Below are 144,179 nucleotides of genomic sequence, written 5' to 3'. Positions count from 1 at the left end.
CTCAACTTACCATATATTTTTATCAGTTAGTTTTTGTTTTTTTAATCAATTAATAGAAATTTCAGGCGACCTCATTTGAATTACAGGCAACCCCACATGGGGTCCCGACCCCAAGGTTGAAAAACACTGCATTAACCTTAATAAACATTAATCCCCCCCGAACCCCTGCACATAAAACAGAACATAATGAGTAAAATGTCAAGTACCCACAATGCAATGTGGCAGATATGGCCCAGTATCATTGTGTGACTCCTGTGCACGTTTTTTTGTTTTTGTTTCAGTCACTTCAGGGATAGTGGGGGTCGCACTAGGGCTGTGCAATTAATCGAAATTCAATTATGATTTCGATTATTACACGCAACGATTACAAAAATTATGTAATTGAGAAAAAACGATTATTAATTTTGAGTTGTTTTAATTCACGCGCACGCAAGCTACCATGAGCTGCTCTGCCCCGCCCCCCTCTAAGCTACTGCTGCCAGCTAGCCGGCAGGTCCACCCCAAGAGGAAAGTTGTACCTAGCGACCTGGAAAAACGGCAGGAGAATCACAGCAGAAGTGCTTGGTAAACAAAAAAGGCAAGTCACATTCAATTGTATGGAATCACTTTGGGTTTGATGAAGAAGACGAAGAGCAAAAACACATCACGTGCAAAAAGTGTTTCGTAGTTGTGTCCGCACCGACCGGTAACACAACAAACCTTTGTAACCATCTAAAGTTTAACCACCGCCACCTTTATCATAATCTTATGAAAAACTAAAACACATAAAAACAACTCCGTCTGCAACTTCGTCCGCAATGCAATCTTCAGTCTCCGAATCTCTTTACGCTGCAACTCCCGTATTAACCTAACCTGACCTAACCCGTATAACCCTAATGTGCGTATTCTAGATGGCTGATGTATACAGAAGGCCTTAACTGAAACCTTACAGCACGCTACTGAGTTTACTATGTTTCATACTACATTGAACATACTTAAATTTATAATTTGCACTTTACATGAGTTTTTTTTTTTTTTTTTAATTGCTACAGTTCTATGGCAAGTCTATAGCAGTTTAATTACAGTGCACTATTTGTTTACAAAAGGAAACATACTTGAATTTACAGTACACTTATTTGCATTCAAAGATTTTTTTTGTTTCGTACAAAAGTGAACATAGTTTGTTTTAGTGGTTAAAAGCTTTATTTATGTTTAAGGAGTATATTTTACATTGTTTTGCAAGAAAAAAATAAACAACTTTAAGGTTAACAAATAATCGTTTTTAATAATCGTGATTTCAATTATTGCTAAAATAATCGTGATTTTTTTTTTTTTTATATAATCGAGCAGCCCTAGGTCGCACAGTTATTTTAGGGGTCACAAATTTAAAAGTTTGGGAACCCCTGCATTACCAGACAATGGGAACATCTGCATATCCACATGACCCTGCTATAGTGATCAAATAAAAGAGCCAAGTAACATGCAGACAGAGACATCACATGTAGACACTGCTGAGGTGGAGCAGGTGCACTGCCACAAGCTAAAAGGTAGCAGCTAGTTTTACACTTTCACAGTCATTTAGATCCAGCGGAGTAATATTTGACAGGAGGAGGTGTCAATAAGGGAGCAGATCTTGAACGAAAATGAATGAAAGAATGAATTCAATAAGAAGCTATTTGGGCTTTTTACCTTTTAATCAAGAATATAAAAATGGTTCCACAACCAAACTGATATGTAGACCACACCCCTGTACGTCTGACTACATGAATATGCAGTGACAGCAGAGGTGTGAATGTGTGAGCAGGTCATGCTGGTTTCTTTGTGGAAAATGTCCTGGTCTGGCTGGTGTTCAGAGGGAGTTGCTGAGTGTGTTTTGTGTGGCTGCTTGTGTCCTTGTAGGTGTGTGTGCCCCAGAGCTCTTTGTGCCTTTTGATGGACTCAGCCTTTGTTGCCACTCCATGTGTCACATGTGCACACACACAAACACACGTCCACAAACACTTTAGCTGCTTCTGCCATACGTACAAGGACGCTACCTTGAGGCTCTGCTAACCTAATCTTGGTATTTACAGAAAAATATGTCCCATTATTTGTCCATAAAACACACCTGAAATCCCTGTTGTATTTGGTTATGTTTAATTGAAAATCTCAGTTGGTTTTCAGTCCATCAGTAATGAAGTAGAAAGTCATTTTGAAATTCTGGAAAATGTTTCTTTGCCAACTAACCAGAGCTTAACCACCATTCAGTTGGATAACACAGACTGTGCAGCCTTTGGACGTCCTCATAAGCATAGCAGATTGTCTGGTTGATCCTCACAAGGATGGCTAAACCAGAAAACACACTCACACACGTGCAGACAGTTGCCATTGGCTCTGCAGAGAGGGGTCTCCTCCTGTCCCCATTCCTTCTTGCCTGCAGCTGCTGGCCAGCCTGTCAGTTCCCAGGCATCAAGCCATCAGAGACAACGCCTCCTAATGCCACCAAGTGGTAAATCCAAAGTCCTGCAGCCCTTAGCTCGGCAGTAGGGGCTCTGTCCTCAAGCCGGGGGTTGGACGCCACCAAAAGTCCACATGAGGCGGCATGGACACACACATCCTTCACTCCAGTAGAAATACATGTTTGTGTCAAATGTACTGATTCAACTTCTTTACTGCAGTAAAAGTAGAAAAGTGCATGCTTTGAAACAAATTTCCACATCCAGCCGAAGTGTTTCTGAGCTAACTAAAACTCATGTGATATTGGTCAGAAGTAGAAACATTATTGTGTCTCTTCTCGATAATCAAGGTCCCATTCACTGTCTTGATAAATAATTCAGATTGTACTTATTTTCTTCATTTTCAACACCGTAAGCATTAATTTACACAGAGACGACAGGTATGTTTTAGTCTTGTTGCATGTTTTCTATTGTATTTAACTTATTACACCTATTATATATTGTTATTTTGTTATATCCATTTTACACTATTGAAATCTTGACAGGTCTGTCTTGTGTGATATGAGCTGATGGTTATGCCAAGGGATTCTGCTTTCTTACTTTTTGAGCCAGTTAAGTTGAAACCAGTCCTGATCAAGTGAAGGCGCACAGTGATGTAAAAAAAAAAAAAAAAAAAAAAAAAATGATAGTATCCTTAAAACAGAAGGACCCAGTGTGACATTTGTGGCAGCTCCCAAATAATTTTGTCTCATATTTAATTGCCCTTCAGTGGTTTATCACAATTTATTGTAATATTATCGTCTGTATTTTGTGTTTTTTCCAGTGAAAATCAGGTATTTTCCAACATTTAATTTACTAATCATGTAGATGTTCATAAAAGCTCAGAGTAACGTTGTGGGTTATTATATCAAAAAATAGAGAAAACTGAAGAAAAAGTAAATTTTTCAGTAAAATCTATCAATAACTGAACATAAACCCAGTGTGTCCATCCACTGTCATTGATCCAATTCCATGGGTTTTACTGGTGAATCAATGATGTAGAAGATGACGGTGTTTCCACATTCACAGCAGAGCCTCTGAACATCCAAGTGGGTCATATCTGATGACCATGAAAAGATGACAAACTGCATTTTACACCAATTATTTACATGGATTAGTCAATCATCAGGGATTAAACAGTTTATATCAGTAGATGATTTTGGTAGATAGTGGATGTTTGGGTCTTTATGGGTTAAATATATTAAAACTTACATGATATGATTAGGGGCCACATGGAGAAAAAGAGTCTGTTGCTTGTGTTATAATTTATAATTTAGAATGTAGAGTATCTGGGGATCCACAAGCAGACTCGAGGTGAAACAGAAAAAGGCTCTTTATTGAGCTACAGGTAAGTCCACAAAATAACAGTTTGTGTGGCGTACCACGCTCAGTACAAAAATACAGCAATGATAGTGGTTGCTGACCAAATACAAAACGAAGCGTGTAGAGACACGTAGAGTTCAACAGGTTGATGCAACATTTAGGTGTGGCTGACAATACCTGGTTGAGAAGAGTGAGGCAAGGAGAGGCTCAGCCCCAAACAGGCTGGTGGAGACAAGGAAAACAAACCAATAAAGAGAGCGGGGGAGGGTGAACTGAAATAGTGTGTGATGATCAGGGAGGCAGGTGAGGGGAGTGAGAAGTGATACTTTCAGATGGTAATGTTAACTGTCTGACTATGACCTTTTTTTCACCAAATTTAAGCTTTATTTTGCATTATTAAAATACCTTTTCTTGAAATATTTTTACTTTATTGTCAAAATTTCTTACGTTTTTACCTTTACTGTTAGAAATGGGAATCGAGAACCGGTTCTTTTTGAGAACCAGATCTCAGTAGCTCGATTCCTTGGAATCGTTTGCCTGCCTGCTGAACGACTCTGTTTATCGATTCCGCCTTCATTGCGCATGCGCGATGACGTCACGCGTACGCTGCATTGTTTTGGTCAGAACATAGCCAACATGGCGTTGAGGCAGAAACGGTCTAAAAAGATGACACATGGGCCACTGGAACACTGTCAAAGCTTCCATGTTTTCAAAAGGGGGCAATCCCTGCGATATGCTCAAACATTTGTCCACAGCATATGATTCATTTACAGAAATGTCACATATTGTTGACTGTTTTCTCTTCCCTTTAGTGAAGAGTTATCTTATTAACTTGCAGTGTTAGGGAAGTTACTTTGCAAGCGTAGGGTTTAAAACTACAAGTAGTTCATCATGGCAGTAGTTCGAACAAACTACATTTCTACCCCTGGAGAGATGTAGTTTGTAAAACTACAGCTAGAAAAAGTAGTTTCACAACTACTTTTTATTTTCAGCATTAAATTGAGAATGTACATGTGGTGTATAAGAAACAAAATATGGCCTTGGTTGGGGTGGCGCGTTGCTATTGGGGCTGGCAGTGGCGGGAGGGTTGTCCATGATGGTGACGACCACACGACGTTAGTAATGATTGTACATCTGCGAAGCATTGGAGTGGTACCAGGGCAAGCCAATCAGAGCCAGCACTGGCTGTGATGTCATGACATGATCACACCTTAAAAGAAATTCAGGAGGAAAGAAAAAGGGACAGTCTGTGTTCAATAGTAAAATACAATTTATATTACAAAAAATAATCTAAAAAAACAAACCTTAATTTTATGTTGTTGCCCAAAATTGTACTTTGCAAACTGAGTAGTTAAACTACAAGAAATTACCCCAAAAGTACTTGAACTACTTGACGGGGAACAAAATATGAATGTAGTTTAACTACCAGCAAGTTACAGCAAAATATAGTTGAACTACGTAGTTCAACGACATGCAGTTTAAGTCTCCCCAACACTGTTAATTTGTCACTTATGTAGTCTTTATTTTTATGATCGATTTTTCAATAAAATATACTCAGTTTTAACCATGATAATTGTTATAATGTACATTACATATCATATGTTACTACCTCTTCAAATTCCAAATTATACATTGATGTATATGACACTAACAAAATTTTCCAGATGTATATTGACGTATGAACTCTTTATTTTTATTTGAGATTTTTCAATAAAATATTTTCAGTCACAGTCGACCAGTCGGTGGTGACCAGTGTACTGGTCTATGTTTCTGTCTGCAGAGAGGTAGCATCAAACAAAAGGATGAAAAGAGAGATGCACTGAATAAAGCGGAAGAGGTCTTGGAAAATCCAGACCATCATCTGGATCTCATTTCAATAACCCAGAAGAGCAGCTGCAGTGGGCGACTAACCTCATTAAGATGCAGAACTAAGAGGTTTAGAAGATTCTACAGAGTCTACAACACCTCAGTCTGATGACTCATGGACTGATGATTACATGTTCATTAATTCTGTTTTTGGGTTGGTTTATTTATTTTTTTGGTTGTTTTTTGAGCTGATGAAAAAGTAAAATTCCCCCTGTGGATACCTGTATAGACATCTATATCTATATAATGTACAGATACTCAAAATCTCAATCAATATATATATATATATATATATATATATATATATATATATATATATATATATATATATATATATATATATATATACATACATACATACAGGGTGGGGAAGCAAAATTTACAATGAACATTTACTTGTTTTTTCTCAGCAGGCACTACGTCAATTGTTTTGAAACCAAACATATATTGATGTCATAATCATACCTAACACTATTATCCATACCTTTTCAGAAACTTTTGCCCATATGAGTAATCAGGAAAGCAAACGTCAAAGAGTGTGTGATTTGCTGAATGCACTCGTCACACCAAAGGAGATTTCAAAAATAGTTGGAGTGTCCATAAAGACTGTTTATAATGTAAAGAAGAGAATGACTATGAGCAAAACTATTACCAGAAAGTCTGGAAGATACTATTAAAGAAGAATGGGAGAAGTTGTCACCCGAATATTTGAGGAACACTTGCGCAAGTTTCAGGAAGCGTGTGAAGGCAGTTATTGAGAAAGAAGGAGGACACATAGAATAAAAACTTTTTCTATTATGTAAATTTTCTTGTGGCAAATAAATTCTCATGACTTTCAATAAACTAATTGGTCATACACTGTCTTTCAATCCCTGCCTCAAGATATTGTAAATTTTGCTTCCCCACCCTGTATACATACATACATACATACTAGGCCTGTAACGGTACACAAAATTTTCGGTTCGGTACGTTTTCGGTTTTCAAAGCCACGGTTCGGTTTTTTTCGGTTCGGTACGGGAAGAAAGAAAACCCCTCAAAATGTCTTTAATACATTTATGAATTTTTTAACATTTTTCCCCCAATTTTTGGACACAATAGAATATAGAAAAACAGGAATAATATAATTCTGCTGCTATAAATCAAATAGAAAATAAAATAAATTATTAATATGACTAAATGTATTTTAAACATTAGTATTGCACTTTTCTCTGACAGGTAGTTTTGAACAAACAAGAAAAATCTAATCACAGTTCTGTCAGTTCACAATCTGCAGAAAAATATCAGCAAAAAAATTCTGCATGAAGTTCAACATCAACAGGAGGGTAAACTGGTATTCTGTTTAAACAAACTGAAGAGCAACATTGACAACAAACTGAACCAAATTATTTATTTTAGGACAGAGAATAAATTGTTTAGGACACTGTGTGTACTTGTGTGTATGTGTGTGTGTGTGTGTTTGAGTGTGCGCGCGCATGGAACGTACGATTTGTCTGGGGGATGGTTTGTTTGTTGTTTTTTTGTTTTGTTTTTTTTGGTCGGAGCCGGGGGGTGGGGGGGTGCGGTCCGGTCCATAACTAACGTAACTAACGCTGGCGTGAAACGAAAGTGAAACTTTATTTTTATATACTGTCAGTGGCCAACTCCGAGTTTTATTCCTCTGTTATACAGCGTGCATGAGAGAGAGAGAGAGAGAGAGAGAGAGCTAGTGTGTTTTAGAACTACCGTAGTTCCTAGGGGCCAAACAACGTCCGTCTTATCTCCATCTCTTTCCTCGTTGTTGTCTTTTACCGGGACCTGAAGTGATCCAAACTGGACTGTACTGATGGTGGAGGGTCTTCAGTCTCTTCCTTCCAGGTTCACATCATATTTGTTTTTTTTTGTTTTGTTTTGTTTTGTTTTTTTACCTTATATCAGCTGCTATTTGGTATTTTGGGTCAATGTGCGAGTCCTTTAATATGTCCGTGTGAAACTTGCGCGGATTTAAAGTTCCGCATTAAACGACATCTTTCGTTCCTTTTTCTTTTTGTCAACATACTGTGCCGTTTCGGTACAGCTGTGTGCCGAACCGAACAGGTGTGTACCGAAACGGTTCGGTTCGGTACGTGTACCGTTACAGGCCTAATACATACATATATATATATATATATATATATATATATATATATATATATATATATATATATATATATATGGTCATGAAGTATTTATATTTAGTTCCTTCCCTCCTCTGTACTGTTTTAAATGCAGTTTATATCTGTGTTTAAGCTGAAACCTTGATATTACACATCAAGTGGCTAATGGGGTAAAGATGAAACTAATTACTCTTAACTAATTAACGGTGTTCTATATTTATATATATATATATATATATATATATATATATATATATACACACACACACATATATATATATATATATATATATATATATATATATATACATGTATATATATATATATATATATATATATATATATATATATATATATATATACATGTATATATATATATGGTCATGAAGTATTTATATTTAGTTCCTTCCCTCCTCTGTACTGTTTTAAATGCAGTTTATATCTGTGTTTAAGCTGAAACCTTGATATTACACATCAAGTGGCTAATGGGGTAAAGATGAAACTAATTACTCTTAACTAATTAACGGTGTTCTATATTTTTAATTGTAAATCGACATATGCATAAACTAAAGTTAAGATGTGCAAAAAAAAAAAACAAAAACAAACATAAAGCAAACTGTCCATTGATTATTCATATTCTGATTACTATTTATAGCAAAACCAGGTAAATGAGATACCATGCTTTTATTTTAGCAGCTTGATACATGTCACACAGTCTTCAAATATACATAATCTTTAATTAGACATCACAACAGATTCATGTACGGAACATAGGAAATTCATTGTGAACTTGTACGGTTTGTTTTTGTAGCTGCAGGAGTTGGAATCAAGTGAAAAGAACAAAACAGAATTTGAAAATACACCCTGTCCTCTGTCCAAATGAAAAGACTACATATGAATATAGATGATCTGACACTGTGTCACTACATGATGGAAAACAAAAGCCGCTTTTCTTTATTTCCATGTGGAGCCATGGAAAAAAGGAGAGGCAGCGAATGGTCATTACACCTGTCAATCATGTGTTTAAGCCAAGAGGCAAGGACCTCAGCTTGAAAATGAAACCAATTCAGAAGTATCTTTAAATTGTAATCAGTGGCAGCTCATCAATAGAGGGCGCTAGAGTGCTGCCCCACCTGTCTCACATGAAGAAGAAGATAATAGGATTCGCCTAAAATAATTTTACAAAAACATTAATATTTAAATAAACGAGCTATGGATGATACAGCGCATGAGTATTGAGTATAATCTCCATTCAAGTGGAGTTTAAAAATGTTTTCAGTCATTTAGTGGGCAGTTAAGTCACGTACTTCCTGTTTGGGGCTCAAAAAACTGCGCCCGAGGCTTTCTCTTTACCATAATAGACTCTTGTTATAAATGGCACATGTGCAGTAGACCCCTCCAATACAAGAGATAAAAGAATATTCAAGCCCCACCCACAGGAGTAAATGTCACATCCTGAAAAGAATCAAGACCTTCCTCAGAAACGCAATCAGTGAATAGGTTGATAAGTAATACTACTAAGTAGTAAGTAAGGTTTTTATAAAGCGCTTTTCACAGATAAAACTAACAAAGTGCTGTACATAAAATGGGTGCAATAAAATCGCATAAGAATAATTTCATAAAATAAATAAAAAGGATGAATCCATCAACCAAAAGCTTTCCTAAATAAAAACATGTTGAGTTGCTTTTTAAAAGAGTCCATGGAGTCGACCACACAGAGGGACAGGGGCAGGTCATTCCAGAGTCTGGGGGCTACAGCCTGAAAGGACAGGTCTACCCGGGTTTAAAATGAGTCTTTGGGACCTTCAGGAGGCTCTGGCCTGAAGACCTAAGAGTGCACCCTGAAGACTGAAGAGTAGGGGCACAACAAGTCAGCAATATACTGGGGGGGCCTGACTATGCAACACCCAGGAAGTCAGGGCTAAAATGTTAAAATCAATACGAAATTTGACTGGAAGCCAATGAAAGCTGACAAAACGGGGGTGATATGGGCTGTTCTGGGTGTACCTGTCAAAAGTCTAGGGGCAGAATTTTGTACCATCTGAAGTCTGTTGAGAATCGTCTTATTGAAACACATGAACAAAGAATTGCAGTAGTCAATACGAGACAAGATGAAAACATGAATTATCATTTCAAGATCTAATTTTGACAACATCCTCCTTACTTTAGAGATATTTCTCAAGTGATAAAAACAGTTTTTGGTCAGCTGTCGGGAGTGACCCTCCAAAGACATGGCCTGATCAAACACAACCCCAGGGTTTCTGAGGCTGGTTTTAACAAGCGAGCCCAGAGCACCAAGGTGTTTTCTGATCAAGGGGATCTTTTTATCAGGAGCAATGATTCGAGTTTCTGCTTTGTTTTAGTTTATCTGAAGATAATTTGAAGAGAGACAGTTTTTGGTGCCAGACAGACATTTCAAGAACACAGATAAAAAATGAAACTCTGAGTCACTGAAGGAGCAATATAACTGATTATCATCAGCATACAGGACACATTTTAAAACCATGAATCAGCTGACCAAGAGGCATCAGGTACAACAAGAACAAAACAGTCCCCAGAACAGAGCCCTGGGCAACTCCACAAGTCAGGTTGGACAAATTGGGCATTATACTGTTCACAGCAAGTTAAAGTTCTTCATTTTATAAAAGTTAAAAGTTCTTCATTTTATATATGAGGAAAACCACTAGAGGACAGACCCAGAAAACCCCATCTCTGATTCAAGTCCTTCAATCAATATACTGCAATCTACAGTATCGAAAGCAGAAGTCAAATCCAGCAGAACTAAAACCATGTAGCGACCCGAGTCTGCAGCCATCATCGCGTCACTGGAAATTTTGACTAAAACAGTTTCAGTGGATTTTCTGAAAACCTGACTGAAATCTGTCATAAAGATCCTGCTGCTCCATAAAGGATCTCAACTGGTCTGCCACTATTTTCTCCAAAATTTTGGAAACAAATGGAGGTTTGAATATGGGTCTGTAGTTTGTAGGCTCTGAGGGGTAGAGATTGGGTTTTTTGAAGATGAGGTTTACCACAGCATGTTTGAAATAGCTGGGGACTGAGCCAGATTCAAGCAAGAGATTTATCAGTTTGACCACACTGGGGCTAACGACATCAAATGTTTTTAAAAACAGAGATGTCGGAATGTTGTCCGCAGGGCTAGAAGACAGTTTCATCTTGCCCACTAAGGCCTTCACATCTTGCAGGCTGACAGGGGTGAAGGAAGACCAGGAACATACAAGGGAAAACTCAGAAGAATAAACAGTGATTAGAAGAAGATTTATACTGGCCCTAATGTCTTGTACTTTGTTCACAAAAAAGTTCAGGAAATTGTTACAGTCCTCCTGTGGGTAGACAGGCACTTGAGGAGCTGAAGGTGTAACAAGGTTTTCAATGGTATCAAACAAGACTTTTGGGTTTTTTCGTATTACAAGTAACAAGATTTTAAAAAAAATTGGGCTGAGCAAGCGTGCTTTATCATTTAATGTAGCTACAGCATTGTGTCTTTAAGATGGAGTCTGTGCACCTGTAGTTACTGAATCTCCACAGGTGCTCCACTTTCTGGCACTTTCTCCTAAAACTACAAATGGCTTCATTCATCCACGGAAAGGGCTTTTTATGTGCACCTGAAGTCTGTTTGACAGGTCCTTCCATATCCAAAACAGACAAACAATGGTTGTTGAAACTTGTCACAAATGTTTCAACATCATCACAGTCAGCAAAAGAGCTGGGGTCCAAAGAAGCAGAGAAGTCACTGAATGCTATATCATTAAGAATGCGTTTTTGTGTTACAACATTGCAAACAGCAGGCACCACTTTAAATGACAAATTAAATAAAATACTACAATGGTCACTGATTTGAAAGTCCTCCACACTAAGTTGATCAATGTTTTGTTCACATGAGAAAACCAAATCTAAAATGTGACCTTATGTGTGGGGCCTGAGACGTGCTGTACAAAACTGAAGGAGTCCATGATAGTCAACAGTTCTGCTGCCGTAGACAAGAGGGATCATCAATGTGAAGATTAAAGTCGCTGAGGATCAAAATGCTTTCTAATTTAATGATAGATGTCAAAAACTCTGAGAAATCATCAAGAAATGTGTGTGTAATTAATGCTGCGTTCCAGGCCATTTTTTGAGCCCGTAAGTAATGACTTCAAACCACGACTCATGACTTTGTAATGTTCCAGGTAAGTCACACCAAACTGCCTGAGCACAGGGAATTGCAGTAGCTAGATGTAAACAAACCAGCATGGTGGACCGTACTTTATGCTCATTTCCTATCATTTCTATCGCCAAAGGTGCTTGCTCTTTGCTTATTTGAGGGAAACAGAGGAGTAAAAACAGCGCATAAGGCAAGAGAAGCTGTTCTACTTTTTATGTTATGTCATTTGTATATTTGGATACGTATTTGGTATTAATTTATTCTTGCGCTCAATGGACTGAAAATTAGCTAACGCTTGAGCAGCTGCTGATTATGCAGAACATTTGCAGATAAATAATGTCAGAGCAACACCTTGTTTTAATAAACAATCTGCATAAACACCACATCCATGGGGGCTGCCATTGCTACGTGACATCAGAACTCGGAACTGGGAGTACATCAATTTAGTAGGAGTTCACGGGTGGGAAGTCACGGGTTTGACTGCCATTCTAGTGCCTTTTCACCAATAGAAGGTTGGAAAAACACGAGTTACGGGTTCCCTGGAACGCAGTATTATGCTGCGTTCCAGGCTGGTTTTGTAACCCATGAGTCATGACTTCAAACCACGACTCACAATTTTGTAGCGTTCCAGGTAAGTCACACCAAACTGCCTGAGCACAGGGAATTGTAGTAGCTAGATGTAAACAAACCAGCATGGCAGACCGTACTTTATGCTCATTTACAATCATTTCTATCACCAAAGGTGCTTGCTCTTTGCTTATTTGAGTTAAACAGAGGACGAAAAATGGTGCATAAGGCAAGATTAGTTGCTCTACCTTTTGTGTTATGTCATTTGTATATTTGGATACGTATTTGTTATTAATTTAGTCTTGCACTCAATGGACTGAAAACCCTGCTAATGCTAGAGCAGCTGCTGATTATGCAGAACATTTGCAGATAAATAATGTCAGAGCAATACCTTGTTTTAATAAACAATCTGCATAAACACCACATCCATGGGGGCCGCCATTGCTACGTGACGTCAGAACTCGGAACTGGGAGTCCAACGATTTAGAAGGAGTTCACGGGTGGGAAGTCACGGGTTTGACTGCCATTCCAGTGCCTTTTCACAGGTAGAAGGTTGGAAAAACACGAGTTACGGGTTGCCTGGAACGCAGCATTGGACACAGCAGTAGGAGTGTGTTTTCCAACCTGACACATGTGTAGCTCACAGCAGTTGAAGGAGGCCGTGTTCATCAAACTGCAGCAGGAAGAGTCCCGGAAGTCCGGCACAAGTCGGCCTCCACTGCGCGCGAGCCGAAGTATCGAGAACACGGAGCAGTCCGTGGGGGCACAGGTCTATGAGGTGAAAGTACTCATTCTCCCGCTGCCAAGTCTCCGTGAGGCACATAGAATCTAATATCTCCATAGTAAAAAGGTCCCTCTGGGTTAAAAACCTTGTTAGCAAGAGAGCGTGCGCTTAGAAGGGCAATCCCGGTGGAGCGCATGCGTAGTGCGCACCGCTCTGGTACCTGGATGAAAGGGTCCGCCCGACAGGTAACCGGACACAGGATAGGCTGGTGGGGCGAAGGGTTACGAGCATACCAGATTGGAAAGATCCGGTCCGAGCTGCTCCATACAAGCGGTAACGCAAGGGCCGCATCCCCAGACAGGAACCAGTGTAGTGCCGAGGTACGTACCCCACTGAGAATCGTTTCCCCTGGAGCATTTTTATCTCATAATTATGACTTACCGGTTTTTCAGTGGCGGAAACGGGCCTCCTACACTGTAAAAAAAACAAAACAAAACGGTAATATTCCGGCAGCAGGGGTGCCGAAAAAATACTGTTTCATAACGGAAAATAACCATCTCGTAAAAATAATTAAAAATTTTTAAAAAAGTAATTTTCCATAATTAAAATTCCGTTTTTTGCACTAACTTTCCATGAGATTTTGCTTTTTTTTTTTTAACTTTTTAATGTTTAATAAAGAATATTTTCATGTATTAAAACAATCAAATTACCTATATATATGTATAAATAATTTTCAATGAGACTAAGTTGTACAATCCACTGATAAAAACTGCATTTTGACAGTTTATCAGTTCTTATACATGTTATACATTCATAAAAATATGTATTTGTAATCCTACTAGGACAGATAGGAATTTTAGTTTGTCCTAGGACAAACTACAATTACTATCTGTCCTAGGACAAGTGTAGTTTGTTCTAGGACAAACTAAAATTCCTATTTGTCCTAGTAGGATTAGGAATCCTACTGGATTTCAATCTCTACTGTGACAAATACATTTATTCAACATTTTTGTTGTGAAACCTCCCATAATTACACAAGATATTTGTCAATGGACTCTATGCACAGCCTCACTACTTCCTGAATTTCAGGTGGGTCCTTTATTTCCTGTCTTTCATTATTGGACACACTGATTAATCCAGGTGAGCCTAATTAATCAGTAGTCACAGTAAGAAGTAGCAGACATACCTGGATTAATCAGTGTGTCCAATAATGAAAGACAGGAAATAAAGGACCCACCTGAAATTCAGGAAGTAGTGGGGCTGTGCATTGCATCCATTAACAAACAAGTCTTGTTAAACTTACAGAACAAATACTTCTTTTACAGTTAATTGTCAGAAAATTTTATCTTGTTTTATTTATTTATTTATTTTAAACAATATTAGACTTTAAATTAACAGTTTAATCTCATAAATAGAAAATAAATATTTGTGAATTTATGACACATTTGCAAATGTATTTTAACTGTATTTTTCTGTGAAAAAAGAAAAAATTTCTTTTAAAAAATTAAAATTTTATGGTTATTCACAGTTACAGTTTTTTCGTGTTATTTTACATTTGATGTGTAAAATTACAGTCTGTTTTTGTCATTTCATTGATATTTTCCTGTATCTTAAAAATACAGGAAAAATCTGTAAAATAAACAGTGAAAATTCTGTTAAATTACGGATTTTTTTTTACAGTGTATGTATGGAAGCCCGTTTCCACCACTGACAAATACAGGGGTTGGACAAAATAATGGAAACACCTTAAAAATCAACAAAATATAATTTAATATGGTGTAGGTCCGCCTTTTGCGGCAATTACAGCCTCAATTCTCAGAGGTATTGATTCATACAACTTTTGAATTGTTTCCAAAGGAATTTTAAGCCATTCTTCAGTTAGAATACCCTCCAACTCTTTTAGAGACGATGGCGGTGGAAATCGACGTCTTACTTGAATCTCTAAAACTGACCATAAATGCTCAATAATGTTGAGGTCTGGGGACTGTGCCGGCCATACGAGATGCTCAACTTCATTAGAATGTTGCTCATGCCATTCTTTAACAATTCTAGCTGTATGGATTGGGGCATTATCATCTTAAGGTGAAGGTGTTTCCATTATTTTGTCCAACCCCTGTAAATCCCCTTGGTAAGTCATAAGTGTGACATAAAAAGACACAATTATGAGCTAAAAGTCAAAATTATGAGCTAAAAGTCGAAATTATGGATGTAAAAAGTCATAATTATGAGATAAGAAAGAAAAAATTGTGATCACAATTAATGCTATGTCTTCATGTCACAAATGGCCAAGTTATTTTTTATCTGAATTTACCTGAAAAACAAATATTCTATTCTTTTAGATTCCCCAATTTTTCTTACAAGATTATATACTACATATCATATGTTTTATTTTTACAGGTTCAATATGGAGTATGGTGCTGATCCATCCTGCTTATGTTACGCCAATACATACATTAAGAATGTCACACGTCACTTTTTAAATCAACACTTTTCTAATAATAAACATTTTTATGAAGAAATAACAATTCTATATTGTTATTTACTCTTTAGTATGATGATAAACTATACAATAAATAATTCTGATACTAATTTTTGCACAGAGATCATTTGTGGAAACGGTGACATGGCTGCCGAGCATCAGTATGATGGGATCCGTAACAACCATGTCACATCCGTCCACTGCCACATTTTGTGTTTTTGTGTCAGCTGTTATTGTTTTAGATCCACAATACTAACATTTATGAATAAGAGGAGAATTAGCAATAGTAAATATATAAGTTTATTACTAATAAAGTACTGGTACTGACCAGAGCATCATGGGTAATGTCACGTCTGTCCACCAGCAAAAGTTTTCACATACACGTGCTATTCAAAATCCAATATTTCTGAAAATATAGCTTCCACTGTCAAATAATATCAGTAGTCTGTGCACAAATGTATTAGCATTATTTCAACACAGTTCTATGCATTTCTTACAACTTTTTTTTTTTTTGACAAAAATGGCCACTCATTTGACCCCCTAAGTAAATTTTAGCCGATATACTACCTTCACCCCTGGTCTAAATGCATTGTCCATAATATCAGTGGAAAAGACACCTGTCAGGGACATGCCTTTAACAGTCATAGAAAAATGTGTGTATTTGAAGGATAGATGGTGAAATTTACACATAAAAAATACATGACTGTAAACACATACTGTGTGTTTTTTTGTAATTAATATTTTAAGATAGTGGTGAATATATTTGGGTGTATCCTAGTGGTGATATGTGGTTATAGTGCAGCTGAAAACTGACTTGGATACTGCGCCCTATCAAAAAATCAGCCGCCACTGGTTGTAATACTGCTGACAGCTGCCTGGGCTGACTTCCAAAAGCCCCTCTGGCTCCCTTAGACTTCCACTGAACTTCTCTTAAGTTTGTCATTTTGTTCCAGGAGTCATTCCAGTCTCATTTGTTTTATTTGGACCCTCTAATCAGTGATTTGGTGGTCCACCTTTAAGTTTTTCATACATTAATTGGATCTCAGGCTGAACAGAAGACCTTGATGTCAGACTTTGATTGACAGGTCTGGATGACAGCTCGCTCACCTACCAGAGTTTGGGTTCATTTAATAAAACACTTTTTTTTTTTGACAGACAGCTCCACTGCAGTAAGAAAAATGTGGATCTTTGTTACATAGTGCTTAATGAAATGGACTGTTTTTACAGAGTCACAAGGCTAGTTTTTAGCATTAGCTCTTTCTTCCACATGTGGTCACTTCTAGCTCCGAAAAACCCAACATGGTGATGACTGAATCAAAACAGCCGTCCAGAAAACTATGGTGACGTCACACATCCTCTGTCCACCAGTTGTTTACAGTCTGTGGTTGAACTCTTTTACCTGTCTGACAACACCTGTGATTAGCCAGAATCTGCATCAGTGGGTAGATTTTCTAAAACCTGATAACAGACATCAACAAGACTTGGTAGAATTCTTATTTCCTCCCAGACCACTTGAATTGCATTTTGCTGAAAAGTAATTATCGATATTTTTTTTTTTTTTTTAATGAAAATTACAGCACAGCAGGTACAAATTCTAGCATCTCATATAAATAGGTCCAATGGCCCTGTAGCCCACCAGCATGTTCTATCAAGAATCAATAACAACTTTGCTTTTTTTTTTTTTTTTTAAACTTATATTTTATTGTTACATTTTAGAAATTTTACAACACAGTTAGAACATAGTGTCAGTTGTCGTCCTGTATATTGTCCATTTTTTCCATCGATCTTCATAAGTTGCTTGCTGTAGTCGTATGATATACGTAAGTCTCTCCATGTTGTGAATTTCTTCCACAGTGTCTCTCTAATTATTTAGGGTAGGGGGGTTCTCTTTGGACCATTTTCGTGTGATGGCTTTTTTAGACAATGCCAAGAGGATTTTAATCAAATATTCATCCTTACTTGATATGTCTTTTCCTGTTAAATGACCCAAATATAATACAGAACATGTCCTTGGTAGTTCATATCCCAATATTTTTCCAACATCTTCACTGATATTATTCCAATATTGGGATAGTTTTGTGCACTGCCAAAAAAAGTGCGCATGACCCACATCCTGCTCACCGCACACCCTCCAACAGGGCTGAGGTAATTATAGTGAAGCCTTTTGGATCTTTGGTGTTATAAAAAATAAAATAAAATAAAATTTAAAAAAAATAATGATAATAATCATAAAATTCAAAAATCTAAATTTCTTAAAACTTTGAACAAAATTTATAGACATTGTCCCAAGGAAGCCACAAAAAAAAAAAAAAAAACAGAAATTAATCAATTTTGGAGCAGAATTTTATTGAAATCTAGACATCGGTGACCTTATGTTTGACTCTTCAAGGTCACCCAAGGTCAAAGGTCATGGACCCAGATGAAAGTCCATATATAACTATCAGTGCTCAATAGTAACTATATTGATATCTCTCACCATTTACATGTTATAAACCATCAAAATATGGACCATTATAAGTAAAGGCACAGTTGTAATATTTTTTAAAAATTTGTTAAAAAAAAAAAAATCAAAAACCAAAATTTCTCAAAACTGTGAATAAATTTTGTAGACATTCTCCCAAGGAAGCTACATAAAACATTTGAAATGTATCCGACCAGTAGTTTCAGAGGGGATGTTTGAAAAAATTAACGAAGGCGACAATGAAGATGGCATCTCCACAATAACTCATGGTCTATCAGTCGGTGAGCTATTAAAACAAAATTACAGCATGGCAGGTATTAAAGCCAACATCTCATGTAGAGGTGCCATCGACAGTGGGTACGGTTACATGATGTTTTTTAAATCTGATTTATTCTTCCAGAAGAAATTAATTCGGAATTAAAGTACTTTCTCTTCTGTTTACATGGAAATGTTAAACCCAAATAAAGGTTTACATGAGAAACGTTTATTCGGTTCTCGCAGCCCTTCTGTTAGCTTAGCTTAGCATAGTCACTGCATTTCCATGGTCGCACATAGCCAGTTTTTTAAAGGTGATTTGTTGTCTTTTGTAAGTGATTTTGTGAAATCCTATTCTCCCTAATTATTTCTTTAGATCCACGACTTACTGCACTCATACAATCTTGGGACTGTTGTGTTGACAGAAGTTGGAAAATCTTTTTTTTTGGAAGGGATGCATACGCTAAATTAGCTTTGCTTTACCGTTTTAACTTTGCATTAGTTTTTAATTCCCAAGATTTTATTCCTGCAGTAAGTCACATGGCCATGATCTGAGCCTCAATTTGTGATCATATTGACCCCACCGGACTAAAGTAATGATTAGGGAGAACTGAATTTCACAAAATCACTCATAAAATACTACGAATCCCCTATAAAAGCCTGGCTACGTCTGGCCATAGGAATGAAGTGATTATGCTAAGCTAGGCTAAGCTAAGCTAACGGAAGGGCTGCGAGAACAAGGCAATCAGTTTGCACTGCAGTGCAAACTGATTTGCCCACTTATCGAACTCATTAGTGCATGACAAATGAATGAATAAAAAACAAGTGGTGAACTCTTCCTTCAGGGTTTTCGAGGCTGGTAGATCCCATCAGAATAGTCCACGGGAACGGTTTGGGTTGACTAGACTGCATTGCATATTCTTCCGCCAGTGCGTTATCGTGACAGGACAAGACAACGAGCATGTGCAGAATGGCAGGAATAAAGTCCAAACAAAATAAAGGGTTTACATGTCCGAGGAATAAATTAGACCGGATTCAAAAGTGGATTAAACCAGTGACTTTATTCGGGTTTAAATTTAATCCAAACTTTTCTTTTTCAACTGGAATAAGGTGTTTATATGGGCATCTGAAATAGGAGCTAAACTTTAATCAGGTTAGACCAGGAATAAAAGTTGTCATGTAAATGCACAGAATGAGGGGACACACTGCTGTGGGGGGGGCAAGGCAAAAACACTGGCTGGTCAGGGGTCTGCTCACTTCACTGTGCCATTCTGTCCACAGTCACACCGGTGTGGACCTCATTAACAGAAGACAGTGGGCCCGCGCTGTGTCACCTACCGTCTCATCACAGGAAAAGCAGTGATCCTGTAATCACCTCCACACATCGCACAGCTCACCATGAGAGCGGGGACGACCAACATTCACGCTCAAACACAATGTATTCCCGCCGACAGCAAACACTTTGAGATACAAGCCCGTAATTGACATGCATACATCTCACATCTGTGGACTTGAGGCGTATTAAAGGCAAGTACATCATCTCATGGTTTTGATCGCCTTTGAACATCTTCTCTTTTCTCTCTTTGACACCCCCCGTCTGCTCTTAATTTGTATTCACAGGGGGGTTCTTTGCTGTCTGAGGTTACATAGATGAGAATTGGGGGGGATTTGGTGGATCACTTTCCAGCAGCTTTTTAAAGAGAGTGAGGTATCAATCAGGTGCTGATGTTACACTGATGCAATATTTCAGCCTATGGAGGTTACTTGTGGATGCTGTACTGCTTTGTATCAACTTACCAGCAGCTAGTCCTGATATTGGCTATTTTTTGGCACTGTGTAGATGAGAGCGCTTTTATGTTTGATTCTCTATTAATGAGGCTCTTTATCCATTCCTTTACATTCTAAAGTGGAACAAAGACTGATTTCACAAGGAGCTTGACCTCCCTTAAAATGATGCTGGAAAGAGACTAAGGCTACGTTCAGACAGCGGGTCTTAATGCACAATTTGGATTTTTGTGGTGAAATTCGATTTTTTTGTGTGCTCATTCATATTATGCATTGAATGTGACTTCTATCAGTTTTGAGTATGAACTGAATGTGACCCTGAAGTGACCCGCATGCACAAAAGAGGTCCTGATGTAATACGTGACCATGCAGACACGCACTGTGTTTACGGAAGTAACACTCCTGGGACACAGAATTGTGATGTTTGTCGCATTTCAATGACGTAAAGGTTGGATAAATGTTGCTCAGACTAAAGTCACATTGCAAAATATCGGATACGTATCGAATTTAGGACCACATATGAAAGTGGCCTGGATCGGATTTGAAAACTGTCAAACTGTCTTTATCCCTTTCATGCATGAATTATGAGACCCTTATTCAAGATTTTTTCCTGAGTGTTTTTATTCCTCTTTAGGCATGAAAAAAACATGCCTAAAGAAAATTTTCTTATGAACCTATTTTTCATGGTGCTGCAAAAATGTCTACTCAACTGGACACTATGCATTTAATTTTTGAAGCAAAGAAATATGTATTTACTGATATTTTGTGTGAAAACTATGAAATGAAAACATTTTTAATGCTTATTGTTGGTAGTTCATTCATCAGACAGGAATAGTTGTTTGTTTACATGCTTTACTAGTTTTTCTGATAAATGAATTATCTACCATAATTATATATGGAAGACAGTATGAACCTTCACTAGACATTTTTAATGCTACTAATCTGATGTTTTCTCACATTTTAACACTAATACCAGTCATTACTCACTTCATGGAGATAATGTGCAAAAAAAACCCAACAACTTTTGTTTAAAAAAAAAAAAAACAGTTAATTACAGACTTATAACAATAACACACACTTCATTTACACTTAAACCTGATCTAGAGTAACATGTTTATCTAGAACAGCAAAGTTACAGTAATGGTATGAATGGCAGTGTATGGGATGATGCATAAGCGTCCACTGTGTTGGCTGATATGGAACTAAAACAGCAAAATCCATGAATATATGAGAACAACTGTAGAATAGCTGTCTACTGTAGTGACCACTATGCATGAAAGGGTTAACAGATCAAATGCAGGTCACATGGGCAAAAAAATTTGGGCCACATTTGCCTGCAGTCTGAACGTAGCCTAAGACAGGGTGATACAATGATAATTGCTGGTATATATGTGGGATAAATCAATGATTTTCAACCTTGGGGTCAGGACCCCACGTGGGGTCGCCTGAAATTTCTAGTAATTGATAAAAATAAAATAAAAAAGGTACTAATAAAAAATATATGGTGAGTTGAGAGAGACAATCCCAATACATAAGACATGACACACTGTGAGTCTGAAACTGAAGCACTGTGGTTCTGTTTATCTGTCAAATGTTCATTGTGGTCAGTTTCAGATGCTGCAGCTCGTTCATAATTCATAGTTTGAGTTCTTGTTTGTTCAGTATTAATTGTCAGCCTTGTAAGTCCAAACTGGACTGACTGTACATATCCTGACCAAGGAAAATCAAATTCTCCCTTTGTGCAGTAATCTACACCTGGCTTTTCTGCCTCCATCCATAATAATATACATTATATAGACTAAATGTCATCTAAAATTAATGTTTATTTGCAACATAGTATAGCAAACTATTACATGATTAAAAACAAATTAATTTAGCAAAAAAATAATAAATAAAAATAAAAAAAAATTGTCTCTGTTTTGAATGTTGGTGGTCGCCAGAAATTTGTGATGTTAAAATGGGGTCATGAGCCAAAAAAGGTTGGGAACCACTGGGTTAATGTGTCTGTTTTACAACGTTTATTGGCCTTTTTAAGTTTATTTTTATTAATGTGACACTATTAGTCAAACCTATATTCCAACCAATGCCGTACCGGTTTATCTCTATAAAACTGAGGTGCAAAAACCGGCCCACCATTGAGTCCTGTTCAGCCCCTGGGATGTTACACTGAAGATACTAACAATCAAGGATGTAAAAATCATTTTATTTCAGGTTCCACATACAGACCAGTATGATTTAAAGTGGATCCGTCCAGTGTAATACTATCATAATAACCTATAAATAATGATATCCCCGAGTTTTTGTCTTTGTTTTAGTGTAAAAAAGTAAAATTACATGAAAATGTTTACATTTACAAACAAACCTTTAACAAAAAATGTGAATAATATGAAATGTCTGAAGGGAAGTAAGTGTAATTTTAATAATATTCTACCTGATACTAAATGTTTTGTGTATTTGTAGATCCACTGTGATCTGTAAGTTGTAATATACACGTGTAAAGCAATAATACTGTTAAATAATGCCCCTATTTTTTCTTAAGACACTTCAGGTTGATCATGTTATTCAGATTTTTACGGACGCTTTGTAGATGTAAACATTTTCATAATGTAAGTTTACTTTTTTCACTGTTATTATTTTACTGGTCTGGTCCACTTCAGATCATATTGGGCTGAATGTGGAACTAAAATGAGGCTGACACCCATGGGTTATATGATCTGAACCCAATAGGAAGCTGTCATTTTTGGGCAGTTTCCTCACACTATACCCTGATACTGTTGTGATGGGGCATTAACCAATTTGCCCCAAACATTTCATTTAACTCAGCTTTAACTCAGGATAATTACTGTAGTGATTATTGTCGTAATTATCCCATAGGATAATTACTGCAGTGATGTTTCAGCTGCAACTAGTTCCTTAACCCTAACTGGTGCAAGCTAATGTAAGCTTCTTATTCTTAAACAATGCGTTTCAATGGAAAAAGGTCATGTGGTCTGATGAGTCCAGATCGATCCTGTTCCAGAGTGATGTACGCATCAGGGTGAGAAGAGAAGTGGATGACGTGGTTACCCATCATGCCTAGTGTCTACAGTTCAAAACAGTGGGGTCAGTGTTATGATCTGGGGTTGGTTCAGTTGGTTCAGGTCTAGGTTCAACCGTATTATGTTTCTATATAAAGGTCAGCTGAATCTGAATATAGTGAATGACCAGGATCAGTGGACTTTTTCTTCCCTGATGACACAGATATATGACAACACCAGGATTTATCAGGGTCGAAGTGTGAAGAGTGGTTCAGGGAGCATGGGACATCATTTTCACACATGGATCGGGTCCAGACCTGAACCCCTTTGAGAATCTATGGGATGTGATGGAAAAGACTTCCCACAGTAGTCCGACTCTCCATCATCAATATACGATCAGGGTGGAAAATGAATGTAATTACAATGTAAAAAAAATCTGTAATTTAACAGAATTTTACTGTTTATTTTCCAGATTTTTCCTGTATTTTTAAGATACAGGAAAATATCAATGACATTACAAAAATGTATTGTGATTTTACTTGTCAAATGGAAAATAACATGAAAAAACTGTAACTTTGAATAACCAAAAAATTTTATTTTAAAAGAATTTTTCTTTTTTCACAGAAAGATACAGTTAAAATACATTTCCAGATGTATCATAATTTCACAAATATTTCTTTTCTATTTATGAGATTGAACTGTTAATTTAAAATTTAATACTGTAAAAAAAGTAAATAAATAAAATGAATAAATAAATAAATAAAACAAGTTAAAATTACTGACAATTCACCGTAAAAGAAGTATTTGTTCTGTAAGTTTAACAAGACTTGTTTGTTAATTGACAAATATCTTGTGTAATTACTGGAGGTTTCATAACAAAAATGTTGAATAAATGTATTTTTGTGAATGTATAACATGTATAAGCACTGATAAACTGTCCAAATACAGTTTTTATTCAGTTTTTATTCTTTTTTTTTTTCAGTGGATTGTACACCTTAGTCTCATTGAAAATGTTATATATATATATATGTGTGTGTGTGTGTGTGTGTGTGTGTGTGTATATATATATATATGTGTGTATATATATGTATGTGTGTGTATATATATATATATATATATATATATATATATATGTGTGTGTGTGTGTGTGTGTATATATATATATTATATTTATCTATATCTATCTCTCTCTCTCTCTCTCTCTCTCTCTCTCTCTCTCTCTCTCTCTCTCTCTCTCTCTCTCTCTCTATATATATATATATATATATATATATATATATATATATATATATATATATATAGGTAATTTGATTGTTTTAATATATGTAAATATTCTTTATTGAACATTAAAAAGTAAAAAAAAAATATGCAAAATCTCATGTAAAGTTAGGGCAAAAAACTGCATTTTAATTATGGAAAATTACCGTATTTTTATGAGATGGTTATTTTCCATTATTTAATAGTATTTTTCGGCACCCCTGCTCCCAGAACAATACCGTTTTTTGTTACTTTTTTTTTTTCTTACAGTGTATGGATGGAAATAAATGTTCTATTTACTGTGCTGCATAAATAATGCCACATGGAATGCATCCTATACTCAAACCTAAAGACAGACCGATGAAATACTGTATTTATGACTTTTTTTGTAGTGTTTAATACTGTTGTGTCTCAATGATGCCCTGTAGAACATTTCATAAATTCATCCACCACACAAGGTTTCACCTACACATTGTTAGCCTCATAGCATAACTGCCTAAGTCTTATTTTTGACCAAACTGTGATATCTACACAACTTTACTTTCCTGACACTGCTGGCTCATTTTATATACACTCCCAGTCAAAAGTTTGGACTCACCTTCTCATTTAAATGGCATGAGATGGACCGCAGATGTCCAACAAGTGCTCAGCATCACTGGGAACTCCTTCAAGACTGTTGGAAAACATTTCAGGTGACTACCTCATGAAGCTCATCCAGAGAATGCCAAGAATGTGCAAAACAGTAATAAAAGCAAAATGGGGCTATTTTGAAGAATCTAAAATATAAAACATGCTTTGAGTTATGTCACACTTTTTTAAAACTACATAATTCCATTTGTCTTCAGCTCATAGTTTTGATGCCTTCAGTGAGAATCTACAATGGAAATAGTAAACCAGGTGAGTCCAAACTTTTGACTGGTAGTGTAGATATCACAATTTGGCCAAAAATATGACTTAGACCAGTGGTTCCCAGCCTTTTTTTGCTCGTGACCCCATTTTAACATCACAAATTTCTGGCGACCCCAGACATTAAAAACAGACATTTTTTTTGCTAAAATTAATTTCTTTTTGATCATGTAATAGTTTACTACTATGTTGCAAATGAACGTTAATTTTAGATGACATTTAGTCTATATAATGTATATTATTATGGACGGAGACAGAAAAGCCAGGTGTAGATTACTGCACAAAGTAAGAATTTGATTTTCCTCGGTCAGGATATGTACAGTACAATCAGTCCAGCTTGGATTTACAAGGCTGCAATGAATTACCGAACAATTAAGGAATTTTGAAACTATAAGTACATACTGACCACAATGAACATTTGAAAGATAAACAGAACCACAGTGCTTCAGTTTCAGCTTCAAAGTTTGTCATATCTTTTATATATTGTGATTGTCTCTGTCAACTCAACATATATTTTATTAGTAAGGGTTTTTTTCTGTATTTTGATCAATTACAAAAAATTTCAGGCAACCCCATTTGAATTCCAGGCAACCCCATGTGGGGTCCTGACCCCAAGGTTGAAAAACACTGACTTAGACAATAATGCTATTAGGCTAACCACATAGTAAATTTAGTAGTTACATATAAAATGTCACAACACAACACACAAGACAGACTTTTAGACATGTATACTCCAAAAAACACACGGAATTTTATATTGAATATACATACCAAGCTCCATTTTTAGCATTTATGTCAGTCTTCATGCAATTAAAAAATCATTTTACACCTGTGTACGCCACTCAGGAGCCAGGTCTGGACACATAAACATGGTGTCAATAAAGTCCTTAAACTCTACCTCTGGGTGTGGAAGTGTGAGGGTCTGAGTAATGATGTGTCCAGATTTAATTTTAAGTGCTTTGATTGCTATAAAGCTAGATTTTTGAATTTTGCTGCTACTTGTGTTGTGTTTCTCATGTTCTAACCAAAAAGATTTTAAAACAAATATCATTTTATTTCTGGTTCCACATTCAGACCAATATGATCAAAAGTGGATCAAACCAGTAAAATACTATTATAACCTATAAATAATGACAACCCCAAATTTGTATCTATGTTTTAGTGTAAAAAAGTAAAATTACATGAAAATGTTGACATTTACAAAGTAATATTTCACAAAATTATGAATAACCTGAAATGTCTAAAGCAGGGCTGTCAAACTCATTTTAGTTCAGGGGCCACATTCAGCTTAATTTGATCTGCAGTGGGCCGAACCAGTAAAATAATAACATAATAATATATAAATAATGGCAACTCCAAACTTTTCTCTATATTTTACAGTGAAAAACGTAAAATTAAACAATGAAAATATTTACATCTACAAACTGTCCTTTCAAACAATGTGAATAACATGTACAAACTGAAAGAATAAGTGTAATTTTAACAATATTCTGCCTCAGTTTATCATTTACACATGTTCATTATAACATACAGATCACAGTGGATCTACAAATACACAAAACATTTAGTAACAGGCAGAATATTGTTAAAATTGCACTTATGTTTCTTAAGACATTTCAGGTTGTTCATATTATTCACATTTTTTGTGAAAAAATACTTTGTTTTAGTGTAAATACATGAAAATATTTACATTTACAAAGAGAAAAATGTGGAGTTGTGAGTATTTATAGATTATTACGATAGAATTTTACTGCTCTGACCCACTGGAGATTGAATTGGTCTGAATGTGGAACCTGAACTAAAATGATTGTTAATTTCTTAATATCTATTTTTGCATTTCACATATTCATCCCAAGGGCCAGACTGGACCCTTTGGCAGGCTGGATTTGGTCCCGGGCCGCATGTTTGACACCTGTGGTCTAAAGGGAAGTAAGTGTAATTTTAATAATATTCTGCTTGTTACTAAATGTTTTGTGTATTTGTAGATCCACTGTGATCTGTAAGTTGTAATAAACATGTGTAAAGGAATAATATTGTTAAAAATGCACCTATGTTTCTTAAGACACTTCAGGTTGTTCATGCTATTTAGATTTTTAAGGACACTTTGTAGATGTAAACATTTTCATAATGTAATTTTTTTCACTGTTATTATTTTACCGGTCTGGTCCACTTTAGATCATATTGGGCTGAATGTGGAACTAAAATGAGTCTGACACCCATGGGTTCCATGATCTGAACCCAAACAGGAAGCTGAACTTTTCTGCTGCTCGTGTTGCATTTCTCATGTTCCAACCAAGGTTATTATCGTTGACAAAAACTAACGAAATGACGAAAACTAGAATTGTAAAAATATTTTCGTTAACTGAAATAAATAAAAACTATAATTAAAAGAAAAAAATGATAGCTAACTGAAACTGTTTTATGTGCTTACAAAACTAACTAAAACGTATAAAAATTATGGATAAAATTCCCTTCATTTTCGTCTTTGTAAATGTCAGATTGATATGAAATTGATTTATTTCCTTCAAGCAATTTTAGCTGCTGGCACCATGATATTTAACGGTCCGTCATTTCTCGTCACTTGTGGTTTCCAGTTGTCTTCTGGTCCCCACTCTACCTGGAAACATGGAGACTAAAGTTGGGAGAAAGCAGCAGAGTCCTGTCTGGGATTTATTTGAATACAACGGAGAAGGTAAAAGATATAAAAAAAACTAAAACTAAACTAAAACTAAGCATTTAGAAAATAACAAAAACCAATAAAAACTAGCAAATCGGCTCTAAAAACTATTTAAAACTAACTGAATTAGAGAAAAAAGTCAAAACTAAATAAAACTAAATTATAATGAAAAATCCCAAACTATTATAACCTTGGTTCCAACCAAAAAGATTTTAAAACTAAATACCCCATGGGATTCTTCAAAACTGACTCAGGACAAAAATGAGCCTCTTGACTTAAATATATACCAAAGAAGCAATGATTTGGTATTTACTGTGACCATGCTGATATTGATCACTGCATTTTTGGCCAAAAGTGGCTGTAAATCTGTCGCATAAAGGCTAGAAATCACACAAAAAAACTCATATTCATTGTGCATCTAAACTTTTATTCTCATGCTTTCAAATGTCATTCAAAGCATTCGCCAAAGAAATAGAAAATGACAACTTGTCTTCTTTTTTGAAATGTTATACATTCAAGTGTGCAATTATCAAGTATAAATAGAATAAAATATCTGAGCGTCATAGAATATAATCTCTGAATTAAAAAAGGTTCTTCATTCATTGTAGAGTAGGAAATATAGGCTTTACACAGAGTGAAATATAAACAGAAAGACACAGACTCACACATTCATAGATCAGCAGACACTTAATAGAACTGTTCCCGAAACCCAGAGATAAAGCAGGTTTATCAGTATATACCCAAAAAAAAGATCCATAGATTTATGTATTTATTATAAATATATTTTCAAATTAAGCTACACACTGTACTGCAACTGTGCAACCAGTGGACGTATGGTACGACGCTCACATCCAACAGCATTGATATCACAGTACTTTAAGGATGGGGGTGATTATCCCAGAATAAAGTGCAGGGTTGGTCTAAGTCAGTCCTCATTCAGATTTAACAAACAAACAGAAACATGAGTTTGTAAGACTAAATGAGGCTAAAAATGGAAAATGGAGCATTAAAGATGAAATGACCCCCTGACCTGATGAAACTGAATCAGAAATGACTCAACGTCCCTGCTCAGAGGTGAAAAGGCGCTGGAGGCAGATAGTGACTAATTGGTCTTCTTAAGGTTTTTCGTCTCCTTGTTGTCTGACTCCTCTTTGGCTTCGAGCGATTGTTTTTTTTCCTCGGCCGTGGAGGCGGTGGCTCTGGAGCGCTCCTTACCTCCAGCTCCGTTTTCACTCAACTCTTTGGTCGCCGCGGTTCTGCTCGCGGTGCCGTTGTCAACAAACGATTTCTGGATCTCGTCGGTGAGGGCGGCGTAAGGCGAGTAGCCGATGAACAGGGTCTTATAAATGGCCGACTCGATGGCGGCGAAGGGTGATGTTGATGAGCCGGTCAGCATCATCCTCGACTGCAGAGGAAAAGGTACAAGTACAAGTGAAAAAGTCATCAGAGTTTACTGTGCCTCACTGATACGCTGCCCACCCAGGGATTCATTTTGAGTCTTAACTTTCAGTCTTTTTAAACGGTTTTCAAAAATGTGAAAAAAAAAAAACAGGCAAAAATTCAGAGAAAGGCACAAAAGAAGAACATATGTGAAAACTATATTATAAAAGGGAAATGGACTCTGTGTGTGTTTGTGTGTGTGTCTTGGGCATCACACAAAATCTGTACAGAGCTGACTGCTGCAGTTTGGCATACTTATCGGCTAAAATTTACTTAAGGGGTCAAATGAGCGGCCATTTTTGTCAAAAAAAAAAAAAAAAAGTTGTAAGAAATGCATAGAACTGTGTTGAAATAATGCTAATACATTTGTGCACAGACTACTGATATTATTTGACAGTGGAAGCTATATTTTCAGAAATATTGGATTTTGAATAGCACGTGTATGTGAAAACTTTTGCTGGTGGACAGACGTGACATTACCCATGATGATCTGGTCAGTACCAGTACTTTATTAGTAATAAACTTATATACTTACTATTGCTAATTCTCCTCTTATTCCTAAATGTTAGTATTGTGGATCTAAAACAATAACAGCTGACACAAAAACACAAAATGTGGCAGTGGACGGATGTGACATGGTTGTTACAGATCCCATCATACTGATGCTCGGCAGCCATGTCACCGTTTCAACAAATGATCCCTGTGCAAAAACTAGGATCAGAATTATTTATTGTATAGTTTATCATCATACTAAAGAGTAAATAACAGTATATAGAATTGTTATTTCTTTATAAAAATGCTTATTATTAGAAAACTGTTAATTTAAAAAGTGACGTGTGACATTCTTAATGTATGTATTGGTGTAACATAAGCAGGATGGATCAGCACCATACTCCATATTGCAACCTGTAAAAATAAAACATGTGATATGTAGTGTATAATCTTGTAAGAAAAATTGGGGAATCTAAAAGAATAGAATATTTGTTTTTCAGGTAAATTCAGTTAAAATATCACTTGGCCATTTGTGACATGAAAATATAGCATTAATTGTGATGAAACTGGACATTTTTGACCTGAAAACATAGTTCATATGACCATCAACATGTTGCAACAGAACTGAAATCCTGTAAATTTGCATAACTTGCATTTACCAACACAAAGTTCCTTTGGGGATTCACTTATATTGATTTCTTATGCACAAAGACATAAAGAAGACCTCTAAGCAAATTTTAGCCGTTATGTATTTTTGGTCAAAGAACAGACTAGCGAAAACAACAAGATGATAGGACCGACATTTTTTGGGGGGAGATATTAGTACTTTTGGGATACAATAGCCTTACAGTCACATTGCTATGCCCAGAATCACGTGAACGCTTTAGCAGTGACTGCTGGACAAATGTGGTACACCATGCATAAGTACACAACAAATATCCCTGCTGTCAGACCGGGATGTTGCCCCTCAGGGTCAGGATGTGGATTTTAAAAACACCCCCCTTTTCCCATCCCACCTTCAGTGTTGACAATGATGAAGTCCAGAATCTGGAACCTGTGGTCCCCCACGGTTCAGCACACTAGTTTGAAAAGAATTGGGTGAATTGTGTCCAAGAAAAAGGATGCACAAAAATCTTGGATGGACAGAATTAGCCCCACTGGTCAATAAAGATGGAGGCAAAATGTCAAGAGGGAGAAAAAGAGCTTTAATGGTGGAAGAAATGTGTTCATGAGACTTGAGTTGGGTCGTACAGGTTAGTATCAGCAAAAGGACCTTTAGTTCTGTTCCACATTCAGCCCAATATGATCAGAAGTGGATCAGACCAATAAAATAATAACAGTGATAAAAGTAAAATTACATTACGAAAATGTTTACATCTACAAAGTTTCCTTAAAAATGTGAACATGAAGAACCTGAAATTTCTTAAGAAAAATGTGTGCAATTTTAACAATATTCTGCCTTAGTTTATCATTTACACATGTGCATTACAACTTACAGATCACAGAGGATCTACAAATAGACAAAACATTTAGTAACAGGCAGAATACCATTCAAACCATACTTACTAGTTCTAAGATATTTCAGGTTGTTCATATTTGTAAATGAAACATTTTCATGTAATTTTACTTTTTTACACTAAAACATAGACAAAAATTTGTAATGTGTCATAATTTATAGGTTATTATGTTAGTATTTTACTGGTCTGATCCACTTTAGATCATATTGTTAATGTTGTCAGTGTCATTTTTGCATTTCACACATTCATGCCAGGGGCTGGACTGGCCCAAGGGTCATATGTTTGACATCTGTGCCATAGATGTTTCATCTACATCATACTGCATGAATAAACTCTTTGTTTCTCTCAGATTTACTGAAAATATTCTCAAAATATGAACTATTCTTTTTTTATTATTATTATTGTGATCATCATATTTATTGCCTTGTTACATTTTCCTTTTGCCTTTTTTGTGGGGTTTTTTTTTGTCATCATTATAATGCTTTGACTGTTGTACCTTAAGATTTCTGAACCAGAAGGCGACATAAGAGTGGATCTACACTCAGTCATTGAGGAGTATATTGTGTCCTGTTCTTGTTTTACACTTTATTTTCAGAAAGTAAGTGTAGTTACAGTAATTTAAGTTTTTTGGCACCACATATACTTTATATTTTGCAAATGGGGTGACTTTTTCATTTCATTCCTTACTTATTATTCATGTTTGAATGGCAAATTTATATATAACTGACTGTCTTATATCCCAATATGTAATACATCAAACTGACTCCTAATTCCATCCCTGAAAATGTCTCAGCTCAAAAATCACAAATAACTGTCTTTTACATCATCTTCCTGAATAAGAACTTACAACGCAATCATTAAATTACATAAGCCCTCAATCACAAAATCAGGAAGTAGAGGAGGTTTTTTGTCTCCCATCTTTATAATACATTTTTATGTACATTTTTTCCCCCATGATACATATTTCACGAATGATTTACAAACAACAAATAATTTGTCTTCTTCACATTCCATTTAAGACCACAAATTATTTTTCTAACTGGAAAAAACAAGGATTTAATATTTATCTTCATAGATATCAATAGACTGATATGACGACTTTCATCAGGAAAACATTTTTGCCAGTTTTGCTCAGCTCCAGCTGCCTTTGTTATTCGTCTGATCACCTTTTGCTCTTAAATGGCACATGTTTCTTCCAAAAGTGCACCCAAAACATTATTATCACTGTATTAAAACACTGTCAAAACATCCCTCCATAATTCAGTCTACTACATAATCTAATCCAAATCACAGAGATAGCACGAAACTAATACTATCACAGTCCATGTTTGACATATTAAGGTGCAGAATTTTTATTTTAAAACTTTTTGGCACGACAGATTCCAAATTCAAGAATATTTATTGTCATTATGTGCACATAACAAAATTTTGACAGATGGTTCTTGACTACTTAAATGCTCACATAGAAATATAAAACACACTATAAGAATACTGTATGTACATCACAACAATATGTTCATCATCACGGTTTCTGCAGGTATCAGCAAATCTAATTCAATGCTTTTTAATGCCACTTTAAACAAATTGAATGCCCATGTCCACCTGCAGATACAGTTTTATATATAGTTTTATGACGGTTTACTGTCGACAGGCTTTAACCAGGTTCTGAATAGTTTCTCCTCCAACCACTTCTACTGAAACTTGCATTTTCTAATTTTTTGCTAATACTCCCTCCGCTCTCGCCACAGCATGAGCACGCTCACAGCACGTTGCATTCCAAGCATCTGGTGTTGTGACTTCGTGTATCGGCCATAAACAATAGACAATTAATAATAATAATAAGGGATTAGATTTATTTAGTGCGTTTCTATGAACGTATACTCAAAGCAAGTGCATTGGATCCATTATTCATTCACTCACACATTTACACTCTGGTGGTGGTAAACTACATATGCCTGTCAATCATCGCACTATACTTCCGATCAAAATTCTTAAATGTTAATATAATCAAAATAAATTGGGAATAACAATATTTTTTTTTCTATTAAGTGTATTTAATTTTTAATGCCTCTGGACATCGAATTTAATGCTCTTTAATGCCATTTAAGGCCTAACATTTCACAAATTCTATTTAATGACTTTTAATGCTTTTAATGACCAGCAGAAACCCTGATCATATGTAAGAAAGAAATGTAAAAATACAGTATGCACAGTTTGAATGCAATTTGTGTGCAATATTACGTGTAAATGAATAGTAGTTTTCAGAGAAGTCTGAAAGTACACCTCAAATGAAAGATGAAAATGAAGATCACAGAGGAAATCAAGGCTGTGACCGTCAAATGAGGGCAAGTTTGAAAACAGCACCCCCCCACTGTTTCAGTTGTCAGGAAAAGTAACTTAATTTCTACTATTAACAAACCTCCTTTATGCTACCACATAAGTTTCTGATGCACAAATACACAAAAGTACTGGAAAATATAAGATTACAACTTGTAGAGAATCGATCATTTTCTCAGACCGAGGCCAGGTATGTGGTGTCAGCCTAGGTTCCGTATTAGACCATCAGAGCGTGGGTTACATATTAGTAATTACTGACATCTGAATCATCGGTGTGACGCCAACTAATAAACAGCAGGTCAGACAAAACTCTGGAATCTGACGAAACAACTCGGTGTTAATTTGACAGATCAGACTCAGAACTAACAGGACGGCAGTTGAAAGAAGACATGGTAGATTTATCTGTGCCTCAGTCAAGAGCACAAGTTTCCCAGAGAAGAGAGGATGATGCAAGCTGATGAAAATGATGCAAAAGCCCCAGCCCTACGGGTAATACCAAGCTAATGTGAGTCACCACAGCTAAAACTTCAAAAAAGCAGAGCGAGAAAGGTCATTTAGAAGACAAGGCGAGGGCACCACGACAGAAGAACATACAAAACATTTGACGCACATGACTTAAGAACGCTTTAGTTTTATCCTGCAGTTGAAAGGTCTGAATTCATAGACCAATATCTATTATTTTTGGCATTTTTAGGAACATATTCTCAAGGGCATGTGTTAAAGAAGTGGTACGTTAGACAGTCTAGCACCAGAGAGTAAAAACGAAACGCCTTCTGTGAAATCTGATCAAAGGTTTGTGTCTTTACTGACCTTGTTGACGACGAGAAAGACGGTGTAGACCAGCATCAGGTGGTGCTTCTGGACAGGCAGGTACTGGGTCTGCTGGAGAGCAAACAGCACCGCCCCTATCAGGGTGATCTTAGTAGGGCTGCACAAACATACACAGATGCAAAATTAGCTCTGACATAAAGGAAACCACATCTGTCATACAAAGGTGTAGGCCACAACTTTAGATGACCCCTAATTCTGATGTTGCAACTTCGGACTTCATGCACTTTTACCCAGGAGACATTAGAATAGAATAGAATAGAATAGAATGCCTTTATTGTCATTATACATATGTACAACGAAATTGTAAGTGACAACTCTCTGGTGATGCGTAGTGCAAAAGTTTAAAGAAGAAAGGAAGTGTAAATATATATACAGTATAAAAACAGACATGTCACCAACCGAGAAAAAACAAAACAAAAAGGAAACAGAAGAGCTAAGTATATATTGCACTTTGACCCTGGTGCATTACTTCAGGTAAATGTGCTGCTGTGAATTGTTGTCTGCTTGTGTCATTAAAGCTGCCCTTAGTATGTGCTTGTGTTCCTTTTCGTCAGTGGTTTTGTTTTACTGTGTGTTTTAGGGTTAAAACAGGTGGAATAACAGAAAAAGACAAAAGCCCCTTTTCAACAGCACTTCTGTTACAGGAATATTTCACCTTTACTCCAGAACAACGTTTCTGTTAACGAAATGGGGGATCATTTGGTCCCACCTCTGTTAGAGCCATGATAAAGGTGGAATCAAGATTGCAGAACACTATGTAAAAGGAAAACCTCTCGTTCCGCAACCAAGGTATGATGTTTTGATGACGCATGCATGTGCGACCCCTGTGCCAGGGGAATTTAAAAATGAGCGTGGTCCGTGTACATTAAACAAACACATCAATGCGACCAGAAAGATGTCGAACTGGGGAGATGCTGAGATCCACCAGCTGTTGCCACTTTGTGCGGAGGACTCTATCCATGCTAACATTTGTGGAATGGTGAAAGACTCTGCAGAGGTTAGCAACATCACTATGCTTGGGGTATTTCCGACATCCTAGTTATACGTCACACACTACGCTGCGTCATTGCCCCTTTAATTCCAGAACACAGGTCTGCTGTGTAAAAGTCCAGCCTGTCTCACCTCTGTTACTCCTTTGGCTTGGTTGTATAAATCGGTTAATGGTGGAAAAAAGGTGTGATCACCATCTCACCTTTTTTCCGGGATCTTTGTGTAAAAGTGGCTAAAGAGAGGAACTGAAGTTTTACAGGTTCTTACTAAATGAAACACTCAGAAGGATAAAAATAGTATTGTCTCAAAGACCAGTCGTGGTTTCTTGGAATTAAGAGAGAGTAATTCGAATTTCAGAGATTTTCATGTGTGCGAGTGGATTAAAGTGAGGGCAGATGTGAGGTCTAGATGAATTGGGATTGTGGGTGAGAAATTATGGAATGGACCTTATGATGCACTTAAGTTATCCACTCCTTTAGCGAAGTTAAAAAAAAAAAAAAAAAAAAAAAGAGTACTTTAAGTTTAAATTAGTCAGAAATATTGAATTGAGATGGTAGATGTGTTTTTGTTGTTGATTTTTTAATTTTTTTTTATTATTATGGTGTGAATGCTCGATGCTGTACACATTTAAGTTGATGTAAGCAGTGTATTAATTGAGAAGGATAGGCAAAAAAATAAGCTTTTGCTTCTAGCCTATTCCTTTTTTGTTTTTTAATTCTGTTTATTACGATTGATGTACCGAGTACAACGACTGATGTAAAACCAAAAATAAATTCATTCATTCATTCATTCATTCATAATGTACATCAATAACAAATTTAGGATGTTGACCATCAACTGTGAACTGAAACAGACTAAACAACAAGGATTTGAATTTTGGTCCAGTAGTTTTTGTTTTAGGCTCTTTTTTTCCAGCTGCTTTTTGGCACCTGGTTGAACCCCAAAAAGCAGTTACACAAACAAAACTCAGTAAAAACAGTTAAAAAAAAAAAAGTAAAAGAAAGTCACCACAACAGCGCAAACAATTGTAAAAACAAAAAACGACAAGGAAAAGTGTAAAAACAAAACCAAAAAAAAGCCCAAACTGTCTGTTTTAGTTGTGAGTCAATCTCACTCACTGCTCTGTGTTTTGCCCCACATTCCAGATGTCTATGGAAAGAACAAGGTCTATTCTATCAGTACATTTTGATTTTTTTCCTATTGAGCGAACAGTTGAATTATGAATATTTAAAATAAATCATACATTCAGAACGCTCGCCACAGACACGTCAGGAGTTAAAGGGTTAACATTCTTATAAATTAACTCTCATGAGCTGAGAGTTATTTTCAGAGAAAACTAAATTACTTTTTTCATATGAATCCTGCTCTGTAGAAGACTTACTAAGACATTTTCAGGAGCTCATTGGTCTCTGGTTTCCACACGCCTCGAACAAGCTGCTCAAAGTTACTGATCAGACCTCCTCCAGCACCTGATCAAAGTCATGAAAACACAGAAGAAAATACACAGCATGAGATACTACTACAAAAGTTACTACAGGGAGTAGTGATGTTTCAGATCACTGATGCAGTAATGGCAGATATTATCCTGTAGTAAACAGTAGAGGTTGGTATAATGAGGCTGATATAATACTGATTGCTTGGAAATAGAAAAACCCCAAAACAAAAAAACAAAGCCACATCAACACGATCAGGAATTAAGGCCCATTCATGCTCACTTTACATATGTAAATAAGTGTGTCTGTTTCAAACGGTGTCAAGCGTCACTAGTTTCATACTTAGATGCATCCATTGTGTTGGATTGAGTGTTTGTCAATCAATCCACCAGAGGGCGCCACTCTGAATGAACAAACTGGCTGAATATCACGAACAAGAGTAATGTTTTTGAGAAGAAGACGAAGAAGAAGAAAAGTTAAATTAATAATAACAAACATGACTTGTATAACTACAGTGGATACTGTTAGTATTCAGAGGGGTAGTTGTCATGAATATGTTGGTAGTTTTTCACTAACTCACAGTCACTCTTTGAAAAGTTCCACCATTTCTGGAAATTATTCTCTTCAAATCTCAACACTGCCCCCTATGGTTCCCGGTGGTACCGCTCCGTATTCTCTGTTGGGGTTTGCGTCTGCAAACTCCCAGAGGATGGACAGAAATATGGACGTAATGAACGCAGAGGACGGATAGAACACTCCATCTGTGTATGTATGTCTTCAGTGTCGAGCATGAAAGGGTCTCCAGAAACTAGATAAGTACTGAAATGAACATCTAATAATAGTAATTAATACCAAAATAAATCAGTCTGTAGATCTGAACATCTCTACCATCTATGATCAATCAATAAATCTGAAAATGAAAAAGTGTTTGATTCTAGGCGCAGTTCTGAACCTTTAACTCTTCCATTTCTCCAAATCAGTGTTTTCAGTTGAAAAAAACAGGCATTCTCCATCGACTGCAGTCGGAACAAAGTTCTGCTGATACTGATAATGCATAAGCATCCAATCAGACCAAAAAAATTAGTCTGTATCAGTGATTAGTTGAATGCAACAGCATTATGTGATCTGATGCGAAATTCTGAGCTCAAACTAATTCTGTTATTTTCTGTTTATTTTGTTAAAATGTATTCATCCTATTGTGCAAATGAAACAACACATGGACACTACATTTATGAGAAATTACTTTAAAAAATCTATTTTAAAACTGTTCTAAAGTCTTTACAGGCCTCATCACACTGAATGAGCAGAGTGTTTCACAAAAATGACCGCTGTTGCAAAATCACTCACGATTTATTTGTGTTTAAATGGGCAGGTTCTGCATGTAACATGAGTGGACATGATGGGTTGCATGTAAAACCTGGAATGAGACTGAGATTCATGAAAAACCCACATGTCTGGATTAGAAAAAACATTAGGATCCCCAAATTTAACACTGTTTTTATTTATAGTCTATATAAGACCACTTCAAGCCATGGTTTCAGATCTAATGCACTGACACCTAGGTAGTTTTTCATGTCCCAATTTTGTTCCTATTTTTGGTCCCCATATTTTATTAAAAATGCATTCCTTTTGGGATCGCTCAGAGCAAGAGTTTAATTTTTTGCATTTATCTGAGGTCATCATTAGGCACATCCTGGGGGGAAATATGTCTAAATTTCTCTTTTATTATTGGGTCTAAAAGAAGAAGCACCCATTTGTAATGTGGTCCATTTTAGAGGTAATCGTGTCCATCTACAGTGACGCTGAAGTGACATCATGTCCTCTGAACGCTCACCTCTGGCCCAGCCGATGGCGATCATCACCAACAGACTGTCCTCGTATTTACTGTGAGCCTGAGTGACTCCTCCCAACACCTTCCACGTTCTGGTCACCTCCTTCATTCCTGTCAACACCAGCCTGAGAGGGAGCAGGGCAGCACAGCAGTAAACCACATCCCCAGGGCAGTAGAACACCAGGTACCTGCAGACACAGACATCAGACCAACAACTCAAACACAAACATAACAAGCTCACACGGGGAAGCCACAAATCTACAACTTCAACTTCATTCTGACGCAGTAACTGTGTGGAAACTCATCTGTCAGTATCTGTACAGATGTTTAGAATTCTCCAGTTTGATTTAGATCACAAGTGTCAAATATAAGGCCCACGGGTCAAAACCAGCCCATCGAAGGGTCCAGTCTGGCCTGTGGGATGAATTTGTGAAAGATATTAACAATCAAGGATGTTAAAATCATTTTTCCACATACAGACCAATATGATCTCAAACGGGTCAGAGCAGTAAAATACTATCATAACCACCTAGAAACAACCAAAATTGTCTTTGTTTTAATGTAAAAAAAAAAAAAAAGTTAAATTACATGAAAATGTTAACATTTAAAAACTAGAAAAGCACTTGGAGACTGCAGACCTCTGCCAAAGCAGGTCAGCCCCCCCCGATCACCACCAAAATGTAATAATTTGTTCCTTGTGCCAGTATCAACATTTTCTGAGAATTTCATCCAAATCCGTCCATAACTTTTTGAGTTATCTTGCTAACAGACAAAAAAACCCAGACAAACGCTGATGAAAGCATAACCTCTGCCGGTCCTTGGCAGAAGTAAATATCCTTTCACAAAAATGTAAATAACCTGAACAAATATGACCAACCTAAAATGTCTGAATAAACATAAGTGGAATTTTAACACTATTCTGTCTGCTATTACAATATGTTTTGTGTAGATCTGTAAGTTGTAAAGCACATGTTTAAATTATATAGAATATTGTTAAAATTGCCCTAATTTTTCTTAAGAAATTTCAGGTTGATCATGTTATTCATATTTTTTTTAAAGAAATTTATATTTTAGTCATTTTTTTAGCTGTTAATTTAATTTTGTAATTTACTTCACCCTAAAACACAGAGAAAAGTTTGGAGTATTATCTTACTGGTCTGACCCACCTCATGTCATACTGGTCTGTCTGTGACCCCTGAACTAAAATGACTTTGACGCCCCTGTTTCAGATGATTTATATCCTTCATGTCACATATTAAAGGTACAATATATAAAATTTAGGAGAATTTACCTGCAGAATGGAATGTAATATTTCTTATGATTTCATTAGTGTATAATCACGTGAAAATAATTACTGTTGAGTTTTCATTACCTTACAATGACCCATTTAGTTCCCTTTCAGAGTTTCTTCTTTTTTCCCCCCATTTCCTGCAGCATTACAGTGCATTACCTTCACCTACTATGAATGTAAACCAGAGTGAATACATCCTTAATTCCAAAGGCAAGAACTGTCAAAACAAAAACTTCCTCTTATGAAGGAGCATTACAACCACCAGAGGTACCACACTGTACTTTTACATGTCCCACTTTACTCTGAGTACCTGAGTCACAGATGTACTGTATCAAATTAATGTAAAACCAATGTACAGATATTGATGCAAATGAACTTTATTGATCCCCAAGGGGAAAGACACACTTTTCCTAAACAAAATAAAGTCATCATCAGTCCATAAATCCTCACAGTGGCTCTGATGGCAGACCTGTCGGTGCTGTATCTGAATGAGGGGATTCACTCACTGTAGTTGTGCTTCTGATTTGTCAAAATTAGATGAAGACGATGATCTGCTCTTACTCAGTCCTCAGTGTGTCCAGCTTCTCTTCAAAAACAGAACCAGCTTTTTTGTCTGGTGTTATGGAGAGCACCACAACTAACTACATACAATTATTTGGACACTTTATCTCAGTGTGCACAGATATGGTAACACTACAGGGTGGGGAAGCAAAATTTACAATGAACATTTAGTTGTTTTTTCTCAGCAGGCACTACGTCAATTGTTTTGAAACCAAACATATATTGATGTCATAATCATACCTAACACTATTATCCATACCTTTTCAGAAACTTTTGCCCATATGAGTAATCAGGAAAGCAAACGTCAAAGAGTGTGTGATTTGCTGAATGCACTCGTCACACCAAAGGAGATTTCAAAAATAGTTGGAGTGTCCATAAAGACTGTTTATAATGGAAAGAAGAGAATGACTATGAGCAAAACTATTACGAGAAAGTCTGGAAGATACTATTAAAGAAGAATGGGAGAAGTTGTCACCCCAATATTTGAGGAACACTTGCGTAAGTTTCAGGAAGCGTGTGAAGGCAGTTATTGAGAAAAAAGGAGGACACATAGAATAAAAACATTTTCTATTATGTAAATTTTCTTGTGGCAAATAAATTCTCATGACTTTCAATAAACTAATTGGCCATTCACTGTCTTTCAATCCCTGCCTCAAAATATTGTAAATTTTGCTTCCCCACCCTGTAAAATCCTAAATTTTTCATGTAAAGCATAACATTTGGTTGTGCAAACACCCCCAAACTCCCTAACTGTGTAATTAAGTGTTAAATATACTGTTACTATCAAGAAGTTAACCTACGCCCTTTGAAAACAGGGGGAAAAAAACACTACCTGCCAACACTGAAACCTGCAATTGAAACATACTGTCTGCACTGAGAGAAGAACATGTTATTTATTTCTTTACTTTGTATTCTCTTGTGATTCTGGGACTTTAAAGAATCCTTCTAAACCTTTCTTTGTCATTCATTGCTAACATAATAATAATAAATATATGTTTGTTCATTATCCTTTACGGTATGTGTAGCAGCATACCGATTCATCCATTCCTATATCCTTTCATCTGCCACTCAACAAATAAAAGGCTTTTGGATGATAAAGTCTGAATGTTCTCACTTCTACAATCCAATCACTCTTATATTGCCAAATCATAGATGCAATACTCATAATTTAATTTATATTACATCCCAAGTGTAGAGTATTCAGTGTAGATCATGAAGTGTTCAATGACCTGAAGTGTTCTATACCTGGCCTCACCAGCAGAGGGCACTGTGAGTATTTATAAGACAAATGTAATGATATGTACAACCAGCAGAGGGGACCAAAGACTCACATTTGAAGGAGAGAAAAGCCATGTAATCACTGAACACTAACCTCTGTTTTCATATTTAATGCTCACTTTAACCCATACAGACCCAAACATCCACCGAAGACCAAATCTATCTACTGATCTAAAATGTTAAATAACTGTGGATCTACTAATCCTATCAATACATGTAAATAATTGGTGTAAAATACAGTTGGTCATCTGTTGATGGTCATCAGATATGACCTATTTGGACATTCAGAGGGTCCGTAGTTACCATGGAAACACTGTCATCTTCTGTAACATTGATTCAACAGTAAAACCCATGGAGTTGGATCGATGACAGTGGATGGACACACTGGGTTTAAGCTAGGGTATTTATATCTTTGTTGAAAAAGTCCCTTCTTCCCTTCCCTTCAGTTTTCTCTGATTCTGATATAATAACCCTCGACTATAATCTGAGCTTTACATGATTAGTAAATTAAATAAAGGAAAATACCTGATTTTCACTGAAAAAAATGCAAAATAAAGACGATAATACTATAATAGCCTTTGACACAGTGGACCATACCATAATGATTGAGAGACTGAGGGACCTGGTAGGGATGTCAGGTCATGTGCTAGACTGGTTCTCCTCTTACCTGACCGGCAGAAGCTTCACTGTGTCAATAAACAACTTCCAATCTGACTCAGTGGATCTACTGTGTGGTGTGCCCCAAGGCTCTGTCCTGGGACCAGTCCTATTCTTACTCTATGTCCTCCCACTTGGCCACATTATCCAACAGTATAGTGATGTCTCCTATCATCTATTCGCGGATGACATCCAGATATACTGCTCCTTTAACTCCTCTGAGCCCCACAAACTGAGTTCCTTAATCAACTGCTTGTCAGAGCTGAAACAGTGGCTAAATGATAACAGCCTCCAGCTGAACTCCAGCAAAACTGAGACCCTCATCATTGCCCCGGATAGTGCAATCCCAGGGATCAAACATCACCTTGGAGACCTGAGTTCCTCGGTAAAGACAAAACTGAGGAATCTGGGTGTCATCTTTGACCAGGACATGTCTTTAGAATTCTACTCCAAACACCTAGTCAAAAACTGTTTCTTCCACCTACGCAACATCTCCAAACTCAGATCTATGGTGTCCACAAATGAGCTCGAGATGATTGTTCACGCTTTCGTATCTTCTCGCTTAGACTACTGCAACAGCCTGTTTACATGCTTAAACAAGAAGGAGCTGGCCCGTCTACAGTTTGTCCAGAACTCTGCTGCCAGGCTCCTGACCCGCACAAACAGGAGAACCCACATCACTCCCATCCTTAAATCTCTCCACTGGCTCCCTGTTCTATATCGTCTTCATTTCAAAATTCTTGTGCTAACTTTCCGGGCCCTACATGGCCAGGCCCCTGCATACATTGCTTCCCTGATCCAGCCCTACAGCTCGACTCGTAGCTTGAGGTCTTCAGGACAGCACCTGCTGATGGTTCCACGGACCTGTTTTAGCACACGCGGTGACAGGTCTTTTAAAGCTGTGGCACCACGTCTATGGAATGACCTGCCTCTACACCTACGGTCCATGGACTCTGTAGAGAGCTTTAAGAAACACCTCAAAACCCTCCTGTTCAAAAAGGCTTTTTAGTCTCCCACCTGACCCAGGACCACCACAGACTGATTACACTCTATGTATTCATCATAACGTACTCCATGTGTCATCCCCCCCCCCCCCCCCCCCCAGTCTCTCTATATCTCTATCGCTCTCTCTTTTCTCCTCCTTTACTCTCTCTCTCTCTCTTTAACCCCAACTGGTCAAGGCAGACAGCCATCCTTCAGGAGTCTGGGTCTGCTCGAGGTTTCTGCCCGTTAAAGGGAAGTTTTTCCTCACCACTGTCACCAATCACAAGTGTTTGCTCCTGAAGGATTCTGTTGGGTCTCTGTAAACTTAATTTGATTCTGATTTGAATTGATAAAGCACTTTGTGACTCTGTCTGTGAAAAGTGCTCTATAAATAAAATTTACTTTACTTACTTTACTTTACTATAATAAATGGTGATAAATCACTTAAGAAAGGTTAAATATAGAGAAAAAAAACATTTGGGAACTGACACAAAAGTAGCACGGGGTCTTTATGGGTTAATATACGATAAAATCAGTAGTTTCATATTTGGTCTAGCTTAGAACAAGTGTATCATTGTTGGTTTGTCATTTTCAACTGTACCCAAGGGATGCAAACGAGACATGAAGACACTGACTGGTTTGTATAATGCACTGACTTTCCTTCATCGTCTTCTTGTCCTACTCAGGTATTTACCAGACAATTGTAGCGAGCAGAACCCCAGTGCCGTTGGACAGTGGTGCTACAGGTGGTTCAGCCAGCATGATCCCAGACAGCACCGCTCCACCAAAACAGAAGAGCATGGAACTGAACCAGCAGGCTAACGGGCTGACTCTGGACACCTCCAAAACTCCTGCACAGAACGAGATAATGCATATATCAGCATGATGGGATGTAACAGCTAACATGAACACTGGTGGAACTACCGAGGTTCTCTGGTGAAGTAGAACAGTAATAGTACATCATGAAAACACAAGTAAAACTTTTTTTTTTTTTCAAACTGTAGTAAATACATTAATTATAGAATGTAGAGGTCAATATGCAGTAAAATTGTATTAATTTAATTGCTGCTTTTACTGCTGTGGAAACTTCAAGCAGAGCTCAGAGTAAATACAACTATATTGTTAAGGTTAAGCCAAACAATGTTCATCTATGCTATAGGTGCTACATTTGCTATAATTTTAATTGTAATAAATATTGTTGTGATTCCTTCATTTTTCTTCCGTCTTAAAGGCTTTGTCAGCTGTAACACTTACTACATGTTTCATGTTCTGTTGTTGATTTTTTCATCATGTTTTTATGTTGCTTTTCTCTTATTTTATCTTTAAGTTATCATCATTTCACCTTAAAAAAGTCTGGAAACTGAGTTAATTTCTTTGAGTGCTTTTAAGTCCAAACAGAGTTCTTGAGGCCGACTCCAAAACTCTCACTTGCTTTTCTTAATCTGCTTGTAAATGTTATTTTACTATTTATGGTCAAATGTGTCTATTATATGTTTTAACTGTGTAATTTTATAGCTGTGTGTTGTAGTTGCTGCTGCCTATCCTGGCCTGGACTCCCTTGTAAAAGAGGTTCTTAATCCCAATGGGACTTTTCCTGGTTAAATAAAGGTTAAATAAAAAAATAAATAAATTTCACCTAGTTGCATCTTTTACAAATTATTTGAAATGACCAATAGCTGTAGGGTTTAGTCCGATTAGGTTCATACTGTCTACTAGAACTTAGAAAGATTTCTTTTTCTTTTTTGTCAGACAGATGGAACAAAGTTAAATTCTTTTACTTTGACACGTTTCGGCTACAGCCTGTAGCCTTCCTCAGAATGGTCACTTGATGACAATGGCACGTCACAGTAACATCATGTGACCCTTCTGAGGAAGGCTACAGGTTGTAGTTGAAACATGTCAAAGTAAAAGAATTTAACTTTGCTCCATCTGTCTGATAAAAAAAGAAAATCTTTATAAGCCGCAAGGTTTCCTCTATTTTCAATAACATTTACCTTGAATCTGTAAAAAGGAAATCATTAAAATGATTATCAAATTCAACTGATATAAAATTTCTTTGATAACACTGATGTATAGTAACCTGTGAAAACAGATATTTGAGCGTGAGCAAGAACACTTATGGGCATATATTAGCCATAACTGATGAAAATGAATCATCACAGGTTTGTAGCTTCACTGTCCCTTCACATCTACAGTCAACTTTTCGCCTGTTTCCGGCTTTGTGAAAACACATTTGACAGTGAATCCTAGAGGGATCTAAAGAGTTTATTTACCTTTAGGGGGATTTTCTCACCCATGCAATAACACTGTCACACTGTTTATCAGATCACGTATTTGCAAAAGCATATGGGGAACTGCAATCTGAAGAATAACTAAAGCAGTGAGTACAATATTTACCTCTATGCAGTGAAATGTAGCGGAGAACAAGTATAAAGTTGGTTAAATGTACAAGTATGCAAAAATGTGTATTTAAGTCCTGTACCTATATGTAGGAGTAGTGAGATTCCTTCACTGAATAAGACTCTGTTGACTGTGAACAACCTGAAAAGTGTTGCTGTTGTTACAAACACCACGTTGCCATAATACAATAAGCCTTTAAGTACAGATGATAACTATTATAAAAACCATGGAAATGAACACTGAGTATTTCCTTGTCTCTGCAGTGTTGTTTTGTAGAAACCTCAGCTCAGAGAGTGCACTCTGATTACACGTTTTCCCTGTCGAATACATGCTTTGAACCGCTTGAACATTAACTTGCTAACAAACAGAGTGAACGCAGGAAGACACAAGTTTTTCTGTCTGGGCCTGTGGTTCCAAAGTGCAGCATTTACAGCTGCAGTGTATCCATTCAGTCCAGATAAATAGTTGTTCAGAGATCCTTCTGTGCTTCTGCTCTGAGTAAAATGAACACTGTATCCTCTTTTCCATGAAACCATTTCTATGGTTTGTTAAATGTCATAGGATCAGTCACAGGGAACTGTAAGAAACTTATACTTACTGTTTACTCCCTGCATAAAAAAGGGAGGTTTTACTTTTAATCATTTTTTAAGTTTTAATTGTATAATATTTATTTTAAACACACTGAATAATGTTTCCTGTGAGTTCAGGTAGGCAGCCCTCAGTCAGCCTTGTCCTGAGTCACTGTCAGCATACAGGACCATACTGCTAATCTAAGGATTACACACAGATTATAGGCTCCTGGAGAGAGAACAGCAAACCACAAGGAGGATTTATAGCCCTGTCTGCCTCCTTCACACGCAGTCTACAATGTCTGCATTAGGACTATACACATGGGCTGACCTCATGTTCTCACTGTATCCAGCCTGGTCACGATCAAGGTGTACAAGTATATTTGCATTAGTTATTTATCAGTATTGCAAAAAGATACCCCCAAAACCATTCCCAAAATGTTTCTTTGGCCATCTTATTACTAGATCTTACAATCCTCCAAATTTGAAGAAAATCGGATAAAAACTGATAAAATGCTGACCCAATGAGCATGAAAACATGTGCACAATTTTACTGTTATAAGAAAGCAAAATTATTGTACATAATGTTTTGTAACACAGTAAATAATTACACACATCACATTGCTTTTCATTTATTGATCATTTTTGTTGAACAGCTGTTTGATTATCAATTCTTATTTTCAGTATTAAGACAATCAACCATTTTGTTCTGAAAACCCTTCTTTTACAGCCCGTTAATTGTAATAATAGAATGGGAACCTCTTATTTAAGTATTATTATGACTAAATATGCACAACCAGACAGATTTTGGTATGCTCCCTGGCTGCAGAAAATTTGGTAACAATGTGGCAAACGGATGTTTATGTTGAACCGCATGTTTTCAATGGCGCGTTCTTCACCAAAATTCATGTAGTGTCTGTACACCAATATATTTCCATCAATAATATGGCGTACATGCCTTATAGATATATTGTTATAACTTGCTCACAAATGTTTATTTCCTCCTGTACCAGGAAGACTTAGTTACAGATCTAACAGAGATACGACAATGTAGTAAACCAGATTTCCATTCCAATCTTGTAGAGTCCGTACACCAAGTAGTGTCTGTACACCATATCCAAATATGTGGGTCTAATTTTATTGTTTCTGTCAATATATGGAATTTTTCAGCACACATGCTTTGGACACGACATCTATGCAATAAACAATGCATGATTATCCTGAGTGCTGAACCATTTGTATATCTTTGTAGGCATTAAATATGGAGGCTATTAGGCTGGAGTGTCCGTACACCCAATAATTTCTGATTTGACAGGGGTACAAGCCTGCCAAATTTTTAGTAGACACCATAATAAATAAATATTTTGGACTTCAAAAGAGAAATATCAGACAAATAAAATGGCCTGTCTGATTTTTTGATAGAACATTATTATTTTTTATCTATATGTGCACCCTTTCTGGTACCCTTGATTGTGATCAGGCCGATCATATTGTGTATAAAAAACACGAACATATAACTGATTTCATTTTGTCTTTTCTATCAACAGCATTGAGTCATTTAATAACAGGTTACTACCAGTTAGCTACTATTAGTAAACAGAAATACTAAAAACATTTCATTTGGCTTTAAATTAACGTATTCATTTGCTATAAGATGTGTGTGAAATGTAAGACGTGATGGATAGATATTAGTTGGTTTTTATATATATATATATATATATATATATATATATATATATATATATATATATATATATATATATATATATATATATATAAACTAAACTGTTAGTCATTATGGTAGCAGTTAGTGTGCTAACTAAAAGGTCAGTTTCTAGCCATGTAAAAGCTGTTAAATTTGTGTGACAGTTTGTGTAATGAAAACAATTCCACCCTGAAATAAGAGCTGAGAGTCTTTAAATTAATACAGATATAATTTAAGTAACATCAGCAGTTTGGTTTGCTAGCTTATGTTTGGCTTTTGTAACCATGTTATCTGTACAGTTGTACTTAGCATGCTAGCAATTAGACATTGTGAAGCCGTGTGTAAAATGTTAAATAGCTATTATAGTTTGAGTAATGACAACAAATTAACCTCGTAATAAAAGACTGTTATATGGGTGTAATTTGAGTTACATGAGCAGTTTTTTACCTGTGTGGTGTTGTGCCAAGTTGTGCTAGCAATTCTCTATAAGTTAACGCTAAGTTAAACTCTAGCTAGTTAGCTCTACTCGTGTATTAAATGTCATGAAAACAGAAGCAAGGTTGATGGTTATTTCTTAAAACCGTTTACAGACATGCAGTAAACACTGAATTCATATAGAAAAATTAAAATGATTCATGTGTGTTTCATACTAGTGCCATCTAAATGTTAGCAGGTTATAGCACCTTCATAGTTTTACATTTTACACTTTACAATACAGCTCCTGTTTGTGAATTACAAATGACAGTCAGTTATTTGCTAGTGCTCGAAAATGCTTCAGTAAAAGACAAGCAGCTAGATTTAACAGCACTTTAAAACTTTTCATATGTCCACCTGGGAATATGGGCTAATATTATCCATCAGATAATATTGGAGTAATACTACCAATAGTTTGTAAAATGACCTTTGGGCTCAGATTAATATTTCTATCTCTATTTTTTCCAACAATTAAACAGTTTTATTTAGATCACGGAGCTACGGTGTGAAAGTAGAGAACCTAGAGTTGAACAGACCTCTTCGAGTGACATTTTGACACATCCTGGTCTAACTAGTTATTGTAGAACTAGAGATGGAGTAATGCTTGCATCATTTGTCCGCACAGGAACTGTGATGTCATAATCTCATGTGGTTAAAATAGCACTGTCACATAAGAGGACATTTGTAAAAATAAGACCCGTGTCCCTGTAGCTCACCAGTATGTTCTACCAAGAATCAATAACAAGTTGAATTTGTGAGGTAGTCAGGTTCTGTCTCTGTGTTAGAGTCCTGTGGTCTGGATGTAGGAGATCAATCTCCCAATAGAAGTGGACGGTACTTTGACTGGAGGAAAACTCAACTAATTCAATTAAAGTCCATATATGACTTCATATCACTACTCAATAGTAACTATATTGATATCTCTAACCATTTCCATGGTATACACCACAGGTGTCAAACGTGCGGCCTGGGAGCCAAATCTGGCCCGCCAATAGTTCTATTCCGGCCCGCGCTATGAAAGTGCAAAAATTAACCTGAACAGTCCAGGTTGTCCAAAATATTTTGGTTCAGGTTCCACATACAGACCAATGTGATCGCCAGTAAAAATAACAACACAATGACCCATAAATAATGACAACTACAAAATTATGTGGAAAAAATTTAAGTGAAAAAAATAACATTACACTGTGAAAATATTTACATTCACAAAACTAATCTTTCACAATAAAATGCAAATAAATACATAAATAAAAACCAAGATGAACAACCTGAAATGTGCAATTTCAACAATATTATGCCTGTTCCTAAATGTTTTGTGCACTGTGATCTATAGTTGTGTTAACAATAAGAGATGTAATATTGTAGAAATTGTTCAAATTTTAGTTCCAGACTCCAAAATTTTAACAATATTCTGCCTGTTACCAAATGTTTATGTAACATTGTGTGTAATGTACATGTATAAATAATAAGTTGAGGCATAATATTGTTAAAATTGCACTAATTTTTCATATTACATTTAGTTTTTTTCAGGTTGTTCACATCTTTTTTGTAAAATCTAAATATCTTCATAATTTAATTGGGGGTTTTTTGTACTAGAACAAAAAGAAAAACTTGGATTTGTCATTATTTACAGGTTATTAAGTCATTATTTTACTGGTTTGGCCCACTTGAGATCAAATTGGGCTAAATATGGCCCCTGAACCAAAATGAGTTTGACACCCCTGGTATACGCCATTAAAATATGGCCCATTATAAGTAAAAGCACATTTTCAATATTTCAGAAATTCATTAAAAATTAAAAAAAAAAAAAATCGAATTTTCTCAAAACTGTAAAGAGATTTTGTAGACATTGTCCCAAGGAAGATACATATAAAAATCGAAATGAATCCGACCCGTAGTTTTGTCAGAGAAGATGTTTGAAGAAATTGCTAACGAAAATGACAATAACAACATCGACAACGACGATGACGGACACAGCACCTTCACATTAGCTCATGTCCTATCAGCTGGTGAGCTAAAAACCAGTGAGACAGATGCAAATGGTTCCAAAAATATGCAAGTCGTGTAGTGCCCGGACTGTCAGACTTTTCCTAGTTTAAATCTTGCTCAAAGTGTTTCAGTGTTCCTGCAGCACTTTGCTTTAGTACTTGGTAAACAGTGGTGCTCTGGCATCAGCTTCAGCTGCAGAGTAAACCAAACTGGTGCAGGCTCACTGACAGGCCAGAGGAAAGGGCTTCAGGGACACTCTAATCTGCATATAGCATTTGACAAATGTATCTGGAAATGTCAGTTTGAAGCTTTCAAGTGGCTCAGCTTTTTTAAAACATAGTGCTGGATCTGCTTTGTGTTGGCAGGAGGGTTTGCTGCCAAAACAGAGAGCTTATTTTATGTACAAACACACTTTTACCACATCAGGCTCCCATCTCCTGGTTTTTGCATCAGACAGAAACACATTTACAAGTCAAATCTGCCAAAGACGGGTTCATATACACCACAGTTTTATCTCTCGTTTTCTTTCTTTCTTACTTCTGTATTTTATCTGTCTTTTTTTTCTTTCGTTTGCTGCTTTCCCTGGGAAAACGAAAAAGTTCATGTTCTGTCTTGTTGCTTCTATTCACAAACCAAAGACAATCTGCTTTTTTGGCATTTGCACTTACGTCACAGCGTCGTAACACACAGTAATTGTTGTTATCTAAGATCACTTCTGGCTGATCAAAGAGCACTTGAATACAAACCCACAGAGGAATTAGGCATTTTAGATAAATCTACCCCCATGGACCAAACTGAACAGTTTTGTAAGCCTGTAAAAACTTCCTTAAAGCTTCTCTTCCTTCTACTCTAACTCTTTATTTCTACTTCGATTATTTCCTTCCCCTACAAATCCTTTAACTAGTTTTAATTCAGCTGTAAATGCTAAAGTTATGCAGTTTGGTCACAGGTAGATCTGTCAAAATGTTGTAATCTGTATGAACTGCAATATTATTGTCTACTCTGTTAACCACTTCTGTTGTATAGGTCTAATAATAGTTCACCATCAAGAGTTATGTCATGGAAGTTTTGAACATGTAAAACTAATTATGTTTCTGTTTGATTTTTGTTAGTAAAAATGAAAAGGGCACATATTACATGACAAACATACATATATATTTACATGAAGCACAAAATGAAAATAAACCATGTACTATTGACAAAAATGTCCAAGCTAAAAAGAATAATTGGGGGATTCTGGTATAACATAAAAACACATGTACCTGTTAAGTGCCTTGAAAAACGCTATAGAAATCCAATCCATTATTATTATTACTATTACTAAAAGACTGGACTAAGGGGCTGTAGTTCGACACTGAACTCACAGCAGAAGAAGAATAAGATGCAACAAGAGGATGGCTTTAAAAGAATGGTAAATGATGAAAAACAATGTAAAATTAATGATAAAGTTTTATTAGTTTAACCAAAGTGTTTAAATCAAGGGGACTGCAGACCAATATCATGATCAAATTAAATATCCATGATTAACTCCGATCATTACAAAATAGTGATTATGTAATAACTGTGAGGGGTTTAGTCACAAGGCCCCCTCCCCCTTGGACATGAGAACTACCGATGGGTCATCCCAGTGCAGGTTACAGCCTATAAATATAGATAATGCATTGTCCCTTCCTCACCTTGTCATCATGCTGTATATCAGAACTCAGTTCTCTGGATAGAAATAGTTCTACGTGGAAGATGTATACCTGAAAGGCTGCATTTTGTTTTTGTTTTGTTTTTCCTCTTATTGTATGATGAAATGTCATATATACATTTATTTATGTATTATATGTATTATATGTATATATTATTTATGCAAGGTAACAGCTACTCTCAGGGCAATCTTATTCTGTACTGTTAATTACCTGTCTTTTGTTGATAATGGCAATAAAGTAAAAAAAAAAAAAAAAAAAAAAAAAGAAGCAGTTCTGCTTTGACATATGACTGTTGAAATGACCCACTTCATTTACTAGAGACATCTGTCACTAATACTTGACTTTCTTCCAGATGTCCCTTCCTAACACACTGCTGTCTTCCCTTCTCTCTGGCTAAATGGCCCTCGGTGCAAACTTTGTAATATCTAGGACACTGATGCTGCCTTCACATGCTATGGAAATTATGGTAAATACCACAACCAATGATGGACCAATGATTTGATTGCACATGATCCCACAATGTGATTAAAAACTTTGATAACCGCTGAGTACATAGAACAAATCTGATAAACATATCTCATCAATTTCTTTTGTAATACATTTCTTAAACTGAAAAGAGACTTTGTGGACACTGTATTTACTGAGAAAAATATTGCAGCTGGTAATCACAATGTTAGTGCTTTCAAAAGGATTCCATCCAAATATGTCCAATTCAGCAATGTATGAATGTAATGTAATTGTGTTGCTTTGTAACTTTTCACCATGCAGTAACAGGCTACATATTTATACATTATTCAGTAAAGCCTTGAGGCCAAAAAGCCAATGCAGTTAGGGTGGTTTAGAAAGAGTTGTCTATAATGCTGCCTTCATGTGCTATGGGAATTATGGTAAATACTAGTTACAAACTCAAAAATAGCACATAAATGCCCCCTCACATCGTATTTTCCACTGTAGAACTGGGAAAAACTGTTAATACATGAGCTGCCAAGATGAAAATAACTTCTGAACTTTTCAACATGGCAGAGAGCAACAGGGTATTCATCACAAATGATAAACATTGCTTTGATTAACATTTTGCTGCTGTTAGCTGATGATTTTGCACATTTATGGCATACATAATTTGCTGAAAAATATTACCAAAAGAATTCTGTAGCAGATAAATTAACATGTCTAAATCATTATGCTTTGACAATAAAAGTACTTGAACACGACACACTTGTGATGTCAAATTCACTAGTGGAAAGTAGGGATGCAACAGTACATGTCGTACCGTTGTATTGTTCGGTACACCCCTAGCGGTTCAATATGAGCATGTATCGCGGTACAGCTCATTTGTCAGTTTCAAATGACATTTCCAGACAACTCGCATTTATATTAGAGCTTTGCAAGACTATTGGCTAACAGAATTCTACTGTCATTGGTTGCAGTCGGATGCAGATCCGGCTGCGTACAGCACACAGCCAGCCAGAGCCCCCGCTGTGCGCTGCACCCAGCCCGTTTGTCTTAAACAGAACTTGGATCCAGTTCCGAGTAGGGATGTAACGATTACCGGTATAACGGTAAACCGTGGTAAAATTGCAGACGGTTAGTATTACCGTTTAAATTCTAATTATCATGATAACCATGTTTGATTACCACACTTTCAGGGGAAAAAAATCCTATGTAAAGCTGTGCTTTAATGTCAAATATTTGAGTATAGTTTTAATTTATTACAGTTGTTAAGGGTTAGTGTTTTTTTGATTCTGTAATGGGCTGTGTCATTCGTGATTCTGTTGTATTTTTGTAGTTTTTTCTGTTCTCTTCTGTGTGTGGGTGTGTTCTCTTTCCCTCCAGCAGACAGTGGTTGATTGAGGATGAGCTGCAGGAGTGGTACTGGTCTGCTGGCTGCTTCTGATTGGTGCCTTACAGATGAGCTGGGAAATTTAAAAGCCAGATCTTCCTTCCTCCCAGGAGACTCCTCTCATTCCACCACCCCCCCCACCCCCACCCCCCTCTGTTCAGACCAGCGTTTTGTAATTTTTGTTCAAACTTTGTGAAATCAGCTATACAAGGAGGGAATCTTTTTCTTTAAGTTTTTTGTTAGGTAAGATTAATGTATTTTGGTTTCCTTCATTTGTGTTTGTAGATTATTATGATTCCCTACCTGATTTAATTTTTCTTTTTTTGTAAATAAATATCTCATATTGCAGTGGCATGGTTGCTGGTCATTTGTTTAATTTGCTCCTGTTTGTTAAGGGACATGGAGGGAGGGGAGTCTCACACCATGTTGTGTCTCGGCAACCCCTAGACCGAGCGTAACACAGTTTTTATTTTATATACCTAATATTTGGAACCAATATTCACTTTTAAAGTCTTTGAAAAGGTTCGTTAAGCATCTTTGTGTTATTTATGCAATAAATTATATAAATTTTTCAAATTGGATTTTTTTTTGTGTGTGTGTGTGTTTTCTGGCCTTTTATGTTGATATAGAGGGTTAAAGTGAAAAAAAATAATAGGCAGATGATATAGATGAAGTTGTGCTGAAAAAAAACAGATACCAAACATGGGTATAGTAAACATTTGTTTATATAGTATATAAAGGCAAAATCTAAAGTACTGAAAAATGAACAAAATAGGCTCAGATCACTAAGGGTTAATATTTGAATGTTTCTGCCAACAGAAGGTACAATGTGCCTATTATTTTATTTTATTCATTTATTTATTTATTATTTAAAACACAACTTGGTTAAATTATTTCAGTGTGTGTATTAGTACTTTTTGAACATTTTGAGCACAATTTCAATAATACCGTGATAATAATAAAAATCATGATAATTTTGGTCACAATAACCGTGATATGAAATTTTCATATCGTTACATCCCTAGTTCCGAGTAAGGGCTCATTTATGCTCTTCGTTAAAGATGCAGACACATACGGATGGAGCATTCTGCCCCTCCCCTGCCTACATTATGTACGTAATTCTGTCTGTTTTCCTGGAGCTTGCGGATCCATACCCAGATGGAGAATAGCAGAACTTTTCAAAGAGCGACTGTGTGAGTTTGTGAAATACTACTGACATATTTATGACAACTACCCTTATCAAAATTAACTTAAGTATCCATATTAGTAAAACCTCCTCTGTCGTTGCCTTGTTTCTTATTGATTTTCTTCTTCTCAAAAAACTTCACTCTTCTTCATGGTATTCAAACAGTATGGTATTTAAGAGTGGCGTCCTCTGGTGGATTTATGGAGAAACACTCATTCCAACGTACAGGACACATGAAAGTATGAAGGCAGTGACACATGACAACGTTAGAAACAGATGTACCTATTTATGTACATAAAGCGAGCATAAATGAGCCTTAAGGTTCTCCATCATCTCCCTGTTACAGTTCAGCGCACAGCCGGGCTCTGCATCCGAACCATACCATGAACCGTGACTCAAGAACCACAATACGTACTGAACCGTGGATAACCTGTACCGTTGCATCCCAAGTGGAAAGGATCCTTTTCCCAATAGCATGTGAAGGCAGCATGACTCCACTATCTAAACCAGCTATTTCAACCAGTATCTACTGGAAAGTATTTGAATGTACACTCAAAATGGGCCAGAAGTTGTATGTAGAACACCAACAGTTCTCACTCTCAATAATCAGCATTTTGCTGCATAGTGGAAGGAAAGGAGGAAGGAAATAGGAAGCTGTGATCAAGGTGGCAGTGTGGAACACCTCATACTGAGCAACCTGTTACACAATATACTACAAACAGAAGTACAGGACGGTAAATAACGCACCAGATATTCAAGCAGGTGGTAATCCTCCACCGACTGATCATTAAATAACTGCTTAGAAGAACATCATGGTGCCATGTCTGGTTCTAATCAGGCACAATGGACGGGTTTATTTGAGACCACACTAACTTGTTCAGATTTGCTCACTGTAAGTGCACTGCGTGTACAATGCACTGCATTTAATAGTCATATAAGCAGTACTTATAAAATAAAGAGCTCTGGAGTTATGTTAAAGATGCCAATGGATTATAGAGACATTCATTCATACCCACAGTCCAGCAGATTTATGGGACCACTAGAGGGAGTAGTAAGTCACTCTGTTGGTCTACCATGGTAAGGAAAACTTACAATACCTCCTTTTGAACAAAGCATCAGAAAGTGACGAGATGGGATGAGAACTGTTAAGAAACATCTTTTATAATCAAAGACAGTGACTTGGTGATAAAAGCTAGAAGCACTGCTGTTGTTTTCACCACTGGACACAGCTCTAAATGAAAAGAATGAAGTTTGATGCTGAAATCACAGCATTTCACAAGTGAGTTTAATTATGAGGTTTATGAAGGTATAGTGTTATTATGGGATGTACTTATTGAAATTAAAAAAAAATAGGACCAATGTCCCTGTATCTCACTGGCATGTTCTATCAAGAATCATTAATAACTTGAATATGTGAGGTTGTCAGGTTCTGTCTCTATGTTAGAGTCCTGTGGTCTGGATGTAGGAGATCAATCTACCAGTGGAAGTGGGTGATAGTTTCACTGGAGGAGAACACAACTAATTAAATGAAAGTCCATATATGACTTCTGTCAGCGATCAATAGGAACTATATTGATATCTTTAACCATTTCCATTTTATAAACCATCAAAATATGGCCCATTATAAGTAAAAGTCAATTTTTATTATTTAAAAAAAAAAAAAAATCAGTAAAAAATTTAAAATGAAAATTTCTCATAACTGTGAACAAACTTTGGAGACACTGTCCCAAGGAATGTGAAATTAATCCAACCAGTAGTTTCTGAGATGTTTGAAGAAATTTCTTACAAAGATGACGACAATGTCTTCACCAGAAATTCAGATTTCTGATGGTTTTTTTTTAAATATTAAAAATGTGCCTTCACTTATAATGGTCCCTATATTGACGGCTTACAACATGGAAATGGTAACAGACATCAATATAGTTAATAGTGATTGTTATTGATTCTTGATAGAACATGCCGTTGCGATACAGGGACATTAGTCCTATTTTTTTACTGTTATAATTTCTCCTCAAATGTTTTCCTGTATTTCATCTCTCGGTGGATGAAAAAGGCTTATCTCTGGTTATTCCTGGCTGGTAGAACATCACTGAGTTACCACCACTGGTCTACTCTGCATAATGTTAACAAACATCCTAAAAATAACTCTATAGTAAACTACAGGGTGTCCCATAAGTCTCCATATATAGGAGACATAATACATATGGTTCTAACATGTATTTCTTTATATTTCTTCTTTATAGTTCTCCAGCAGTGGAGGACACGCATTGAAATGTGTTCCCAACAAAATGGCAGTCATATAGAGCATATTATATAAATAAAAATGGTTTATGTCAAGAAACATTTCTTTTTCCTATGTATAGAGACTTATGGGACACCGTGTAGAACAAAAGTGTATGGAAACAAAAAAGGACAGGGGTAGTATAGGTTAGAGGTGTAAGACAATATTGGTTTTGCAATATATTTCAATATTTCATTTCACGAAACTATATTGATATTAAAAAGAACTGTATTGATATTTTTAAGTATTTATTCAAATACAGACATGGTGGAGATTCATTTTTGTTTAGTTTTTTTATTTATATTTTTTGGGATTCCTGCAAGCTCTTTTATTTCTATATTCACATGGGTATTTTATTCTGTCTACTAAAAAAGCAGTATTGTGATATTGCAGGTCATGCATGTAGTTTTTTTAAATTGATAACACTGTTAAATAATGGTTATTTCAAGCATCCTAAATGCATGTTTTAGTGTTGGAAAGAGCCAGATGTTACTTCCTTTGTTTGGGATTGCACAAAAATAATGATGATGTTGGATGAATCTGGATGTTAAAACTTTATTAATCCAAAACCTGCACTTTAAGTTTTTACTGAGGAAAGTTTTATGACATGGCATTGGATCCTGTTCTGATCACATAAAAATGTGTTTAGTGCATATTTCTGGTGTAATTAATTTTTTCCAAGAAATAAGATGTTTTAAAAAGAAACAAAAAAATATTGCTTTGTTAACAGTATTAACAGGGATCATATCGTAATCCTAGTGTAGTGGTTTGGACTGTATCCCCAGATTCTTGCCAATACACATCCATAGTATCACAAAAACCTGAGCAGAATAGACAAAAGTCGCCTCATGTGAAGTCCCAGAATGAATGGATTGTGTAGCCGGAAGGGAATATTTAACACAGGAAAGAAGAAAAAAGCAAAGGGGGTGTGGTTGGTTTATAACATTCCTTTCCTTCTTGAGCAGAAGCAGACTTGAAGTTGGCCGTCCTCACTGCTTTACTGGGTTGACTCCACTTCTTTACAAATGTTCTTGAAAAGTAAAGCTTTCCCTTTCCTTCCCATTCAGTGCCTTTTTAACAGCCACCCCTCTTCTTTTTAACAGACTCATACATAAACAGATAACAGGTACGATTCTTTCTTCCTTCGGACGCTCACGTGGTCAATTCCTTAAATACTTGCATTACGCCTGACTCCCCTGAATAAACACACACAGACACTCGCAGGGAAGGTGTGAGGATTTTATGTGAGTGTTTGTGACCTCTGGCATTCTGGGTGCTATGTTTCCCCTCTTTGTGTGTATCTTTCTCTCAGCTGAGCATGGATGGATAAATGGGAGTCAGGGTACAGGAGGTGAAAAGGTCAGATGCTTCGCGAGGCAGAGCTCAAAAATAGATTGTAGATTTACTGCAGCAGGAGTACAATGGTTTACATATGTGCTGTCTTTGTGTGTGTGTGTGTGTGTGTGTGTGTGTGTGCGTGTGTGTGTGTGTAAGTTCAATTCCCAGTGCAGTTCAAGTCCACCTGTCCCTGTAGCCACTAACGCAGTCATAAAACAGAGTTGGCCTCGTGCCTGCCTTTGGTCTGAGGACACACAATGGACTGAGTGACGTTCACATTTCTACCTCAAACTGTGTGTGACATGAAAACTAATAAGAGATGTTTGTCTTTAACAGATTTCAAGAGCTCAGCTAATACCTCGCCTGTTCTCTAGACTGTGAGTATGAGTTCCAAGACAAGAAAAACAAATACAAATACACCAATTCAGATCATTAAACATGCAAAGTTAGACGCCAGGAAAACTTCTTTAAAGGAGAAATAAACACAATGTATTATTAATCATTAGTAGTCCTCAGGTTTCAAAGATAGTAATCCAATAGCTATTAGAAACAGTATCTGTAACACAGTATATCTATATCATAATTAGGGATGTAACGATATAAAAATTTCATATTGTGGTTATTGTGACCAAAATTATCACAGTTATCATTATTATCGTGGGATTGTTGAAAATGTGCTCAAAATGTTCAAAAAGTACTTATACACACACTGAAATAATTTAACCAAGTTGTATTTTGAAAAAATAAATAAATAAATAAATAATTGCTACAATGTACCTTCTGTTGGCAGAAACATTCAAATATTAACCCTTAGTGGTCTGAGCCTATTTTGTACATTTTCATTACTTTTGATTTTGCCTTTAACTATATAAACAAATGTTTACTATATCCATGATTGGTATCTTTTTTTTTCAGGACAGCTTCATTTATATCAACTGCCTATTATTTTTTTTACTTCAACCTACTATAAAAACATAAAAGGACAAAAAACACACAAAAAATATCAAATCCAATTTGAAAAATGTATATAATTTATTGCATAAATAACACAAAGATGCTTAACAAACCTTTTCAAAGACTTTAAAAGTGAATATTAGTTCCAAATATTAGGTATATACAATTAAAATTGTAATAAATTAAAACTGTACTCAAATATTTGACATAAAAGCAGATCTTTACATAGGCGTTTTTTCCCCTAAAAGTGCGGTAATCAAACACGGTTATCATGATAATTAGAATTTAAACGGTAATACTAACTATCTGCAATTTTACCGCAGTTTATCATTATACCGGTAATCGTTACATCCCTAATCATAATCTATATCATAATACTGGTAGGTCTCAGAGCGTCTGTGTGTGTGTATCTGCACAGTTCTGAGAAATTGAGATGTTTTTAACTGGCCAATTTGGTACCTAAAGTTGAGGAAGAGTCCCATCTCCACATTAAATATCTCTGCAATTTGATAGGACCAATATTTCGGGAGATATTAGTCATTTTGGAATACAACAGCCTTACAATCACGTTGCTCGGTTGACCGGAAGCACAGTATGTACGGAAGTATGACGGGAAATTAAGTTAAAAACAGGAACAACGCATTTGCTAACTTCAGTCCCTAGATATTGGTATTAGTATGACCGGTGGTTCCCCACGGGTCAACATTAGTAATAATATAATCACAAAATCACATATATAAGTGATGTCAAATTCAATAAACAAACTGTGTTATGTTGTACTGACAGAAGCCAAAACCCACATCCATTTAATTCATGTTCTCACTTTTTCATTTCTTATTGTCACCACATTTCAGTGGGTAGAAGTCTGTTGTGCTTTAATCTCATCAGCTGATCGGCCATGAGCCATTGCGAAGGCACTGCGTCCGTTGTCATCTTTGACCAAACTACTGATCAGATTCATTTCCAGTTTAATATGTAGCTTCTTTGGGACAATGTCTACAAAGTTTGTTCAGTTTTGAGAAATTTTGATTTTTTAATTTTTTGATTAATTTTTAAAATATTAAATTTTAGTAAACAGAACTATTCTAGCGTGCAAAAAAACCCTTAATGTTAATGACAGTCTAACAACAATGAGTACCTGATTTACACTCAAACATGTTACTTGCAGATCAGGTTTATCAACAGCTAAGTTACAGTAATGGTATGAATGTCAGTGTATGGGATGATGCTTAAGTGTCCACCGTGTTGGCTGATATGGAACTAAAATAATAAAATCCTTGAAAATATAATAAGAGAACAGCTGTAGACTAGCTGTCCACTGTAGTGACCACTATGCATGAAAGGGTTAAGGCTGAGGTTCATGTTAAAAACAGTTTTCACCTCTGCCAGGTGCTTTTAAAATCACTAATGTTTGTGTCTCTGGAAATCTTTAACACCAACTTCCTCAAAACTTAGACAGGTAAGCTATGACACGTACCAAGGAGGAACCCAACAAACCTGGACTTGGGCCATAAAAGGGAGAGGCTGGGTTTTTCCTTTCATCATGTCTCATCCCCAGAGTAACTCTGAATGGTAGGAGTCACTTGCTGGTTCCTGGTGTGTAAATGCTACAGTGTCTTCAGAATAAACACTAGAGCACAGGTATCAAACATGTGGCCCGGGGGCCAAAACCAAAGGTTCCAATCCGGCACGCGGGATGAATTTATAAAGTGCAAGTTAGGGCATTAAACTCAAAAATAATATCATAATAACCTGTAAATAATGACAACACCAATTTTTTCTCCTTGATTTACAACAAAAAACATTAAATTATGAAAATATTCACATTTACAAACTATCCTTTAACAATAAAAAGTGAATAACCTGAACAAATATGAACAACCTGAAATGTCTAAAGAAAATTAAGTGCAATTCTAACTATTTTCTGCCTGTTACTAAGTGTTTTGTGCACATGTAGATCTGATCTGTAATGCATATATAAATATAAATGATAAGTCGAGGCATAATATTGATAAAATTGTACTTATATTTCTTAACAAATTTAATTTTTTTCAGGTTATTCACATCCTTTTTGTTTGGATACCCAGATAGCAAATATTTTGGCAGTATTATGGCATACATTTGGCATTTTTGGCTTTCTTTTGGTATTATGAAAACCTGTAGGCTTAACTGTGGTATGATTAAGGTTATCCATAATAGATATGGAGGCACCAGCAGTATATGGCTGAGTTATGGCATATGTGTGGTTAACCAAAAGACTGGGAAAAGAGCGGGATAAAGTATAGGGATGGTATGGCATGTTTATGGCAAGCCAGACGATTGACTAAAGAGCGGCAACATCTTATTCCATATATGAATGTGTTCTGGCATATTTCCGTAAAGCCAAAACATTGCACAAAAGCAAAAGCATGATCAACACATATTTTGGGTGAATTTTGGCCTCCTTTTGGCCTCTCTTTGGGGCAGTTTTGGCTACTTTTTGGCTGGATTATGGGGATTTGGGGCTTTTCTGGGACAATTATGGCTATATTTTGAAAGTCCGCAATTAGTTTTGGGTGAATTTTGGCTTCCTTCTGGTTTGATTTTGACTTGCCTATTTTGGGCCATTTAGGGCCCATACATCCGCCCAGAACTTTGCCAAAATGGCATGCCAGTTTTGGGCCAGATTTAAGCCATAATGATTTTGCTATCTGGGACCAGCAATATATGGCTGAGTTCTGGCATATGTTTGGTGAACCAAAAGACTGGGAAAAGAGCGGGATCAAGTATAGGGATGGTATGGCATGTTTATGGCAAGCCAGAAGATTGACTAAAGAGCGGCAACATCTTATTCCAGGGGTCAGCAACCCTGGTCCTAGAGAGCCTCTATCCTGCATGTTTTAGATGTTTCCCTCTTCCAGCACACCTGATGGTCATTATCAGGCTTCTGCAGAGCTTGATGATAGGCTTATCATTTGAATCAGGTGTGTTGGAAGAGGGATACATCTAAAATATGCAGGATAGTGGCTCTCTAGGAACAGGGTTGCTGACCCCTGTCTTATTCCATATACGAGGGCTCTTCAATAAGTTCATGGCCTCACCCAGAAATACTGAGTAAAAATCAAATGCATTGGTCCGTGTCAGTGGTGATGGGATAGTGATGCTTGAACATCGATGGACCAAGTGCATTGCTGTAAATGGAGATTATGTTGAAAAATAAAATATAAATTATCAGTCTGTGTTGTTCTGTTCTGGGTGAGGCCATGAACTTATTGAACAGCCCTTGTATGGATGTGTTTTGGAATATTTCTGTAAAGCCAAAACACTGCGCAAAGAGCAGGAATTTCTACCCAGAAGAACACCCTACTTCATTTTAAAAGCATGATCAACACAAATTTGGGGTGAATTCTGGCCTCTCTTTGGGTCAGTTTTGGCTACTTTTTGGCTGGATTATGGGGATTTTGGGCTTTTCTAGTAAAGCTTTAAGTAAGTAAAGCATTATTTATATAGCACTTTTTAAAACAACATGTTACAAAGTGCTTCACATAAAGGGGAGACAGACCAAATCAAATTTTAAGCCAACTTTGAGCCAATTTTTTCTGGGACAATAATGGCTATATTTTGTAAGTCCGCAATTAGTTTGGGTGAATTATGGCTTCTGTCTGGTTTGATTTTGGCTTGCCTATTTTGGGCCATTTAGGGCCCATACAGAACTTTGCCAAATAGCATGCCAGTTTTGGGCCAGATTTAAGCCATTATGATTTTGCTATCTGGGTAGTTTGTAAATGTAAATATTGGCATAACTGAATGTTATTTTTTTGGAGCTGTCATTATTTATTGGCCACCATGCTATTATTTTCCAGTCTGGCCCACTTCAGATGAAACTGGGCTGAATGTGCCCCCCGGAAATAAATGAGTTGACGCCCCTGCACTAGAGGGCTGTTGTACTGACACAGGGCTGAGTCTGCAGGAGCTTCTGCAGGCATTTGGGTGGAGACCAAAGTTGACAGGCCGCTCCTTCCAGATAAGCTCATTCCCTAATGCTGCCAGCCTGTTGAACTGTCATAAACCTGCAGCTTCCGTGTGAACTCCACTAGTATATGTATGTGGTGTAACTTTGCGTCAGTCTTACCGTGCTGCTCCCTCAGAGACATCACAGATATGATATAGTGCGCCATTTCAAAGTATGGAAACATGGACAAGTTTGTCAGTCCGTGGGACAGCTCGTCCAGATACAGAATCCCCAGAAACTCCATCAGCCCGTGTGTGCGCCTGTTCGAACAGGAGCTGTTGTGGTTGATCCAGAACAGAAGGCACAGGTCCAACTTAGAGCATCAGAGCACACGCATCCACCTCTGCTGCTTCAACAGCTGCAGGACACCGAAGCCCAGGCTCTCACAGATGACTACGAGACTTCAAGTCGGCGGTAAAAGCTCTGTGTGTCCGCAGGACGGTCATCATCCGTGACAGCCCGTCAGTTCTGGGCGCAGAGGCGGAATTCCTGCCCCCTGTTCCGCCATTCTAGTGATGTGGTGGGCGGAGCCAGAGCGGCTACGTGATTGGAGAATGGAGAGCACGACGAGCCAATCAGCAGTCAGAATGTGGCTCCATGTGAACGATGCTACGCAGAGTGAATACAAACACCGGTAGTAAAAGTTTTAGAAGTCGTCACAATTTTCCTAAACCTTTCAAAGAATATAACTCAGTGATAAAAGCAATCCCCTCTGGCTTACTTAACCCTTTCATGCACAGTGGTCACTACAGTGGACAGTTCTTCTCCAGCTGTCCTCTTGTGTATTCATGGCTTTTGTTGTTTTAGTTCCATATCAGCCAACACAGTGGACACTTATGCACCATCCCATAATAATACACTGACACTCAGACCATTACTGTAACTTTGCTGTTCTAGATAAACCTGATCTGCACTAGCATGTTTGAGTGTAAATCAATTACTAGTTGTTATTAGACTGTAATTAACAGTTGTCTTAAACAAAAAGTTTTGGGGTTTTTTTGCATATCATTTCCATAAAGTGGGTAATAACTAGTATTAGAGTATGTTAAAATGTGAGAAAACATCAGATTAGCAGCATTAAAAAAGTATTTATTTCATAGTTTTCACACAGTATGTCACTTTCTGATATTGTATTTTAAATACATGTAAAAGGTTTTGTTTTTTTTTTTTTTTTGTTTGTTTTTTTTGCATATTATCTCCATGAAGTGAGTAGTGACTAATATTAGTTTATGTTAAAATGTGAGAAAACATCAGATTAGCAGCATTAAAAATGTTTTTATTTCATAGATTTCACACAGTTTATCAATAAATACATGTTTCTTTGCTTCAAAAATGAAACACATGGTGGACATTTTTGCAACTCCATGAAAAGTAAAATACAAAAAAATTAAATTAAGAATAAGGACAAGAAAAAGAAATAAGAAAAATAAAAATAAAATAACAATAATAATATTTTTTTAAAAATTAAAGATTCAATTGCATAGTTTTTTTCATGCCTAAAAGAGGAATAAAAACACTTGACGAAAAAAATCTCAACTTAGGTGCTCATAACTCATGCATGAAAGGGTTAATTTAATGAAAAGTCACTTATCTTTCTGTCAAGAAATTAGGCCAGTGGGCACATCTGTGTTGCTTTTGAATGGTATCAATATAAAAGACAAGAAATGTAACAATAAACATATAAGAAAAAAATTTCAAGATAAAAATAGGTTTTCACCACGAGGAAAATTTTATTGGCGCTCTTATTTCGAGGACATAGACCAGGAAAAAGTATGGATTTTACCTCATAAATACTGTATCCATAACAAAATAAAAGAAATTCATTTCAAAATTCTTCACAAGATATATCCTGTCAACTTTTTCATTTCAAAATTCAAGGATGTGGATAACTCCTGTGTTTTTTGTCAACATGCTGATGAAACTTTAAACCATTTGTTTTTTGAATGTAATGTCACAAAGCAATTTTGGTCTAACCTGTGTTAATATGTCATACTGTTTTTCCCTGAAAGATGTTACATGTTATTATGAAAATAAGGACAAATGTCTCCAATATTTAGTTTTGGTTTTTTCATTTTTTATTTTATTGGATAAATATTTTATTCATAAACAAAAATTTTCAGCCTCCAAACCAACCTTTCCTCATTTTTTTTATTGAATTTAATTCATCTCATAAATCATTAACCCTTGTCAATTAAAAAAAAAAAAAATAGGACATTGCTTGTTAGTTGTGATAAATTATTTAATGATTCCTCTGACATTTAATGAAATTTTTGGTGAGAAATTATTTATGTATTTATTGTTTATTTGTTTATTTGTATATGAATTATTGAAAATGTATTTCGTGCATATATTGATTTTATGTTTGTATTTCATTTTTATATCTGTATTTTCTTATATGTATTGTGTTATATGTTAAACTTTGACAGTTTGTAAATTGATATTTAAATAAAGTTGGAAAAAAAAAAAAACGGTATTAATTTTTTTACAGAGCTGGATTGACAAAGACATTATTTTCATTAATGACCTCTTCGACAAAGATGGGAACTTATTAAGATATGAACAATTCATGACAATAAATTAGTTTACAATTCCAAATAAAGAATACAACTATGTATTCAAAGCAATCCCTAATGGTATTGTCTCTAACTCTAACACCTTGGCCATTTGTAAACAATTCTTTAATAACGACTGAACTCTCTGTTGCATTTATTTATTTATATTTGTCAGATTTGTTATTTTTATTCATTTATTTACTTTTTTATACTATTATTTGTATATTATGCTTTGTATCTTTAAATCTATGCATTATTTTCTGAAACTTATATGTTCAAATGCTTTTTCCCTTTTGACATCTTGTCTGTTTAAATTTTTGTATTGTGTATTCAAATGTTGTTAATAAAGTCAAAAAAAAAAAAAAAAACACTGGTAGTGTACGACCCCAGGACAAACACATTTGAGGGTCCAATGTACACTGATCTATACTATAAGTGGTAAACATACGGCCCACAGGCTGAAACCGGCACCTGGGATAAATTTATAAAATGCAAATATTACTAAAGAGATATTAACAGTCAAGGATGTTAAAAATCATTTTAGTTCAGTTCCACATACAGACTAATTTGATCTAAAGTGGATCAAAGTAAAATACTATCATCATAACCTAATCTGAACAAATATGAACAACCTGAAATGTCTTCAGAGAAGTCAGTGCTTTTTAACCAATATTCTGCCTGTTATTAACCTTTTCATGCATGAATTATGAGAAGATTTTTTTCTTGAATGTTTTTATTTCTCCTTTGGCATGAAAAAACAAAAACAATGTGATCGATTTTTTTTTTTCATCTAGTTCCAAAAATGTCCACTCAGGTACACCATGCATTTAATTTTTGAAGCAAAGAAACATATATATAAAACCCAATAGCAGAAAGTGACATGGAAACAATGAAATTAAAACACTTTTAATGCTGCTAATCTGATGTTTTCTCAGATTTTAACATATTCTAATACTAGTTATTATTCACTTCATGGAGATAATATGCAAAAAAAAAAAAAAAAAAAACTTTTTGTTTGAAAAACAAAACAAAACTTTTAAATACAGTCTAACAATTAACAATTGATTTACCTTAAAACATGTCACTGCAGGTCAGGTTTATCAAGAACAGCAAAGTTACAGTAATGGTATGAATTGAAGTGTATGGAATGATGCATAAGTGTCCACTGTGTTGGCTGATATGGAACTAAAACAACAAAATCTATGAATATACAAGAGAACAGCTGTAGAATAACCATCCACTGTAGTGACCACTATGCATGAAAGGGTTAAATGTTTTGTGTATTTGTAGATCCACTGTGATCTGTAAGTTGTAATGCACATGTGGAAATGATAAACTGAGGCATAATATTATTAAAATTGCACTACTGTTTATTAGGACATTTAGGTTGTTCATGTTATTCACATTTTTAATGAAACTTTGTAAACATCATAATGTAATTTGACTTTTTTCACTGTTATTATTTTACTGGTCTGGCCCACATCAGGTCATATTGGGCTGAACGTGGAACTGAACTGAAATGAGTTTGACACCCCTGCTGTGTACGGTCAGCAGATGTCTCGGTGGTTTTATCCCACATCCCCATGTCAACCATATAAACACAATGTACATACAATGTTAATATGTAAATAATATTTAAATTTAAATCTAAATTTATACAAATACTTGTATAAAAAGCAGATTTTTCTTTCTTCTCATTAGATTTTATGTTTGATATGTGTATATTTCTATTTTCTGTCTTCCCTGCACTTTATTTTAGTATTTTGTTGCTGTCAACTGCAATTTCCCCATAGGGGGTTTATTAAAATTTTGTCTTATCTCATCTCATCTTATCTTATGTACCATATTTAGACTTTGAAGAGAATACATGAAGCATAAAGCAGATCAAAATTGAGGTTTATGACAAAATTTTAACCAAATTTTTAGAAATCTGAAAAAAAAAAAATCTTCATGTTATTACGGTGAGAAATTAATATCGGACATGAGGTAGTAATGTAATAAAAGAGTCGGTGAGGAGATTATCTTAATTACCAAGCAAATCCCATTGAGATTAGAAATCTCTGGCCAAGGTAGCAGCCATACAAAGTCAAAACTAGATGATATAAAACACATACAAGTTACACAATGAATAATAAAACAGAATAACAATCATTCAACCATAATGACCTCAAGAAAAACAGTGACATTCATCCTACATATTGAGTTTTATTTAGTTAAATATATTGATTTTTCTTGAAGTTGTGTTCATTATGTTGCTAAACTGTACATGTTTTAATTTGTTGATCATTTTGTTGATTACCTTGATCTTATCCTTTCCTTTTTGTTTATTTAACATGCATTTTGCTCATTTTGATTTGATGTTGTGTTATATTGTTAATAAAACTACCTCTGCACTCATTAAAACACTTGTACATTAGGCTTCTAATGCATTAAAAGCATTCATGTACCCTGAAGCAGAACATGTGGTATTATACAGACAGAAAGATACGTTTGTGATACGATAAGACTTGTAACGCTAGCAATTACACTCATGATAAGATAGGAGTCATATGATCAGTTCAGTGTTTAACCCCTTCCTCCCTGATCCCACATCCTGAATGTCAAGGCCATAAACAGACACATATAGACTGTGTGTAGGTCTGTTCTCTGGTTACAGTTTGTTTGGAACCTGTCCTTAGATATACGACGAAAGATTTGTATTGTAATGTGTAATTCAATTTTCATCCTGAAAACACATAAAAGTATTAAGAGTGAGTACTGAGGCTGGCCTACAGTTTGTAATAAAACTCAGTCCTAATAGTACTACAAACAAAAACAAAGTCGTTTTGTCCAGCTAACAGGCTGAATGTAAAAACACTGTCGATGTTAAAGATGCAGACACTAATGTGGATGTAGATGTTGCCCAATCCTCCCATAACTCACATATCCTTCTGGTTTGACTTACTTTAACCCTTTCATGCACGAATTATGAGAACCTTAATCAAAATTTTTTCCTGAGTGTTTTTATTCCTCTTTAGGCATGAAAAAAAACAATGTGATTAAAAATTTTCTTCTAAAAAATAATATTTTTTAAAAATAACAATAATAATTTTAAAAATTTAAAAAATACATTAAAAAAAAAAAAAAAAATCTTATGAACCTATTTTTCAAGAAGTTGCAAAAATGTCCACTCAGCTAAGAACCCAGTAGTCTCTCACACAATTATGGTAAGGAAGTATTATGGATGGGATAGTACTTCTTTATTAACTCCATTGATAAATAACCACATGTTTACACCATCCCTTTCAAACCAATTCTACCAGTGGAATCTCAAAGGAATAAATTCTATAAAAGATTTATTTATAAATAAGGTTTTCCCTACATTCCATCAGCTACGAGAACACTACAACATAGATAAAAGAGACTTTTTCAAATATTTACAGCTCCGAAGCTTTGTAAAAACTATATTTCCGTCCTTTCCTGATCAGCCTCCTGATTCCATAATGGATACACTGTTTTTGACTGATCCGTTTAAAAAAGGTGCGATAGCTAAAATTCACAACATGCTGTCACAGTTGGACTGTACCACCACACTGGATCATTTCAAAAGGGCTTGGCAAGAGGATTTGGGTGTAGACATTGAATACAATCAATGGTTAAAAGCCCAAGAACGTGTTCACTCCTCCTCTGTATGCATCAGACATGGTCTTTTGCAATTCAAGATTCTGCACAGACTTCATTTATCAAATCTGAAACTATCAAAGATGTTTCCCTCGGTAAACCCCTCCTGTGACAGATGTAAACAGGACCAAGACCTGGCCCGGGTCTGGTTTCTTGGTCCTGGTCTTGGTTCTGGTCTAATTTCTGGGTCCTGGTCCTGGTCTTGGTCCTGGTGTGGTTTCTGGGTCTTGGTCCTGGTGTGGTTTTTGGATCCTGGTCCTGGTCTGGTTTCTGGGTCCTGGTACTGGTCTGGTTCCTATAGATAGGTTGTGTACCTGTGTCCCAGACAGTTTTAAACCAGTAAAATTAATCTTGGTCCTGGTCTGGTTTCTGGGTCCTGGTCCTGGTCTGGTTCCTATAGTTAGGTTGTGTACCTGTGTCCCAGACAGTTTTAAACCAGTAAAATTAATCTTGGTCCTGGTCTGGTTTCTGGGTCCTGGTCCTGGTCTGGTTCCTATAAAAAGGTTGTTTACCTGTTTCCCGGACACTGTTAAACCAGTAAAATGAATCTTGGTCCTGGTCCTGGTCTGTCTCCCGGACACTGTTGAACCAGTAAAACCAGCCTGAACCAGATCGAAGCCAGAATCCTAAAACCATGTCAGATCACATGGGACCGGATCAAAGCCATGTGGGTTTTCTGGGTCAAAGGGACAGAAGCGGGTTCGTCCTCTTTGTCTCCAACTGAAAAGACTTAATTATAATGAAGGACATGTTCTGTTAACGATCAGCTGACGTCAACAGAACCGATCATTGAATGTGACTTTAACTTCAGTTTGAACTGAACAAACAGGACGATTTCAGATTCATCTGAAACTCTAACTCTGACCTGTCGAATGTGAGAAGCAGAGAAGAAGAGCATTTTCTCACAGACTAGTGTTGTTTTTAATGGTACCTCCTTTAGATTTGGTGCAAACGTTCACTCAGATCCATTAGAATATGATGATCGAAGGTTAAAGGTCGAAACACTCAAGAATTCATGTTTTTTATGTTTTCATCAGGGTTTGTCTGTTTGTCTGTCTGGTAGCAAGATAAAGTTATGGATGGATTTGGATGAAAATTTCAGAAAATGTTGATACTGGCACAAGGAACAAATGATTAAATTTTGGTGGTGATCGGGGGGGGGACTGATCTGGCGGAGGTCTGTGCTCTCTGAGTGCTTTTCTAGTTTTTTTAATTGATTTATTTTGAATATGTAAACAGTAAAAGGTCCGGATTACTATTAATTAAGTTCTTTGCAAAACATAATATAGAAATGAAAATTCAAGCACATAAGAAATAATAATACACACCAAAAAAGGAAAAAAATGTTGATTACTCCACCCCCTGAAGGAAAGGCAAGGAGTGTTGTTTTGGGTTTGGTTTGGTTTGGTTTGTTTGTTTGTTTGTTTGTTTGTTTGTTTGTTTGTTTGTTTGTTTGTTTGTTTGTTTGGTTAACACTTTAGCAGTAAATCTGTTGGTTGAATTCAGACCTAATGTGGTTCATAGATTACCAGTGACCCAAAATAGATGTGATTACACTTTTACAAGTAGGTCCAAGTTCAAATTTTGTATGATTTTTTTTTTTTTTTTTTTAACCTTTTTTTTCTGCCATTTTCTTATCATGGGTGAAATTTCAAATGTCTATAAAAACATCAGTTTTTGTTTTTTGTCAGTTTCCTCTCACTCCATCTGTTGACTGTCAGACACTTGTCTTCTGATTCTGTTGTGTCTTTGGCTCTGCCAGACCTCTTCCTGTCAGCATTCCTCCAGTTTCTGAGTGCCTTTGGATGGTGAAGGAAACTGGACTTACTGACACCTGGACTTTCTTGGACATTTCTCTGTAGGACAGACCTACATTTTTCAGTGTTCTGGTGGTCTGTCTCTCTTCTATGGTTAATTGCCTTTTCCTCTTTTCCATTTTCATAGTAACACACTACTGTCTGCACTACAATACTGTTCAAATAATGCTCCCAGCGGTATGGTACCAGAGTGTGTTCAACACTACTTTTATGTAGACAGAGGGGGTTGGAAGGAATTCACAAATGTTGGGACACCTGTTGGAACTGGTAGCACCAACTTTCCAGGCTTGATCAATCTCCATTGCTGCAGAACTGCTTTAAGTTGTTAACCCATTTCTTGTTCGCTTTTTTGTATAATTCTGAAATGTACATTATTTTTCAGTTTTGTTTAACCTTATCTTTTTTTTTTTTTTTTTTTTTTTTTTTTTTACCTCTGGCTGTTCACCGCTTACCTTTGTACCATTTCAAGCAGTTCAAGTCCAATGAACAGCTTGAATTTCAATACAAAACTGGAAAAATTGGTGTGTTCTAAAACTTTTGACCAGTAGTGTATATCTAAAACATGCAGTATTATATGATGGCACGGTCACACAAGTATATTATTGTTTTCTGTAACAGAAAAAAAATCAAGCATTTCAACATGCACATACTGTATATCGTGTATTGTTAAACACAACAGTACCTTACTGTTTCACGACCCTTTGGCCTTTGTTTAATGTGACTGCAATGTATAATTTTATCCAGCAGATGTCACCACATTTAATTGGATCAAATGCTTTGAAACACTGAACCATTTCAACACAATTGCTTCAGATTGATTCAGTGGTTCAGAAAGCTTCGGTTTTTCCATCACTAGCATTTACATCACCAAAATAAATCCCATACAACCCACACTTTTATCTTTTTGCAACCAAGCCTTTCTCTTAGCTCATTTCTATCAGTGACTTCCATCTTGTTTTGTTCTAACTGGTCTGAAACATCAGCATCAGCACCAAAGTAAACCCTACGCTTGTCCCTTTTGGTCCCATCCATATCATCTATAACATATTCCGGGTCGTTCTGACTGAGGGGAGTTATATAGAACATCATCTCAACATCATCAGCCTATAATAACTGGAGCCGGAAAGTAAACATCCCATAAATCTACAGGTTATTCATGTTTAATTCACCGAACACTCCTCCAATGGCCTGTTCAGACATTAGAATCACATTTCAGGAGCTTCAAACAGTTCTTCATTCACTGTGTGTTTGATGCACGGCCTAGAAACTATGAAAACAGGCTGTTTGGAAAACGTCATATTCTTGCTTTTTTTATTTTGTGCAGGAAATGAGACTCTAATGTGATCTGTGTTCTGTTTTTTGTAGTTTGTTTTTCGTCCTTTCTCTTTCTTCTGTTTTTTTCCAGGTATTTCTGGCTTCAGAGTTGGACATTCCTGATATGTGGGTTTGAACTTCAACTCTCCTGGTGTTTGACTGGCCATCCAGAGTGGTTTTTTTTTGTTTTGTCCTTTAATCTCTGTCCCTATCTTTTGTCTCTCCTCTCTCCACTCACCCCAACCGGTCGAGGCAGATGGCCGCCTACCAAGGGCCCGGTTCTGTCCGAGGTTTTTCCTTCTGTAAAAGAAGTTTTTTTCCTCCTCCCTGTCGCCTTGGGCTTGCTCTTGGAGGATTTTTTGAGTTTATTTTCATGCTAGTTTTTCAAGCACTTAAATTTGTGAATTATTAATAATTAGTTTAATACAGTTAAAACTCCACTGAATTGAAGTGAATAGAATAAGTCATTGTTGGCTCATTTTTTCTATCAAAGCATTTGTCAGAATTGAACAGCATTGATCATTTTGTGTCTGGGATGCCTGGTCTTCCTGCCTCAAAATGTTGTGTAATAGCTCATTTGTATGTAGGTAAGCAGTTATTGTCATTTTCTTTTGAAACATCCAAATTGTTTCACAATGTAATGGTATAAAGCAGGGGTCTCAAACATGCGGCCCGGGGCCAAATGCAGCCCGCCAAAGGTTCCAATCCGGCCGGCGGGATAAATTTGCAAAGTGCAAAAATTCCACAGTCAAGGCTGTGGAACTAATTTTAGTTCAGGTTCCACATGCAGCCCAGTATGATCTGCAGTAAAATAATAACAGCAGAATAACCTGCAAAAAAATAACGACTCCATATTTTCTTCTCGGTTTGATGTGGAAAAAAGTTTTACATTATGTCTGTAAATGACCACTTCACATTTTTGTCTTTTAGTGCAAAAAATAACATTAAATTATGAAAATATTCACATTTCCAAACTATCCGTAACAATAAAATGTGATTAACCTGAACAAATATGAACAACCTGAAATGTCTAAAGAAAATTAAGCACAGTTTGAACAATTTTCTGACTGTTACTGTTGGCTTTGGAGATCCGATCCATAATGCTTGTTAAAATTGCACTTATTTTTCTTAAGAAAATTCATTTTTTTCAGGTTATTCACATCTTTTTTGTTTGGATAGTTTAGAAAAGTAAGTATTTTCATAATTTAATGGGGTTTTTTTTGCACTACAACACAGACAAAAATTTGGAGTTGTTATTATTTATAGGTTATTATGCTATTATTTTACTGGTCCGGCCCACTGGAGATCAAATTGGGCTGAATGTGGCCCCTGAACTAAAATGAGTTTGACACCCCTGGTATAGATCATAAAGTAGGTAGATTTTGTGTGTGTTCTCTTTTTCTTTTGGTCTTGCCTCCACCCCTCCAGAGATAATCAGCTGATCATCAGCAGGTGCATAGGATCAGCTGGGCTTTAAAAGGCCGGAGCCGCCTCCTTTCCACCGACCAGTGGGTCCCAACCACCTGCTGCAGCCGTTCTGTTTAGTTCAGCTCCGTAATGTATTAGTTAGTCCATTTTGTCATCTCTTACTGTTGTTAATTGACTAATTATGTCACCCGATCATGCCGTTTCACTCTGTTCAACCTAAGAAAGATCAGGCCATACCTAACCGAACAGGCCACCCAGCTCCTGGTGCAGACTATGGTTATCTCCCATCTTGACTATTGCAATGCTCTTCTAACGGACCTCCCAGCTTGTGTTGTCAAACCACTACAAATGGTCCAGAATGCAGCAGCGCGTCTGGTCTTCAATCAGCCTAAAAGGGCACATGTCACCCCCTTACTCATTGAGTTACACTGGCTACCCATAGCTGCCCGCATCAAATTCAAATCTTTAATCCTAGCCTACAAAATTCTCCGTGGGTCTGCTCCTGTCTACTTAGGTGCACTAATAAAAGCTTATGTCGCCCCACGACCACTCCGCTCGTCTGGGGAACGTAGTCTGGTGGTCCCCAGACCTTGTACAAGACAATCCAGGCTCTTTTCATGGGTCGTTCCACATTGGTGGAACGCTCTACCAAGTGCTACAAGAACAGAGTCATCCCTGCCTATCTTCAAGAAGCTCCTGAAGACCCAGCTCTGTCGAGAGCACCTCCTATCCTAGCACTTTCAAACATTCCATTTTAAATATTCTAATAAGGTTTTTCCCAGGATAACCATAGATTCTTTCACGATTATCTCTGGACCTGCTGCGGTGGTCCGGCCTCTTCCCTGCCCTCATCATCACCACTCACTTATCCTCAACCGCCTCCATGTGTCTCCCCCTACTCCCCCCTTCTCCCCCTCTCCCCCAGTCTCTATCTCTATCGCTCTCTCTTTTTCCCCTTCTCTACTCTCTCTCTTTAACCCCAACTGGTCAAGGCAGACGGCCATCCTCCAGGAGTCTGGGTCTGCTCGAGGTTTCTGCTGTTAAAGGGAAGTTTTTCCTCGCCACTGTCACCAGTCACAAGTGTTTGCTCCAGGAGGATTCTGTTGGGTTTCTGTAAATTGACTTAGAGTCTGGTTTTGACCAACTCTATATATAAAATGTCAAGAGATAACTTTTTTGTGATCTGGCGCTATATAAATAAAACTTGATTGATTGAGTGATTTCATTGGTTTTCCCCTGTAAGTCGCTTTGGAAAAAAGCGTCTGCCAAATGCGTAAACATAAACATAAACGTAAACATAATTTTTTGTTAAGCAATAAATTATGTTTTTTTGCACCTTCATCACCAAGCTCTGCTGCTCCTCTGTTATTACTGCCTGGACAAAGGTTTTCATTACATCACCTATCGTGCCTCTAGCATACAGGTGTCAAACATGAGGCCCAGGGGCCAAATCCAGCCCACTAAAGGGTCCAGTCTGGCCCTTGGGATGAATTTGTGAAATGCAAAAATTACACTAAGATATTAACAATCCTTTTAGTTCAGGTTCCACATTCAGACCAACTCAATCTCAAGTGGGGAGGACCAGTAAAATACTGTCATAATAACGTAGAAATAATGACAACTCCAAATTTTTCTCTTTGTAAATATAAATATTTTCATGCACTAAATCAAAGTATAATTTCACAAAAAATGTAAATAACCTGAACAAATATGAACAACCTGAAATGTGTTAAGAGAAGTAAGCGCAAATTTAACAAGATTCTGCCTGTTGCTAAATGTTTTGCATATTCGTAGATCCACTGTGATCTGCAAGTTATAATGTGCATGTATAAATGATAAACTGAGGCAGAATATTGTTAAAATTACACTTTTTTTCAGTTTGTTCATGTTATTCACATCTTTATAAAGGATAAATTGCAGATGTAAACCTTTTCATACTGTAAATTTACTTTTTTCACTCTAAAACATAGAGAAAAGTTTGGAGTTGACACTATTTCTATATTATGTTATTTTACTGGTTCGGCCCACTACAGATCAAATTTAGCCGAATGTGGCCCCTGAACTAAAATGAGTTTGACACCCCTGATCTAGCACATAACAATATATACATAGTTTCCACCAACACTTTACTGGCTCACAGTGACTCCCCCCTTTTAATTATGCTAAAAACTACACTAATACCAAAAAGACTTAAAAGTTCTGTTGCTATGTTAATAAAGTAAAACAAATCAGTGTGAGCTGAAGTCAGGTTTTGAGGTTTAAGGTGTGTAATATAGTTTTTTGCAGGGCTGTACTGGGTGTGTGAAGTATGCAAGAAATATGCTGGAAAGAAGAAATATACAAGAAAGATCTGCAGAGTATTGAAACAAACCAAAATCCCACATAGTTTCAACATTTATATCTGAAATATATGACCACACATATGCATTTCTCAGTCTTTGCAGTACTATACTTCATAAACAACGGGAATATCCAGCAAACATTTAAAAAGTAGTAAAACAAACTGATTATTTTCATTGTTGATTAGTTTGACAGTTATTTCTCAACCGATATTGTTTTGGGCTCCCACCCCAAAAGGAAATAGTTTGTCATTTATGGAAATTGCCAATAAGGAAAAAGAGCAGAGATTAACATGCCCTTTGGCTCTAATTTATGGACAGTATAAAAAACATATTTAGTGTTTTATCTGGTCACAGCTCCCCTTCCTTTGTAAATATTTATCCATTCCTCACATTCAGGCCACAAGACCTTCAGCAAACTGGTGAAACATCAGAAATGTATAATAATGAGTTAAAATAGTGAAATAATGTGACTTAAAATAGGTGATGTGTCAAACGCATCAGCATCATTTGGGGTTTAGTCTAATTATCTACTTGTGAATTATTCAGAGATCAGAGTTGGAAAGTAACCAAGTAGAAGTACTTGATTTCTGTAGTCTTCATTTATCTGTGCTTTAACATGGGATGCTGTGTGTGCAAGTTACTATGGTAACCAGGGACGCTGAGTTACTATGCTAGTGAGGAGGCAAAGTATGTGAGGTATTATTGTAACAGGAGAAACTGAATTAAAGTACAGGTTTCAGGTTAGTTTAAGACAACTATTCTACATTTTCTAAGAAATTGTAAAGCAGTGATACTTCTAAAGGCATTTTTATAATAATAATAATGTTATAATACCTAAATACTTGTACTTGTTTGGGTGATGCAGAATCTTTACTTGTAAAGGAGTTTTAAATGTGGTTTTAGCTCTTGGGTAATGATATTCAGGATAATACTTGTCACTTATTAAAGTAAATAAATAATTTAATTAGTGTATAATGGACAGATGAAGTCTTGCCCCCTCCAGTTGAGCTCCACAGGGCCTGGTTTTGAGAATAATTGTTTCGCAGTCAGTGAAGAAAGAATTACACTTCCACCAATGTCTACTCTGGTCAGTGTTCTGACATTGCTGTTTGGTAAAGGTCATGTTTCCTCCATGTGAAGACAGACTGCACAGTCTGACCCTGGGGTGCAGGACCCCCTGTGCTGATTCCTGTGTTTATAGAGGTTGTGTGACCTGTAGGTCAGCGCTCTCCTCACTGTATTGAACAGTATATACTATGATACTCTACCTCTCCCTGTGGTTTATCCTTGGGGTGTTCCAGAGCCTCTGTCAGGGTGTTGGTGGGTTTGAAGCAAGGTTATTATCATTAACGAAAACTAACGAAATGACGAAAACTAGAATTGTAAAAACATATTCGTTAACTGAAATAAATAAAAACTATAATTAAAAGAAAAAAAAAACAATAACTAACTGAAACTGTATTGTGTGCTTACAAAACTAAAACATAAAAATTATGGACAAAATTCCCTTTGTTTTCGTCTTTGTCAATGTCAGATTGATATGAAATCGATTTATTTCCCTCAACCAATTTTAGCTGCTGGCACCATATGATATTTAACGGTCCGTCACTTCTGGTCACTTGTGGTTTAGAGTTGTCTTCTGGTCCCCACTCTACCTGGAAACACGGAGACTAAATTTGAGAGAAAGCAGCAGAGTCCTGTATGAGATCTATTTGAATTCGATGGCGATGAAGATAAAAGATATTTAAAAAACTAAAACTAAACTAAAACTAAGCATTTACAAAATAACAAAAAGTAATGAAAACTAGCAAATCTGCTCTAAAAACTAATTAAAACTAACTGAATTAGAGGGGGAAAAAAAAGTCAAAACTAAATAAAACTAAACTATCATGAAAAATCCCAAACTATTATAACCTTGGTTTGAAGTATACTGGGATGGATTGGTCGAAAATCCTTTGACGTTTCTCAGAGACTTTTTAGTAGAAGTAGTAGTAGTAGTAGTTTACTCCGTCATTAATTACTTAAAACAACAAACAAAAACAGCATATCCATTGTTCCATATACAATGCGACTGAAAGGGTTTAGGCCAGGCATGTCCAAAGTCCGGCCTGGGGGCCAATCACGGCCCGCAGTCAGATTTTACACGGCCCACAGCTTGGGTTATATATTGTATTATTTATGGCCCGCTTTGACTGTTGAACCGAGTACATGAATCATAAAAGGTTCAAAATGCAGTTTCTCCTTTCACCTCATGGTGGCAGCACCACTCTAACTCTATCTGGCTCTGTGACCTTACCGTGAACCCTTTTCGCTAATTTCTAACCATGGTGCCTGTAAATAAAAAAAACCGAAGTTGACAGTGAGGGCCGCCACTTCCCGAAGAGATGGGAATTACAATTTTTTTTCACTGAAAATTGAGGCGATTGTGTTTGCCTAATTTGTCAAGAGACTGTTGCCTTGTTTAAGGAATTCAATGTAAAGAGACACGAGCAGACAAAACATACTAACACATACAACAAGCTAGCAGGGAGTGAGCGCTCCGAAAAAGTGAAACAAATTCAAGCTCTTTTAAACTCACAACAGTGACTCTTCATGTGAACCTGAGTTCAGTGAATTCACCACCAGGGCAGGCTACCAAGTTGCCAGGTTAGTTGCCTCTAACTGCTGGTGTTATGTACTTGTAGATGTGACACAAATATTACTTTCTGAATGATTTTGTGAAAGACAAGAGTAAGAGTCATATGTTTTCATCTTAAACGTTAACAGACTTTACATTACTGAGTAATATATGAGTAATGATTACTCATATAAATCATGTTTAAAATGAATGTGGGGTTAAGATTTTTATCAACTTGGATGTTTAAGATACTCTATACAGTTTGTTCTATGTTATCTGACTCCAGATGTGAAAGGAAGGCAGAATTGTTTTTTTTTTTTTTTTAATTTGTTCACACCTGAGTGGCTTAGATTTGGTTACGTTGCCATTTTAAAAAATTATATTGTGACAATGAAAATAAAATTGTGTAGAACAGCGCATTTATATGCAATTTTTACTGTTTAAAAAATGTCTGAAGGGACCACTGGCCCCTGGCAATGTCCACATTATCAGATCTGGCCCTCGTTAAAAAAAGTTTGGACACCCCTGGTTTAGGCTGAAGTTAAGACTTATTTTGCTGAGCCCTATTTGCAATTAACACAATGTTTCCACATGAAAACAAACAAAAACATGTTCAATGTAGTCATTGCTAAATATACAACAGAAGAGAATACATATTTAATTTAATTCAGGTAAATCATGTCCTTATCTCAGCTACCAATATTGATCCTGGTTTGTTAAACATGTATTTTCTTCAGTCAATCCTGAGCTCTATATTTTTGAATAATAATTAATTTGTACATCTTTTTAAAAGTTTGAATTGTTTTAGACTGTTTGAATTGATCTTCCAGGCCATTACAAAGATTAACCCCCTAGCAGAAATACATCTACTCTTTTTTTAATTTGTTCTTGCCTTAGCTTTTTAAAAATGCCGGTTCCTCTGAGGCTATATTGACTTTTCCTACATTTAAACATCTCCTGGATAGAAGGAGGGAGAAGGTTACTGTGTGCCTCATACATCACTACCACTTCAGCCATTTAAGGAATGACGACGCCTTTTCCTTTATCTGGCTTTTTCTCTCTGCTGCCTCTGAGTTCTTGGTGCCTGGGTTAGGCTTTGACGAAGGCCCCATTTATGGTAACCAGGTCTTCCGTGCTTCCCTGACCTGTTGTCGTTCCTTTGCTCTGTGGTTGAGGGTTCTGATGACCCCCCGTTTGTTTTCAGAATCAAAAGGAGATATCAGTGCATGCGAGTTGGTTTCCTGTACATGTCTCTGGTTCATCCGCCCTCACTGTTGATGTGAATGTTGCAGTACAGGCGGATGTCACGGACACCTTCCCATGTGAATTTGATGTTACAGTTCACTAACAATAAGTTAGTGGACCTAACCCTTCCTTCTTAACTTTTCTTCTATGAAACCACTAACATTTTTTTCTTTTCATTCCCATTTGCTGATACGTCACATCCATAACAACACCATAACGAATGAAATGCAAGGTTCACAGACACTTTCAGTTAAAAAGGCACACTTGAGTTCATTATAATTATAATGAAGTGGTTGTCACAGCTCATCACATAAAGCAACTTTATTCACTTTATTACAATTTCAAAACTAAACCATGGGTAAGTACAAACACAGGTACCATGAAGTCATTATAGCATCGAAAGACTCAGAACTTGTGAACATGGCCCTATTCAGTTGGGTCCTTTACACAGAAAGGACTTTACAGGCCATTTCCATTGAACATTATGACCTGTTACACAAACAGAAATAACAGTATAGGTACCTTCAAACACAATCTGCTCATTTGAGTTAAGTGTTGATCTTCGATACATTTAACACACACCTCCTCCTTATGAGCATTTCTGTTACAGAAATTGCATTTATTTAATATTTTTAGTCTTCAGAAGTAATTTAACAAAAAACTAGACACTGGTCTGTACTGGAAGAATGACTTAGGACTTCTCATTCTTTAACGAAGAAAAATGCTTATGTGCCAGAGCCAAGTTTTGAGTTTCCAAAGGAGTACGGATGTACGAATCAATTTCACTGTCTGAGATTTCCTCGTCACCTGTTACGTCCTTAAACTCTCCTACGTCGACTTTCATTTTCTTCGCATTACTTACACATGGAGGAGAAAACAGGACCCTCTTCCCCCAGTTGGGTTCCGGGTCACGACCATCCTGGGTTCCTTTGTTACTGTCCAGCTCAAACACCGACTTGTTATCTCCATTGTCTTGCGCTGTTTTGGCCACAGAAACCTCCTGATTGGAAACACCGGGCAGATCAACAGAATCCGGTGCAGTTCCTGTGTTCAGTGGCTCCCCACCACTGTCCTGAACCTCGGCCTGCAGAGCCTCCTCATGGCTCCTCAGTGCCCTCTTTAACAAGACATACCTGTACTTTAAGATGTCCTCCACATGGTGCAGAACATTATCTGCAGTCACTGCCTCCCTGACCCATGGAATCTCTTTTCCTAGCTTGCACAACACCTCCTTTATCTCACTTATTCTCTTCACAGCTGGTTTGTGTTTATTCACTTTAGCAATGTGACAAAATTTGTCCAGAGAAATTTTGAGGCGAGTCCTTGTGGGTTTTAAGGATTGCCAGGCCAAGTATATGGCTGCCATCATTATAGGAAGGGGCTTACGACCTGTCACAATCCAGGAGTCTGCGGCGAGTTCCGCCAGGTCCACGGCACGTTTGGACAGATCCCTGGAGTTCTCATGATACTCTTCAGGAACATGTGGAGAGTTGAGTTTGTACCTGATTAAAAACAATAAAACATCTGAATGAACACCAGGTTTAGTAATGAAAACCAACCCAACAAAATCAGATTTCCATTCATTTTGAAATAATGTTCCACTTGTCCACTGGTGAGTGACACAAACACTCAGAAACAGAACACAATTATCTCAAGGTATTTCACAAATTCAATCAAGGCCTTTAAAAAAGACGGTGAGGAAATAATAAATCCTCCAGGAGCAAAACCAGGGTCACACTGAGGAGGAAAAACTTTTACGGAAACCCTCTGACAGAAGTGGGCTGTGGGTGGGCATCCATCTACATCGACCAGCCAGGGTTAGTGGACAAATGAGAGATGAAAAAAACAGAAACACAGACACTATGTGGAATAAGCAAAGTCCAGAGCACCTGGAGTTAGTGACAAATAGTGGTGACATGAATAATATCTATAAACTAGTGCGTTGACCAGTGGGATCCATGGGTTCTACATGTGGTAGTTTTTATTCTGTTGTGTATTTGTATTGTCCTCTGTGTCTGTTTCGTTTTGTTTTAATGCTGTACACTGCAGATGTCCTCTCCTGTTACTGCAGAACAAATCTACCTACAGGTACAAATGTAGTTACCTTGAACCTTAATATATGGAGAGAAAAGTAGAGAAAGAGGAGAGGTCCTGGATACATCACTATCCCCGACTACACACACTTAGTCAAAAAGAAAAGTATTTAGTTTAGTCTTCCAGGTGAAGACGTCCCAGATCCATGCAATGAGTTAATTCAGTGTTTTCAACCTTGGGGTCAAGACCCCACGTGGGGTCGCCTGGAATTCAAATGGGGTTGCCTGAAATTTCTATTAATTGATAAAAATAAATTTTCAGAACTTACTAATATGCTCCACATGTCTGGAACAAACTCCCAGAAAACCTCAGATCAGCTGAAACACTCAGTCTATTTAAAATCAGGTTAAAGACCCACCTGTTCTCAGCTGCATTTGAATAGAGTTCATATTCATCAGTTCAGATCTGCACTGTTCCTTTTAAGCTAAAAGTTTTTATCTGTTTTATCTGCTTGTCTGTTTTATCTGTTGATCTGTTTTATCTATTTATCCGATTTTTTTGTTTGTTTTTCTCATGCCTATACTTTTTATTGCTTCTGCTGTGATGCTTTTAATGTTTTATGTAAAGCACTTTGAATTGTCTTGCACATGAAATGTGCTATATAAATAAACCTGCCTTGCCTAATAAAAAATATGGTGAGTTGAGAGAGACAATCCCAATCCATAAAAGACATGACAAACTCTGAAGCTGAAACTGAGGCACTGTGGTACCGTTTATCTGTCAAATGTTCATTGTGGCCGGTTTAAGATGCTGAAGCTCTTTCATAATTCATAGTTTGAGTTATTGTTTGTTCAGTATTTATTTGCAGCCTTTAAACACAAGCTGGACTGACTGTACATATCCTGAACAAGGAAAATAAAATTCTTATTTTATCTCAACCTGGCTTTTCTGCCTCTGTCCATAATAATAAACACTGTAAAAACTAAATGTCCTCTAAAATTAACGTTTCTTTGCAACATAGTATAGCAAACTATTAAATGATCAAAAACAAATTAATTTCAGCAAAACCAAAAACAAAAAAGTCTCTGTTTTGAATGTCTGGGGTCGCCGGAAATTTGTGGTGTTAAAATGGGGTCATGAACCCAAAAAGGTTGGGAACCACTGGGTTAATTCCACCGGAGGAGCTCAGTAACTGAAGGCTCTCCCTCCACATCCACTTTTAAAAACCAGGAGCCAAAGGTCGGCCGAGCAGTGACAGTGAATGGTTCTGTTGGAATAGGAAGGAATGAGCCGACCTCTAATGGAGGACTGAGTCATATTATTGACAGCTTTGTACATTTACATAAGGAGTTTAAGTTCAATTCTAAATTTTATGGAAAACCGACAAAAAGAGGCTACTACTGGGGAGACGTGATCCCTTTTTCTGACACCTGTTAGAATTTGTTGTATGAGCTGGAGCCTTTTTAGGGACACCTCAGTAGCAGGGAGTTACAGTGATCCAGCCTAAAAGTGCAAAATAAAAATGCATGGGTGAATTTAATAATGCATAATAATAATGCATGGGTGTGCTGGAAGAGGGGAATATCTAAAACATGCAGGACAGGGGTCCTCGAAGACCGGATTTGAGAACCACTGATCCAATCAACTCATCAACAACAGGAAAAGATGTGACTTTTCAACAACATACATCAATGTCACTGATTACGTGTTGTACTGTATGCATAGAATATTTATATGTCACTCATACAGAGCCTCAGACTAGAACAAATCTCCTATTCGATCCCATGACAAGAAGGGAAAAGAACCAGTCCAAAACGTGACTGATAAACTGAAGAAAGCCTTTAGGATATTGCAGTTCTGGTCTAGGAAGTCAAAACATGCTGACACTGCCTCTGGTGCCCTCTTGTGGATCATACTTTTAAACTTCCTCTTTCCCTTCAAATAGAAACATAAAGACCTGTTGCTACCTGATCAGTTCCGGAAGAACCAGATTGGTTCCATGCAAGAATATCACGTTTTCCTTTTTATGACCGTTAAGAAATATTCAAGACGGATGGTTTGAGAAATCGCAATACTTGAATGCATGTCGCTACCAGATTGGTTCAGGAAACCAGATGGCTCAGATAAGATATACTTTATTGATCCCGCAAGGGGGAAATTCAAGTACGTACAGCAGTGCAAGACAGTATGCGTCAATACAATAGAAAAATGAAAAGATAAAAATATAAACAATATAAACAAGTTTGTTAAAGTGGCTAAAGTGACAAAAAATAGCAATAATAATAATAAATTAGCAAGCAAGGGTAATAAAGTAATAATAAGGGTAATAGTAATAATAATAATTAATTAAATAATAATAATTATACTGTTCTATGAGAAGGACTTAGTATTATGCACTCATAATCATCAGCAAGAAGGAAAATAAAAGTGTATGATTCAGTCCTGCTTAAAATAAAATATTACAAACATTTTATTCTGCTGCAATTACTTTGCAATATTATATGCTGGCAATTTTAGATTGCATTTATTTTTAAGCTTTATTTTTGTGTTCTTATCTATTTTATTCCATCTGTACAATGATGGGTAAGATGCAACAAAATTTCATTCACAGTGTACAGTATGTAAACAGATGTATGTTCGGAATGACAATAATAAAGCTATACTATTCTAGAAAACATTTCTGGCACTTTTTGTCCAAGTAAACTTGCCATATCCGAGATGGCGGACTGTTTTGCACATGCCAAATCTAAATCTGGCAGAATTCAACTAGGTTTTGTCTAAACCGTAGACGTGTAAAATAACTTTTATATGTTTTTATAACTTCGTGACATATTGTTTACTGTTCTCGATATATAATTTCTTAATAAAATGACATTATTTCTGTGCTCAGAACAGTTTTTGAATATCAGCTTAGTGTGCCGTAGTTTGAAACGTTGGAACGCAAGTTGTGACTTAGTTTTGTGCATGCGGGTGACCTACACTACCAGTCAAAAGTTTGGACTCACCTTCTCATTTAAATGACATGAGATGGACCACAGATGGCCAACAAGTGCTCTGCATCACTGGGAACTCCTTCAAGACTTTTGGAAAACATTTCAGGTGACTACCTCATGAAGCTCATCCAGAGAATGGCAAGAATATGCAAAACAGTAATAAAAGCAAAATGGGGCTATTTTGAAGAATCAAAAATATAAAACATGCTTTGAGTTATGGCACACTTTTTTAAAACTACATAATTCCATATGTGTTCACTCATAGTTTTGATGCCTTCAGTGAGAATCTACAATGGAAATAGTCATGGAAATAAAGAAAAAACAGGTGAGTCCAAACTTTTGACTGGTAGTGTTGCTGGAACCGATCTGGTACTTCCGGAACCGATCGGGTAGCGACAAGACCCAGTTACTAACTTAGTGACTATTTAATACACAGTTGTGCACTTACTCCTGACTATGAGATTCCATTACATCAGTGAAGTTGAAGACTGGACTCTGGATGTTGAGAATTTTGATCATCTCTTTATAAACAGGTCCCACCATCGTTGGATCAGCATCCAGCAGATAGGTGATGGTTCCCATGGTAATGGGCCAGTTGAGCAGTCTGCAGCTTATGAGCACAGAGCAACCAGCAAGAATTTCTTTCTTCTGAAGGCTCACGTTGATGAAGGTTTTGTGTTGATACACTTGGTTGAAATAGGTCTGTGACAGATCTTCAATGTCACCCCGGACACGGAGAATAAGACATAGGGTCCTCACTCTCTGCAGACCTGTAGAGATAAGAGGATCACACATGGACTTTTAAATGTCTTCATCTTATAACTGCTTTATACTGACACATATCCATTTAATGAAATGACTGTATACTGAAAACCACATGGAATTATTCTTAAATGACTCTTTCCGAGGCCTGATCTTACTGATCATCTATGGAAAGATCTGAAAAACACAGCAAGCACAAGGAAACCTTCAAACATGAGACCTAGAGTAGTTTTCTCAGCAAGAGTGGGTCAAAAAAGCTTTTGGCAAACCCATAGATTTCAAGGGAACCTTCTTTCTGTCAATGTCATTTCCATTTGGTGTAATTATGTAAAATATTCAATTGATTCAAAAATCAAAAGCCAGGTCTAAGTTTTTTTTGAACATGGAAGAAGAATCAATGACCAATGTCATTAACTTTTGTCAGCTCTAAATTATTTTGGAAATATTTGTGGATTTTTTTTTTTCAGCGTTTATCCATGTTTCAATAAATTCTGTAATGCCCTGTGAGACGACCTTGTTGTGATACTGGGCTCTACAAATAAAACTGAACTGAATGTGTGTGGATTTCTTTGGAAATATGTATTATAGCACTGTGACAAAACAATGAAAAATAAATGACAATTGTATATTATAAAACGAATTTAAATAATAAGCTCTTTCAACAACACAAAACAAGACACCAATTTAATTATTTAGTGATAGACAATCCCTCTTTTAAAAAGCTTATTTTGGGAAAAAAAAAAAAAAAGAAGTCTGTTTAGTCTGATAAGTATTGTGTCTTCTCACAATAAGGCTGAATCCCAATTCACCCCTTGGCCCCTCCTCCTTACCCCTACCCCTCCATTTTGCGCATACACCTGAAGGGGTAGTGTTGTCCCGATTCTCAATTAGTCAGAGGGAAAGGGCTAAGGCAGAGGGCTGCATAACCCTCAAAATGGAGATTTTTCAGGATCACACTATGAACGGAGGGGTAGGAGAAATTTCCCATAATTCTGTTCAAATCATTGGCAAGATGGAGATAAACACAGCCAAAAAGTGCAGCAATGTGATGAAAGAAACACACAAATGTATGTATTTTATTTGTAAACAACTTAATCATTTGATCAACCATTTAATGCGGTTTCAATGTGCTGGAGATGGCATTTCTGTGGTTTGCAGTTGATAGCCACAAAAAGATGACCAAAGCCCATGGAACAGAGACGGTTACAGATGCTGATGGCATGATGAATATTTGCAGAAACAAAGTTGTCGCATCTGTTAATAGAGGCATCGATGACTGCTGATGATGTAACAGGTCGCGAATGGTTGTCCTATTTCATAAGAGAATGTTTCAACCCCTACCCTTGCAGCTCCATTCCAAAGGGTAGTGCCAAGTGCAAGGGCCAAGGGGGAGGGGTAAGGGGTGAGTTGGGACTGGGCCTAATAGATTAAATTCAGAATTAACTCACCTGAAGGTTAGGTATGTAACCCTAACCATAACCCTACAGGCCCATATGTGACTGAACTGACCTTTTACCAGATTCACGCATGGCGTCTTATCTGGGGCTGCAGATCGGCTGTAGCTGACATCTGTTAAAAAAAAACAAAAAACATAATAAATAAATTAAAATAAAAAATATTAGATCCGATATCGATTCAGTATTAATTGATTGATTCAGATTCATGGGAGATAGCAATCTGTGACCCGTGCAATTCGATCTCATCCACTATTAATCGATTACACAAAATTACAATAAAATCAATCTAAATTCAATCAAATTTTACCCAGCCCTAATCGCAACTCTGTCATCTGACAAAATATTTATTTTACTGACTGAAAAAACCCTTTAGAAGTATTGAAACTGGCAGGTTTGAATTTAAAGATGTAAACTATAAGTAACAAAGTTCATTTTAGATAGAAAACAATTTTATAATTTATTCATTGTTAAAACATAACTTTCTTTACTAGTAGCTTTACAGTCTGCAGTAGCTTGAAGGCATTTCAATTCCATTTACATCATGAATCTTCTATATAATAAAAGGGAACTGGACTCTTTGTGTGTGTATCTTGGGCATCACACAAAATCCATACAGAGCTGACTGCTGCAGTTTGGCAAACTTAAGTACTTTTTATCAAGGAAGAGTCTTGCAAAAACAGCAAGTTGATAGGACCAATATTTTGGGAGATATTAGTAATTTTAGAATACAAAAGTATTACAATCATGGTGCTATGCCCATGACGATTGACAGGAAGTGCAGTACCACGCTGCATGACGGGAAATTAAATTAAAAACAGTAACGACACATTTACTATCATCTTTCCCTAAATATCAGTATTAACATATTAAGTGTCATTTACATTTTAAAGAATGATTTACGAAACAATTTTTATTTCAGTACTTTTAAAACATAGACGAACATCTTTTCTCCAAAGTAGGCTCTGCCCAGCATCGAAACGAACACATCTAGAACCCGTGGTTCCCCACGGGTCAATACACTAGTACAGGGGTGTCAAACTCATTTTAGTTCAGGGGCCATATTTAGCCCAATTTGATCTCAAGGGGGCCAGACCAGTAAAATAATGACTTAATAATCTATGAATAATGACAAATCCAAGTTTTTCTTTTTGTTTCAGTAACCAAAAAAAAAATTAAATTATGAAAATATTTACATTTTACAAAAAAAACATGTGAATAACCTGAGTAAACTGAAATTTCATTTGAAAAATTTGTGCAATTTTAACAATATTATGCTTTGACTTATTATTTGTACATGTACATTACACACAGTGTTACATAAACATTTGGTAACAGGCAGAATATTGTTAAAATTTTGGAGTTTGGAGCTAAAATTTGAACAATTTCTGCAATATTACATCTCTTATCATTATTATTATTATTAACACAACTATAGATCACAGTGGATCCATAAATACACAAAACATTTAGTAACAGGCAGAATATTGTTCAAATTGCATATTTTGGATTGTTCATCTTTGTTTTTAATTATGTATTTATTTGTGTTTTATTGTGAAAGAATACTTTTGTAAAAGCAAATATTTTCACAGTGTAATCTTTTTTTTTTTTTTTTCACTTAAATTTTTTCCACATAATTTTTCACAAGGAACATTTGTCGTTGTCATTATTTCTGGGTTATTGTGTTGTTCTTTTTACTGTAGATCACATTGGTCTGTATGTGGAACCTGAACCAAAATGATTTGGACAACCTGGACTGTTCAGGTTCAGTTTTGCTCTTTCATCCTGCGGGCCGGAATGGAACCTTTGGCGGGCCAAATTTGGCCCCCGGGCCGCATGTTGGACACCTGTGCACTAGTACAACTATAAGGAAGTTTACGTGCCTCTTTGGTTCTCCTCTCAAACTACAAAACAGGGGTATTTTTGAACAGTTTTTTCAGTTGTACGTCTACATTTGGCAGGTTTCAGTTGACATTCACACTGTGAGTGTAAACAGGGGTTCATGGATCCTATTAACGGTGTTAAAGTACATGGACTGTAAACACACTCATACCTCTGTCCGGGTCGTGTTTTGGTGCAGTTGTGTTTCCTACCTGAACACCCCACGTGTCTGTCGGACGTACACAGAACCCCCTCGGACACCACGGACCCACAGTCCACGCACACGGTCTGAGGCTGACAGTACACCACATCATCCACGACGTTTGAGGACCCACAGGATGGACACTTTATACCCGCACTGGACATGTCCAGACCGAAAACACACCGAAAACAAAGCGAAAACCAACCGAATACAGCGACAACTGCCCCTATAGTGTCAACACCAGTCAAATACTGACGGACTGACGCCTACATTTTACAGGAAATATAGACCACCGACTCAGTAAAATAGACTAAACTAGACAGGGTTAGATGGACTAAACTAGAGCCAAAACTCCAACATGTCGGCCGGAGTTTTAAACTGCGACTGCGTACTGTGACGTCACGATACGCCATTGGCCCATGCTGAGGGGGCGTGGTTTGAAGTGAGAGAATAGAATTTATTTTTTATTCAGAGAATTTTTTAAAATCTTTTTAAACAAATGTAACAAATAAGAACCCAAAATGTGATAACACTTTACAATAAGGGTCCCCTAATTAACGCTAGTTAGTATATTATCAAGCATTAATTAACTGTTTAATAATATATTACTAATCATTATGTACGCACTACTCAGCATTAATTAATACATTGTTTATATATTAGTAAGCTGTTAATGATGTCTCTAGTAATCATTTACTAATGGGCTTGAGAAGGGCAACTGTCTGCTACTTTGTTTCCAGTGCCATTGCCAGTACCAGTTGGTACCAGTACCGTTAGGGCTGGTGGGTCGTGGTAGCACAGGGAGCTCAAGTGTGGGTGAGAGGAACAGGGAGACTGGGTTTGAGCTCGGGCTCTGAAGCTCAGCAGAGCTGAACATGAGTAACCTGACCTAAGCCTTAATAAATGCTCATAAACATGACTTATGGTAACCATTAGTGAATGCTTTTTGGACCCTTATTGTAAAGTGTAAACATGTATCCCTTAGGAAATGCATAACAGTGGTTGTTATGACCCTGGGTCATAATTTGTCTGTTCATGTTTGTGTGTATACATGTGTTCTCCCAGTCCTGTAGGTATGCTGTGTCTGTCTTGTGTCTTTCTGTTTCATGCAGGAAGCTGATTGGAGGAACAAGATCACCCGGCCCCTTTAAAAATGGCACTGGATCCTCCAGCTCACCCTCTCCTTGTTCGCTGCCAGCTCCTAACCGTGATTCCTGTGTGTGTGTTGATCGTCAGTCGTTGTGTGTTCGTGTGTGTTAATTTGTAAATTGTATATGGTTGTAAATAGAATTTTTGTAAATCAATCCTTTTTTCTGGTAGGGGAGGACGGCTCTTTTGTTTCACCTTTTCTCCTGCTTTTGGTTAAGGACTTCAGGTTAGTTTATTGTATTTTATGTCTCTAATTTATTTTGGAATAGGAAATTTAGTTTTGAACCTTGAAGAAGACTTTTTGTTTGTTGTTTTAGCCGAGCCCTCCCCTAACCCTCCTTTAGTTATTTAAGAATAAACATTGTGAACTTTAGTTTTGGACTGACGTGTGTGCTTGGGAGTTGGGAGGGGACAAAGAGAGTGCATTATGTGTGTCCTGGTAAACCCCTGGGCCGGGACGTAACAGTGGTAAATAAGCATTACTTAACCATTATCTGTTGAAATGTAGAATAGAATAGAATAGAATACAATACAATACAATACAATACAATACAATACAATACAAGACAAGACAATACAACAGAAAATTGTGGGACTCGTTCCTCTCAACTACATGATCATCAATCCTGAAAACCAAAAATCTACAAACTGATCAAAATATTCTAAAACATTTACAGATAAATCTAATTCATGGTAGTGAAGGACAGACTACTGAGCAGTGATGGAGCAGAAGTATCACCAGGGTGATGCAGTTTCATGTTTTGGCCACTAGAGGTCAGTCTTTGCTCTTTCAATCTAGATGTGAGGGGAAGATTTAACCAGGGCTTTGAGTATTACTCATTAGCCCTCCATGAACTCAACCAACCTGAGATGCAACATGAACTCAAGTTCAGGAAATCTGAATATATTTAGTCACTTAATGAGTTGCCAGTTATTATTGTAGACTATTTATCAACTGGCCACATCATGCAACCATTATTTATTACTAGTTGCAGTCAGTTTGGTACAGTGTCAGTGAAGAGGACTCACTGATATAAGACATAGTCATTTGTGAAGCTAAAAGCTACTTCTTACTGAATGTTAGTGACCATTAGTAACTGTACAGACTGAGTTAGAGGAGGTTTATTACAGACCATAGACACCCATAAAAAGACTAAAAATAATATAATAATAGTTTTAAGCATAATTACTTGTAAACAAGGGTGTTTCTTGTACATGGCATTTTTCAGCCTTAAATGGTGCAAAACTAAGTGACCTAACATTAACATGAATAACTTTTTTTTTTTAATGGTCAGCTATCTTTCTTTGCACGAGCTTTGTTTGAAACACTGTTAGACCCACAGCAACTTGCCTCATAGAAAAAAAAAAGTATATATATCTGTTTCTGTCCTCTTATATAATATGGTCTGGCTCTGCCACTGACCCAGGGTCATCGAGTTGGTGACAATACCATTTGTTGAAGAAATCATCCAGATTGTGGGTGGTTCAGGAGAGTTCTATTTGCTGTTCACAATATATATAAAAAAGTTGATCAATCAGTCTGTTGATGGGCCTTGTTCTTTGAGACTCTGTGTGATTTGTTTTAAATGGGTAGACCTGGGCTTTGTGCAATACAATCATATGTAATAGTGTTAAAGGGTTATGTGCAATAGTGATAATGGGATATGTGCAATAGTGTTAAAAGGACATGTATAGTGTAATTATGTGTGATGAAGACAGGGAAATGTGCAATAGTGATTGAGAGAAATGTGCAATATTATCTTGTCCAATAGTGACAATGGGAAATGCGCAATACAATTAAGTGTAAAAGTGTCAGAGGGTTATATGTAGTGGAATCTTGTGTAATGGTGATAGAGGGGTATGTGTAATAGCAACAATTGGATATTTAGAATTTAATCAAATGCAAACCTTAATCAGTTAATGCTTGGTGGTTTGGTCCCTCAGCTTTTGTCTGTTTGTGTGCATTGTGTGTTGATGCTTGTTTTTCTTTTTGTATGTCTTAGTTCAGTTATGGTATTGTGTTATTTCTATTTGTTTTGTTTGTTTTGTTTTTTTAATTTTTCCTTTTTTTTTCACCTCCCAATGGGACTCAAGCTGGAAATTAGCCGTATGGTTATAATCTCTCATATTTACCTGTAAATGTTAATCAGTATGAACTGTCCCATTTTAAAAATCAATCAATCAACAATCATGAGTGATTTCAGTAACAATAAAGGCATTTTATATTAACCCTTTCATGCATACTGGTCACTACAGAAGACATCTATTCTACAGCTGTTCTCTTGTATATTCATGGGTTTTGTTGTGTTAAATATATCAACCAACACAGTGGATACTTATGCATCATCTCATACACTGTAATTCATACCATTACTGTAACTTTCCTGTTCTTGATAAACCTGATCTGCAGTAACATATTTGAGTGTAAATCAATTGTTAATTGTTATTAGACTGTAATTAAGTTTTGTTGTTGTTTTTTTTTGTTTGTTTTTTTTTTACAAAAAATTGGGGTGTTTTTTGCATATTATCTGGGTGAGTAATAACTGGTATAATAGTATGTTAAAATGTGAGATACATCAGATTAGAAGCATTTAAAACTGTTTTTATTTCATAGTTTTTACGCAGTATGTCAATAAATGCATGTTTCTTTGCTTCAAAAAATTAAACACATGGTGTCCAGCTGAGTGGACATTTTTTGGTTAGGTTCATAAAAAAAAAAAAAAAAAAAAAAGATCAATCACATTGTTTTTTTCATGCCTAAAGAGGAATAAAATCATTGAGGGAAAAAAAAATCTTGCTTAAGGTTTTCATAATTCATGCATGAAAGGGTTAAAGAAAAAAAAAAACACACACACAACAAAACCACACGCAATTGATTAAATTACCACTGAATTGCTCAGGTGTGATTAACACCAATAGATATTTTGTAAGAGAAAGACAACTTAATAAAAGAACAACAAAAGAATGAAATGAAGGTGAGCAACATTTTCTACAGTGCTTTCTTTTCTTTTCTTTTTTTTTGTTTTTCCAAGTGTTTTCTCCAGTAATTTATCAACATCAGACCAAGTCTCCTATGAACCAAGACAGAAAACTTTGAATGGCACTGCCTTAAAAAAACTAACTCAAAATAGATTTAACTAACAGTGAAAAGTCAAATATTGTAAAATACTTTTCAGACAGATAAAACACTTTTGAAAGAGTTAAACTATTGATGCATTAACACCAGATTAAGACATGTTGTTTTTTTTTTTTGCAAATAGTCTAAAAGGTTGCAACAAACACAAAGAGAAGAAAAGACACAAATTAACTGTAAAAGATTTCAGCAGAATCCAGTGTGAATCTACCATGAACCCAGTGACCTCCAGTGCCAGATGTTCAGTGTCAGAGACATGGTCAAGGTGAGAAAGGCTGAAACACGACTAAAACTGAAGAACACACAGAAGATGAAACATCAGGACTGGACCAGAACATGTGTGAGGACAGACTGGTCCAAGGTTTAATGGACTGATGAGACCAGACAGATGGACCGTGGATGAGCAGCATCACAGAGCTCCACTGACACTCAGACCCCCACAGGGTGGAGGTGGGACTGGGATGGGTGGGTGTGAGTAAAGATGAACCAGTCAGACTTTTATCAGTTAAAGATAGGCTCAGATCAGCTCCTAAACCTACGTACAGTTTATAAAAGACGCTTTGATCGAGCACTGGAACAGGAAAAAGTCTGCATCTGTCAATAAGACCATGGTATTTATGCTTGACAATGATCCATCGCATGCACCGTAGTCTCCACTGTGTGTCTAATCAAGGCCTTAAAGATGTTAAAATAATGACACGGTGCCGTCCTCACCTGCCCTAAACCCTGCTGAGAACCTGTGGGTCCTTCTTAACCCATAAAGACCCAAACATTAACCACCATCAACCAAAACCATGTCCTGATCTAAACTGTTTAATACCTGTTGACCCACTAATTCTATCAATACATGTCAATAACTGGTGTAAAATACAGTTTGTCATCTTTTCATGGCCATCAGATGACCCATTTGGACGTTCAGAGGTTTAGTCGTTACCATGGAAACACCGTCATCTTCTACAACATTGATTCACCAGTAAAACCCATGGAGTTGGATCAATGACAGTGGATGGCGATGCTCGACTTTATATTCAGGTATTGATATCTTTGCAAAAAATATCACTTTTTCCTCAGTTTTCTCTATTTCTGATATAATAACCCTCAACTTTAATGTGAGTGTTTATGAACATCTACCTGATCAGTGAATTAGATATAGGAAAATACCTGATTTACACTGAAAAAAACGGAAAATACAGAGGATGGTATTATAATAAATGGTGATAAATCATTTAAGAAAGGCTAAATATAGAAATAGATAAATTCATTTGGGAATTTCCATAAAAGTAGTACTGGGTCTTTGTGGGTTTAACAGGAGTTTTATGTTGAAGAACAGTCAACCTCTGAACTGTGTCTGGGAGAACGTCATCTAACAGCAGATCAATAAACTGAGCAACTCCATGAATGGAAGGATTAGGACGGATACTGAGAAGAAGAGTGGATAGATTGGACATAGATTTTATTTTAAATGTCATAAATGTTTATTTTTTAAATTTTAAGGTGTTTATTTTAACAGATGAAGATAATGAAGACAGAATTTTTTTTTTTATTTTGTTAATAATTAGTTCAGGGGTGTCAAACTCATTTTAGTTCAGGGGCCACATACAGCCTAATATGATCTGGAGTGGGCCAGACCAGTAAAATAATATAAATAATAGGATAAGAACTTTTGAGTGAAAAAAGTAAAATTCTGTAATGAAAATGTTTAAATCTACAAATTGTACTTGAACATAACGTGAACAAATATGAACAACCTGAAAATTCTTAAGTAAAATCAGAGCAATTTTAACAATATTACGCCTTAGTTTATCATTTATATATGTGAATCACAACTTACAGATCACAGTTTATCTACAAATACACAAAACATTTAATAACAGGGAGAATATTTTTAAAATTCCACATACATCTATTAAGACATTTCAGATTATTCACATTTTTTGTAAAAGGCTAGTCTGTAAATGTAAACATTTTTGTGAAATGTAACTCTTTTTTTTACACTAAAACAAAGAGAAAAATTAGCAGTTTTCATTATTTATAGGTTATTATGATAGTATTTTACTGGTTCTGACCCACTTTAGATTGAATTGACCTAGAATGATTCTAACGTATTTGATCGTTAATATCTTCAGTGTCATTTTTGCATTTCACAAATTCATCCCACGGGCCAGACTGAAGCCTTTGGTGGGCCGGATTTGGCCCCTGGGCCGCATGTTTGACACTTGTGAATTAGTTAATAATTGCACACAATAACGGTGCACACATAGATACTCTTAAAATTTTTCACATATTAAAGCCAAAACCTCACTTTTACTTTCTTAAATCTTCAGGCTGGAGGTTTATTTAACATTTGGAATAGACAGAGAGTATTGTAGTTGTTCAGTCCTCAAAAATACAACTTGCCTAATAATTGTGCACACAGTGTAAGTGTGAGGTAAAATGTGATGCTGATCAGGACATAACGACGATTGGCTGTTGGTATAAAGTTGGATGTGATGTACCCCAGAAGGAGGCCACGAGCTCATCAAAGTCAGAACAAATGGCTGAGGTTATGAAGGAGGAAATGTACAATGAACAGTAGCTTTACCCTACAGCACAGGTGTCAAACATGTGGCCCGGGGGCCAAGTCTGGCCCGCCAAAGGATCTAATCTGGCCCATAGGATGGATTTGTGAAATACAAAAATTACACTGAAGATATTAACAAGCAAGGATGTCAAAATCATTTTAATTCAGATTCCACATGTAGACCAATTAGATATCAAGTGGGTCAGACCCGTAAAATACTATCATATTAAACCTATAAATAATGAAAACGGCAAATTTCATCTTTGTTTTAGTGTAAAAAAGTAAAATTACATGAAAATGTTTATACTGAAAAACTGTTATGTGAAAAACCTGAAATGTCTTCAGAAAAGTAAATGCAATTTTACTAATATTCTGCCTGTTATTAAATGTTTTGGGCATTTGTAATTGTAATGTAAGTTGTAATGCACATGTGTAAATGATAAACTGATAATCTGAGGCAGAATAATGTTAAAATTGCACTTGCTTTTCATGAGACGTTTCCAGTTGTTCATGTTATTCAGATTTTTGGAGATGTTAACATTATTATAATTTAATTTTACTTTTTTTCACTGTTATTATTTGACTGGTGCGGCCTACTTGAGATCATATTGGGCTGAATGTGACCCCACAACTAAAATGAGTTTGACACCCCTGCCCTACAGCATTACCTGGAGGTAAACCAAAACCAGTTGTCGATGTGCTCTTACAGTTCGTTTATCAAAGGTTTACCACGGGTCCAAGTTTTCTCCATTTGTGGATAATGGTTCTCATCCTGGTTCCAAAGCTTTGAAGGCTCTTAACCCTGTCCAGACTGATAGATGTCACTGACTTGGTTTGTCATCTGTTCTTGAATTTCTTGTTTTTTGAGACCGTTTCTCCTACTTCACTTTGTCAGACATGTTCTATTGAAGCTCTTTCTTGATTCAACTGGTCTGGCAGTAATCAGGCCTGGATGTGGACGCTGAAACTGAACTCAGTTTACAGAGAAAATGTGGTTAATCACAGTTAATTAGGTTTTTTTTGTTTGTTTTTTAACAATGGGTGGCAATTACTTTTTCATATAGGGCCAAGTAGGTTTACATAGTTTTTCCCCCTAATAAATGAAATCATTTAAAACAGATTTTTTTATTTACTCAGGTCATCATTGTCTAACCCTTTCATGCATGAATTACGAGAGCCTTAATCAAGATTTTTTTTTTTCCTGAGTGTTTTTATTCCTCTTTAGGCATGAAAAAAATGTGATTGAAATGTTTTTATGAACCTATTTATCATGGAATTACAAAAATGTCCACTAGGCTGAACATTCGTTTAATTTTTGAAGCAAAGAAACATGTATTTACTGTCATACTGTGTGAAAACTATGAAATATATATATATTTTTTTTAAATGCTGCTAATCTGATGTTTTCTCACATTTTATCATACTATAATACTAGCTATTACTCAGATAATATGCAAAAAAATAACAAAAACTTTTTGTTTTAAAAGAAACTGTTCATTACAGTCTAATTGATTTCCACTCAAACATGTTAGTGCAGATCAGGCTTATCAAAAACAGGAGAGTTACAGTAATGGTATGAATTGCAGTGTATGGGATGATGCATAAGCGTCCACTGTGTTGGTTGATATGAAACTAAAACAACAAAACCCATGAATATACTCGAAAAGCATTTGGAGAACGCAGACCTCCACCAAGACAGATCTGCCACCCCACCCCCCCACCCCACCCCAATCATCACCAAAATTTAATCATTTCTTCCTTGTGCTAGTATCAACATTTCCTGAAAATTTCATGAAAATCCGTCCATAACTTTTTGAGTTATCTTGCTAACTAACTAACAAACAAACAAACATGCACGCACAAACGCACGCACGCACACAAAGCAAAGTGATCACAATAGGTAACAAGAGAACAGCTTTGAATAACTGTCCGCTGTAGTGACCAGTATGCATGAAAGGGCTAATATAATTTCTTTGATTATCTGAAACATTTAAGTGTGACAAATATGGATGTTTAGGAGAAAACAGGAGGGGCAAAATACTTTTTCACAGTACTGTACTTGATCAATACGATTAATACGATAAACATACACATACACAAAAGATTTTGCATTCCAGGTCCATTGAAAATCTTTATTTTTCTTCTGTTTGCTACAAACTGCAGTTCTTTCTTGCATGTATAATTTCATACACATATGACAAGTGAAATAAAATGACAAAGTAAGAATTCCCTTTGGGCTATAAGAATATCTTATCTTTATAGCATACACATACATGTCCAGTCATAAACAGTCAATCACTTATTTCGCTGAAAAAAGGTAATCCAGTTGTTCTTATTGCTTTAAAAAAAGAAGAAAAAACACCATTATACACTGAGTAACACTGAATAAGACTTAAATGATGTTTTAAAAAACTTTCTTTGGCTTTTTCATAAAGATGTTACTTCTTTACAAAGATTTTTGATGAGATGTTAATGGGTGAATAACTTGCAAACAACATCTCAGTAGACTTAAAGAAATCTAGTTACCGAGCACAGTTAGAAAGGCTAAACTATCGTCAGAATTGCAAACTCTGTTTATCACCTTCCATTGTGTTGGTTGTACATGATCTGCCAAACTTGTTAAGTTAATGTATTCTGAATATTATCAATATTAAACATGCTAAAAGGCCATCCACACAAGGCCTGTCACACCTAAATGACATTTTTTTTCTTCAATATTTTTTAAAATAAAATTATCTATGAGAACTACATTGAAAAATACATATAAAGCACAGTAAGATAGACATGTCAGAAGAATGCATCAATGCTACATTACATATAATTACAAAGCAAATATTGGCTTCTTCAACCAATAGATTAAGAGGACAAGTTAAATCTACAACACAAGGTGTAGAGAAACAACAGTATGCACAGATCACAAACACACATATTAGATATGTCCATATTGCCATACTGTACTTATTGAAAATGTCCTCATTTTAATAAAGTTATGTATATTTGTGGGAGTTTTGCATCATACTGTTGTAAATTGTCTTGTTGTACAGTGCTGCAGTAATGACACAAAATACTATTTGAGCAAAATACACTGTAACACACGATACCCTTTACCAAAACCCATGGGTCAAAAACCATTCAAAATGTTGTCATTATTGGATATACTTTGAAAATATAGATCCAGTTCAAAAATCAGCAGTTATTTAATTGTGTTAAAAAACAGCAGCTCCAGCAGCATATGACAGTGTTAGTCGTGGAAGCAGCCTTCAGCCTTTGTGCTTCAGAAAGGCAGTGTCAGGGCTGGTATATGATATGTTTATTCTGATTTACTGATAGTTCAGATGCCCCTGATCAGTCAGTTACAGACGCTTTCCTCTTTCATCCCCCTCAAATGAACCGTCCTTTTAAGATTAGAACAGGGATTCATCGTGACATCATCCGTACAAATTCTGTGAAAGAAGAAAATGTGAATAAAATAAGAATTCAAATGGAAAAAAGGTAACATGGATCACATATGATGTAACCCAACTGAGTCCATCTACTGCTTTATTCGACTGTGGTGTCCACTTTTACAGCATGGTACTGTTTTTGATATATTTGATGTAGTTTTATTCTCAGCGTCTTTTTACAATATAACTATCTACATACAACGAGTAATAATCTGTTTACATTTCAGTCATTTGTCCTCCTCTTTGATGTTGACTTATTTACTGTTTGGAGGTATGAGGAAATACATATACAAGTTCATTACAAAGACTTTTTATATTGCAAGAAAGACCAGTAAGAATTGTTCACAATGTTGGTTTTCGGGAACACACAAATCCACTATTTTTACAATCTAAAACTTTAAAACTCATCGACCTTGTGGAGTTCAAAACTATTCAATTAATGTATAAAGCAAAGAATAACTTACTGCCTAGCAATATTCAAGAAATGTTTTGTGAAAGAGAGGGAGTCTATGATTTACGGGGAAAATTTAATTTAAAGATTCATAAAGTACGCACTACGTTAAAAATGTTCTGTATCACCATCTGTGGAGTAAAATTATGGAACAAACTGTGTGTGGAGATAAAACAAATATCAGACATAATTCAGTTTAAAAAAAGATAGAAAGAATTGATTCTTGAGAGGTACAGTATTTAATAATGACAATGAGGCCTGTTTGTTTATGGATGATGTTGTATTGATAAATCTGTTGTAATTATTGAAGAAAATGGTTAAATTGTTGAGTCTGTAGGACTGTACTGCCATGAACATTTTGTTGTGAATAATTCAGTTACTGCACTATGGATTGTTGTGGTTCGATGCTAAAATTAGGAAAATAGTATTGTTTGATTCTTGTATTAAGTTAATGATAAAAGTGTAAAAGCACTGAGGGGTTGGATTAAATAAGTTTATACTTCTTCCTACTCCTTCTCGACCATGCAATATTCAGATATGTGCTTGAAGATAGATTCTGTCCATTTAAATGTTATTTTGTTTTTGTCTCAATTTGCTTTGTTTTGTTTTATTTTGTTTCTTTGCATGTTCGCTATAAATAAATAAATAAATAAATAAATAATTAAATAAATGTATTTATTTATTAACCCGCTCCCCGAAGGGGAGGCAAGGGGTATGGTTTTTGGTTCGATTTGTTTGTTTCTTTGTTAACACTCTAGCAGCAAAATATAGGTTGAACTTATACCAGATTTGGTTTTTTAATTGCCATTGACCCAGAATGGATCTGATTACATTTTGGGAAAAGTAGGTCAAAATTTTTATGAATTTTTAAAATCTTTTTTTTCCCCCATTTACTTACAATGTGTGAAATTTCAAACATCTACACCAGCAAAACTATTGGTTGAATTCATACCAAATTTGGTTTATAGATTACCAGTGACCCAGAATAGAAGCAGTTACATTTTGGGAAAAGTAGATCAAGGTTCCAATTTTTTATGAATTTTTAAAATCTTGTTGTTTTTTTTTTCCTATTTACTTATTATGGGGGCGAAATTTCAAATGTCTGTAGCAGCAAAACTATTGGTTGAATTCATACCACACTGAGGTTATTGATTGTCAGTTATACAGAATAGATGTGATTACACTTTGGGGAAAGTGGGTCAAAGTTCCACTTTTTTATGAATTTAAAAACAAAAAAAATCCCCATGTACTTATAATGGGCAAATTTTCAAATGACTATAAAAACATCAATTTTGTCTCAGTTTACTTCCCACTTGGCTCATATATAGAGGCAATTGTTATACATCACTCTGACATAAAGCTAAGGCATCTATTATACATAACTGGAACGACACAAAATATTTCTTAAAATATTCTAAACGTTGTCACTTTTTTGGTTCAAATGCTGACATCAGCACATGCATGTACATGATGACATCAGCTGGATCGATGCCAAAATAAGATACAATATGTGTTAGGGACGGGGTTTGCTGTGCCTGGAACCACTTGTTTAAGATTTATTTTGGGAACCCATTCTCAAGATGGCGCCTCTTACATTTCTAGCCGGCAGAAAAAAAAACCCATGAGATTATGTTGATGTTGGTACCATGGAAACAGTAGTATTCAGATTTATTTTCATCTGTGACAGCTCCCAGAGGTTATAATCCCATGTGAGGAGATAATCTGACACACCAGCTCCCCCTTCTCACCTTACAATCAGCATGGTATCAGCAGAACACCCATTGGGATGTTCGTTCTGATCTCAAATGTGTGCATATGATTGTTAAAAGAGAAGCCATTTTGAAACTCCAATAGAATGTTACATACTCACAGCAATATTTTCCACAGAATACACACCTCAACCAGAATTTTAAGAACATCATTGCCTTCATAACTTTAAGAGCTCATCATCTTATTCTACTTAAATAGAAATACAGAAATCTACCGACAATCAACCTCTGGATTAAAGACCTTATGAACTTTTGTTCCAATATGTTGTAAATATGTATATAGTCTGTATAGTTCTTATTACTATTATTATTATTTTATATTGTTTTGTTTTTTTTGCACTATCTTTATGTATGCACTCTTTTTCTTGCACTTTATGCTGTTGCTGCCTTAACCATTGAATTTCCCCACTGTGGGATCAATGAAGTCTAATCAAATCGAATCAAACTGAATCAAAAATAAAATATGCCACAAGAGGCAGTGCAGCCAAATTCTATATAAAGTGGCAGCCTGTTTTATCTTACATTGAAAAGATGGATGCAAACAACTTCTCATTGTAACTAAGGATATTTCTTTCTTTCTTTCTTTCTTTCTTTCTTTCTTTCTTTCTTTCTTTCTTTCTTTCTTTCTTTCTTTCTTTCTTTCTTTCTTTCTTTCTTTTTCTTTTATTTAATTTCATCTATTTATTCATGAATAAATACATGAATGTATTTATTTTGGAAGTGTGACACTATATTTTGGTTGGAGTATGAGGTGCATTAGAGTTGGGACCCCCCTAGAGTGGGGTTCAGTAACTGTATTGTAATATATTATGTTCATTAAATTGTACAGTTATGACTGTTACAATATAAAAATTCAATAACAAAACTTTGAAGAAAAAAGACGCAAAGCCAGACTCAGGTTTTGTTTTATCCATCTTTGATGTTTTTAAGCTCTGGTAGCACTAAACATCCATGCTGTGTATGTGTTACAGTGTTAGGTGTTTGGTGTTACAGACTACACCGTCCTTTACCTTCAAAGTCTACATGTCCATCTCCATTGAGGTCAATGTCTCGTAGGATGTCCTCCAGATCCCTGTGACCAACCTAACATAGTAAAGGTGTTGAATCTTAGTCATATGTACTCAGACTAGTTACACAGCTGTGCAGAAAAAGTTCCAAAGAAGATCCAGTCATTGACAGAGTGGATGGATATGGTTCTGACCTGTTGTCCTAGAAGTTTTTTCATTGCTTCTCGAAGTTCTGCTGTGCTGATCTGGCCATCACCGTTAGTGTCGAACTGAGGATGAAAGAAAATAATACATGGCAACACAACACATTGAACATATGCACACACTGTGGATGGATAGATGCGTGTGTGTGTGTGTGTGTGTGTGTGTGTGTGTCACCTCTTTAAATGCATCTCTCAGCTCCTTGACTCCAATCATATCTGCAGTTTCAGCCAGAAGTTTGGGGCCCATCAGTTCAACAAAGTCCTCAAAATCCACGTGTCCTCCCACTGTTGGACATTTAACAACAAACCCAGGTTAACTTCAGAGTTAGAGACACACACAGCGTTGTTGTATCATCTTTTAATTGGGTCAGGGTTAGGGGGTTAAGGTTAGGGTTATTTGTATGATCTGTTAATTATGTTAGGGTTATTAGTGAAGAGTTGGGTTAGGGTTAGTGTCAGGGTTATTAGTGTCATCTGTTAATTGGGTTAGTGTTATTAGTGTAAGGGTTGGGGTAGGGTTAGGGATATTTGTGTCATCTGTTAATTGGGTTAGGGTTATTAGGGTAAGGGTTGGATTAAAGGTGCTGGAGACTTTCGTGACCAATTGTTCATCACATCTGTAAAACCTCAGTCATATCCTCAGTATCACGAATCTGTAAGTCTTTCTGTGATTACTCACCTGAATCTCTTGCATTTCGGTGAACAATTTCAAAGTGCCATCTACCATAAACAGTCCATGTGTTTACAAACGAGCTGGGAGGTCACTCGGGCATCTTCGGAATTTTGTCGCGATGTGCATTGTGGGAAGCGAAGGCTCGCGCAGCCACCTGGCAGCAGCAGCTGGAACAGATATGATTGGAAACGGCAGGAACTCCCTTCCTTCTGTGCATATTCCTCCAGCCGTTTCCGCTTTTCTGCTTGTTTGTTTCATCCATATAATATCATATGGTCGTGCTGCCGCTGTTAGGTGGCTGCATGAACCTCCATTTCCCACAATGCATGACAAAATTCTGAAGATGTCCGAGTGACATCCTGGGTCGGTTTGTAAACAAACAGTTTGTTTATAGTGGATGACACTTTGAAATTGTTCACCGTAATGCAAGAGATTCAGGTGAGTAATGACAGAAAGACTGACAGATTCATGATACTGAGGATATGACTGAGGTTTTACAGATTTGATGAAAAATTGGTCACGAAAGTCTCCAGCACCTTTAAGGTTAGTGTTAGTGTTAGGGCTAAGAAATACAAATGAGTGAACCTTTTGAAAGTCTAAAGAAATAAAGCACATAATAATGAGCACATGTTATGTCTGTTATTTCGAACTGTGTGAATCTGACTTACAGTTCATGTTGATCTGCTGACTCAATTCAATGAGCTCCATCTCTGTTGGCATGTAGCCCATCGTTCTCATGCAGTTTCCTAGGTCTTTGCATCCAATAAATCCATCTTTGTCTTTGTCAAACTCCTTAAATGCTTCACGCAACTCTGAGAACAGGGCATGAATGTGACAGATATGAAATAATGTGATCAAATATGTAGTAATATTAGTGAGATTAAACTTATTTTCCTCCCACATTCAACAACATACCATCCATTTCTTCTGGTCTCAACTCTCGGTCCTGCAAAGGTCAAGACAAAGCATCGTTAGTGTCCAAACACTGCTGATTTTAAAGCACATGCCAGTGAACAGCATTCCTCACAAAACATGGTGCTGTTCAAACATAAAATAAAGTATTTGCAGGTATTCACACAGAATGCCTGGAGTCTGCAGGTTTCCTGAAAAGGAGAGGACGAGCTTCAGACTAAATTCTCCTGCTGTAGATGTTGGATGGAAGGAAAGCATGCACTGAGAGACCCTAAAAACACACAGAGAGGAAGCAACTGATAGACCTCAACAGTTTATAGTTTTTTTTCTTTTTAGAAGTTATGGGAATACAGAAAACACAGAAAGACATGGCATTCAAAATAACTTGCTCCAATATTGTCCATCCATAGAATTAAAATGATCCCAAACCTTGCATTCAATAAAAACAGCTGAGAGCTCATCACCACAACAGTAGCACAACAGTTCTGTAGACCAAGCATCACTGTTTTCTTTAATGACAAGACCTTAAAGAGGACCTATTATGCTTTCCTCTCTTTCCCCTTTCCAGTGCTGCATTATGCAGCTTTTTGTGAACGTACAGAACATTTGATTTTGAGTAAAAATAAATCCTTATTGCAGGGTTAGGGTTAGGGCTCTTGGTCAGTACACACTACCACAGTCATGGGGAGGACACTTACTGACACCCACCACAGGGTAAAAACCACAGAAGATCACTGCGTGTTCACAGAGTGTTCTATTAAAGCATATTCATGGAAAGTTGAGTGGAAGGGGAAAGTGTGGAGAGAGAAGATGATGGGTTGGCCCCAGCCTTGAGAAGTCCGTTAAGCAAAGCTGATTCAGGAACTTGGACTTTCCCAAAAAGAGGACTGAGGCTGGAGACAGAGCATTAAAAGCCACCACACACAGATAAGTCCAGGAAAGTTCCGGTCCATTCCAAAGTCAGACACATCATCAGAGCATTATTGGGGCTAAGGAGAAAATGAACCAGACTACTACTCAGTGGCCCAAAGTCCTTTTGTCAAATGAAAATTATTTTATATTCATTTCTAAACCAAGGTTGTAATAGTTTTTAATTTTTTTTATTATAGTTTAGTTTTATTTAGTTTTGACTTTTTTTTCTCTAATTCAGTTAGTTTTAATTCATTTTTAGAGCAGGTTTGCTAGTTTTTATTAGTTTTCATGTTTTTGTAAATGCTTAGTTTTAGTTTAGCTTTAGTATTAAATTTAGTTTTGTTGTATCTTTTCTCTTCTTTGCCATCATATTCAAATAAATCCCAGACAGGACTCTGCTTTCTCAGTCTCCATGTTTCCAGGTAGAGTGGGGACCAGAAGACGACTGTAAACCACAAGTGATGAGAAGTGACAGACTGTGAAGCGTCGTATGGTGCCGCTAGCTAAAATTGCCAGAGCGAAATAAATCGATTTCGTATCAATCCAACATTGACAAAGACGAAAACGAAGGGAATTTTATCCATAATTTTTATGCGTTTTAGTTAGTTTTGTAAGCACACAATATAGTTTCAGTTAGTTGTCGTTTTTTCTTTAAATGATAGTTTTTATTTATTTCAGTTAACGAAAATGTTTTTTCAATTGTAGTTTTCGTCATTTTGTTAGTTTTCGTTAACGATAATAATCTTGTTCTAAACTGAGACTACAAAGTCTGGGGGAAGAGATTCAGAATTCACGTTGCTTCCAGTCCAGTGTTTGCGTGTTTCCACAGTCAGAGGTGGTCTGTGACGTCCTGTCATCTGCAGGTTTGGGCGACTGTATTTCATTAAATCCAAAGTCAACACTGACATGACATTGACCCGGAGATTTTAGAGCATTTCATGCTTCTTTCTGGTTCTGGTTCTTTATGGAGATGCTGATGAACTTTTGCACTAGGACTTGGTGCCACAGTGGCAAAACCACTCAGAACTGGTTTGCTGACTGCGCTGTGTTTAATTTGGTGGCCAAGCTCCTGACCTTTGAGTGTCTTTTCAGTATTGGAGGAAAATGAGAACCACCAGATCCACTAATACAGATGAGCTGACAGCTGCCAACAAATCAACCAAGGTGTCCATATTACCTGAGCAGCGCCACAGTCTGACTGCCTCCATGCACTGATGCACTAATTTATACAAAAGGAGTCCGGACCAAGTATTGAGTGCATAAATGACCAGACTTTTAATAAGTGGGATATTTCTGTAAATTCTTTTTACTGTTTTTTTCTTGAATTGTAAACCATAGACTTGAAATATTTCAGTTAATGTGAAATGAATATAAAATATAATAAGGTTTCACTATTTGAATTAACTGATTTTTTTTTCTCCTGCTATTCCATTTTTTTTTTTTAGATAAGGTCAGTAAAGTTTCATAGTGGACAGTGAACACCAGAGGGAGAAAGCCTTTCATACAGTGGTCTGTGAGGTCATAGTACACATCTGGCCTCTACAGCGCCCTCCAGAGGAGAGTCAAAACACAGGTGAGAACACTTCTCTACTTAGATGACTAAAGGAAGAGGAGCTGAAGAACAAGTGGTTATCATTCATTTTTAACACTATTAAATAACTGTTTACTCCAAACATTTTACTGTATTGACACCGACTGTCTCAAGTTGGAGACTCTACTTTAGGTCTCGGCCCCAAAGATTCTTATGAACAATGGGTTTGTATGAATCTCCAGTTCGTACAAAATCTGGAGTTTGTAGACATTCATGGAGGGAGCATTAGTGTCTTATGGCCGTCTTACGAAGTTGGTATGATTGCTGTTCAAATCACAAGAGCAAGTTGAGGCCTCCGTGAGAAAATGACGTGATTTTGTGTCGTACGAAGACCGCACAGCTGTCACGTTCTTCGTAAGGGTGCCTTGGGACCTTCCTATATCATACCGATGGCCACTTCATGAATATTTTTTTGTGGTAAGGTGGCCGTACGGCACCCTTATGTGCAACTCACGACACTCTCAAGTCATTGGTAGGAAGATCTTACACTTTTTCAGAAAATTTTGATTGGTATATAAACTGTAGCCATGTACTCTAAAAGTCCTGAGTCGTGATCATTGCATTCAAGATGGTAATAATTCACACAAGACTGAAACTTCTACAGCTACAGCTGCAAGATGAAAAAGAAGACGATCAAGCGGTTATGGCAGGACATTCTAAAATGCTTAATGTAAAAAAAAGCTTAACGTAGCCTAATGCCAGAGAACAGTGATCAATCATCACCAAAGTTTGTGTGAACATCTCTGGTCATGCTCTACTTTCACTTTCACCTCTGCAAAAATCACAACAAACTCAATTTTATGGATGTTGTCCATGTTAAGTCTTTTCCTCTCCATTGGCGCACATTATAGAGAAAAAGTTTAACGTAGCCAAACCGTAACTGTCCTGTTATTTTTCCGTAGGTAACAGAAAAAAGTAATAAGGTAGAAGTTTGAGAAACATTTATATATGAAGTAATGTGATGTCAAGTCAAAGGTGACCAGCATGTGTTTTATGTGTTTGGGATCATGCGCTGTCCATGGTGCTAAACTACACACTCCTGTAGAGACTATGTGAGGCATCCCCATGGTCAGACTCCACTACAGACTGCTCTGGTGGTTCTGGCTGTGGGTTTCTCCTCTCCTCATCCCCATCCTTCCTCCTCCTCCCCTTTCCTTTAGGGTTCATTGTGTGCAACTTTGTGAATCTTTAGTTTGAATGTTTTTCGACTGCAGAAATCTCTAGAATGAAGATTTGTATACAGCCCCCTCTAAGAATGCCACGAATGTCACATGAATGACGTACCACTGCCTATTAGGAACACCTTGTGTCCATCTTAAGAACGCCGTGTGAATCTCTGTCTGTACATCCATTCATGTGAATGCCGTAAGGGGCACCTAACAACAACATAATATGTTCTTGTGATCTACTTGCAGCCACCATAGGAACATGGGGTTTTGGAAAGGCCTCCTGATCCACAAACGTCATGCGTTGTTCTTTGGTTGTTCCTACGGCATTTCTTAGGGTGCCCTACAAAAGGGGATTTCATCTCACATTTGTAGAAAATCTTGCACAACATCATCCACCTGGTTACAAACTTAGGGAACGGTCTACGAACTTTAAATTCTTATAACGCCACCTTGAGAAGGTCGTATGGAATGGTCCACAAATCGTTTGCACGGTGAACATAGCCGTTCATAACAGCATTTGTGACTGAGGCTTTATGTAGATGATGTGGTCCTGTTGGCTTCATCAGACCATGACCTCCAGCCTTCAATGGGACGGTTTGTCACAGAGTGTGAAACACCTGGGATGAAGTCAGGTATCCAAGTCTGAGGCCAGTTTCTCAGCTGAGAAAAGGGGGAAATGTTCTCTCAAAGTTGGGGATGACTGACTGCCCCAAGGGGAGGAGTTCCAGTACATCTGGGAAATATAATTTGTCTGAAAACAAAACTGCCATGAACACCTTACCACGAGAAAGGTTCACATGGAGCACATCACAAAGATGCATTAATCTACTTTAATGGCAATTTATGTATTTTAAATTTTGTTTTTTAATCTTTCTAAAGGATCAGTTACACTCAGAAAGTCAAGAAAATTCTATACAAAAACAAGGTCTTAAAGGGTGTGAAGAAGAGCAGCCATCACTACCACACACCGGCACTGGAGGCTTCAGCCTGAAACAGCATTTTGCTCCAAGAATGTGATGTTCTTTTCAGGGGAAGGCTGTGCAGGAAATCCAATTTCTATTCCAACCATGTCCCTGATCACCCTAAACTAACAACCAAAGTCTTGCATGTTGAATTTATGTGTCTGTTCTGACAGTCTGGCATCGTGGGCTGTATGCAGCAGCTGTGTACCACAATGAAAATGCAGTTCATGACCAATCAACAACCTCTGGTGGATGAGACATTTATAAGGTCATCTTTCTTTCAAAACAGATCCAACTTGCGGTAACTGGTTTTATTATAAACACAAGCAACATAAGTAAAAACTAATGTGAATATTAATCTTAATACTGTAGATATGTATAAGGAAGGTGCACAGTCACCTTTAAAACTACAATATAAATATATAGTATACCTATTTTGGCCCAATCAGGTTGGTGTTTTAGCACATCTTTAAGGACCCATTGCCATTTATAAAGGAGATAAAGAAAATCCACATCCCACAGGACCTGTCATCAGAGTTCGAACATTTGTCCAGGGTTAGGTGGAGCTGAAGGATCCAGAAAACTAGCGTATGTGGTTTATACCACAGGACAGGAGAACCTAAACCTGCACCTTAAACAGCATCAGCATCAGCTCTCAAAGGTTCGACAGGTAAGATTCCTGAAACACCTATATATATGTGTATATGTAGGTAGGTGTGTGTGTGTGTGTGTGTGTGTGTGTGTGTGTGTGTGTGTGTGTGTATATATGCCATTAAACTTTACATAATATTGATGTATTGACATCATCTTATGAGCTGTAGCCATGATGTGACCCAATGTGTTTAGAAACATTTCCTAAGTGAGATGTGAAGAAAGTAGATGGTTAGTTGTGGCAGAAAAGTATCATATTATGCACAGTAAGAGCATGAAAAATATTTCAGATATTTAGAGGTAGAACATTTAAAATCATAGTCATGGATAAAAATTGAAAAAAAAAAAAAAATCAATGTTGAGAGAAATTAAGTAAAAACCATCTCTGAAGTATTTTGAAAGATAACAAACAAGCAAAGATAACTATTTAAACCAAACTAACCAATGCAATGATATTTATACAATATAAAACTATATTATGACATTTGTCATTATTGTTTTGTATCCCAGACCCAACAATCTCCAGCTTCAACTCTACTAGTTAATAATAAAACCAGCTCTCAGGTGCCTTCCTCATCTCTTTACTGTTTTTCATTTGCTGGACATTCTGGGGCAGTGCACCACAAGTGCACCTAAAAAAATGGGAACACAATAAATGTTGATTAGAAAGTATATCAGTAAGTCACCATACTCCACATAAATTACAGTGGAACTGATTGCCTAGAATTACAGTTCTAATGTAACAGACGTAATATTAAACTGAAAAAAAAAAGTTAAAAAAAAAAAAAAAGTTACCATTGTGAAACATTGTACTTTACTGGTAAGAAATTTCAATGCTATTGGCTTGTTCCTCCAGTTTATTATTGTGATTATTATGATGATCATTCATTTTTACATTAGATTCATACTTGAAGTAATGTGGCAGAACTAATGTCATGTTTCAAACCCATCGTCGACTGTACCTGAGGGGTTGGTGTCGAACGCTAACTGCTTGTCCAAGTCCCAAGAGATTGGTACGAGTGACCAGCCAAACATTATGACCCAAAACTGAGTATAATAGGTCCTCTTTAACTTACATTGTCACTGCTGCAAATAGGCAAAGACAAATACTTGCCATGTGAGGATTCTGTCAAAACTGATGGACTGATTCTCTCTTTCATTCCAAAATTCTACAGTTTCATGTGTAATTACACACACAGCCACACACACATTCAGTAGTAATGAAGCTGGATCCTTCATTCAGGCTGTGCTCATGTGTTACTAACGTCATCGTCTCAGTTCCATGGAGCTTGTTTGCATGCTTGCCTTTGCTGACATTACAGTGAGGGGTTTTTAATATATTTCTGTTTCTCCATGTACTGACTGTCATGCATGCACATGATATTCTCTGAACTTACGTACAGCCTGCCGGCTCTCTGCGAAGCCCTTGCGTAGGAAGATGCATGCAGGCCCCAGTACGTTGTGCATGTTGGCTCCATTCTGGGCCAGGGCCACTAGTGGCTCAAGATAGGCCCCCCCAGAGCCCCCCTCCTCACAGGACTGCACTGCTTTGTAGTTCTTCTTTTGGTCCTAGAGCCACATCCAGCATAGGGTCAAGGGGGAGGTGGGGGGGTGGAGGGTTTGGGGAGTAGGAACAAAGATAGGGGCAAAGACTGTGACTCAGTTTGAAGTCATGGACGTGGGACGGGGAAGTTCAAAAGCAGGATTAGAGGTGACAGACAGGCCTGCCGTCAGTCATAGTAGAGGAAAGCACCTTACGCAGAGGGAGGGGGGTAATATGTCATGACAAGAACAACTGATGCCATCTGTTCTGGAAGTCACCATCCTATACACCGCAATAATTCACAAACTATGTCGTCGAGCAACAGAACATGTTAGTGATGGACGGGTAACAAAACGGTGGTGTACCTCCCATCAGTCTGCAGTTACAATGACAAGGAACGTGTCTTTTTATTTCCAACATATACAATATTTATACACACTCCTGTGTCTTTGCCTGTCTTCGACACTAGTTATCCTAACCTAACCCTAACCCTGGAGATGGAGTCCATGTCAACACCCACCCAGATCGAAGCATGACCATGACTCCAACACTAACTCCATGTAAGTACACAACCACTAAACTACACACTACACATGACAGAGCAGGACACAGCGGAGCAGCGTTACTGATGAAAGTCTGTCTGATGTGACTAACGCACAAAATCATGTTTGTAGATGAGGTAATGTATTCGTGTTTTGTTCACAATAAATGTAGTGGTATAAGTACATTGTTATTTCATTTCATTCTACTGAAATAGCCAGAAGTATTTTGGAATGCTGACATTTGTGGATGAAAAAAAAAAAGATTTTGATCGGAATTTAAGTAAATGGAGAATTTCACCATCTGAAAAAAGATGTAGATGTTTGTGTGTGTGTGTGTGTGTATATATACACACACACACACATTTATCATACATACCTGTATATATATATATATATATATATATATATATATATATATATATATATTCCTAAGAAATTATACTGCACGAAATTATTAAATGACAACAACAGGAATATAAAAGGAATTTAGGACTTATTAAAACCCGTATAAAAAATGGACCAAGAAAGATCATTATTCATTGAAATTATGACAGTTACAGTATGAATGATGTAGTAAATGGTTTAAATGAATTTTTTGTTAATGTTGAACCAGACTATGCAACAAAACTTTCATTAATTAGCATTAACATTAATTGACAATAATCCATAACCATTTTTTTCCAACAGTGGATGAGGTGCACATTGATGCTTTTGTTAAGAAATGCTAAAACAAATTATCCACTGAATACTATCATATTTATATGACATTAGTAACAGTAAACTAACAGACAGTATTGCAAACCTCTATCATATTTGTAATTTATCATTTCAAAGTGGCTCATTTCCAAGCAAAATGAAGATCGTTAAAGTACTAAAGTACGACCCATATACAAAAACAGAAACAAACTCTTCCACACAAATGACAGACCAATATCTCTGCTCCCATAATTTTTAAAATCCTATTAAAACTCTTTATTAACAGAATATGCAATAATAATGACCCAATCTGATGTAATTAAGTGTGGATTCAGGACTACGAGTTCAACCCTGACCAGTAGTCACTGGAGCGGTAACGGAAATATCTCATGCACTGGGGCATAATACATGGCACACATGTATGGCACAGCAAATTGGCAGGGAACCATAGTTACTGCTGCTACTTTAAATTCCTCTAATTTTACCTGATATGTAAGACATCTACAGTAAAATAAAGATTACACTATACGCATTTACATATTCAGACACATGGCATTATACGCTCTACAAATGACCTTCAGATTCCACTATGCCCGTTTGTGCATTTCTGCCAATCCCACCACAGGAAGCGATGCCCACTGGGTAATCTGACCAAGTGATGCATGGAGCACGGCAGTAACTCGTGCCAGAAAAGTACTGTGATGCCACGTGTTAGCAGTTATATAACCTAAGAAAAAAAAAAAGAAAAAGAAAAAGAAAGAAAAACAGTGTCAGAGAAAGTGAAGAAAGAGCTTCAGTAGCATTCAACCCCATTTTAAACAGATGGCATCAACAGTTGCTGGTCATATTGTGCCTCCTCAAGGATGCAACTACAGATATGAAGGCAAATCTATCTGTGGCTTTGTTTTCCTGCGACGCATAGAATTCAAGCATGCACTAATAAAATGAGTCCAACAGATGTAATAAATGTGGTTTTAACATAATCCTTCTGTATGTTCCATCTCTGTCGCTCCTCAACTGTACATTTCCGAGCTGTTGTTGAGGACACTCAGGTTCGTAGCAGTTCCAGCGGTGCAGTTGACCTGACAGAATCTGATATAAAAGCGCACCTGTTCGCAATGTTTCCACTGACTGGTCATATCCTGCAGGTGCTGTTCAACAGACTAGCATATGTACCGTCCATAAAACCGACTGACTCTAAAATTTAGTGACACGATCCTAATTCACCACTTCAACTCAGCAAACAGGTCAAGCAAGAGCACCCGGTCTTCTGACCTGGACCTGAGAGGCTAAATGGTTCTAAGGGGATGTAAAATGAGTAGAGAGACAGAGAACGTCTGTCTGTGAGCACCACGTAGAACAAAACACAGGTCACACCAGTCTAACTCTGCATTTCAATGTACAGTAAATGTGCAGGAAAACACAGTGTTAACAGCAAACATACTTCTGTTATCCAAGAAACACAGGAGAATCAGAACAGCCTTCAGGTCAGGGACGAACAAACAAACATGCATCAACCATCACAGGAGTCGAGGGGTGAAAAACCTGAGAACAAACCTTACCTTCTTGTTGAAAATTTTGAGCGACTTAACTGAGTTGCCCATTGTCAAAAATCCTCCTTGTTTTATGTTTTGTCCCTAACTGTTTTAGTTTGCCTGGAGGTAAGTGTACGTGAATGCATGTGTGTTTGCATATGTTTCCGGGCATGCACAGGAATAGGAATGATTAGAAAGGGAAAGGAGGTTCAGAGGGTCATTGACTAATTTAAGAGGACATTTGGGAAAATCCAGGGAGCAAAGTAACAACGCCATGGGAGGTAGAGGAGAGGAGGGAGAGGATGAAGCAGTGTGAGGGGAGGAGGACCTCCAGGCAAGGACACTGGGAGGTATGAGGGGAGGGACACTAAGACAAAGGAGGAAATATAGAGACAAGACCAAAGGACACACCAAAACAACAGAAAATAGGCAGAGGAAGCATGCATGTGATCAGAGGGAGATGCAAGCGCCACGAGTCGACAAGGCAAGATTGCTTATTCATTGCATCCTTTCTCCTACAGTTACTTTTCTCCCTCCCTCCTACCTCTCTCACTCTGCTTCACTCTCTCTCTGTCCATTTGTTTGTCTCTTGCTCTTTTTCACTCACTCTTTCCTCATTCTCGCTCTCCCGCAGTTTTAAAGCATCTATGTGAATGTGACAGAAGAAGCTCAGTCGGACAAGCATATTACCTTCCCCTGAGCAAGATGTTGCAGACACTAATCCAATGGCATGCACACACTAACGCACACTAACACACACATCCACTTGATTAAACACACACAGATATGGGGCTGTGGAGCTAAAAATATAGAACATGCTCTCTCTCATCCCCCAACAACTCTGCCACATCTCCCTCTATTCTACCCCAGCATCCACCATACCCTGTCTCTGCACATAAACATATAAAGGCGCCACATACGTTAAAGCTGAAGGTTTGGATTAAGATTAAAGGCAAAATGTGCATGAAGTAGCAACGTGCGCAAATGCACGCATAGTATGGGAAAATACAAGTGCTTTGTCAGGCTTTATACGTTAAAAAAGATGATGAGGGACACCAAATGTTCAAAGCTTTTGTGAAAATCTGTGCTGAAACGTGCAAAACTGCTCCTGTTTTTGAGTTTGAATTGCAGATTTTTGTTTTCACACATGTTCTTAAAACTATTACTTGAAGTGATTTGTTACTTATGCTCTTCGAGATTTTATAAGCAACAGAAAAACAAATATATTTGTATATTTTATGTCCAGCAAACATAATATACCAGGCAGTAAAATTATATCCCCCTGAATGGTCATATTTCATACCTACTAGTTATTCTTCTTATTATTATTATTATTGCAATTGCCAAAACAAGAATTTTGCAGATTAGAACCTAAACTTTGACTTTTGTGCATTCAGTTTATTAAAAAGTGCGAAAATCATGCAAAAAATATCTATACAATAATAATAATAACGAACACTGTTATTTCCTTGACCTTTTCAACACTAACTGCTCTGTGTGATTTAAATAAGCACATTCATAGCAGAGTCATTTGCTCCCATTCACCATCTCTGTAGCTGCTCTGTGTTGTTTTCTGGGTGAATCATCCATCCTCTCACCAGAGGCTCATTGTGAACTTCAGAACACATCAGACATCAGACACAGCAGCCGTCAGCTCTGATGATGTCACACCACGCTGCGTTTCAGCACACAATACAGCTCATTTTCTTTTTTTCCTCATCCTTACTCTCTCGCATTAACACACACGATTCACATTACACACTGATGTAACTTATTACTTTCACAATAAACACCGACAACACATCACCATTGGGGTGGGGGGGTTGGGTGGTCATTACAAAATACTTCCTCATGTGAAGTTATGATTTAGAATAATAACGCTCTTTGCATTTTCATTCGAAACACATTGCAAAGACATCATCACGCAGAAATCAGCAATAAATCTCAGTCCAGCGGGAAATATTAATAATTTCTTTTTCCAATTTAATAAAGACTTTGAGGTCAAATATAATCCTGCTTCATCCACTGTCATTAAACGTGTTAAATGGGCTGAGTGATGTTGAACGAGGAGAGAAGGCTTGGAGAGTTCATCACACCCTTTTCATTTTCTCACTGAACATTTGAATGATTTCATGATCAAATATTTCTGTTTCTTTACTCACATTTTTGACGTCATCTGAGCATAAATAACACAACCAAAGAAAGCATTGACGTTATACGTACTTCTGAAATGCCCCAGTTTATCCAGTCATTCATTAGTGTACTCAATTCCATTTCCTTAATTTCTCTTGGATGTACATTATTATTGTAACCCTACTTTATTATATATTATACATTTCACTGTTGCTGCTACATGCACCACCACTTTAACTGTATATTGTGCAATATTATACACATATAGAAGTTATTTTATTATCTTTTTTTTTGCACATTTTATGGTCGGTTTTATTCTATTCTATTTACTTTTAGATATTTTATTTGATATTTTCATCTTTTCTCAGGCTACAAACACTGCAACCTGGGTAACTATATTTCATTCCGTTGTGTTTTATAGCAGGGGTGTCAAACATGTGGCCCGGGGGCCAAATCTGGCCCGCCAAAGGGTCCAATCCTGCCACCGGGATGAATAAGTGAAATACAAAAATTACACTGAAAATATTAACAATCAAGGATGTCAAAATAAATTTTGTTCAATTCCATCTAAAGTGGGTCAGACCAGTAAAATACTATCATAATAAAGTATACATAATGAAAACCACATATTTTTCTCTGTTTTAGTGTAAAAAAAAAAAAAAGAAAGAAAAATTACACAAAAATGTTAACATTTACAGACTAGCCTTTTACAAAAAATGTGAAAAACCTGAACAAATACAAACAACCTGAAATGTTTTAAGAGATTTAAGAATAATTTTACCAATATTCTTGTTAAATGTTTTGTGCATTTGTAGATCCACTGTGATCTGAGTGTTGTAATGAACATGTAAAAAAGAGAAGGTGAGGCCAAATAATGGCGTAAATTGTTAAAATTGCACTTTTTTTCTTAATAAATTTCATTTTGGTCACGGTTCATGTTTTTCCATATTTTTTTTAAAGATAGTTTGTAGATGTAGAAATTTTGATAATATATTCTTACTTTTTTCACTCTAAAACAAAGAAATTAGACATACAAATTTTGCAATTGATATTAATTATGTATTATTATGTAATTATTTTAATCATCCGGCCCACTGCAGGTCATATTGGGTTTTACGTGGCCCCTGAACTAACATGAATTTGACACCCCTGTTCTATAGATTGAATGACAATAAAGCTGAGTCTGAGTCTTACAAGTCTAACCCTACTTCAAAAAGTCCTTCATGTGCATGTGTATGATTGAATGTCCTGTGTATCATCAACCTTTTTACCCTATTTTTTCTTCTGAATCCTTTAGTATCAGGTTTTTTCTGTCAGTCTAAACTCTCTCCTTTACATGTAAAATCCTGCCTCTGTCTCTTACTTCTTATTTCCCTTTCAAGCTCAGGTCCTTATAAATATTCAGCGTCATTGTGCACCCCACATACACTTTACATCAGAGCGTTTGCACTGCTGGATTTTACATCCCAGTGCCTAATCCTCATCTTAGAAAAGGGTTTTAACCAAAGACTGACTTTTCTACCTCCTTCAGCTTTGCCAGCACGAGTATAAAAATACCCATGTGCGTCTAAAAATAGCCTGTTATACCCCATGAATACTGGAGGCACATGATAGAGTGAATGTGATGATGCTGTCATTTTACCTCTTAGTTGCAGACACACTTTTTTTTTCTCATTAGTTTATTCATTTTTGGTGTGTTTTTGGTCAGTGGATGCTTTTTGTGTCGTGCATTCAGACGTCATTCAGACATCATCAAGGTCAGTGTGACCCAGGCAGTGAGAGGGAAGAGGAAGCAAAGAACAGGAACATCAGAGCTGCCGTTTTCAGATGAGTAACAGGAAAACCAGGGGAATATTTTAAGACCTTTCCTCATATTACCTTTAGAGTGTTCAGGTGGAAACAGGGGAGCTGGAGTTGATGAATGTTTGTTTTACATAACAATCACCAGGTACACTCACAAATTCACTCACTTCCATTTATATTCTTTGTCATCCTGATTTATACAATTCAATCTAAGCTCCATGATGTGATTCACTGGGGGCTATTTCTCTCTCTCGCACATTTCCTCCTGCTCTCTTTCTGTCTCTCTTTGTGAATTCATCCATATTTGAGCAAATGGTACTTGCTCCCTCTGCTGGTTAATAAACATATCCTTCCTTTTATTCAATGAGTTTCCAATCTGCTTCATCCTCAAGAAATGGTGGGGGTGCCAGTGCTGGGTTAGGGTTAGTCCTAGCTGCAAACAGGGTTAGGGTACACCAGGGTTGATCCCTAGACGTGGCACCAGTTCATCACAGGGTTGACATATGGAGACAAACAACCAATCACTGTCACATTCACACCTACAGATGATTTTGGTTGACAAATGAGTTATGTTAAGATGTATGTCTGTGGACAGTGGGTGGACGGAGACGGAGTAACCCTACAGAACTCACTTATGTCGCGTTTCCACTACATGGCATCGGCTCGACTCGACTCGACTCGACTCGACTCGGCCTTTTTGCATTTCCATTATGAAAAAGGACCTGGAATCTGGTACCCGGTACTAGTTTTTTGGTATCACCTCCGCCGAGGTTCCAGGACTGGGGAACAGATACTAAAACATGACGTGTGAGCACTGCAGACCACTGACTGGTCAGAGAGTCGTCTCTGTGACCCACCATTTTACAAAAAACAGATGCAGAAGTTTACAGTAAATATAGCGGTAGGTTAATCCACATGATGACAGCCCGCAAAACTACACCATGGTTTGTCGAGGAGGTTCAGACGTAAAAATTCAGCATGAGCTTGACGAGACAACACGTAACGAGTGAGTTTGCCAGCAACTCTTGTAGCAGACGACACGGAAGTAACACGCCGCATCGCTATGACGTCCAGGTATTGTAAAGTCGGTCCTGTCCTGTTATGGAAACGGTCTCCAGAATAGGACCTGGTACCCGAGTCGAGTCGAGTCAGTTCCACATAGTGGAAATGTGGCAATATACGTGGGAGGACATGGAAACTCCACCCAGAACGGCCCAGGACCTTTTTACTGTGAGGCCCCAGCACTAACCACTGGACCACCAACAGACCCAATACAACGGCACCCCTGGATTAGAGTTCAAATACCCAGTAAAGTTTGTAGAGGAAGGTAATAAAAACTGGTGTTAAAATGAAATCTTGAATGTTGAAATGTTCTTAAGGCAGAACTATGTAACATTTTACCTTAATTAAACAGCTTTAAAGTAATTGTGATGGTTAAATGGCTTGTTAGAGGCAGAATGGGCCTCTAGGGCCAAATATGCCACTTGGAACTTCTCTGCCACCGTCCCTGTAGCCGCGGTTTACGGCACTACGACACAAACACACCCCTAGCCAGGTACAACCAGCAAGATGTAAACACAAGCCAGCCACACCTTCCTTTCACAGGCTTTACCATAGCAGAGCCAGCAGAGAAAAGGAAGAAGTGGCTGTTGTCAGAAACAAGTGAGTGACTAAACAAAGAACAAGACAAGAGCTTTGGCAGAATAATGAGAGCTGAAAGAAAAAGAAGCATCAAAACAGGTGCAGACTTGGTGTTGTTGCACTTGTAAGTATCGCTGAGATAAATTCTGTATACTCGATGTGTGTCAGTGGATTTGTGCTCCTGATGATGCTATTGGTTGTAACGGTGTTTACTCATTTATGAACTCATTAGTATGAATTCATTATATGAACGATGCCTGGATGCTTGTTGGCTAGTGGAAATGTTAGCATACTGACTAGTAATCATGGTTGTTTGTGTTACGTAGTTGTATGTTGGTTCAGTTTACTAGATCGCCCTTTGTCTGACTCTGGAGTGCGTTTTTAGTACTAGCTACAGAATTTTGCCAATTGAATCTAGTTTTTGTGAGATGTATGTATAGGGATGGGAATCGAGAATCAAGTAACTCGATTCCTTGGAATCATTTGCCTGCCTGCTTAACGATTCTGCTTATCGATTCCGCCTTCATTGCGCATGCGCAATGACGTCACATGCACGCTGCATTGTTTTGGTCTGAATGTAGCCAACATGACGTTGAGGCAGAAACAGTCTAAGAAGATGACACCAGGTCCACTGGTAACTCTTACAAAGCTTCCATTTCTTCAAAAGGGTGAAATCCCTCCAATCTGCTCAAACATTTGTCCATGCAGCATGTGATTCATTTACAGGAATGTCACATTTTTGATGCGCTCCTTTACGCTTGTGAATCTAATGGCAGAGTGAACACCAGACCGTCATCCAGACCTGGTTCTAGTGCGGGCAACAAATGTCCGGCCCCCTCAAATAAAAGTTTCCAAAGGTAGAGAAAAGGAAACGAGGTGCACAACAGAAGACATTGAGGAATTAGTAAAGCGTGTTAAGTTTCACTGTCACTGTGCGGTGCTCGCCCCCCCGAACCGGGCCCGGTGTCATCTGTCATTATTATTTGTACATACTGTATATGTTATATTTTCTGTGCAGAGATGGAAATATAAAAGACAGTTAATGCAAACACACCTGTTTGTACTCTTTTATTCCCTCACCCAATGAAAATCGATAAGAGAATTGATAAGGAGTCGGATCGATAAGCAAAATTGATAATGGAATCAGAATCGTTAAATTCTTATTGATTCCCATCCCTATGTATGTAGTTCATTATATGACCCATTTCTAATTTGTTTGTATGAATAGTGACTGGGATAACAATTAGCCTTGATGTTCGATCTTAGCTGGAGTTGTATGATACTTGTCTCTCGTCCAGGTGAAGGATGAATGTTGTTTCTATAAGCATTAGCCCTGAGATGACAGTGTGCTTATCGCTAACAGGCCACGCGGTGACAGATGGGAGCTGCTGATGTTTGTTAGCCTGTTAGCTCTTAAGCTGTGTGGCTAATGTTAGCAGCGCGGTACTAGCGGCTGCAGCCGGAGCCTCAGACCAGTGGTCTCCGCACCTACAACCAGCATGTCACTGTGACCCTGTGAACCCCCTGGATGGCCAGGGGATTCCTGTCCACAACCTCCCCCACCGCAGCTCCAGTTCCGCGACCTCTTCTGTGAAGCGAAAACAAATGTCTGAAACTTCATGGTCCAGCTAAAGTTTCCCACTCGGCTCTGCTCCTGTAGTGTCTTTGATAACCATTTTTTGCCTTCTCGTCACCAGCTTCATTGGAAACAAATGCACACAATTGGAGGGGGAGGGTTAAGGGTGGGTTTTACGACAGTGAATATGTGCTTTGAAACTGTAGGGGGAGCTCCACAGTAGAGGTGAAATGGTGCATGATGTACCGTTGTACTGAACGGTACGGCCTTTATGGTTTGGTATGAGCATGTACCGCGGTACGGTTCATTTGTCATTTTCAAATGACATTTCCAGACAGCTCATGTTTATATTAGAGCTTTGCAAAACGACTGACTTGAGCTAGAGCTCTAGCCGGACAGAGCCCAGCTAGAACTGGACGCACGGCCGTGGAGTCCCATCTGTGCGCTGCACCCAAGATATCTGACTTAAATGGAACTCTGATCCAATTTCAAGTAAGGGCTCATCTATCCTTTACGATAAGACGCAGATGGATATGGATGGAGCGTTCTGTCCATTCCCTGCATACATTATGTATGTAATTCTGTCCATTTTCTGGGAGCTCTGTTCCCAGATGGAGAATATGGAGCAGTATCACCGGGAACCATGGAGGCAGTGTTGAGATTTGAACAGAATGATTTTCATAAATAGTGGCACTTTTCAAAGAGCGACTATGTGAGTTTGAGAAAAACTACCAACATATTGATGACCACTACCCCTCTGAATATTAACATTAGTATCCACATTAGTAAAACCTAGTCTGGCGTCACCATGTTTGATATTATTGAATTTCTTCTTCTTCTTCACAAAAAACTTTACTCTTCTTCATTGTATTTGGCCAGTACGGTAATTAAGAGCAGTGCCCTCTGGTGGATTCATTGAGAAACACTCGTTCAAACTTACAGGACCCATGGAAGTATGAAGGCAGTGAGGCATGACAACGTTAGAAACGGACGTACCTATTTACATACGTAAAACAAACATAAATGAGCCTTAGGGCTCTCCATCAGCTCCCAGTTACGTTGCATCTGTACCGTACCGTACTGTGAACTGTGACTCAAGAACCACAATACGTACCAAACTGTGGATAACCTATACCATTGCATCCCTAATCCAAAGAGAAAAATGCTACAAAAACAGCAAAGAACCAAAACAGTAAAATGTTACATAGTTCTGCTTTAAATAGAAACATGCTTTCTACCAGGACAAACTGTCTCATGTCCAGTCTGACATAAATCACAAAAGTGTTATTGCTTGAGTAGATGGCTGCTCTTACCTGTAAAAGGATCCTAAAAGGATCATGATATCATTCTGTAACCATCAGGTTGCAAAGCTCATTTAAGCATGTGTCTGTCCTTATTCAAAGCCGACCCTGGCCTTTTTCATTATCGTGACTCATCTCATGCATATAAAAGCCTGGATTATGGACTAGTAGCTTGCAGGAATAAAACTGCACATGTTAGAAACCAGACTTTTATTCACCATCCCTCAGACTTGCGCTGCCATGTAGTCTGTTTCCCAAATCACTGTATTTTTTTTTTTTTTTTTTTTTACTGAGACAAAAACACTCCCGTTCTCCAGTCTCTCATAATCAGGTTTTGTTCAGCTATTTTTAGCTTCCACTGACAGGAATGAGTTCTACAGGGACTGTATGCAGACCTCAATGTTACATAAAAAAAAGTGAAATGGAGGAGTTTGTAGTGTGTAGTACCACACACTGAGAGTATTGTAATAAATGTGGTCACATCAATGAAAATAAAACATAGGTGAGATGCTGATACAGAAGAAAAAATGCTCAGACTCAAAGCGGCACATATGTTTTAATTTTATAACTATTTATTTTGACTGTCGCACATACATCACCCAGTCACTCATTCTTACTTCTTTCACACAGAGGAACAACTGACTGGTGTCCACTCATGAAACCCTTTTAACTGTTGACATTCATATCCAACAGAACTTAACTGCAAAGTGACACTAGCACTCTCCAAGACGAGACGAGACAAGACAAGACAAAACAAGATAAGATAAGATAAGACAAGACAGGACAGGAAGACGAATGAGTTTTACTATTGCTGTCACAAAATTTAAATTTACAAATGCATGTTGGGTAAACTTTGAAGTGATGTTTTGAATGTGAGTTGATAGATGAGTGGGCCGATCCTGTTATTTATGTGTTTGATGCATAAATAGAACATGTTCCTACACATTCAGAACTGCAGCAGGATTTGCAGACAGTTGAGGACACAGTATCATATCACCTGACTTACTGTCCTACAAACCTCTTCCAACTGTGCACATAAAGCCATTAACTGAAAAAGGGTCTTAATATCCTTAAATTCCCATTGCAGATTCTATGCACATTTGCTCTTCCATACATCAGCCCCACACACTGTAACACACTGCTTCATGGGTTTTTGCCTTGTTGGAAACCCTAGAATTGATTGGAGCTTTGGCCTCATTTGTGAGGAGGAGTTATTTCTGGAACGCATTAGTGCACAGGGAGATAATTGTCTCCTCTTGAGCTTTTTATGATCACATCTGAGAGATGGATTTCAATGAAACAAGGACTGAGAGAACAGACCTACAGCATAATGTGGGTCCACAAGAAAAATATACATAAATTGTTGGTAGGTGAAAAGGCAATGCACCCTTTGTTCCCCAAACTGTACCTGACTGTTTCTTTTCACCAGGTAGATGATTAGAAGCTGTCGTTGATGAACTGACGTTTAAAACGATCCCTTACCCGTGTATGCAAATGTGTGTTTGAGTGATAAATTGTCATCAATGAAAACTTTTCCATGAAAGTTGATCCGCCGCTGATACTCAGGTAACAGTCGACAATGAAAGCATCTGTATTCATACGCAGATGCATGACAGGCTGCAGCCCCCTTCTGCAAACCCGAGGGTATCAGATATAAAGCATACAGGAGCCAGATTTGGCCTCAAAAGCTGCATTCATTTTTAATTTGCTGGCCGTCTGGTCAGACACAGGGTAGAATGTTCCCTGAACGTCACCTGTGAACCTCCACCTGCCGTTGGCTGGGTATGCTGACACATAACTCCCATCCACGGGACTGATGAAGGAAGGCGCTCACTTTATTAAAAGCACTTTTGCCATTATTCTAACTATACATTAACAATTATCATTGGATTAACAAAATCCACTCTTTAATTTAACCTTTTCCTTTTCTAAGGCTCTTTTACATGAGGGAATCTTTATTTAGTTTTCCAAAATTTCTGTAAATAGTTTGTATTTTGAGGTTTTGAAAACAAATAATAAAGAACAAAAAGACATTTGAAAGTGTTTTCTTGTAACTGAATTGTATGACGATAGATAGATAGATAGATAGATAGATAGATAGATAGATAGATAGATAGATAGATAGATAGATAGATAGATAGATAGATAGATAGATAGATAGATAGATAGATAGATAGATAGATACTTTATTAATCCCCAGGGAAATTCAAGCGTATAAAAGTCAAAAGTCGTATACACTTGGGAGACCATTAATGAAACCTGCTCTGTTTCAATCAAATCTATCTCAAATATTGTTGTAGAGACTGAATCATGGTTTGGTGAATTAGAAAAAACAGGCCTAATTTAACCCTTTCATGCATGAATTATAAGAACCTTAATCCAAATGTTTTTCCTGAGTGTTTTATTCATCTTTAGGCATGACAAAACCAATGTGATTGAAATTTTTCTTATGAACCTTTTTTTTTTTTCTTGGAGTTGCAAAATTATCCACTCAGCTGGACACCATGCGTTGAATTTTTGAAGCAAAGAAACATGTATTTAATGTTACATTGTGTGAAAACTATGAAATAAAAACATTTTTAACTCTGCCAATCTGATGTTTTCTCACATTTTTAACATACTCTAATACCAGTCATTACTCACTTTACGGAGATAGTATGCAAAAAATAATATCAAGAACAAGCAATTAATTTATACTCTAACATGTCACTGCAGATCAGGTTTTACAAGAACAGCAAAGTTAGAGTAATGGTATGAATTGCAGTGTATGGGATGATGCATAAGTGTCCACTGTGTTGGCTGATATGGAACTAAAACAACAAAATCCATGACTCTAATAACTGTCCACTGTAGTGACCACTGTGCATGAAAGGGTTAAAATGTTGGTGTAAAGAACAATCATTTTCCTGTTGTATTTTATTACAGATTTGCTTTTGACAACAGGAGTGATCTTTTTCTCTCCTGTTCGGACACAGGTGCAGTAGTTGTTTTTTTTTTTTTTTTTTTTTTTGGGATGCCTCCTTACCTGCCCAAACACTGACTTGACTATGGGGTGAAGAGACGCGTCATGTTCGGAGGTGGTTGCGTTCATCCTTTTGGCTGTGCGTCTGGATGCGCCCTGGACAGGTGCGCTGGTGGCAGAAGGTTCGGAGCTGAGGCTGGTGGAGGACCCGGACATGACTCTGTCCTTAGGCTCGAAGAAGAACGCGGCGTCGTCCGGATATTTGGGCTGAGAAGGAGTCGGTGAGGTCCGCGTCTCCACCCGGGAGCCGCTTCGGTGGTGCGCCGGGGGAGGCTCAGTGCGCCCAGAGTCGTGCTGGTGATGGGGGTGTTTGGAGGACTTAGTGCGCTCCTTCTGATGCCGGCTCGTGCGGTGTCTCCCCTCCTCGTGGCCGTAAACATCCTCCTGGAGGCTCGCTTGCCGCTGAGACGCGCTCCTCTGTGCGCGGTGGTCGCTTCTGGACTCGGCGTGTCTTGGCTGAAACAGAGGTCTGCGTGAACCGGTGTGGGAGACCCCATCTCTGCCTCCGGCTTCTTCTGGATGATGAGGATGATGATGGGGATGATGGGGGGTGCGGTGGCTCGGGTGGCCGTGGGGACCGTGATCCGAGTGCGCGGACCTGCGGTTGAGACCCGAAGACCTCAGGAGGGAAACGGTGGATTCGCTTTTGGGGAAAGAGGAGCTCATGGTTCCGTTCCCTGTGCTCTGACAGTGGATGTGCCGCTGCTGGGGGGGTCGAGTGGAGGAAAAGGAGGCAGTCCTCCACGCCACGTGCAGGTGCGCCGGTGGGAGCTCACTTTGTGATCCGCATCCTCACACTTGGCCGCTCCATCCAGTCCGCGGTGATGGTGACGGGGCTGATCAGCGGCTCACGGCTCCGTGTGACGCTTCATGGGGGGGTGGGGGGGTGGGGGTTCTGCCAACTTTGGATGACAACACCGTTACAGTCCGCGCGCAAAATTCATTAACTCCCACGTCACCACATCTCACATAATGACACGCGCAATGAAGATGTTCCAATGTGAACGCGCCGAAACACGAGGAGACTGTCCTTCTGACTTCAGGAACAAACACAAACACAAACAAGTTCAAGTGTTCTTTACAAACAACCGCTGCTGTGACATTAACCCTCCACCAAGGCCCTTAAGCACCAAGTGTGTCTTTTTGGCACACTTATGGAATAATGTCAAAAAAAATTTCATACAATTTATTTTTAATTCTTTTACACTTTTTTCTATTTCATCAACTTGAGCCATAAATAAAAATACCAAATACTCAATAACTGTCACATTTTTTTTAACCCTTTAAATGCTGTGTTTGTAATGTAAACAAACCATTTTTTTTGGATGCAAAAAACACAAAAAAAATCATTTTTTTTCAATATACACTCTCAAAAACAGAGGTACCAGCTTATACTTAAAAGGGTACAAATGCTTGTCACTGCGGGTGTACTTTTTTGAGAGACATTTCTGTACCCTTTCGAAATGGTCCATTTTTGTACCTTCAGTACTTTACATAGAAAGAAAACTCTCGTATAGTTGATAATGCCATGATGTCTAAAGTTTGAACCGGTGGACTAACTGAGAAAAAAAAATGGCATAGACAAGCTACGACATCAAGACATGGAAGTGTGAATGAAAACTTGATAAAACAGAGATTATGGCAATAATCAGAGGTTCTAATAAGATAAATAAATTATTAGGCTATTATCATTGAGCTAATTGGGCTATTAAATGAACCCTTTCATGCATACTGGTCACTCCAGTGGACAGTTCTTCTTCAGCTGTTCTCTTGTTGTTTCATGGGTTTTGTTGTTTTAGTTCCATATCAGTTAACACAGTGGACACTCATGCATACACTGACATTCATCCCATTACTGTAACTTTCCTGTTCTTGATAAACCTGATCTGCACTAACATATTTGAGTATAAATCAATTGGTAATTGTTATTAGACTGTAATTAACAGTTTGTTTAAAAAAAAAAAAAAAAAAAAACATGTTGTTTTTTGCTTATTATCTGAGTGTGTAATAGCTAGTATTATAGTATGTTAAAATGTGAGAGAATGTCAGACTAGCAGCATTAAAAATGTTTTTATTTCATAGTTTTCACACAGTATGTCGCTTCAAAAATGAAACACATGGTGTCCAGCTGAGTGGAGATTTTTGTAACTTCATGAAAAATAGGTTCATAAAAATTTCACATTGTTTTTTTTTTCATGCCTATAGAGAGGAATAAAAATAGTTAGAAAAGAATCTCCTAATTCATGCAGGAAAGGGTTAAAATACAAATTATTATTAAATATAATATAGAGTAATTACAGTATGGTATATAATAAATAATCTGCTAAGCCTAATGTTTGAACTATAATTAGTCCTACTGTTCAGTTCTCCTAGCCTATAGCCTATTCTCATGGTCTACACACATTTTTTAATGCTGCAGGGTACCTTATAGTACAAATTTGTACTTTACAGAACTTTGGACCCTTTTTCATAGTCTAAAGGTGCAATTCTGGCCTCCTAAAGACCAATATTGTACTTTTGAGAGAACATTCTTTAAAAATGTACTTATCGGTACATAAATGTTCTGATCTTGTACCTCTATTTTTGAGAGTGTACTACATAAAAAGTGAATCACATATTATTTGATTTTTGCATCCTGGCATATGTCAATGATGAACTCCAACACTGGTTAATTTGCATTATTATTTTTGGCACTAGGTCAAATGTTCAAAAATACTAGCATCTGTCACCAAGTGTGCCAAAAAGGCACACCTATAAATCAAACTATTAAATATTATATATTGATTTATTTTTCTGCTCTGATTTTATTTTATTTTTGTAAATCAAGGTCAGTCCTAATCATACATACCAAATGGAAGAAATAGTGCGTTTTAGGCACACTTGGGAGACAGATGCTAGTCTTGTAATTTTCTTTTGTTTACAATGTGCAAATTTTAGTTGGTGGACAGAATTTTAAAGATCATGTAAAAATTAACAACTTTTGAATTCTAACCTTATTTAAATTGTGAAAAATAATATGAAGTTTTTTAAAACAAAGTGCAAAGTGTGCCTAAAAGGCGCACCCGGATACCAGAGAGTTAACACCACACTGTAAAAAAAAAAAATCTGTAATTTAACCCTTTCATGCATGAATTATGAGAACCTTAATCAAGATTTTTTTTTTTTTTTTTCCTGAGTGTTTTTATTCCTCTTTAGGCATGAAAAAAACAATGCGATTGGAAATTTTCTTATGAACCTAATTTTCATGGAGTTTCAAAAATGTCCACTCAGCTGGACACCATGTGTTTAATACTTGAACTGATATATTGTGTGAAAACTATGAAATAAAAACATTTTTAAAGCTGCTAATCTGTTGTTTTCTCACATTTTATTATACTCTAATACTAGTCACTACTCACTTCATGGAGATAATATGCAAAATAAAACCTTTTTGTTAAAAAAATTCTGTTAATTACGGTCTAATAATGATAAGAAGCAATTGATTTACACTCAAACATGTTACTGCAAATCAGGTTTATCAAGAAAACCAAAGTTACAGTAATGGTATGAATTGCAGTGCATAAGATGATGCATAAACGTCCACAAAATCCATGGAAATGCAAGAGAACATCTATGAATAGCTGTCCACTGTAGTGACCACTATGCATGAAAGGGTTAACGGAATTTTCACTATTTATTTTACAGTTTTTTCCTGAATTTTTAAGATACAGGAAAATAGCAACGAAATTACAAAAATAGACTGATTTTACATGTCAAATGTGAAATAGCATGAAAAAACTGTAACTGTGAATAACCATAAAATTTCCATTTTTTAAAAGAAATTTTTTTCTTTCTTTACAGAAAATACAGTTAAAATACATTTGCAAATGTATCATAATTTCACAACTATTTCTTTTCTATTTATGAGATTAAACTGTTCATTTAAAGTTTAATACTGTAAAAATAACAATATTAAAATGAGATAAAATTACTGACAATTCACCGAAAGAGAAGTATTTGTTCTGTAAGTTTAACAAGATTTGTTTGTTAATTGACAAATATCTTGTGTAATTACAGGAGGTTTCACAACAAAAATGTTGAATAAATGTGTTTTTGTGAATGTATAACATGTATAAGCACTGATAAACTGTCCAAATACAGTTTTAATCAGTGGATTGTACAACTTAGTCTCATTGAAAATTATTTATATATATATTTATAGGTAATTTGATTGTTTTAAGACATGTAAATATTCTTTATTAAACATTAAAAAGTAAAATAAAATGCAAAATCTCATGTAAAGTTACGGCAAAAACTATATTTTATTTATGGAAAATTACCGTATTTTTATGAGATGGTTATTTTCTGTTACTTAACAGTATTTTTTTGGCACCCCAGCTGCCAGAATATTACCATTTTTTTATGGGGTGTTTTTTACAGTGTAGACAGTATCTGTGTCCTACGACCTCTGGAACTTTAACTCCACAATTTTACACTTAAATGAGTCAGAGCTGGTTTTAAAGTGTAAATGTACAATACAGAATAGACACAACTAATAAAACAAATAGAATGAAAAAGAACCCGGCCCACTGAAATGTTTGCATAAATGTAGAATGACACTGAAGTCATTATGCACACTTCATTAGTTTGGTCTTCTGAGCTATAAATAATACAGCAGGTCCCATAGTTTCATCAGGGGGTTAGGCCTGGGTAATGGCACAAAGACCAAACAGATCAGAAATATAGACTGAAAACATGCCGACATGATAGATGTGTGAAAGTCATAAAATTCAGAAAATATATGCGTCCTTTTTTTTTTAACCCACAGAGACCCAGTGCTACTTTTGTGGCAGTTCCCAAAATGAGTTTTCTCTACATTGAATCTTTTAAAGTAAGTTATCACCATTTTTGTTTATAATATTATCATTTGTGTTTTGCATTTTTCAGTATAAATCATCTTCTTTTGTACATTTAATTCACAGATCATCTTATGTTCATGAAAACTCAGAATAAATTCAAAAGTTATTATATCAGAAACAGCAAAAACTGAAGAAAAAGTTACTTTTTCAGTGAAGATATCAATAACTGAATGTAAAAATGAGTTTGTCCACCCACTGTCATTGATACAACTACATGGGTTTTACTGGTGAATCAATGTTGTTGAGGATGATGGTGTTTCTATGGTAACTATGGAGCCTCTGAACGTCCAAATGGGTCATATCTGATGACCATGAAAAGATGAAGAACTGTATTTGACAACAATTATTGACATATATTGATAGGATTAGTGGGTTAACAGTTATTAAACATTTTACATCAGTAGATGCTTTTGGTGGCTGTTTGGGTCTTTATTTGTTAAGTTTTATTTGATATGGATCAGTGGTTCCCAACCTTTTTTGGCTCATGACCCCATTTTAACATCACAAACTTCTGGCAACCCCAGACATTCAAAACAGAGACGTTTTTTCTTTGCTAAAATTAATTTGTTTTTGATCATGTAATAGTTTGCTATACTATGTTGTGAATAAACGTTAATTTTAGATTAAATTTAGTCTGTATATGTATATTATATATATATATATATATATATATATATATATATATATATATATATATATGAAATATGTAATTGGATTGTTTTAATACATGTAAATATTCTTTATTAAACATTAAAAAGTCAAAAAAATATGCAAAATCTCATGTAAAGTTAGGGCAAAAAACTGTATTTTAATTATGGAAAATTACCGTATTTTTATGAGATGGCTATTTTCCGTTATTTTACAGTATTTTTTCAGCACCCCAGCTGCCGGAATATTACTTTTTTTTTTTACGTTTTTGTTTTTTTTTGTTTTTACAGTGTCTATGAATCTTCTCAGTTTTGCTATCAACCCAATTAACTTATGATCCTCGAGAGGCAGAACATTTTATTAACTTGTTTGCTTGATCTGGGTTATGGTGATGATCACATACAGATTTGGGCTCTGGGTTATTTAAAACAGTTGTAGAAATGTTCAAGAGGAAATGTGATCATGGTTCAGTCTTGTCACTTCTGCACATCCAGGGTTGTAATTCTCACAACAGATGTCCAGGGACGCAGGGCATAAACACGTAATGATGTTAATAGACTGAACCAATTATACACACAAGCTTTGGCCAGTGCAGTTTGACAGTGCAGTACTGTAAAATGAGCAGATTTTGCTCACATCTCTGGGGAATTTTTGTTCTCTAACATCTGTGTCTCTCTGTGTTCTGCTCCAGGGAGAACCAAAGTATCTTCACAGCTCCCCCCTTCACCATGGCGTTAACTCCACTCCTACATTTTATCCATGTACTTCTTATCAAGTACTCTCAAAGGTTACTGATGCAAATGTATTTTATTACAGTATCACGAAGGTCAGATACTGTCAATACAAATATCATTTCATTCATCAGTGATTTCATTTTAAATTGACTGCTTATTTAAAAAAAGAAAAAAGAAACAGACAACAAACAGCTTACAACATACCAGTATGAATTATTATTTCTTACTTATTAATTATTAATGAAGATATCTGAATGTTAGTCCATCCTTTCTGTTGATATCCCCTCCCTCTCTCTATCTGACTCCCCTTCTGTAGACACTGGGCTGCAGCAGGGAATATACGAGCCTCAGGGCCAAATATGGCCCATTTAACGTCTACAGAGACCGGGACGAAAAGAACAACAGCAAAGAGAAATGGCTGTTAAGGTACAGATCCGTGGATAGTGGGAGAAAACTGGAGACCTAACCCTAAATCTAAAACTAAACCTAACCCTAAACCTAAACCTAAACCTAAACCTAAACCTATACCTATACCTAAACCAAACCAAACCCTAAACTAAACGTAAACTCAACCCTAAAACTAACCCTAAATTTAACCCTAAAACTAAATCTAAATCTAAACCTAACCCAACCCTAAATTTAAACCTAATCCTAAACCAAAATCTAACCCTAAACTTAACCCTAAACCTAAACCCAACCCTAAACTTAGACCTAAACCTAAACCTAAACCGACGCTAAACCTAACCCTGTTATTTGGAAAGAATGGATAGCAATAACTGATCATTTCAAAATGTATCGCTGACTTTGCCACTGAACAGTTTTAGATGTTTTATGTTGAATCTCTGTTTTTTATCCTTGACTGTTTTTATAATTGATGTTCTTTTACTCTGAGCACTTTACAGAACATAAAAACAAATTTCATTGCACTGTGCAGTGGATATTGTAATGATATGGAAGTAAATCTGTCTCATCAGATTTAGAATTACAAAAGCTATTGAATTTCTGGCACAGAGTTTTTTTAGCACTGAAATGAAGTATATGAATTTTTTTTGCACTGAAATGAAGTATTTGAATTTTTTGTCTCTGAATTCAACTATGTTCAAAATTTAGAACAAAAAAAAAATTCAGATACAAAAAAATTCAGATGCAAAACATTCAAAAGCAAAAAAAAATCAAATGGGAAAAATTCAAAGGCAAAAAATTCAGATGCAAAAAAATCAGATGCAAAAAATCAAAAGCAAAAAATTCAGATGGAAAAAAAATCAGATGCAAAACATTCAAAAGCAAAAAAATTCAGATGCAAAAAATTCAAAGGCAAAATAATAAGATGCAAAAAATTCAGATCACACATCTGCGCTGACCGTCTTCCTGCATCGGGATCACTTGCCCAACCTAACATAACTCAATTGGCTGGCTGTCAGTTCGACTTGAGATAGAATCGATTGTTTATCCTTGGTGTCCCAGATGTGTGATCTGAATTTTTCTATTCTATTCTATTCTATTCTATTCTATTCTGATCACATCTTCTTTTTAACCTTGTCTCCTGCCCCTTTAGGTAAAAATAAAACATTAATTGGCAGGATGAATAATTATCCACATAGCAGGCTGAGTTCCTGGCTGTAAACAGATGTCCCTCAGATGAATCATCAAACACTATATTAATATATCTCTGGATAACAATAACTGATCGCAGAAATGGACTGTGAAGCCCTTTGGGGTTAATATGGTCCATATATGGTCACTAGAGCCAGATTACTAATTGCTATTAAAGATTGTTAAACAGTCTATTAAACACTACAGACTGGGACATTTTCAAACAGTCTGCCACTTTCACCGACCACACAGACGTTGAAGAATACACCGAGGCTGTTGCAGCATAACATCACAAAATGCACTGATAATATCACTGAGTGCAAAAGCATCAGTGTCCATGGTAACCAGCAGTCATGGCTGACAGGAGACGTTCAGAGGCTCCTCAGGACTCAGGCTGAAGGCTTTAGGGCCGGAGACACTGCAGCCTAGAAAGAGCCAGAACCAACCTGTCCTGAAGCACAATGACAGAACAACAAGACAATATCTGGACACCCCAGCAACACCACAGACACACAGTCTGTGTGGGAGACTGTGAAGCCAAACCTCATGGACCATAAATCCTCATCACAAGCCTGTTAGAGTCACATCACATTCCAAACAGTGTCAATGACCTCTCCAATCAGAGTGAAGAGGCTTTTAAACTCTTGATATTTCTATTTTTGTCCTTCTCCTTTTCCTCCCTAACAATAACAATAATAATGATAATAATGATAATAATGATGATGATGATGATGATGATGATGATGATGATGATGATGATGATGATTATTATTATTATTATTATTATTATTATTATTATTATTATTATTATTAAGAAGAAGAAGAAGAAGAAGAAATAATAAGAAGAATAATAAGAATAAGAATAAAAAGAAGCAGATGAAGAAGATAAAGAAGAAGAAAAAGAGGGTAAAGAAAAAAGAAAAGGAAGAAGAAATAGACAAAGAAAGAAAAAGAAGAAAAGGAAGAAAAAGAAGAAAAAAGAAAAAGAAAAGGAAGAAAAAGATGAAGAATAAAGAAATAGATGAAGAAAAAGAAGAAAAAGGAAAAGAAGAAATAGAAGAAAAAGAAGAAAAACAAAAAAGAAGAAAAAGAAGATGAAGAAGAAAGAAAAAGAAGAAAAGGAAGAAAAAGAAGAAAAAGAAGAAAAGGAAGGAGAAAAAGAAGATGAAGAAAAAGAAAAGGAAAAAGAAAAAGGAAAAGAAGAAATAGAAGAAAAAGGAGAAAAACAAAAGAGAAGAAAAGGAAGAAGAAAAAGAAGAAATAGAAGATGAAGAAGAAGAACAGGAAGAAGAAGAAAAAGAAAAAACTAAGAAGAAAAGAAAAAAGGAAGAAGAAAAAAGAAACAGAAGATGAAGAAAAAGAAGAAATAGTAGATGAAGAAAAAGAAGAAAAAAGAAAAAGAAGATAAGGAAGAAGGGATAAGAAGAAGAGGAAGAAGACTTTAGCTGAATAACTTACATTTGGAAATGCTCTTTTTTAAACCCTTGTATCTAACTGTGTCTCAGATTAATCCGACCCTTAAACTGAAGAGTATTTTAAATGTTTGCAGTTTACATTAACATTAGGCTGGTATGGATTTGTACTGCAAACATGTTCATGTAAGGAGTTGGTTCAGTGTTCTGTGTTTGTAACTGTCTACATCCAAATATAATAGTCCACAGTGGACTCATAAACAGAGGGCGCTGATGTGGACCAGCTCTTTGAATGGGTGGGTTTGATGTGTTTACTTCAGCTCTGAGGGGGAGGTGTTTATTCCTTTAATCTTAAACTGCTTAAATTCTGCCCCCGACAATAACAGTTGGATCAGTGTAAACAGAGAAGGGCTGCAGAAGTTAGGGAGAGGTGCTTTACATAAAAAAGGAAACAGATGCCACCAGGCAGAAACTGTGTTTCATTGATTTCAACTTTGTAAGAGAATGGTTTAGGTGTCTTAGCTTAGACCAGTGGTTTCCAACCTTTTTTGGCTCGTGACCCTATTTTAATGTCACAAATTTCTGAAGACCCCAGACATTCAAAATGGAGACTTTTTTTTGCTAAAATTAATTTGTTTTTGATCATGTAATAGTTTGCTATACTATGTTGTGAGTAAATGTTAATTTTAGACGACATTTAGTCTATATAATGTGTATTATTATGGACGGAGGCAGAAAAGCCAGGTGTAGATTACTGCACAAAGGGAGAATTTTATTTTCCTTGGTCAGGATATGTACAGTCAGTCCAGCTTGGATTTACAAGGCTGACAATTAATACTGAACAATCTAGAAGCACTCGGAGAGCGCAGACCTCCGCCAAGGCTGATCAGTGCCCCCCCCCCCGTGGGCCCCCCCACCCCCGATCACCACCAAAATTTAATAATTTCTTCCTTATCCCATTTCCAACAAACCCTGAAAATTTCATCCAAATCTGTCCATAACTTTTTGAGTTATGTTGCACACTAACGGACAGACAAACAGACAGACAGACAGACAAACAAACAAACAAACAAACAAACAAACAAACCCTGGCAAAAACATAACGTCCTTGGCGGAGGTAACAAGAACTCAAACTATGAATTATGAAAGAGCTGCAGCATCTGAAACTGACCACAATGAACATTTGACAGATAAACAGAACCACAGTGCTGCAGTTTCACACTCACAGTTTGTCATGTCTTTTATGGATTGGGATTATTCCTAAACTCACCATATATTTTTATTAGTAAATTGTTGCTTTTTTTTCTTTTTTTTTTTTATTAATTACTAGAAATTTCATTCCCCACTTAAATTCCAGGCAACCCCACATGAGGTCCCGACCCCAAGGTTGAAAAACACTGGCTTAGCCGCTTTTCCACCAGATTCCAAAGAACTTTTATTACCAGGGACACACACTGACCAGCCAAAAAAAAAAAAAAATGTTGCACATATAATATTTGACTGCACCCCCTTTGGTTTGGATTCCAGGAGACGTTCACTGACACCTTTTTTTTTTTGCAAAATGCTGCTGCACGTCTTTTAACCAAGACATGTAAACACTAGCACATTTCCCCCATTTTAGCCTCACTCCACTGTCTGCCCATACATTTTAGGATTAGTTTTAAAATTCTGTTATTACCTCCACCAGGACGTATTGTGATCGCTTTGCTTTGTGTGTTTGCGTGCATGTTTGTTTGTTTGTTAGCAAGATAACTCAAAAAGTTATGGATGGATTTTCATGAAATTTTCAGGAAATGCTGATTGGCACAAGGAAGAAATGATTAAATTTTGGTGGTGATCAGGGGTGGGGGTGGGGGGGCCATGGGGTCCCGTTGATCTGCCTTGGCGGAGGTCTGCGCTCTCCGGGTGCTTTTCTTGTTTACTTTTAAATCCCTAAATGGCCTCGCTCCACCCTACCTCTCTGAACTGCTGCAGCTTCATACGCCCTCACGCTCTCTCAGGTCAGCTGACCAACTGCTCCTGTGTGTACCTAAAACTCAGCATAAGTTCAGGGGTGACGTTGCCTTTCCTGCTGCAGCTCCTAAAACTATAGAACAATCTGCCTCTCCATATCAGACAGACCTCCTCTGTCTGTTTTTAAATCCCTTCTTAAAACCCACCTTTTCTCCTTGGCTTTTGAAACCATGTGAGATGTTTGAATGTATTATATTTATTCTATTGTTTTGTTTGGTATTGGTTTATTGTTCTTATCTTTTGTTGTTTTTAAATTGTACAGCCTTTTATGTTTTTTAATCTGTTCATGTCTATTATTCTTTTATTTATGCTGCGTTCCCGGCAACCCGTAACTCGTGTTTTTCCAACCTTCTACCAATGAAAATGCACTGGAATGTCAGTTAAACCCGTGACTTCCCCCCTGTTAACTCATACTAGGTCGATGTACTCCCAGTTCTGAGCTCTGACGTCACATAGCTCATGAAACAACAATGGCGGCCCCCATGGATGCGGTGTTTATGCAAATTGTTTATTAAAACAAGGTATTGCTCTGATGTTATTTATCCTCAAATGTTGAATTCCTTCAAAAACGAGCCATACATATTATTAATAAGGCCAGTTACTATGAACATACTAATCAACTGTTTATGAAATCCCATATTATGAAATTTAATGATTTGGTTTACTATAAGATAATGCAAATAATGAATAAAGCAAAATTAAAGTTACTCCCTGTCTGTGTACAAAGGTTCTTCTCAACACAAGTCTAAATATGATTTGCGAGATGTTTGTAAATTTGTTGTACAAAAAGCTAAAAAAGAGACTAAAAGAAGATGTTTATCTGTTGTTGGAGTTAAACTATGGAATGAGGCCAGTACAGATTTACGAATGTGTAGCTCATTTTTGTTTTTAAAAAATGGTATGTAGGGCAATTTTTGAAGGTTACAACAGTTGAGATCTAATAATTAATAAGTAAATAATTTCTTTTCTACTCTACATTAAATTACCATTAATTTGGTTGGTTATGTTTTCTGTTTTTTTAGTTTAGTTTCGCTTCTTTATGTGTCCGCTCGTTTGTTTGTTTACTTTTTTGTTTTTTCTTTTTCCTATATTGAACGCTGGGTAGCTTAATTTGTTACGTAGGACAGGCATTAATATAAGCATTCTGCTTCTGCCTGGGCCTTTTCAGTCACTAACCTGTTGGTTATGTTTGTAGTGTTGACACTGGTTGTATTATGTGATGACTGAATAAAGAATTTCATCATCATCATCATCATCATCAGGGGGCGGGACATTATTAAAGACACCTGTCGTAAGTTAAGTACAGATTGGAGAAAAGTAAAGGTGGAGGAAGAAAGAGTGCAAGGATGGATGTAGCAGCAGACAGGAAATGAGATGACTGGAGTGACAGGGAGGGGGAGGTGACGGTGGAGGTACAGGTAGACATGTCATGAGAAAACCTTTGTTATGATTTGATGCTATATAAATAAAATGTGATTGATTGATTGATTGATTGATTGTGTATTTAACCCTTTGATGCATGAATTATGAGAGCCTTAGTCAAGATTTTTTTCCTGAGTGTTTTGATTCCTCTTTAGGCATGAAAAAACCAACGAGATTGTTTTTTTTTTTTAAATTAACCTGTTTTTCATGGCATTACAAAAACCATCTGTTTAACTTTTGAAGCAAAGAAACATGTATTTAAAACGCAATATCAGAAAGTGATAAACTGTGTGAAAACTATGAAACAAAAGCATTTTTGATGCAGCTAATCTGATGTTTTCTCACATTTTATCATCATACTCTAATACTAGTTCTTACTCATTTCATGGAGATAATATAAAAAAAAAACCTGTTTTGTCTCAGAAAACTGTTAATTACAGTCTGATAATAATTAGCAATTGATTTACACTCAAACATGTCACTGCAGATCAGGTTTATCAAGAACATAAAGTTACAGTAGTGGTAGAATGTCAGTGTATTATGGGATGATCCATAAGTGTCCACTGTGTTGGCTGATATGGAACTAAAACAACAAAACCCATGAATATACAAGAGAACAGCTGGAGAACAGCTGTCCACTGAAGAGAACAGTGTGCATGAAAGGGTTAACATTTTAAAATACCTTTGACATCACCTGCACCTGCTTGGTTTCATTGTTTTATTTGTGATAGAGCGGGTGAGTGGGGGGTTGGTACATTTTGTTGACCATCATATTTGTTTGTCACTGTGCATCTTGTAACATAAAATACTGCATGTGCAAATGTTCAATAAACAACAAAAATGCACAACTACAGTTTCACTCATGAGTTAAATTTAGCATGTCAAACAGAACTCCAAATCTGCTGAGAGGTTGGTAAACTCTGATGGTTGTAACACTTGTAATGCATATGCATGTATATTTATGATAATTTATTATATTTATGGTAATGTACTGTAGATGGTGCCCTGTCATTAAAGTTAGTTTGTTTTCCTAATATTTGCTTCTCTTGGACATTATCCACTTATTTGTCCTCTTCAGGGTAGATACAATATGCTGAAAACCATTTAATAGTGCTTTAAACCATGGTTTATGGGTATCTCCATGTTTGCTGGTATATTATATACACATGAGGCAGATTGTGTAAGCGATGGTGCAGAGGACACAGGATGTTAGATCTGACTGGGGGGGTGACAACGGTCATTTGGGGGATTGGTATGACACAGCAAGGACAGAAAAATAACCATCATCTATTTTTAGGAACACAACCTACAGAAAGTATGTTTGAAAAAGAGTAAAATAAAAATTAAGAGTAGTACTTCTGCATCTTTGTCTGCCTGTACCACAGGGATATAAATTATGACATAAGTACTTGAAATAAATACATTTCAGTGTTGAAAAGAAAACATTTTATAAATTGTTGGACCCATTATAATTCATTAATATGCAGTGCTGTACACCTAACTGCATATTATCTGACGTCTTATGCATGTGCAGTGTTAATTAATATAAATGAGTGTGTTTGAAGGTAACATTTTTATTTACTGGACTATAAAAGGAAGGTTTGTTATTACACTATGACCAAAATGTAAACAAAAAAACAAAAACAAAATGTAAACCATCTACATCCCTTGAGTCTACAAATACATAATTTACACTTTCAGTTCATTTTGTTGGTGGAGAAAGAGACCTGCACTATTTCACCCAATGACTTATTTAGAAACAATTAATACAATGAAATCAGCTAAAATTTGCTTAGAGGTCTTATTTATGTCTTTGTGCATTAGATATCAATAGAAGTGAATCCCCAAAGGAACTTTGTGTTAGTAAATGCAAGTTATGCAAATTTACAGGATTTCAGTTCTGTTGCAACATGTTGATGGTCATATGAACTATGTTTTCAGCTCAAAAATGTCTAATTTCATCACAATTAATGCTATATTTTCATGTTACAAATGGCCAAGTCATATTTTAACTGAATTTACCTGAAAAACAAATATTCTATTCTTTTAGATTCCCCAATTTTTCTTACAAGATTCTATCCTACATATCACGTTTTATTTTTACAGGTTGCAATATGGAGTATGGTGCTGATCCATCCTGCTTATGTTACACCAATACATACATTAAGAATGTCACACGTCACTTTTTAAATCAACAGTTTTCTAATAATAAGCATTTTTATAAAGAAATAACAATTCTATATTGTTATTTACTCTTTAGTATGATGATAAACTATACAATAAATAATTCTGATCCTAGTTTTTACACAGGGATCATTTGTGGAAACGGTGACATGGCTGCCGAGCATCAGTATGATGGGATCCATAACAACCATGTCACATCCGTCCACTGCCACATTTTGTGTTTTTGTGTCAGCTGTTATTGTTTTAGATCCACAATACTAACATTTAGGAATAAGAGGAGAATTAGCAATAGTAAGTATATAAGTTTATTACTAATAAAGTACTGGTACTGACCAGATCATCATGGGTAATGTCACGTCTGTCCACCAGCAAAAGTTTTCACATACACGTGCTATTCAAAATCCAATATTTCTGAAAATATAGCTTCCACTGTCAAATAATATCAGTAGTCTGTGCACAAATGTATTAGCATTATTTCAACACAGTTCTATGCATTTATGACAACTTTTTTTTTTGACAAAAATAGCCACTCATTTGACCCCCTACGGAAATTTTAGCTGAAATGCATAATCAACAATAATATTTTAAACTATTTAGTCAAACTAATTCCATTCACAGCCGCATCAAATTTGGAACAAATGACAATGGTCGTAAAACATAAAAAATTCTGGATGGGCTGATGATGAGTCCAGAGGTTTACGGCTGAAACTAAATGCACCATCTCCCCCTTGTGTTTAATTCAGTGACTAACGGCAGCACTAGACATGATGGGCAGTATTTCCACTGTTTTATGATGTGATAACCCAGCGCAAAAACAAAAATTTATAGTGTTTACCTTTTTCAATTCTAGGTGAATTCTAGATTATCTCATGAAATTAAGCATCAAGGACGGTGGCTCCAAAATGAAGCAACTGAAGTATCTTAAAGACTTGAAACAATGAATAATATTACTGTGGTTTATCTTCTTTGTACCTGGGGTCATATATGAATGTCTGTCTAGATGGAAATAAATGTTGTGACATTTATTATGACGTTCCATAAGCATTTGTAAAAGTCCAACAAACCCCTGCGTTTGGAAGAGTTCCCATGTCTGATTATAGCTGCTCATGAGTTTCCCACCTGACTTCTGTTATGTATTTATATCTGTATCTGTACATATCACAGTATATTTGTATTCAATCATTAGATTTTTATATTGTTAATATACACAGATGTACAGTATATAGTCATGTATATAAATATGTTTATATTTCCATATTCTGAACAATTACTGTACAATATCAATCTTCTTAAATACTCAAGTCATTACAGTTACTCAGTTCCATTTTTAACAACATGTATTATTCTAGTTCTTAACTGTATATGTTAAACTTCTAATTTGTTTAATTTAAGACTGCTGGAGACTTTCCCTTTTGCTTACTTTATATGTACAGTATATGACTGCTTTTATTTATTAATATTTTTATATGCCCACATTAATGCACGTATGTAGCTAGCCATTTCACCTCCTGTTGTACTATATGTATATGACATATATAACTGATTTGATTCCATTTTTACAACATTAGCCACAAGTTTATGCTAACAAAATATAAGAAAAAACTGGTATTCTGAGCTGGAAGAAATGTTAACTTTAAGAATAGTAATAGCATTTTTGAAACACAAAAACAACTAAAACTAACCTAAATCTTAAACTAAAGATAAGAACTATCCCTCTCTTCACTTCTGGTTAACTAATCTAACCTCAAGTTTGGCATCGCAATTCTATATCATTTGGAAGATGTTTCTTGAATTAATTAAGAATGGTTATATTAAAGGAATAGTGGATAACTAACTAATTGGGATAATATTTCATTTACTGTGGGAATATATGTGTACAGTTTTATTTCAACTCTATAATTCAGTTTTATTTATTATGTTGTTTCTATTTGATACTCTCAGCACAATAACTGTGACATCTTTTTGAGGTTTATTTTATCTATTTTCATTTCATGTATTTATTTATTTTGCCTTATAGATAGATAGATAGATAGATAGATAGATAGATAGATAGATAGATAGATAGATAGATAGATAGATAGATAGATAGATAGATAGATAGATAGATAGATAGATAGATAGATAGATAGATAGATAGATAGATAGATAGATAGATAGATAGATAGATAGATAGATAGATAATTATTATCTATTTCTTCTCTGCCATGTTCAAGATGTTCACGGTGTTTAATGGTTTTTGTATGAATGTAAAAACAATAAATATATGTTTAAAACAAGATCAGAACTATCCTAAACCAACACCCAGTCAAACCAAAACCTTAAATTACTGAAGGACACAAGTTTACGAATCCCTTAGTTTAATAAGTGAGATGTAACAGACACATATAATTAATGTAAAGAAGGGTTAGTTGCAGTGACAGTTCATTTGGATTAGGGGTAGTTCAATGTTTCCCAATGTTTGTTTCTA

General features: G+C 36.6%; 3 protein-coding genes across 7 annotated transcripts; all 3 read right to left on the bottom strand.

Annotated features, from left to right (window-relative positions):
- Window positions 1–28,473: 28,473 nt before the first annotated feature.
- On the bottom strand, window positions 28,474–64,641 carry tmem38b (transmembrane protein 38B). The gene is made up of 6 exons (XM_030150127.1): window positions 64,251–64,641; window positions 44,404–44,560; window positions 38,942–39,126; window positions 37,056–37,143; window positions 34,664–34,781; window positions 28,474–29,472 (listed from the first exon to the last, which is right to left on the bottom strand). The coding sequence occupies exons 1-6, from the start codon at window positions 64,372–64,374 to the stop codon at window positions 29,170–29,172; spliced, it is 975 nt and encodes a 324-aa protein (XP_030005987.1). The 5' UTR covers window positions 64,375–64,641; the 3' UTR covers window positions 28,474–29,169.
- A 16,753-nt stretch (window positions 64,642–81,394) lies between these two features.
- brf2 (BRF2 general transcription factor IIIB subunit) lies at window positions 81,395–90,786 on the bottom strand. Its single transcript, XM_030150780.1, has 4 exons — window positions 90,442–90,786; window positions 88,404–88,463; window positions 86,581–86,902; window positions 81,395–82,607 (listed from the first exon to the last, which is right to left on the bottom strand). The coding sequence occupies exons 1-4, from the start codon at window positions 90,593–90,595 to the stop codon at window positions 81,797–81,799; spliced, it is 1,347 nt and encodes a 448-aa protein (XP_030006640.1). The 5' UTR covers window positions 90,596–90,786; the 3' UTR covers window positions 81,395–81,796.
- Window positions 90,787–99,379: 8,593 nt separating this feature from the next.
- Window positions 99,380–127,665, bottom strand: LOC115429820 (calcium-binding protein 1-like). Of its 5 annotated transcripts, none has more exons than XM_030149555.1 (8): window positions 126,812–127,665; window positions 112,418–112,585; window positions 105,735–105,765; window positions 105,488–105,631; window positions 104,322–104,431; window positions 104,138–104,212; window positions 103,947–104,019; window positions 99,380–100,716 (listed from the first exon to the last, which is right to left on the bottom strand). In XM_030149555.1, exons 1-8 carry the CDS (start codon window positions 127,472–127,474, stop codon window positions 100,691–100,693), a joined length of 1,290 nt encoding a protein of 429 aa, XP_030005415.1. In that variant the 5' UTR covers window positions 127,475–127,665; the 3' UTR covers window positions 99,380–100,690. The 5 variants fall into 5 exon arrangements, with proteins under 5 accessions (XP_030005415.1, XP_030005420.1, XP_030005418.1 ...); XM_030149560.1 differs by having other exon boundaries at window positions 112,414–112,585; window positions 126,812–126,925; XM_030149558.1 differs by lacking the exon at window positions 126,812–127,665 and adding an exon at window positions 115,360–116,073 and having other exon boundaries at window positions 112,414–112,585.
- Between the last annotated feature and the right edge of the window lie 16,514 nt (window positions 127,666–144,179).

The sequence above is a fragment of the Sphaeramia orbicularis genome, chromosome 12 (genome assembly GCF_902148855.1).
Source record: "Sphaeramia orbicularis chromosome 12, fSphaOr1.1, whole genome shotgun sequence".
Lineage (NCBI taxonomy): Eukaryota > Metazoa > Chordata > Actinopteri > Kurtiformes > Apogonidae > Sphaeramia > Sphaeramia orbicularis.
The sequence above is the reverse complement of the archived record's forward strand: the minus strand, read 5'-3'. Positions and strand labels throughout refer to the sequence as shown.

Coding starts and splice junctions, on each gene's coding strand:
- brf2 (XM_030150780.1), bottom strand. CDS start 90,595: ATGTCCAGTGCGGGTATAAAGTGTCCATCCTGTGGGTCCTCAAACGTC. Junction 88,464..90,441: donor CAGACACGTGGGGTGTTCAG/GTAGGAAACACA, acceptor TTTTTTTAACAG/ATGTCAGCTACAGCCGATCT. Junction 82,608..86,580: donor ATGGAATCTCATAGTCAGGA/GTAAGTGCACAA, acceptor GTTTTTAATCAG/GTACAAACTCAACTCTCCAC.
- LOC115429820 (XM_030149555.1), bottom strand. CDS start 127,474: ATGAGCTCCTCTTTCCCCAAAAGCGAATCCACCGTTTCCCTCCTGAGG. Junction 112,586..126,811: donor TCAAGTCAGTGTTTGGGCAG/GTAAGGAGGCAT, acceptor ATGTGGCTCTAG/GACCAAAAGAAGAACTACAA. Junction 105,766..112,417: donor TCGCAGAGAGCCGGCAGGCT/GTACGTAAGTTC, acceptor TGACCTTTGCAG/GACCGAGAGTTGAGACCAGA.
- tmem38b (XM_030150127.1), bottom strand. CDS start 64,374: ATGGAGTTTCTGGGGATTCTGTATCTGGACGAGCTGTCCCACGGACTG. Junction 37,144..38,941: donor CGCCATCGGCTGGGCCAGAG/GTGAGCGTTCAG, acceptor GACTTTGATCAG/GTGCTGGAGGAGGTCTGATC. Junction 29,473..34,663: donor TCTTTCTCGTCGTCAACAAG/GTCAGTAAAGAC, acceptor TTTCCTCTGCAG/TCGAGGATGATGCTGACCGG.